Source organism: Protomyctophum bolini (genome assembly GCF_963924005.1).
Source record: "Protomyctophum bolini genome assembly, chromosome: 9".
Taxonomy (NCBI): Eukaryota; Metazoa; Chordata; class Actinopteri; order Myctophiformes; family Myctophidae; genus Protomyctophum; species Protomyctophum bolini.
In genome coordinates, this window is record NC_137870.1 from 17,175,801 (window position 1) to 17,319,979 (window position 144,179).

Sequence of the window (144,179 nt, forward strand, 5' to 3'; positions counted from 1 at the left end):
TCATTCAGAATATCTGAACCAAACTCTTCCAGTACCCTCTGGTAGGCAGTTGCCCCCGGCCGGTATGTCTCGTGGACCAGCAGATCGGCGTCAATGTGGACGGCGCCCAGGGCCTCCAGGCGCTTGGCGACGGAGGTCTTCCCACTGCCGCTGCCTCCTGTCAGTCCAATGATGTACGGGACAGCAGGGAGACAGGACTTGCATTTAGGTGGGGTTAATAGGCTTCCCAGAAGACGAGAGCGTAGGTTGGATGAGCTGATCTTCTCCTCCTCCTTCTCTGTGTAGTGGAAGTCTTTCAGCAGCTGGATTTCACAGATAATCAAGCTGGGCAAACCATTCTCCACACGTCTCTTGTTGATGGCCTCGCCACCCTTCCTGGTCTCCTCACTGACCACAATGCACTGCAGCTCAGAGTCCACCACGGAGGATCCAAGGGGGTCGTGGAGCGGCACGACCTCCATCTGCAGGGACGGCTTGGTGTCCTGCAGGAACTCCCGCAGCCTCTGCACCCGGACTGGATAGGGCTCAATCAGCTCCTTCAACACCTTCCTCTTCAGCATGTCCTGGTCACACACCCCGGTGAGGAGTCTCCTGTTGGCCAGCAGGCATGCGATGGTGAGCAGCGTCTTGTGGGCTGCATGCAGCCGGTCAAACGTCCCTCCAACCACTACGTCACTGAAGGTCTCCAGGGGGTCTGACTCGTGCTCGACCGCCTCTACCCCTTTCCGTAGATCCTCCAGCTGTGGGTGGAGCAGCACTGAAGTCAGACCGGGGCTGCACACGTAACAATGGCTGGCGTACCTCTGCAGACACTGGGCCACCAGCGGTGAATGGCCAGGGTCGTGCATGGGGAAGTCTGTCAGCACCACGTCCGGGGTGTGAGAGAGGGGCTGCGGGGTGGGGAAGGGGAAACCTGTCCCTCTGCCAGAGCTGGAGGCTGTTTGGGTGCACAAGTTGGCCAGGAGCACACGCAAATCCAGATGTGCACACACGTCAGCCGCGTTGCTGTAGAGGCGTGATATCAGGCTGGACAGGTCCGCCATCGGGGGAAAGAAAACGGGCCGAGGTGGACTCCCGCCCCCCAAGTTCAGACCTGGGTGCAAATGGACATACAGGGTTTGATCCACTACCTGAGCTGCTGAGCTCAGCACCGGGAGGATGCGCAGGGGGAGGATGTGGAGAGGGGCGGTGAGCACCAGCAGACCGGTGCTGAACTTAGACATGTTGTTTATTGTACGTATTCAAGTGACTAGCAGCACAGCATGGAGTATGGGGTCTGACTCCTGTGTCCTGACAAGGTCACTATTGAAGCCCTCTAAGAATAAAGGATGCTTAACTCTGGCTAGTTGGTGGTACTTGAAGTTTGAGAGCAGACAACCATTTTGATCCATAGTATCGGAATCTGTCTGCCTCACTGGAGATGCTCATCATATACTGTCAGGTGGCATTTGTTTGCTCATGTCATCACAATGGTGTCAATGAAAACAATGAGTCATGACCTGATATAGAGTGCCATGTCATGCCTAAATATGGAGTCTCAGTCTATAATGTCAAACTTAGTTAGTCACTGGACTCACTCTGACACATTGAGTAACCATGGTGACCTGGATGACGAAATATAGTAATTACCCGACTTTATTCTGGATAAACTTTTTTCCCCTGTGACGTTATGTGAGTCAATACATCATCATCATCATCATACATATATTGCAGTTTTTGTTATTTTTAAATGCCTCTTGTGAAAGATGCACTGTACCGTTATGTATATCATCAGTGATGATGTACATAACGGTACAATCATAACCATGGTAATGCAAGGTGATGATTCATCACCTTGCATTACCATGGTTATGATTTTGTTTAAGTCTCAGGGAAGCAGTAACTAACTTGAGAATAAAAAGACTACTCTGCGTGTATGCAGCACAGTCTTATTTCTGCCTGACCATGGACACCTGACCTCAATACTAGATCATCAAATACTGTCCCATCTGGAGATGCTCCACTGTCAAACAAGAACACTGCCAACTTCTGACAAGATCAGAAAGATGATTGCAGTGATCTCAGATCTCCCTTAACTTAGTTATTATATTATGTAACTAAAGTCTGTTCACCCATTGTGGAAAGAATATAGAATACTTCTGGCCCAAAGAGTTAAATGTATAACACAAGTCTAATCCTCTGCAGCAAACAGTTGCTTTTACGCGTGCGTGCACACACACACACACACACACACACACACACACACACACACACACACACACACACACACACACACACACACACACTCACACTCAGACTCAGACTCAGACTCAGACTCAGACTCACACTCTCTCTCTAAAGTGACACACAAACATGTTGTAGGCCTACCCCTGATTCTAAACACTGAAAACAAATTTACAATTTAATTAGAACCATTTAACCATATGTAATGCTTTATGTGGAATGAATCCATTGATAGAAGCTCACATCACACAGCATGTTGCACTGAGCTTGGATATCCACTATTTTCATTTCATTTTCAAGTCTTTTTTCATATAATGTATGCCAGCATGGGATTCCTCTTTAGGAGAACAGCTGCACTCATCTCTCTGTTCGAATGAAAAGCCTTCAACCCTCCTTTTCACCATAGATTATGTGCACACTGCTAATTGCTAAACAAATTACGATGCACAGTGCACAGTCACACTACTGAACAGATAGACCCAAATCACAATCATCACATCAATCACATGACATCAATCTTCGGTTAATTGAGTACATGAGGACCCCAATGGAAACACGCTGAAAGACTTTCTTGGATTCATCCTGTTAGCAGACCTTGTGTTGTACTGTACTGTATGTACTGTACTTTCCTGTGCGTGTCCATGCAAACTGTTAATAAAGTAATCAATCAATCAATTAATCAACTATCAACCTGTAATACAGCCTACTATAATCACACCACATGGAACATGAGGAAAGTGCGCTATCTTGTGATAAATCACAGGTACTACACTATGCCGTTTCACCGTATACAACGCTGCACTCAAACGTTGTTTACAATTTACACTACTTAACTGGAGATGTCAGTCATCATCAGTTATGTGTTTAATACATAGAAATATAGAATTGTTTATCTTTCTGGAATAGTGATTGGCGTTACGCTTACGCGGCTACGCCAGAGGTGTGCGTGTGTTGTCCAACATGGTGTTGTTGTATTGCATTATTTACATACAAATAATACATACATTATTTTAACGTATAGGCCCTTGTACTGATACCGAGTAGCTGGTCCGGTACTAAAAAGTCTAAATACTAATTTCAGCTTTCATTATAAACAAGATGTTTGTTGTGGAAGCAGACGCAGTGGTGATGACGTCACCCGGCCAGGACCACCACGTGTGGTTTGTGTACGTTCATGTCACGTCGCGCGTTCTTAGCAACGGTTGCTAGGTTTCGCGTGTCATCATCAACAAAATCAGAATGTACACAAATTGTGACGTGGGATCGATGACTGACGTTGCAGAGTGTCCATAAAAGCGTTAGGCTACATCATCATTTTTTCATCACAGTCAAGATGTCCCTAATTGGAGATATAATACCTTCATGCAGATACTCAGGAAATGATTCCACCTGTACCACAGATGAATATGACTCCATGGATTCAACTGGAGAGAGCAGCAAGAGGATGAGAGGAGGGGTGAAGAGTGAGGCAGGGCAGAAGGAGGGTGCAGCCGTCCCACTGCAAAAACCCAAGACACGCGGCCGTGTAAAGATAGAAATGGAATTCATTGAGAACACGTTAAAGCGACGCAAAACCTTCAGCAAACGTAAAAATGGCATAATAAACAAGGTCAAACAGCTCTCCACTCTGACAGGATCCCAGGTTCTCTTGCTAGTGGCCAGTGAAACGGGGCACCTCTACACATTTGCCACCGACAAGCTCGAGCCCATGTTCACTAGTGAGGCAGGCAAAGACCTGATTCAATCGTGTCTCAAACTCAAATCACCAGCACTGGACTCAACACCACCCCACGATGATAATGAGCCCACAGATGATCATGTGAGCACCACAGCTGCAACATGCTACAAGGAAGAGGTGGACCTCACCTTCCAAGCGTCTGAGTCGGAGAGCCTGGACAACACTAATGATGAATCGAAACCATCTTTCAACAACGTGACCAGTCTACTAGGAACCACCACCAGCAGCAGTGCCCAGTCCATGCTGCCCACAACCTCCACCATTCAGGAGAGCAGCAGTGCCCAGTCCATGCTGCCCACAACCTCCACCATTCAGGAGAGCAGCAGTGCCCAGTCCATGCTGCCCACAACCTCCACCATTCAGGAGAGCTGCAGGCCCCGGTACAACAGCACAGCCAGGCCCTCATGTCCTCCCTGCCAATGGAGGGTCACATGATGTACCCCAGTCCTCTTCACACAGTGATCTACCAGGAGCCATATATTATACAGGCGTTGATGGACATGAAGCAATTGATGGACTTTACACAGTACACTGCCAATTCAAGCCTTTATTAATTAAATTAAAAGGCAGAGAAAGTTCAGGTTCACCGTTATTTGATCTTATATAATATAATGTTCTCATTGCTTAACTTTTATGTTTTGGGTTTTCTGTTGTTGATTCTGTGAAAAACTTTGTAAGTGATTTAAAAGGTGCTATATAAATAAAGATTATAACTATTATTGTGATTTTGACTATTATTATTTATTTTGTATTAGCTTATAAAGGCAATGTCATGGATGTGGTAGGCTAATGGTTTAAAGGACAACTTTAATTTGTCAACCAAGGTTCATGTTTTAGATTGTTATCAGAGCAATTTTAGCTATTTTTCACAGGGGCGGGGGCATTTGAACATGGTCCTAAATATGTTTGTTTTTTTTACAAAACAATATGGTGATTTATTTTTGAATTATTTACTATAGACCCCAAGAAATTATATCTGGCCACAAAAGATCACAGGATCTGAACGTGACAAACTGACATATTGAGCCTATGACAGTATGGCATAGTACCTCTACCTTCACATTCAGTAGATCCCGTGATCTTTTGGACAGATGTAATTTACTGGGGTCTAGTACAACTATAGTAAATATTAATAAAGAAATCGCCGTAATTTAAAAAAGGATGTATTTAGCCCCATGCTCGAATGCCCCTGCCCCCTATCAAAAATAGCTAAAATCGAGTTCTATGGACTCCTATACCCACCACTTAATTACTTTTATTTAAATAATAAATCACACCCGCGTGAAGTGAGGGGCGCTCATCGTACATCATCATAACGTAAAATAGACACTGTAAAATTGTCCATTCATTGTCAATGGGAATTTAATGTTTGTGCACACACACCAAAAACTGGATATAGGAGTGACCTCATAAATAAAATAGCAGGTTTATCTAAAGGTGAAGTTTCCATAATATACAAAGATTTATCACAAATATGTATGTACTTCCTCAATACCTGTTATCCAATCCTGGAATACTGACTTCAGGGGATTACATCATTTTATCAATTGGTCCATGGCATGATCCTGAAACCCAAATCATCATCAGATCCATTTTAATTTAGCCATACAACATTTTTATCCATATTGCTCTGTGGTTGCCACCATTGGTGTGTGAATGTGGGAACTGAGGACGCAAGTAACACAAATTGTCCAAAATTGTTATAGACGATCTACAAGCTCACAACGTGTCGGTATATAGATCGGCTAGTTGAACGATTTTAAAATGTTATTCAAGATAGTGAAATATGGCAAAGAAGTTTAGGGGATAAAGGGTAAGCCAGGCGTGCCCACTGCCCAAGATAGGGCCATATAGGTAGTTCTGTGTCAGCCTGTGGCCCCTTCTCCACCAAAATATATAATTTTTATGATTTATATCACTTCTGCATCTTCCAAAACTGAATAGTGACACACCCACTTTGCTTCCAGTTCTGAACCAATTAACATAGTTCAAAATTAGTCGTGGAAAAAGAATGGAACCGGTTCTGGTTTAGAAGTTCTTCAAAATATTCCATCCATTTGTTCTTCCGTTGCTCATCTCCCGTTATCTGTTGTCTTCCCTTGCACTTGCACGCACACACATACTTGCACGCACACACACACACTTGCACGCATGCATGCACGCACACACACACACACACACACACACACACACACACACACACACACACACACACACACACACACACACACACACACACACACACACACACACCATCATTGTCTTTTTATAATAAGGTGTTCTTGGCTGTATGACTAGGTTTCATTGCCAAAGTGCTGGGAGATATTGAACATGTCCCGTACGTACAGTAAGTGAGATGCTGTTTTACACACAGTGGCACAGGTCGCTCCGCACAAACCATTAGTTGCTTGGTAACACAAATTGTCTCTTGCCAACTCTAAAATTGAATATAATGATGATGGGATTTCAGCAGTTGGTTGAAATACTAGAACAAAGCAGTGATGCTCTGATGATTTTTTTTTTACATTCCTACTTTTTGATGTATACTAGCACAAAGCAGTAGACAGATAATTTAATGTTTATGTCGATATATATATATATATATATCTACAGTATGAGTACATATTCGTACATACTCGTACAGTACTGTACAGTACTCGCACAGTAATGTACAATACAGAGTACAGTACAAGTACATACTCATACAGTACAGTATGAGTACAGTGTGAGTACATACTCATGCAGTACTGTACAGTACACTACAGTACGAGTACTACAGTACGAGTAGTACAGGAGTTCAGTACAGTATTGTAACTATAAAAATATCAGTATAGTTGCACCACTCAGTTCACACGGGTGTGATTTTGTATCTGTAGGCTCCCAATCTATACAGTAAAATGCAAAGTTTTCCATTTTACTTTGAGTGTGCACATTTGTACACTCTCAGACCTGAAGGGTCCTTGGTGGTCCCTGAACCAGATGTTGAGAAACAGTGAATTGACACCAGTGTATCACTGATGGGCTATCACTAATGACAAACATGATCCAGCTAATCGGCATGAAAAAGACTAACGTACGTGATTGCCAGCAAATTAAACACACACATCCACATGTAATTAGTCTCAAAAGTCACATTAAGACTAATGAGATTACTCAATTGCCAATGTGTCCATTCTCCATATTCCTCATTCAGAAATTTGATTTGTGCACGCACGCACGCACACACGCACGCACACACGCACACACACACACACACACACACACACACACACACACACACACACACACACACACACACACACACACACACACACACAGTCTAGTATACTGTACTCCTTTACACTGAACTACACTTGACACTTGATTCAAATTAGTTTATTTCTGCATAACGATACGAAGGTTCCTGAACCGTTCCTCCCTTAAACAAATTTTCCTGCGTTTGTTTCTTCCTTGCTGCTCCATCACACTCCCGGAGGGAAAACCAATTTACATTCTTGTTTTGGTCTTCAGATCCATGCCAGTTTCCATGACAACAAAATTTTCACTTTCTCGTCCCCTCTCCATCTCTCTCTCTCTCTCTCTCTCTCTCTCAGTTCCTACTGTTCCTTTCTTCTGTTCTGTCTTGACCTTCCTCTAGCATCATTTCATTCGCTTTTCTCTCCAAATACCAGAATCTATCCTTCACACTCTCATTTCCTCAACTAATTGTGCTCATTCCTCTGCTCTGGTGAATAGCAGAGGGGAATAATAGACCCAGGGGGACAGATATCTCTGTCTGGAATGGCATTCACGACTTCTTCAACATAATGCAATGTGTTCCTTGTGTAGGCTCACTCTCACCTCATTGTCATGCAAGCCTCTTTGGGCTGGTTGGGCAGCATCTTTGGTGGAACAGTGGTACCCAAGCGCATATAATGACAGAAAGAAAAATAAAGAATTACTTTGCAGAAAATAGTTTCCTTCTTTCTTTCTCAGAATATATTCTGCATTGCGTTGGACTACTTTTGCGGACAACACAACATGCCAATTGCCAAAACCATGCATCCGCTTTCTCAAACATAGTAGAACTAGGAAGACAATGTTGTAGCAGTCTAGTGGAAACCTTGTATGTCCAAAACGGTTACTTTTCAGGAAATGGTAAGAAAGACCCTCTGCTCCAATGTAGTTATATTATTAGTCACAAACTCTTTTCATTGGTTCAATATTTATAAAACCCACAGACAGATGTCACTTTCACTTTAACAAAAAAAGCTAAAACAGTTAGGCATTCAATTATGGGGAAAAACACAATAGAATGAAAAATGGAGTTGCAAGGTTTCTGTCAATTCTGTCTCAATATCCAACAGACGACCTCTGCTGCCAACAGACTCACTTGACTACACCCACTCAGCCCTGGCTTACTTCTTTGCTAAAGAAATAATAATTTAAATATTTAATAGTCCACACTATAGGGATGCAACAGTCAATTGATTTTAATAAAAGAATCAAATAAATAGCAAAGCTATTTACCAGCACACTGGTAAAGTGGCTGTTGTGGGTTCAAATCCACCGTTGTGCATCCGGCTTTGTCGAGCGTCTTACGAACACAATTGGCTCATTGGCGGGAGGGAAGGTGGGGAGGGTGATATTTTCATCATTGTACATAATTCTACGGGCTGGGGAGTAGGACAAAGGCTCTATGTCATCCCGGTGGGGGCTCCTCACTGGTAAGTGAGTCAGCAGGATACAACAGGATGCAGTGACAACAGAAATATGTGTGGGGTGGAATCAATTGGCTAACTAAATTGGGGAGAAGAAGTTAAATACAATAGCAAAAATTGTGCTTTCCGCAAAAAATACAAAATTAATAATAATTATTATTATTATTGTTCCAAAGAAGACTTGTGTGCAGTGAGGGGCATCCAGATTTTTGGGGGCATGTTGATGTTCTCATGTCCATGGAAAATGAAATACATTTATTACAAGATGTATTTATCAGCAAGGTGACATCTTACATCGTCATTACTGCCCTAAACAAACATTAAAGTCCATAGACTTGACTGGCAAAGAATTACATTAACTACCAATAACAAACATTAAAGTCCATATACTTGGCTGACGATGGGGAATTAGGCGTCTCTAAACAAACTTAAAAGTCCATAGTCGTGGCTGTTGCCACTATGCCTCATGACTTAATTTCGGAAAGCCATGCATTGGATGTGCCCCTCAAAAATAAATGCATATATACAGCGCTCACTCCCACTTTACCCCTTGGGACTGATGTGATGCTGGGTGTAGGACACACACACACACACACACACACACACACACACACACACACACACACACAGCTTATCTATTCTGACTGCCTGTAAAGATAGTTTGGTTTGGTGTCTATATTTGCATATAGTTCACCTGGGGGTATTTTGTCGAAATTTGCCGGAGCCCACCGCCAGGGGGAGTCCTCTCCTGAAATATCAGCCAGAAGGTAGCAAGCCCGAGTTAAATTTGTATGAAATTATTGAAATAGCAGATGGATATAAGCTCACAACGCTTTTGTGGCCTTGTTGTAGGTCTGCTATTTTCGGCGCGCGACACCGTCGTGCAACGAATCATACATTGGGGTTTATTTTAGTGAATTTCGTTGACTTTGGCGATTCAGCTCAGTTTAATTTATTCCAAAATGATATGTTCGTGTTTTTCTCCTGCATAGGCCTATTCTGTCTTTGAGGACCCTACAGCTTGCTGCTGACCTGATAATATTATGTAGCCTATATTGATCAATTGGTTGATTGATTGTTTGGTTAACTGAAAGGTTGAGTAGCCTGCTTGATGGCTGATTTAGGGGAAAGTCTGCTAATATTAATATTGGATATTAATAGCCTAACTAACTAACATGTCTACGCGTCATCATCTTCCTCACACCCAAAAGTAAAAACATTTAATTAAAACAGTTACATCCAGAACATATAGGCTACAATTAAGTTGTTGACATAATGTCATAATAATAATTAGAGCTATCACATTATTGGACACGAATATGTCATTGTCATGGACAAATGCTTGATTATTCATTTGTAACTGTACCAATGGAGCCAAAATGGACACGAAAATTGTTCACAATTTGTAATTTTTAGGCCTATTATTCTCCAGGGTTAAATCGACACTGAGTATTTTTTTTGTTTTACAGTTTAGCATAATATTATACCCTCGCCTCATTGTCAGTCAAATAAGGACCCCGGGCCCACTGGGCCGTGGCGATCATCATTACAATGACATACACATACGGATGCCTGCGCGGCCACACCAGTATAATTGCATGTGTGTCTGCAGATCTACAGTATCATGGACTTCTGTTCTGTGTGTGAAACGACCTGTCTGTCTGTTTGTCTGTCTCACACATCTCACACATAACAGTGGTGGAGCGGAGTCATGAACCGCTGCAAGGTGACGCGTCCTCCTCCGTCTTCGTGAGCAAGAAGAAAAAAAAAAAAAACTTCCAATCCAGGAGAGACAGACGGCCGTCGGGTCGTTTTGTTGTGTTTTGTTATTTATTGTGGGAGAAAACCTACGCAGAGGCAGTAACCTACCTAACCTAACCTTCCCTACACCTACCGGACCGGGGGGCTGCCCCTCTCTGACTAGAACCAGTGGGACGCTATAGTCTGCTGCTTGCGGTAGCCGCGCTCCGGTGGTGGCGACCAGGCAGCGGGCGGAGTGAAGGCAGCAGCGAGCGGCGGCAGCATAGCGGCCACTTCGGGGAATGAATGTCGACTGGCCGGCCGTCAGTCCTCCAGACATCACCGGCCCTCTGCTGACATCTCAGCCGCCAGGCTGCAGCGACATGACGGGGTACAGTAAACACACACAACGCCGCCGTTCTATACCAGCCACTTGGCGTTCCGTACGTGCTTGTCCCTTTACTTATTATTATCGGTTGAAGTGGTAACTTTGTGTTCACTGGAGTGTGGCGGCGGCGGCGGCGGGGGGTCTCGCGGCGTAACGCATTGAGTTACATTGTAACAAAGTTCCAGCGAATCCCCGTTAGCTAGCATTGCGTTGGGTTCAAGCTTGCAGATGTTGTGGTGGCTAGGCAGGGGGGGTGTTGCGTCGGAATCGGTGAGCTGTTGAATTGCGCAACTCCAGGGGTCACTGTTGTGCCAAGTCTTATCTTCGTTTTATTTGCGGTGTTGCTCGTGCACGAATGGACGCTGTTTGTTACAGTATTTAGGACCGGAGATATAATGGTTGCCACTGTCATGGCCAGTTTGGTCAAGGTACTGCCTTTTATGAAAACGTGGTTTTCTTCTGGACGCAAGGATCATAAATATAGTTCTCTTTAAAGTCTTCTCACTCGGCCGCCGACAGCATTGGCGACAAGGGGGTCGCCGTATTTTATAGGTCACCGATTTCGCTGTAACGACGGCAACGTCAGCTTTACAGTAACGTGAATTAGCATCATGCTAAAGTAGTTAGCTCCATGGGATCTGTCTCAGTCTGTCTAGCACAGCTGCACTCAGTCAGCAGACGGGTTGACATCCCAGCACGTCGGCTCTTTAATGTCAACTTGACGCTGACAAAAGAAAAAACAGAGTCCTGCTTTTACTGCCATGTTTTGTCACCAGATGTTGTTTAAGTTCCACTAGCCTGGCTGGCTGTCACTGTCACAGCTAGCTGAAGGTGACAGACGGAGCTCAGCAAGCTTCCATCAGCGGGTGGTTTGCTAACAATAAAGCAGAGGTTCTCAAATATTTTAATGTTAATTAGGTCCCCCCCCAAAATCGAAAAGATTTGTTACCAGAGACCACCATAAGGGAAGGTCTTCTTAATTAGTTTGTTAGATTAGATTTAGCACAACTGTCTAGACTGTAGGTGGGGACGACGAGTCATTCTTATACAGTAGGGTACATTATTTTTCTCGAAAATTTCAGCCTGGTGTCCCTATTTTGGACATATCATAGGGGCAAGCTGCAAAACTGTTAAAAATAGCTGATCTGCAAGCTCACAACGCAACTGACAGCTAGATTGACATTTTGTTAGTAGTGCTTTAAATTGTTAAACTGTTCCTCATTTAGCTGGGAACCCACTGGAACCCTATCAAGGACCCCCAGGGGTCCCCACACAAGAACCACTGGGGTTTACTGTAATGGTGACATTAAGCTGTTAACTGCATGCCTTGACAGTTCAATTGGATGTCAAAGAACCAAGTCTTTTTAACGCTGTCTGACATCTCAACTGTTTGTGTTAATAACGCTAGAATGTTGTCGAAAAGACTCAAATTGGGTGAAATGTTTTGTTGTGGTTGTTGTGCTGTGCACACATGCTGGTAATAACAATAGCTACTCCTGGCATTAACTGAATTGGCAGTTATAACCATCAATTTGTTGGTTATAGTTGAAGTGTGTGTGTGTGTGTGTGTGTGTGTGTGTGTGTGTGCGCGCGCGCGTGGGATGATCACAGTTGACTTTGACTAACCATTTCCATGGCTCTTGGCCAGCTCAGCCTGTTGAATATGGTGTGATTATGCTGCACTTCAGCCTATTCACTGCTAGTGGTAATATAATCTTTCCATCAATCAATCAGCCAGGTGTGTGTGTGTGTGTGTGTGTGTGTGTGTGTGTGTGTGTGTGTGTGTGTGTGTGTGTGTGTGTGTGTGTGTGTGTGTGTGTGTGTGTGTGTGTGTGTGTGTGTGTGTGTGTGTGTGTGTGTGTGTGTGTGTGTGTGTGTGTGTGTGTGTGTGTGTGTGTGTGTGTGTGTGTGTGTGTGTGTGTGTGTGCGCGGTCGTTCTGTGTGTATACATGCACAATATGCCAGTGAGCTAGCCTATATATAGCACCTAACAGAGTTTGCAACTTGATCTGAATTGTCTTTGAGGGCGCCTCCAACAGCCTACTGTGTGGCTTTCCAAGTGCAAGTGGAAGCAAGCTTGTCTTGCAGATATAATCCCGGGTCATTGTGTCCAAAGTGTTTTCTGTGTTCTATTTACAAGTTACTACAGTATATTTCCTATTGCAGTCCTGACAGCCGTGACTGGCGTTGCTTTGCAAAACAAGATGAATATAAATGGAACTTGTGTGCAAAGCATAGACAAACGGAGGCAAATTAGTCATCATGTAAATTAAGTTGGTTTGGATTTGTAGGGGGGAAAACTATAAACCACATATATGTTGGTGAGCTGCACTTGTGGTCAGTAGGCAACTAGGCATGCATATTGAAGGTGGTATTGCCAATTTGGGAAATATCAAGTTGTTAGATATGGTAATGGTGATAGGATAATAGGTAATAGCTGAGAACAGAAAATCACACCTGTGAAGTGAGTGGTGTGGGGGTCCCCGGGGGGTCCGCGGAAGTTATCTGAACTTATCTGTCATTATTTAACTGAAATATGCTAGTGGCCCGGAGCTAAAAAAAGGTAGAGAACCACTGATCTATTGTTAATCTCACGGTTAACCGAATTCCTTTCTCTTAGTTTATCCAACCTTCCATATTAAACTCATGTTATATTAACTGATGATAATGATTGTACACACATGCAATATATATTTCTTAATAATGATGACTCAGCTTGGCAATCTGCACACTTCCCTTCTTGAGATTCAAACTCCCTTTTCTGTCTAATGTCTTCACCTCCAACTTCCAGTGAATTATTAGAACATTGACGCATCATCATAGGTCACCAGGTAATTTAGTTTCTCTACTAGTGGGAAAAATAAATAAAAGACAGTCTTCTATGTTTGTGTGACAGGGACCACATGCAATTCCTTCACGGACCACCAGTGACCACCGCCCTAGTGCCTACACCGCCTTCTTTCACTGACACAATCACACACCAACGGCGGGGTAAACCATGCAAGGCACCACCGACCTGTTCACCAGAAGCAGTTAGGGGTGCAGTGTCTTGCTCAAGGACATTTCAACACTAACTGGGGATTTGATCCAATTACAGTACGTTCCGAATACCACCTGCCACACTGCTGCCCCAAAGTGCAACTCCAGTGGGACACGAACACATAACCTTTGAATCGCATCTCAAGTGTTTGACCAGAAGTCCAATGTGCTGTCTATTGCACCATGGAGACACCTGTTTCTTTCTTCAGTAGTTTACATTCTTCATAATTAATATGAGCTGAGAGACCGCATAGACTTGACATCACTCCCAAGCTCTTATTTGGAATCTGCTTCCTGTCCTTTTTTCAGAATTGATTTGAAGGAATAAGCCCATGGCAGTCACTCCCCCCCCCCCCCCCCCCCCCCCCCCCCACACACACACACACACACACACACAGACACACACACACACACACACACACACACACACACACACACACACGCAAGCCTAGGCAGATTTGGTACACTGTGCTGACAAAGTGTTTCTTATCAGGTTAGGTGATCTGAGCGCATGGGGTGAGTTACAAGAAGCACTGCTAAGGTGAGCTATGAAAAAATAATGTGTTATCGAGAAGGTTTCCACAAGCACAATATACCGTGACAGTTCTGGACTCCACAAATAACGGAAAAGCAATGTGCTAAGCTGCTGTTTACATTTATTTTTCAGACCATGTTTCAGGTCTGATCTATTGGAATGTCCAGTAACTGTTACCCTTTTTTGCATGGACACCACACGGTGCAGTATTCAAGCATGACATTATTTTGCCACTCGTCCCGAACCCTCGGTTCTGCAACATTCTGTGAAAAGAAAAATAGGTAAACGTTCTGCAAAAATCACACCAGTGTGAAGTGAGGGGCGCTCTTATCATCGTACATCATCCATTCATTGTCAATAGGAATTTAATCTTTGTGTAGGACGTAAATAGCCGATTTGCTCATCTACACATAACGTAAATTCTCCATTCATTGTCAATGGGAATTTAATCTAATCTTTGTGTAGGACAACAGACAGCAGGCACCCTTCAAAAAGTCTCACAGTACTTTGTGAACTTGTAGATCTGCTACTTTTTCTATTTTACCTTCAACAAATTCTATAGATTTCAATTGGTCTAACTAGGGGCCTTTCTGGATGGTCACAATTATAATGGCCTCTTATTTGGTTCCCAGTTAATGGTAACATCCAGGAGTAGTTTGAAACGGTAGAATCCTGTTGATTTACCAACCTCACTCGGTTTTCAGCTTTTTGTTGTTGCTGTTGATTATGATGATGCATCAAATCAAATAAATCCTGCAGTGTTTCCATCCGTCAACATTTAAAGCACAGCAGAGCTTCAGTAAGTAGCAAAAACTAGATTCAGACAGTACATGATGTGCAACAAATTCACATTGAAAGCTTTATGGCACCCAGCTAAAGTCAGATGCACCAACAAGACGGTGTCTTTGACACTGCAGGTTATGATTAAGAAGTTGAACATGAGAAACTGTATGGATTTATTTGATCTATGTCAGCCATTTGTTTTTGTCTGATAAACCTTTAGAACATCTATAGTGGCTCTTTCCACAACCCATTTGAACGCAATCAAATTGCTGTATTCAATACAGCAATTTGATTGCGTTCAAATACAGTGTATTGTAACGGCTCTTTGCACTTCGTTAAATGTATATTTGACTGTTCTTATACATACAGTGTGTTCACATTGCAGTGAATATGTTGAGTACTAACCAGTGACCATCACACACCATTGGCACCTGACAAAAAGACCACATTTATTTCTGTATAATGCAAAGTTGACTCTCCTCAGTTTCAAATCAGGAGAACAAACTGCAATATCAACCTTTCTTCATTATTACCAGCGGCCAAATATAGCAGCTTGTGGCAACTATAAATGGTTCCTCTGGTCTTCTACCAGAGCCAGCTCAGTTATCGGGGCCAAAACTGCAAGCTAAGCCAGGATACTATAACATAGCTGATATTGAATTCTGTAGATCCCCTCGGTGTAAATTCACCCTGTAGTTGAACCCCCCCCCCCCCCACACACACACACACACACACACACACACACACACACACACACACACACACACACACACACACACACACACACACACACATGCAATGATGTGTATTCAACTCTCCTGGTCAAACTGTGCCAGGGAGCATCTGGACACACTATTACAGATTGAGAGATTGAACGGAAGCTGTACAATTGAACATGAAATATAGCTCTATACATTTGGCACATATTGTACTGTTTTGTGTCTTTTTTTAATGTGTTCTAAAGTTTTGGCATTATAATCTATTCTATAATCAATTAACCCATTAAGACCTGAGGCCGATTCTACAAATGCCTTCTAAATCAGTGTTTTCATTCCAAAGACACCCAGAACCCAATATGAAAATGTTTTGTGGCAAATTCCCAAATGTTCAGAAATACCAATGTACAAGCTCGCTTTGAGCTTGTAGATCTGCTATTTTTGAGAACCACTGTTCTAAACCACTGCTCTAAATCTATTTTCCCAGAAGCTTTGTCATTGGTCGATTTGCCTGTCTGCTTCCTGATTGGTTAGTCATTTACGACCGGATTTTTTTTCGACCAATGACAAAGCTTCTAGGAACATATTTGAATGCAGATTGCGGCCCCTAGATGCGTTACAGAGACTACATTTTTCTGGGAGCGTTCTACCCATTGCTGGCTGTCTGAATACCAAAATAAATTAAAAGGTCATTACATTTTTGACCAGACAAATGTGTCTGATATATTTAAATGACGGAAAAAAAACATACATTTAAATTTGGAGATTCAAGGTTTCTGCCAACGAAAAAAAGACCCTCTGCAGTCTGCATCATGAAGACAGACCTTGCCTACTTAAAACGACTTGGAACACTCTCTGACTTAGGACCATTATAATGAGTTCAAGAAAGCTGGCTTTTTTCTCCCATGGCACAGCCAGGGCTATCAAACCGCACATTCAGGTCAGGCAGTGTGGCAGGGAGGCAGTCATTTGAAGCGTCTTTCTTTAACCATATACTGTAACCATTCTATTTTTTACGCCCCAATTTATAGTGTAGCAGATTGGTGACACAGTCGTTCACTTCGTTCACTTGATCTACATTACAATGTATTAATCAATGCCAATTAGTTGACATTCTTTTTTTTTATAAGAGTGATTCCTGTATGACTTGGCATGAGGTTCAGCGTTTGCGGAAGTGTGTAATACTCACTGTAGCTGTAGTCTACTACGAACTGTAGTTATTATGTAAGTGTCCCGACTCCCAAATGCTATCTAATTAGCCCTGTATATACACCAACTCGGGGGCCACCCACTGACCTAAGCACTCTATGCGGTTACTTAGGGCTAAAACCACTAGAGGAGCCGAGGAGCATGTCATAGTCACAGACATTGTTCAGACGGGCCTGGGTGACTGGTGTAGCCGTCTGGGAACCTTGGCTGCTAATCCAGCCTGACAGCAGGTACGAGTCCCTTTCCTGCGTGTCACCCCCCCCCCCCCCCCATCTCTTTCCCCATTTCCTGTCAGACTGTGACACGTTGTGAGCTTGTAGATCGACTATTCTCAGCATGCAACATTGCAACCAAGTGTAAAATCAACGCCATTGAGGTCTGCCACATTTTTGCATTTCTTTTATCGGCAAAATCAACTGTCAACTAAAATCGTATGATATTTAGTCGACTAAAACTAGAGATTTCAGATGACTAAAACTAAGTCATTGAGAAGCGTAGGAGGAGGAGGCTTGCAGAGCAGCTCTGCTTTATTTCACTTCCTCTCTTGCTGGTCGTCGATTTTGTATGGCTGCTAAGTTCTTAGCCTATAGTCTCTCTTGTAAAAGAGATTTATCTCAAAAAGAAAAAACGGTGAAAAGAAAAAACGAGGTCCTCAATATTTATTATAAGATAGATGGCACATTCATGTCTACTCATTCTGTGTCTCAGAGTGGAAAGTTCTGAAACCTACCAGTGACATCATCATCAATTCTGTGAAGATATAGGGTTTGATGATAGTGAGGTGCTCTTTAAGCCCTATTCTGTCCTTTCAATAATGTTGAAACCTACAAGCTCAACATGTTGCTTTTTATGTATCCCACCAGGCTGTGCAGGCTCTTGCCTGTGTGTTTTAAACCATTGTTCGCACATTTGAGACAGCAATGAACAGTTGAACCACTCTTGGTAACGAGCTCACATTGACGTGTCACAATGAAACATATTATTGATACATTTGGTAAAAAATAGAGGCACAATCAAGACGTGTTATATTTATTTGTACAACCAGTGAAAACATTGTGGTATCAGATTTATTTCCATATCACTCAGCCCTATATTCTCAGCCAACCACAATTTGGGTAAAGTGGCCTATCCTCTCTCTGCTTTCTCTACTTGTTAATTGGCCACCACTAGCTTGGAAACTGGCGAGATAATCACGTTAGATTTATACTCAGGAACAGGAAATTGGGTGCATCCTTTTATGTCCCCCCTGGGCAGCAGCTTCCTCTTCCTTTTTGTTAGTGCTGTTAAAATGGTTATTTGAACAGTTGTCCCCTTAAATTTGAGGAAACTTGGAATGTAATTGGGATGACTCCATAAAGCTGAGTCTAGAGACCACTTAAGAACAGTGGTTCTCAAGCGTTTAAAGTTTAAACTGTAGCCTACCTCATTTTGCTGGGGACACCTTGAAACCCCCTCCAAGACCCCTTGGGGTTCCCAGACCCCACTTTGAGAATGACATGCATGGCCGGTTAAAACTCACCCATGGTTCCACACTTGTGTTGCCGGTTAAGACACATGCGTGGCCAGTTAAGACTCACCCGTGGCTCCGACATGCATGACCGCCGGATAAGACGCGTCCCCGTTTTTACTATTCAGTTTCGCACCAGTGAGGGGAGGGAGGGGCTAGCCCACACCGTGCCCACCACAGTCAGCGCACACGTCAAGGCAGACGGCTGTGGAACGTGAACTCGTGAAGCACAACGTGTTGAAAGAAACAACACAAATAAAAACTCCAACACGAGGATAAAGGAAACATTCAGTCCAAATGACTATTATAAACTTTCACGACAGTAGCCTACAAATATGCAACGGCTATACTAAATTATACTATATTGGTCAATATATAAGTAAAATAATATAGCCTTTCCATAGGATTATATTTTTATATTTGTCCAAGAAGAATACAGGCAGTAGACTAGCATATTAAGTTATGTAATAACTAAAACATTATAGTAGCTATAGGCTATTCTGGGGAATGTACTCGTTTACCTCAGAGAATGTTTTCATTATGGATACAACCATAAAATGGTCTATGGTCTAATCTAATAAATTGATGATCAAATGCAGGAGTTTTGACAATTCAACTAACTGTAACTAGGGCCGTCGCCTTGCCCCCCCGCCCCTCCCTCCCCTTACTGGTGCGAAACAGGGTAGTAAAAATGGAGACTCAGTAAGACTCACCCGTGGCTCCGACATGCGTGGCTGGTTAAGACTCACCCGTGGCTTCCGTGTGCGGTTAGGTTAAGGTTTGGGGTAGGGTGTCGGACTGTTAATATGTCGGATCAAACATATATGCACCCCACGATGGGTAATGTCTCAATAGTAGAGCAGGGGGACCAAATGCAACTGCCCCAATTGTATAAGTTATATTGTTGGACCTGTTGATGACACAGGACCGACATGCGGAAACAACGGTCGGACATGCTGTGGAGCATATGCTGCTCCTGTGCTTGCAGTTAGGGTTTGAGGTAGGTTGTCGGTCTAATGACAGTCGGACCAATAGTATGTCTAAACTAAAGCCTGTACCCGAGGGGACAAGAAGACGGTGCTTTCCTGAGGACAATGCGGGATATGTTTTCATGAAAGTGACTTGAGTACATTTACTCATACTGCACCTAAGTGCAATTTTGAGGTAATTTAACTTTCCATCCAATTTTAAATACTTTATACTTCTCCACCACATCTCATAGGCAAATATTGTACTTTTTACTCCACTTTAACTATTTGTAGATCGAGATTATTATCGCAAAACATCCAGTAACCGATTAAGGCCTATTTTGTACTCTGTCTATTTGAAAATGGACAATCTTAGGAGCTCACAACGTGTCACATCGAGACATGGTTGTGAGCTTGTATATCTGCCGTGATGGACTTGAGGAGTTGGACCTGTTGATGAGTCCATTAGCAGAGGGGGACAACAAGTCTGTCCTGTCCTGAGGACACACAGAATGGCCTCTGTCCAGTCAGGTTTTTTCTTCTCCCTCCAGTTGCTTGTGTGTCATGCTGTCTCCCTGCTGTCTGTGCTGTGGCTGCAATTTGGTCTTTTTCCTCACTCTCTCTAAGCTGGCCTTGTTCCCAGAATGTGTTGGACGGGTTTCAACCCCTGACCCTCTGTACAGAACCAACCCTTCTCTTCTCTTCTCTTCTCTTCTCTTCTCTTCTCTTCTCTTCTCTTCTCTTCTCTGTCCCTGAATGGAGGCAAAAACAACTACAGTCCAGGGAGTCCTAAATCAGTGGTTCTCAAAAATATTGGGCTAGGAGGACCCATTTTTTGGGCACTCAAGCATTTTTATGGGTCACGACTCACGAGTAATTCCACCATATTTCTTCTTCCCAGAAATTGGAACATTTTTCTAAAATCTTCCCCCAAAAAGAAAGAAAAAAAACCCCAAAACAAATCCTGATTATTGAAATATGTCTTAAATGTTCATATGGTACTTTTAAAACTTTGGGTCCTGGGCCTTTTTCTTTTCTTTTTGTCTTCACCCACAGCTGAAGTGTGAAAGAAAGCATCATATTTCAGATAATGGATGTGGGGCTTTAAATCCTGTCTACCTGCGGGTGCTGTGCAATAATTTGGACAACTGAGCAAGGCAGCAAGCAAAACAGCCTAATAACAGACTCTGGTCCACAGCAGCCATTACTACAATATACATTAAAAGGTAAATGGTATAGCGCTTTTATCCAAAGCGCTTTACATAGATTGTGCATTACATTTACCCATTCACACACACATTCATACACCGATGGCAGGGAAAACCATGCAAGGCACCAACCTGCACATCGGGAGCAATTGGGGTTACTTTGCGGTGGCCATCCGGCCACTCTACCCCTGAGCCACTGCTGCCCATACCCCATACATTGTAGTGTGGCTGTCCAGTGGAAACATTTATGTCCAAAGCAGTTCAGTTTTGGTTATTATTAAAAAAAAACACACACTTGTGAAAATGGTACATCTACAAGCTCACAGAGATCTGCTATTCTCACTACTTGTGTCCGAAGTATGGCATTCATTTCCAAAACAATATATAAAAAGTTGAAATATGCAGATAAGAGGTTATCCGCCAAGGACCCCCCAAATCGATACATATTAGACCACACGGACAGTATTGTTTGCGTGTTGTCTTTCTGGGAAGGCCACTTTGCAGTCTGTCATTTTGATACCAGGGCTGACAGTCTGACACCAAATAATGCTGCCACTCTGAGTAACGGAACACCAGCACTTGCCCTATTGCACGGGAAGGGACAAACGTGGAATCTTTCCATGGGGACAGTGTTGCTACTTGGGAGCATGAACACAAACTCAACAAAGTTACAGGACCCATACTCAGGTGCCAGGCAGGTCGCTCAAAACGAGAGTGATTACCAACAGAAGCATATTGGGGGATTTTGGCAAAGTAAAGTCTTTGGGGGGCTGCTACTACGTTTAGCCGTGTTGCTCATCCCACAATTGCACAATCCTTACGTTATACCTTGTTGTAAAGGTGACTAATTGACGATAACAACAATTTAAAAATAGAATTGGTATTACTGAAGGGGAGAAATAATCGACCAAAGTGTATTTTTTTTAATTGAAAGTGCTTAAGTCTGTCTGTATGTTTTAATAAATATTTATCCAATACTTTATTACATGAGCATCTGACTAAATAATAATTGGATACATTGGAACACAGGTTCCTTTTCCCCCCATTTCCTGACAAGTATAGCAGTTTTGGATAAACAAGGTTCTGTGACGCTGTAACAGTCATCTAATGTGTGAACAGAGTACAGACGCCACACAGACCCTTTATAAAGGAGGCCAGTGTGTGAACGACTAAGGTAGAGCGGCCGTCTTGGAAACGGAGGGTTCCCCTGCTCCTTCTGGCTTCGTGTCCCTGACACTGAACTGCTCTCAGTGAGCAGATTGGTGCTTTGTACTGCTGTCCTGAACATTGGAGAATAGTGCTATATAAGTACATGTCCTTTGCCAGATATATTTCATCCATGATCCAGAAATGTTATGGATCTCGTATATAACTAAATACAAACTAAGCTGTGATGACTAAAACTATGGCTAAATATACTGACAAAAGTTGGTCAAAAGATTAAAACTAGATGGAAATGTTAAACAAGGTTTAGAGAGGACAACATCCAGTAGAACTAATCAATGTCATTTTAGGCTTGGTGGTTTTCCTGGGTGTCACGCTCCGAAAACATTTTCAACTGTATCAAATCACTTGAACTATATCTAAAACAAAACTACTATACTAAAACTAAAAACATTGCAGATGACAAAAAATCTGACTGAATAGTTTTAAAGACTATGACTAAAACTGACTAAAAATCTAAATGTGCTGTCAAAATTCATTCTGATTCCATCAATGTGATAAACAGGCTTTGCTTAACTCCTCCCTGTTCATTTGACCTTGTTTATGAAAGGAGTTAATCACTTAAACCCTGCTATTATACTTTGTTGACCAAGGTCCCTCAGGGCTTTATACTATATAGGTCGGGTCCGCTAGTATATCCCTATATAAAAGCAGGATCTCTTAGCTGTAAATTGCTGATCTACAAGCTCACAATGCGTCGCCATATGACGCATTGTGAGCTTTGTATATCAGCTATTGTCAACAAATGTTATCCCCAGAATAAGGACGCAATAGGGTTCATGTGGTGGTTAATCATTGTTATTGTGGCTTATGTAGAATAATACAAATTCAGTTTGATTCACCTTTACATCTGCAGGTATGAGTGTAGGCCTGTATTAAGCGAACAGTAAGGCTCCAAGCACATTATGTTTGACAGGAAACACACACACACACACACACACACACACACACACACACACACACACACACACACACGGTGCATTAGACCACAGAGTGGATAATTTTTTGACGAATCCAAAGTCCCGTCTCTGTTTCTGCGCGTCTCCTACTGGCTCACAGCCCATAATATTTACTCGGCTCACTGTGTCATGTTCTGTTGCCACAGCAACCTGCCTCAATATATTCCACCTCTCCAAATCAACTTGTTGGCTGTCACCTGTATTTTCTCAAAGTCTATCTACTTAAACCCAATGCTTTATAGTTGATGGGAGACCCCCAGGGAAATTGTCTTGTATATCAGCTCACGTACAGTAATGTTCACAGCAGAATAGAGAGACGCTCATGCCGAATAGATAGTGTGGAGTTTGAAGGGGCTTGTTCTCTGAGAATGAATGAAATAAAGGAATGCTTCGTTGCTGTCAGGCAGAAACCTTATATCTCCATATTTAAACGTTTTATGGTTTTTAGCGTTGTGTGTATGACCACGGAATGGGCTCGGAATGCACAGTTTTGTGTGTATGAGCAGGGAATGTGCTCAGCTGATTGGCTGAGCACATAATGTTATGTATGATAATAAGAGCACCCCTCACTTCACACGAGTGTTTCCATAAATTCATGCCTTACAAACACAAATGTTGTGAAAATAGCATACCTTCAACGTGTTGCGAGCTTGTAGATCTGCTATTTTCACTATTCTATCAAAAATAAATAATAAAAAAGGGACGGTTTTGGACGTATGAGGTTTCCAGTCCACCGACTGCAGCGACTTCCAATATAGGGCTGCAACTATTGATTATCAATTATCTATCAAAATCAGGAGGAAGTGCCCAAAACAGGGACGTCAAGTGTTTAAGTGTGTCTGTGGGTTTTATAAATATTGAACCAATGAAATGTATTAACAAGGGGTCTGTCTTCACTGTAACTATCAATAAAGGCACAAAAGCCAAAAACAAATCTTAACACAATATAATGCCCAAGACGTCCACAGACGTCATAGGAACTACCGCATGTAGTGTCCAGGACGTCTCTGGACGTCTTTGTAAAAAAACAAAACAAGGCCAGCTTTTTTATTTATTTTTTATGTCAGAAAACCCCACTTCACTATTTTGAAAGAATGAAAGGGCACATAATGTGTTTAAAAAAAAGGAAAAAAAAGTATTAACAAGAGCTTGTGACTAAATAATAACTACATTGAATCCTTTTTTCCATTTCATGAAAAGTAACGGTTTTGTTCTTTTGGTCAAGGTTTCCGCCCGACAGCATTGTTGGGAATGTTGTTGAACTTTCAGCTAAGAATGTTCTAGTTCATGTTTAATCACTGGACAGAACGCCCAGTACATTAACTTGAGTAGGCCTACTGTAATTAAGAACATTTTGTAGTATTTAAACAGAAATATTATAAGCTGCCTTATGCCCTGTTTAAATAAATAGTGAAAATAGCCAATCTACAAGCTCAATGCATCACATCGTGTTGTGAGCTTGTAGATCTGCTATTTTCTTCATTCTTTGGACATATTTAATGTCATTACAGCAATGCATTGATATCAAAAAGAAAATGTGCTTCATAATTTGTACCTTTTTAAATGTGAATACACAAGAATTGACTTGAATTTATATATAGCCTATACTGTAGGCTATATCTACTTTGTCCACCACATGTGTTTAAGGCAAAGAGAGAGGGTGGCACCTTTTTACCTCACTTCACCTTACTTCCCCCTCCTCCTCCTCAGTGGTCCTGGCCTACATGCTTGAGTGGCGCCGGGTTTGTTGGGCCCAGCCGGTGTCATAAAGTCCCTGCAGAGTGCAGCTCTGTGGCGCTACATGCACGCCGCTACTGCGTCACACGCATTATGCTTCATTCATCACCGCAATTAAACACTTTGGCCTCACTGTTTGGCCCCGTCTCAGTCTCACAGAGCCGCTTTGTGGCCCCCGGAGGGCCCCTGTTCTCTCTCTCTCCCTCTCTCTCTCTCTCTCCAGTTGGATCTGTGTTTTCTGCTTCACTTTGGACTCCTGATGTCCCAGCGGAGTCATGTAGCTAAAAATACCAGCTGGCCGTCCTAAAAATACAGAGTACTGTGTGACCTACTGGGACCGAATAGGAGCTCACTCTCGCTTTCTCTCTCCGGACACGAGCATGCGCACGCACGCACACTAGGGGAGCAACAGTTGATCGATTATTCAAAATGGATTATGATAAGATAATGCATTTAATGAATTAGTCAATATTTTTAATTATTACGAAAGTTATATAGTTCGGGCTATGGAAACGCCATGGTTACAGCCCTGCAAGCTATGGGATCATCTTTAACTACTGACTACAAACGGCCACACAGACAGAACGGTAGAACACACACACACACACACGCATACACAAACGCTGTAAACTTATACATGCAATGTTCGAATCCAGGTTTTGTTATTGGCACTATAGCTCAAACAGCTTAAACATCAACTTCCCATGGTTGTGGGTGGCGATGATTCCATGTCGGGATGTCACACCTGGGGTCCTCGAAGCATTCGCTGGGGATTTGTCTTTCAGTAGGCATTTTGAAGACAATGGAAACCATGGGCGTGGAGCAGTCCTGCAAATGTTCGTTTTTTTCCCCATATGAAGTGAACAGAGCACAAAATACTTTGACTGTGCACAACCGCGGGCCGGGTATGGACTAGTCTAGTTATTATTTTTAAGCCATTACAACAGGGAAAGCATCTCTGTCACTTTAGATTTTAGCGTTGGCTATTAAAAAATAGCAGATATACAAGTTCACAGTGCATCACTTCATAGTTCATTCTATGCTATGCCGTGCTTCTTGAAAGTGTTGAAAAGGTTTCATAATGTACATTTTGTTTTAACACATCTTCTCTTCTGGGGGTCCCTGCCACAACCAAATACATCTCAAATGTTTTCGTACCAAGGACCCCCAAATGTAAAACGACTGATTTAGAAGGCATTAGGTAATAGATGTTTCAAAGACTCTGACATTCCTAGGGCGGGGGGTCTTTGTACAGTTTGTTTTTGCTCAGAGCACTTTCACTTCTCATGCTTTTGCACTGACCAAATGGACACTTTTTTGATTGGCATTCAAACCCTGTACACTCAAGACACTGCCCCCGCTGTCACCCTTAGATCTCCATATATGGAGCTGACCTGTTCTGACATTCCATATTTTGATCTGACCTCATCAAACCCTGTACACTCAAGACACGCTCCATATGTGGCCAGTACAGAATTCATTCCATATGTTGATCTGACCCCCCATTCCAAAGCACCAGCACTCGCCCATAGTCTGCTGGTGACAGGTGTCTGTGTCTGTCTGTCTGTCTGTCAGGTCTTGCAGTGGAAAGGTGGAAATGTGAGGATTGGAGTTTGGCTAGAGTGGTGTTTGTGGTCAGGCTTCGTGAGGCTTGTTAACGGTCATTAGTTACTTACTGAAACAAGGACAACCTAGATGTGTGCATAGTTGATCTGTGTGGTTTATCACCTTTCCTTTGGGGTGTCTGGTGGCACGTCTCAGGCAGCCCAGGTTTGTTTTGTTTTCTATCACCCTCTCAGGCAGTGGTTCTCAAACCTTTCATTACCCCTACATTAAATTTTGTTTGACTCAACAAATAATAATATTTCAACAGATAAATATTGTGAAAAGAGCTTGAGATCTTGTAGATTGGCTATTTTCAAATGTTTGCCTCTTTCTTATATTATTTGACAATTTGGTTACAGGTTTGGTTAATGGACAGTTAGTTTGTTCATTAAGAATGGTCTTAAAAGTCCTTACATTGTCACTTCACTGTCCTCTGAGGACCCCCCCAAAATCTTCTTATTCTGTGTTTTAGGCCCAAACTGCAAGTGCAACAAAACAGTTTTAAAGACATGTCACACCAAAGCAAATCCTTGCAACTGCCATTGGGGATAATGGTTACACTTGCAACAACTCGCAACCGTTTGGTTACAAGGAGGGTACATGGCAAATCATTGGTGCGGTTTGGGCCTTAAGACGGCGTGTGTGTGCTTGTGTGTGCGTGTGTGTGTGTACTGTATGTGTGCGTGCGTGTGCAGGTTTTGTTTGAATAATTTCGTCATGGATGTGTCATTTTGCTATGGATGTGCATGACCGACAAAAATTTAAGTCTATTATACTACTGCAGCTTCTATTGATAGCGATTATTTGATAATTCGACCAAATTCTATGTTTTAATAGTCAAGTTTTCTTTCATCATAAATGATTTAATCCATTATTTTGACCTAATCCCTAATTGCAAGTGGTTATCGTCTCTGTCGGGTGGTAAGGTCATATGTCCAAAACTTTTTCCTTTCAGTAAATTCCAAAATAGCAAATGTATCAGAGTTCTGCTAATTTAGATTTTTGTGTGACGCTGTAGTATGATCAAGTATTTGATTTCCGAAAAAACACAAAAGTTAGAATATGGATAATAATATTGGACTTAATTGGACCCTTTATGCAGTGGTGGTAAAGTAACCAAGAGCATTCTGTCAAATCTTGTACTCAAGTAGTATTCTGAGTAAGGTTGTCCCTATCCGATCACATAAATGGAAATCGGGGGCCGATCACGTCACTTTCTAATGATCGGAATTGGATTGGGAGCAAAAAAAACGTGATTGGGACATCCCCAGTATCAATACTATATATCCATATCATGATATTCGACTGGATAATGTCTGTGACTGTGATATGGCATAAGTATTCTATAAAAATATAAATCTCGAATCCGGAAAAATCGGTATCGGCAGATACTCAAAGTCAATTCTGAGGTACTTTTACTTTAATCGAGTATGTCCATTTTTCAATACATTACTTTACACAGCTTTACTTACAATTTTGTATGCATTGGCTATTGAAATATTTAGATACTTTTACTTTGGCACTGTAAGTACAATTTTGAATGCAGGGCGTGCCACCATTTCTATATTGTGCTACTTTTACAAAAAAACAATCAGACTACTTCTTCTACTCCAACACTGCCACTTATGCTACTGTATTATTATACATATAAAAAAAGTGTGTGTGTGTGTGTGTGTGTGTGTGTGTGTGTGTGTGTGTGCATTGTGACTCTGCGCTTATGGTTCTGACTGTCAACCGAATGATAGCTTTTATAAATTAGGCGAGCCATCGCTGGTACGTTGCCAGGCAAATAGTTTCTCCTTGGCGAGCACTGTTATTTACTTGTACTTGCATATAGTGCTGTCATAGTGAACACATATATTGCCAGCTTTGGTTTCAGAACCAGATGTAGGATGCCCTTACTTAACCTTCATTGTTTTATTCTTTTTAGGGCCAGACCGATGTCAGATTTTTAGGTCTGATGCTGATCCTGATTTTGAGAGTCCTACCTACCACTGATGTTTTGAACCATACAGTATTTTGATTGAAACAAGCACAAATAATAATAATAATAATAATACATTTGTGTATCTGAGAACTTTCTAGAGAAAACAAATATCAGCTGCATCAGTACAGAAGTCGTAAAAAATAAAAGTAATAATAATGGGAGATATATCGGCCAAACCAATACCATTTTGCAGGCTCATCTTTTTTTCCCTCTGTGGGTTAATCCTAGTCTGAAAGACTAGACCCCCCCGGGAACCCCCACACCACTCACTTCACACGGGTGTGATTTTTTAAGTTTAAAGTTACATTGGGTTTGTATAGGAAGGGGGTGTGTCTGATAAAATCAATATCAAATATATAAATACTGAATCAAGCAACGAGCTCACAAAAGCCAAAGCCAAAAATTTGAATGACCCACACATTTGAAAGTGAACTGTCCCTTTAATTGCACTTGCACACTGCTCCTAATACTTAGGATGAGATGAATGAATGCATTGGGATAGTTTCATGTATGCACAAATGGACTGTGACAAAAAGGACCCCCATTTCCCTTGTACCCAATGCGTTTCTCCGCTGCTTTCTGACCACAGTGTGGGACAAAAATCATACACTGTCCCAGCCCCCCCGACTGCCCTGCAAACAAGAACCCCCTCCTGCTTTTCAGGATAAGTCAGGCTTCACTTGGGAAGGCAGGAAGGCACGTGGGTGACATCACCTCTACGTAGCCCAACCCCTTGCATCCAGCAGTGAAACGCAGTCTGCCTTGGGCAGATGGGAGATGTGTTCTGTTGGATGTAGACACACACCGCTCCTCGGCCAAAAATAATAAGCTATGGGAAGCTATTTTTCGGTGGCACGTTATGCTTAATGTGATCAAACAACAAGTTTACCTCAGTGTTTTTGTGTGGGGACATGTTCTGTGTCTGCTGCGTGGATCAGCTCAAGTGAGAGCACACATCAGCCCTGAGCTGTGCTGCGCGCACCAGAGAGTGCACAGCAGAGAGGGATTCCATAACTCGGTTCACATGGGTGTGATTTTATTTTTTAGATATTAATTTTGCTTTTACTGCCTTTACTGATAGTATAGGTAGATAGACAGGAAATAGGGAGAGAGACACAGTTAAAATGTCATCGGGATCGGGAATCGAACCAGTGACATGGGGGAGCCTAGGCGTCCGCTCTACTTTATCTTGCAGACCTGGGATTCCCTCTACGGCAGACCGGCCACACACACACACACACACACACACACAGACACACACACACACACACACACACACACACACACACACACACACATAAACACCCATACGATTTGACAGCCCCCGCCTTGTGTTGAGGGAGTGAGTCACACATTTTGTCAACAGGAGAGAGACAGGCATGTCTCTGTCTGTCCCCGTCGTGTTGGGTTAATGACTGATAGATAGTCCTCGCTCGCTGCACAAGGCTCTATCTGTGTTGACCGGAGCCGGCGCTGGTTAATGACTAATTTCAGGTGTGTGTGCGTGCGTTTCTGTTTATTCTTCACCTGTGTGTAGGTGAGTGAGCATTTTGGGGGAGGGATAACCTGGGCTTACTCACTCACTCCCTGTGATTACGTTTTTTCTTAAGTCATCAGAGATGTATTTCACATTAACCACTTAAAGCGAGGAGCCCCCACCAGGAGGATGTAGAGATTCTGTCCTACTCCTCCCGCCCGACACTCCCTGCTGCAAGTATTGAAATTTGAACAAAACGTCTTTGCTCAAGGCCAAAAATAATAATTTGATGTCTTCCCGTGAGGCCGGGACTCGGTTAAAATAGCTGATCTTCAAGATCTGATCTTCTTTTGTTAGACATCATGCAAAGAATGTTGTTTTCATTGTGGTCCTTGGTCTGGGACAAACATTGCAACAAAATACATACATTACATCAATAAACCTGTAATGCCCTTTAAAAGAATATTTACGTTTTCGAGCCGGGTAGGGCTTTACGCCTGCTAATTATTAAGGCCAGACGGTGCCTCGGGCCAGCCCAGATAGGCCCCAGGTAGGGCCGTGCCTTAATTTTCGGGCCTGTTGAGAACTCTAGTTTTGGCCGGCTGCCGGGCGCGACTGCCAATGCCTTTGGAGGCCGTGTATGGCCTACTTGTGCGGTTGTTGTCTTGTCGAGACCTGAAAGGCCTGAAGAACACAGGACCACACAACACAACACCCCGCGCAGGATAGACGCTTCTACAGCACTAGAGAGAGAGAGAGAGAGCCATGCTGATCACGACGATTCAATTCAGTTTGAGTTGCAATATCTCTCACACACACACACACACACACACACACACACACACACACACACACACACACACACTTTTGTTGCAAAGGTTAAAATGTGTGTGTGTGTGTGTGTGTGTGTGTGTGTGTGTGTGTGTGTGTGTGTGTGTGTGTGTGTGATGGACACAGACAGGTGTTGTGTCAAGAGGGCATCAGCTTGCAGTTCTGGACTTGAACCCAGAATAAGAATGTTGTAGTACACCGTAAAGTCCTCAGTGTTCATTTAACTCAGTGTACGGATCCATGTAGGTTCCAGTCTACCAAGGATTTTACTCTGTAGTAGAGCTTGTCTCCATACCTAGCCAGTATACCGTATCACAGAGTTGAATAGACCATTATGATTTTCCTAGTGTGACGGGCATTAGTCTTCTATGGACACAATATTAGCGTAAACAAACGGCGGGCACATCGACAACAGAGCACTGAAACGGTGGCTAAACCTGTTTGTTGTTCAATGGTATCATATGGCAGTATGTCACAGAAGATGCGGTCCAAAAACGGTGGCATTGAAAACCCACTGCGTGTCACGTAACAAGGTGTTTCACTGTTTCAACAGGTAGCCAGGTTAGCTTCTGCATGGCTAGCTTCCAGCCAACAGTCCAAGGCAAGCGAACTTGTCTTTTCCCAGGGATAGTCATGGAATAAGGCTGCATCCTTTCCACACATTGCCGTTGATGCATTATAGTCTTCCTTAACGCAAAACAATAACGAGATGCCAGCTACAGAGTATAGCCTTGTGTTATTGATCAACATGGTGGATACCAGTTTTTTATTTATTATTGTAGCAGCTAAAATGGATGAGGTTTAGGAAAGGTGAAATGCTGCTGCTGTTGTTGTTGCTGTGATGTGATCTCACTGCACATGGGGTTTTTGTTTTTGCTGCTGCTATCCAAAACTCCTCTCACTGTGTCATTATTACATAATGAGTAGTTAAACAACTAGTCGACTAGTAAAGTAGGCAACTAGTAAGAATCACTAGAAGTGAAAGCCCTAAAAAAAAAAGTGTGTGTGTGTGTGTGTGTGTGTGTGTGTGTGTGTGTGTGTGTGTGTGTGTGTGTGTGTGTGTGTGTGTGTGTGTGTGTGTGTGTGTGTCTATGCTGTGGCCACAGCAATGGTCAATAGGTGCGGTTGGCGGGGGCTTAAAAATGTTTTTCTAACTCCAACAGCAAGAGAGAGGGTGAATACATGGACGGACTGGTATACCACAGGTCCATTATTTGGTTCCATTTGTGCCCTCTGACTTAAGTGTGTGCGCGTGTGTGTGTGTGTGTGTGTGTGTGTGTGTGTGTGTGTGTGTGTGTGTGTGAGAGAGAGAAACAGTGCTTTGCTTGCTATGATCTATCTTTGAACTGGTAAGGACTAGTCTCTCTTAAAACAGTTTTAAGTAAATATCTCTAGATCATTATGTATGTTCATGTTATTGTTGATTTGAGAAATGCTAAAGGTGTCTTCCAAATATTATTCTGGGGACGTTTGAGTAATATAATTTGATCAAGCCTTTTATAACATTACAGACTACACAATAAGTTATAAAAAAATAAGAATAAAACATATTGCTGTCAGCATAGAGATACTGAGTAACATCTAGGTGTGAAATGTACGCGACCAGTCACGACCTAGTCTACTCCAGGGTTGCCAAGTCTGCTTATTTCCAGCAAAACTTGTATTGGTTTTTTTCCCACAGTTGCTTGCCTGGTTTTTGGAGGTTACTTAGCTTATTTCTGGCAACACTCTTGGATTTGAATCCTGCAAATTAGCAGTTTTGAACATATATGAGGTTTTCTACCCGAAAAAGACAATATCCTTCCTGCAATTCTTACAAACGTCTATTCATTCATCCTCTTGTTTAGATTAATAATCTAATAATCTCATAATTTACAACCGGTTCGTAACGCTGGTCGCTGGTTTCGTTTTATAGGCCATGTTGCCCCAGAGCCAGACAACGTCCTGCTTCCGGGCTGCATGCTTCCTGGCCTATTGGGTCACAGTTAAAGGGATTAAGGAATTAATCTGGTTTAATTACATTGGTCATTCATAAATCCAGTTTAATTACACAATCATCCACTAAAGCAGACATGATTTAGTTTTCGTCTAAATACACACAACCTACTATTATCAGTCGACATGTGTGCGAGTGTGTGCCGTAGACCATCCTACTCTAAATGCGCCACGCCTCTGCGTGTGTGTGTGTGTGTGTGTGTGTGTGTGTGTGTGTGTGTGTGTGTGTACGGTTGTAATGCAAGTAACTTGAGAACCGTTTGCCTCACCGACTTCAAATTCGACACACGCAATCCACACCCCCGCAGGGAGTGCAGTGCCTGGTATCGAGTCGGTCGGACCCACGGTTCTCCAGAACCACTACAAAAGGCTCTGATCAGGCTCTGACAGTGGGTCTAATCAGCCTAAATCCACTCGCCTGTGCAATTCTGATCATTTCAGTGCCATCGCACAATCAGTGTAATGTAGTTGTTCCGGCCATGTCATAAGGGTAAACAAAACATATGGCTAAAATAGCTGGTTTACGGGCCCGTTGTGAGCTTGTGGGTCGACTGTTTTGTTTAAATTAAATGAAATTAAACAATTCCATAGGTTTAAACATATTGTTTGTTACACCATCACTAAACACAGGTATATTTTACCCAATATAAAAAATATTTATCATCAAAATATATTGCAGTACAGCAATACATTGCCAGTACTTGAGGTACTTTTTTTTTTAATTTTTAGTTTTTTCACAAAAAAACTAAAAATAGATTTCATGTGAGAATGGTCCAGTGAAGAAAACAATAACAATTTGTTTTTAATACATTTTTATCCCACGATATTTTGTAAACCATTTTTTGTCAATTGTCTAGTGGAATCCTGGGCACACTCCCTCTGCCAACCCGGGGAGAGCAACAGACTGACCTCATGTTTTCTTCAATGCATGAGGAGTCCGTCAATCTTTTCAACTGACGGGGAGGGTTTCCCCAGTTGGGCATAGCGCGTGGAAGGAAGTAAGGAACACATTATTCCAACCAGTTCCTTTCCCCTCCATCAGGTGCTCCGGCTGGCCAGAGGGAGGCAGTTTTAGAGACCAGGATTACTGCATGTTTTTGTGAGGATTCCTACCGTAGGGGACACAGGGACAACATACAAACTCTGCACACTCCTTTTGCCAACCCCACTCAGGGTATGGTCACTGATGACGCAGAGGAGAGAACATGCCCCCAGCCCCCACAGTGTCCCCAGCAGGAATAGAGCACAGGATCAGCTGTGAGGCAAACAATTTGCCTTTTAAGGCTTCGTAATCACAAATTGCATTTGTGCACTTAAATAATACAAATAAATCACTGACATATTTAATAATTTACAATATAGCGGAAGTAGTTGATCCACAAGAAAAGAGGGCCACAATTGTAAAATGACAATGAGTCTGGGGCCACAAGACCGTGACAACGACACCATTAATAGCTAAATCATTCAGTGTTTTTGAAAAGTATGTGCTTTACTTTGAGGAGTTTGTTTCAGAAGGATTGATCTCTATATCAAGTCTCGGTGTGGGACAAAATGACAAAATGAGATGTCAATAGTTCCCTGTTCTCTGTGTGCTGTTGATGGTACATTCCCACAGACAAAGCCAGTCTGATGCATGCAGTAGAAGATGCCATGGCAGAGCCTCTTGAAGTTGTCCCACAGCCTGATCTGATGTAGGATGATCTTCCAGGTATCCCACAGCCTGATCTGATGTAGGAAGATTTTCCAGGTATCCCACAGTCTGTCAAAGTTCTGATAGTTGACGCCATGGGTGTTCTTCAGAGTATGAAGAAGGCATCAACCATGCTGAAGCTGGCAGATCTTCAGGATGCATTTAACAAACACTATTATGAGGGACGCATTGTCTTTGATCGGTATATGGATCAGTCATTAAAGAAAAATACTTGACACAAGAGAGCTACTTCATCTGTAGAATATGAAATCCATCCAGAGATGAAGCTCACCATGTCCATCAAGGATAGTAAAAAAAAACAAAAAAACAAGTTAACCACTTCACTAATCAATGACATAATGTATTTGTTTTTGCCCTGAAGTAGGGTAATTGAAAGGCAGAGAGTTGAGAGAGAGATATTTGCTTTTTTCCCTTGAAAACAATGAAAGTCAGACCAAATTAAGATGTCTGTTTTGCATAGCTCAACTCACTCAAGGATGTATTGGATCTGAAAAATATTTTGTGCCATTAGTGTCACTAGACTGGTGCCCGGCTGTAGAGAACTGAGTTGATGAATGATGGAAGTTGGAGATCCATGCCCCACCCGGCTATGCAATACCCGTTGTACCCGTGTCAGAGTACCCGTTCCACCCATTTGTCTGTGTCCTTCAAAATGGTCAACTTGTACAACCAACCATCCAATAATATATATTTCTTTACATCTATTTTTACATTGGAATATGGAATGAATATGGAATGTGTTCCAGGCCACAAGAAAGCTCAGCTGGGGTGAGATTTGGCCTGCGGGCTGCCAGTGTAATATCACTAGTGTAGAGCGAAAAGGGGACTACGTATAGAGGGGTGACCTAACCCTGGTTAACAAAGTTTATAGAGATTAAGTGGTTTACCACATGAACCCTATAGCATACCTTACCTATTCTGGGAGACGATCATTCGTCAAAAATAGACTATTAAGCTGCATGTTTTTTTTTGTTTTTGTTTTTTTGCTGAATCTATTTGGTGTCGAGGAGAATACTAAGCAGACCTATTATAGAGCCCTGGGGGACCTCTGTCAACCAAGTGGTTAAACTAGTTTGATGTTTTTTTCTTTCTAGTTTTTTCTTTCTTTCTTTTTCCAAACGAGTTTGCACTAAACACAGCCGTGAGTAAGTGCTGGGCGGCGGGCGCTTTCCGTTGCTTCGGACTGGAACCCTCAGAGCGAAACTGTGAGTAAGTATGAGAGAGAGAGAGAGCGAGAGAGCGAGACAGGTATTGCTAGAGATAGTGTAGTAGTGGAATGTGTGTGGTGGAGTTTTTGTGGTTTGCAAGCGGCCTGGGAGAGAGGGGGAGGGCCCGCTGCTTCACCTCTGATGGCTCTCCTTCACCCTTAAAGGGACAGTTGCATCTAATGTTTAACTTTTCTTCCTTTTTTTTGGAAAGTGTGTGTGTGTGTGTGTGTGTGTGTGTGTGTGTGTGTGTGTGTGTGTGCGTGTGGTAGCTTCTCTTCTTCTCTTCTTCTTGTCTACTCAGATTTGTCTTGGTCACACATGTTTGGTTACGTTTTAGTTTTTGAGGGGCGCAAGTCTCTCCTATACACAGGTTTAATGTTTGTCTTTAGTTCAAAGTTTGTTGACGCATTGACAATGACGCATTGACAATGAAGGTCATGATGTGTCGTTTATGTCATATTGTCTCTTTATTGTTAATGGCGTTTAATGTTTGTTTTACATCACCATTATAGGCATTATATGCCTTAAGTATTTTATTTTGTATTTTGTTTTATTTTAGAAAACGTTTTACTCTAGAGGGACAATTCCCGTCTCAAGTTATAACTTTGATCAACTTTTGATATAAACAATACAAAAAGATGGAAATGTTCCCATTGTTTTGGCATCTATTGTTGCGTATGCCCATATGATGACCACGGATGTGCTCTAAAAGTGTGAAAAGGGTATTTTTCATTTCACTCCATCCTTAACCGTGCTGCCTCCTGTGTCCCCCTGCAGGTCAGCAGCATGTGGTCAGTGACGCGTCCTCCACAGCAGCAGCATGGCCCTGCGTCCGTCCTGCGTCCACCGGGTGAGATGAGGTGAGGCCTCATCCCCAACTCTAGAACAATAGTTCTGAACCACAGTCTAGAACAGTAGTTCTGAACCACAGTCTACAGCAATAGTTCTGAACCACAGTCTAGAACAGTAGTTCTGAACCACAGTCTAGAACAATAGTTCTGAACCACAGTCTAGAACAGTAGTTCTGAACCATAGTCTAGAACAATAGTTCTGAACCACAGTCTAGAACAGTAGTTCTGAACCACAGTCTAGAACAATAGTTCTGAACCACAGTCTAGAACAATAGTTCTGAACCACAGTCTAGAACAATAGTTCTGAACCACAGTCTAGAACAATAGTTCTGTACCACAGTCTAGAACAATAGTTCTGAACCACAGTCTAGAACAATAGTTAAAAAATACCAAAAATAGCCAATCTTTTTTGGTGCCTTAAAGGAGCTATAACTATATGTTTTTGGGGCTCCCATATGTGTTTTCTCTCCCCACAAATAACCAATTTTGAACAATCAGGCTTTCATATCATATAGGTGCTTTAATGGAAATTGCTCTCAGGAACAGCTCAACTGATTTTGGTCTCATCGTGATGTCATCAATGTCACCCTACTTTGTATATTTCCTCCTTCTTCAGTCTTCAGTTTCAAATTTGCATTTCTACTTTGTTTACAATGTCCACAATTGTTGATTTTCCAAGCTGGCATGGAATGGAAACAAGCCTGGTTTTATCTAGCATCAGTATTATAATGACTCAAATATTAAATAATCTGCATATCAGCACCCCCACCACCTCAGGACATTGTGGTATTGCAGCTAAAACTGCTTTCAAAGTCCAGAAAGAAATGACAAGGGCTGGTTATATCAGAGTGGTGATTGAGGCTCAAACCATTAGAAATAACTTTGATGGACATGGACAATATGATATTAGATATTAAAATCAGTTTTAAAATGCATGTTATTTGCGCTTTAAGTCTGCAGAGTGAAGGTTCTTACTGTACACAGGGGTCATGTTATGCTTTCCGACAAGTGACGAATGACGCATCGCACTACAGTACGTGTCTCAGGAGTTTTGAGGATTTGCCATTTTACATGTTGTGCCGACAGCATGGGCACAACATGTAAACAAGGAAGTTAATGTGTAGTCTGGTGCTTCATCAGCATTATAGTATGCAACATATGATGAAACCTCAGCAACCATTCATCTTTCCAGAGGTTTGCAGTCTGCAGAGGTGCTCCGCAACATATTTTATTTTTGTCATTTTTATGTCACTTTTATGCTTTCGGGTGACATTTGGCAACCGAAAGCATCACATTCACCATAATCAGAGCAGAGCATTGGTTCTCAAAATTTTTCATGTCAAGGATACACAAATTGATATGTATCCGGGACATCCCCCCCCCCCCTCCCTCAAATAAATGAGGTCAGTTAAATGGTTAACTGACTCCGACTCTTTTTCTCTTCCAATCAGCGTCAGCTGTGATCAGCGTTGAGCTCCACCCACAAGGACCCCCCACAGATACCTCTCCATACCACACCCCACAACCTTCCCAAATCCAACAGCCAATCAAATGCACCCGGACAATAAACTGGCCAATCATGGCAAGGCGGTGACCAGCAGCGACCAAGGCCGATCCCACATCCCCAGCGTGAGTCAGCAGCAGGCTCAGCAGCAGCTGCAGCAGGGCTCTCAGGGTGGGGGTCCGGGACATCCACCGGGGCCCAAGGGAGGCGGGGGAGGGGCCGCCGGGAGCCATGTCAAAAGCAACCCCATCTCCTCCTCGGCGGCCAACCCCGCGCTGAAGGCGGCCGTCGTCGGCCAGTTGGCTAGCGGCGGTGGCGCTGGCAGCGCGGGGGGCGGCGGGGGGATGCTCAAAACCAAATCCAAGCGGGAGAGAAGCGTCTCCATCGACTCCTCTTCCTGTGAACCGAGGGATGCCGTCAATGCCGGCGGCTTGGAGCCCGATGCCAAAGGAGGTGAGAGTGACATGACCGCACACGCACACACACACACACACACACACACACACACACACACACACACACACACATACACACATCCATTTGAAAATGGCCGATCTACTACAGGCTCACAACGCGTCACATCACTTGTAGATCAGCAATTTTCAAATAACTTTTGGAACAAAATGTTACAAATGTGGAATGTTTTTACATTTAAATACACAAATCTATAGTATGGTGGTCCCTGGCACGAAAGAATGGGGGGGGGGGGGGGGTTGCGGAGAAATGCATATTAATCTGTGGGTCCTTAACAACGTATAATTTAACAACATTAGGAAGTATGCTCAAATAAGCAACTACATTTTAGAAACAAGCCCAAAAAACCCCCAAACTACCAAATTTAACGATTTATATCAGCTCATTTGGAAGAGAAGTGTATAAAAAACATTGTTTGAGATATGTTGTGTAACGTTACTTGCCTCTATGTTTGATTCACAGTAGAAGTGTGATGGGAGATTAATCGGCAAACACATCGGTATCGGCCGATATTGGCCTTCAACCAATATATCGGTTAAATAATATATCGGTTTTAGCAGATATTTTATGTTATAATAATTATGCTGAAAAAGAAATAAAAAAGCCAGAAAAAGCCTTTTGGGATGATGAAGGCTGCGAATTATATCAGTGTTTTCTGGGGAAGCTTTCAAAAGTATCAACACGTGACGTTGGAACATTTTTTAATAAATATTCTACATTCAAGCTGTTAATGTTGGGATATGGGCGAACATTTCAATAATGGTGCGTGCGTGCTTGCGTGCGTCCGTCCGCTGGGTTACTTTAGGCAGTTTAGGGGGTTCCAAATGGAACATTACAGGTCTGCAACTCAGTTATGGTGGTACTTAACACATTTAGTACCGGAACTGCATCAAAATAAAGGCGCTGCTTGCGCCGGAGTAATCGCCAGAGTAGTGATCGCTTCCATTTTGAAAGCCATGAACCGGAAATACTTTCTTAAAAAAGTTGACTGACAAAGTGCCATCTCAATCTCCGATCATCTTAATATATTTATATATGCTACAAAAAGAGTTCATATTTTGCGGGAGAGACGGATGAGGAGCAGAAACGCAGCGCCAGCATATCGATCCATTCATCACCACGGAGAGCGCCCTGGATCAGGAGATACGAGTCATTCTTTCCGCCGCGCTAACATGGGAGTCAATGACAAGCTAATAGTTTCACAGAGCGTTAGCATACGGCAAGCGAAAAGCGAAATGCCAAAAAAAAAAGAAGTAATTATTCTGAATATTATTATCTCGCCCCGCGTCGTTTGGACGTCGCTAGGACGTCCACAGACGTCTAAGGCACCTCTCGGTTCCAATCCTTATGACGTTTCAGGACGTGTTATGTACTAAATGTGTTAAGTTAAAATACAAACAAACAAAAAAAAACAGTTCCAAATGTGATGAAACCGATTCTGGTTCCTCAATGTTGGAATGCGGTTCCGGATCCAAACCCTACTTCGATCCACTGTTCAACACTTTCCCACCAGGCTTTCTTTCTAAGAAAGGATGTGATGTGTGAGGTCAGGGATGCACAGACATAATGGGGCTCTGCATACATACGGGATACGGCTTCACTTCCTTTGCTCCCTCATATCAGGCCCGATCTTTACCAGCAACACACGATCACAACGCCTTCACCACCTCCAGCAGGAAGTCGAGTGGAGTGAGCGCACGCCACGGACAGGAAGAAATTAATAAAATCCGAACTTGTTTTTGTCCTCTTTGCCGAAATGCCTTTCAGGCCAGGCATCAGGACTTTCCCCCACGCTGTCTTCTTTCTTTTCTTTTTGATGCATAGCTTCAGCAGTGTCTGTAGCACGTCATAGCTGTTCTGGTAGCATTCAGTCGACCCTAAATTTAATTCGCCATATTTTAATAATTAAAAATAAACTGCGGCTTTGTCGCAGACCTGGTGACGAGGCCGTCACGTTATGATGACGAAACCGGAAATCAACCCATGCTCTGGGCTGCTAGGGCTTCTGGGAAATTGAACCCAATGCAAGTGAACGAGGGGGTAGAGACAATCTTGGCTCGCTTTGCTCTTTGTCTGTGTCCCGGATCAAGGAAGTGGCTTTTTGGTCGGCTCAATAACAAATGCTGGGAGTGTTTACTAGCGTTTTTTCACAGATCAAAAGCGCAAATACTTTGGCGTATGCTGCAAAGGTAAAACGATCTAGGCAGCGTAGAATATTTGATTAAATATCGGGGAACGTGGGTTACGCAGTAGTCCTGTTAAAACAGCTAACTCAACCACCCTCCCCCTCTCATGCAAGTAATTGACAATATATAAAGTCACAACACCAACTTTGATGAGGCTTTGTTTTCAAAATAAAAGCTTTTCTTCATTTTCGAAAAATGTACATTTTGGAGTTAGGTGGTTTCTTCCCGACAGCAGAGATATGAGGTTTCCACCCGACAGAGACGATACTAAAACAATGGGATCTTGTCTGTGTTTTTGCATGACATCATTGTATTACTCAATTCAAGCATCCAATAGGGCCTAAGTGGTCAATCAGACTAATACATTGAGTTGATTTCTAGAATATTTTCTCATTGATTTATAATGTAACAAAGTTTTTGTTTTTATTATACAAAGAAATGCATTTGATGTATCGATTAATCATCCTCGTTAGAATAATCACTATGGAAATAATTGATAGTTGGAGAGAGAGAGAGAGAAAGAGAGCGCGGGAAAAAGAGAGAGAGCGAGAGAGAGAGAGAAAGCCGAAACAGAGTGAGAAAGAGAGAGAGAGAGAGAGAGAGAGAGAAAGAGAAAGAGAGAGAGAGAAAGCCAGGGCGGATCCTTTGAAGGGAATTCTCCTCTGGCTCCATTCTCTCTCTCTCTCTCTCTCTCTCTCTCTCTCTCTCTCCCTCTCTCTCTCTCTCTCCCTCTCTCTCTCTCCCTCTGTGATCTAATTTCTGCCCGTAGGAAAACAAACAGACACACATTCAAATGAAATGCAAGTCACCCCCTGCCCTACACACACACACACACACACACACACACACACCACCCACTTACTTGACAGGCACTTGGCCCCCTGCACCGGGGGAAGAGGGCCCATTGTTAGGAGAGACGGCTAAATGAGGTATTATAGCAGAGAGGGTGGGGTGGGATGGACGGCTAACTTGCTGATGTCAGCTGGGGAACACCGTAAAAGAGGATGAAGAAACCAAAGGTCAGCTCGGTATCGCAACAAAACGCCCGTATTTGTACTGTATGCTTGTCTGTCCCCTCTTGACCTTGACAGATGTGGGATTTTTATGTAACTGATTCCGATATTAGAGCGTTTTCCCAGTAACTGACGAAAACGGATCAACACTACATACATATAAACTAATATACACTACACATACAGCATACTATAGAGCCGATACTATGACAGAAGATACTATCCAGTTTGGACAAAGAAAGAGCTCCCCTCAGGCTCTTCCCTCAGATTTGATCAATGTTGATATAACAATGCTTTAATTGTAACGGATATGTTTTTGTTAAAAGTTTAAAGCACAATGTGCTTTAGTAATCATTGCTAGTAGGGATGTGCCGATGAGACATTTTGGCCGATATCGATATCCGATATAATTAATTGCTGTTATGGCCGATAACTGATATTACCGATGTCGATATGATCTCATTCTGTATTGAAAAAATACAATAATTTTGTCCATTCTGAAAAGTACATGTAACAGGCCGGGTATCTGCATTGCAGGCAAGTCAGATTTAATTTAAATACCTTTATATAAGCTTGTAGATCTGTTCAAGCTGTTACTTTGGGCTTGTTTATCTGTAAAGACATAATCGAATCGATGCCGGATTAATCTAAAAACAACTCAAATCGTCCGATACCGATGTGCTTGCCGATTAATCTCCTATAAATAATTGCTAGTATACAGTGTTTGTTCAGTAACGGAGGTCTCCCCTTCAATCCATTTCAGGTGGTTTGCCAATTTCAACTAATCAGGAGAGTGTACCCATTTATCAGCTTCAATGGAATATATAACGGCTCAAACATTTCTGCTCATTTTCTTTAACACGATTCGCTACTCACCAATACAAAGACGGTTTTGTGATGAAAAAAGCCTACTTTCCCTTAGTAGTGGACGCACTCTGAGCCCCCACTACACGACGTGTTTTTCACCGGAAGAAAAATCTAGTCAATAGGATTTTCTCTTGGCAATATCTGTAGAGGGCGCAGTGGAGTAACTAAAAGTATTTTTTCTTCCGGTGTATAAAATGCAATTTTTTGCCAGAATTCTTCTTTCTATGAGGTGGGGGGCTCAGAGTGCATCCACTGAGGAAAGTAGGCTTTTTTCACAAAACTGTATTGGTGAATAGCTAAATCGTTTTTTGTATTTTTGTAGAAGTCGAGAGAGACTGTGCTGCATGTTATGCGGCTGCAGGTAATGGAGAGTTCCATAGCCTTAAGGCGGAAGAGTCTTAAGGCTATGGACCAGAGGAGCTAGGAGATGTGGAGATTCCTGCTACTGAACAAACACTCTATAGCAATACTATCAGAATATAGAGCTATTTAACACTTACTTTACTATTTGGAGCTAATAGATGACGCATTGTGAGCTTGTAGATCAGCTATTTTCGGCAAAGCCATATGGTGTAGATGAGGGAAAATTAGTGTCCTTATTATAGACCCCTGGGGTACTTGCATACAATTATGCAATATAGGGTTGAAGTGGTTAAAAGGCAATACAGAGCCAGAGTTTGAGAGCCCTCTATGGGCCGATGGAAGAATAGTTGTGGCTGTCATCTTGTCTCTGTACTGTGACAGTTTGTCCCTCTGGTATTCTGTTACTCCAGGTTATCTGATATGCTTATTAGAAGGTAGACTTCTCTCCCAACAACTGGGGCCAGAAATGGCAGCAACGGGGCCTGCAAAACAGCTGCTATAGACCACATTCACACGGTGGCCATGTTGGCATTTTAGGAGGGCTGTGGGCAGTTCAGATAGGGAGGCGGCCTTTTTTCCGACAGCATTCCCGATCCGCAGCGATGCGAAAAAGCGATGGTCCGACATGCGCTGCTCCCGTGCTTGTGGTTAGGGTTAGGTTAGGATTGAGGTTTCGGATCAATATGCTGTCGGAAAAAAGACCTGCACCCGTTCAGATAACCGTCCACCAGTGACATCGTCACTGGCAGATTCTTTTTTAAACATATATATATATATATATATATATTTAGATTTTTATTATCGTGAGAACGATTGCTTCCATTTTCGCACTGCAACTTTTCAGGAATAGAAAGCCTGCAGTTTCTATTGGCTTGGATTCCCCTTTGAACAAAAAATTGGAAGCACTGTGCGGAAATAATACATTTTATCGATTATAAACAAATCTATTTATATATTTTAGTCGATTCACTGATTTATTTAGAAAATGCAATAAATATGTTTAAAAAATGTACTTCTCAATTATTGAATTATTTGAAAATGTATGCGCACAACAGCAGTGATACAAACGTGTGTGTGTGTGTGTGTGTGTGCGCGCGTGTGTGTGTGTGTGCGTGTACTTGTGTGCTCACGTGTGTGTACGTGTGTGCTCACGTGTGTGCACGTGTGCGTACGTGTGTGCGTATGTGTGTGCCCGTGTGTGTGCATGCATGGTCCTACAGAGGGTGTGATGCGCAGTAAGCGGCGCTGCGTCCTGGAGAAGAAGCAGCCGTACAGCGGGGATGAATGGTGCTCCGGAGCCGACACTGAAGATGACGAGGACAAGGCCCACGCTGCCTCCCACCGTGAGTACAGCTACACCACTGGTCCTTAATGTGGGGTCCTTGAGGGGGTTCCAGGGGGTCCCCAGGGGTACTTGAGGGGGTTCCAGGGGGTCCCCAGCTAAATGACTGATAGATACTGTAGGAACCAAACGTGTCTGTAAATTACTGTTGAGATTGGTGTGTTCAGAGATAAAAATGGTACCGGTATATAAATATTGAACCAATGAAAAGTATTGACTTTAGTCGACCCATTGGAACACTGGTTCTTTTCGTTTTCATTTCCTGAGTTTAAGTATAGTTTTTGGACATACACGTTTTCTAACTGAACGTTCATCTGAAGCACACATCAAAGATTTGCCTATTTAAATTAAAGACCAAGGACTTTCAGTTGCACCAGACCGTACGTTTACCAACGGTCGGCCCAAAACGGCGGGGGGTTCTGAGCCGCTGGTGGTTGTGAGTCACTGGGAATAGATACTTAGATAGTCCACTTGGTTGGTGCATATTTTCATCTGCAGTCAGACCTCGCCGAAGTGGGGAGCCTGATTTATTTTATTTTATTCTATTCAAGGCCGTCCTCTGTAGTCTGTTATGTTGGAGCCTATGGCTGCATCTGTCCTTATCATGCTCTGTCCTATAGCTCCCCTAGTCTCGTGTAGCCAGATAACTATTTCACAATCTCTGAATGCTATAGAGAGTCTGGAACTACACCTCCCGAAATCCGAGAACGAAGGGACATTTCTGCACGACTGGGATTCTGCTTTATCCTCTGATCATTTTCAGAGCTTCCGTGCACCAGGGAAGAATTAGAGAATTGTGGGAGGCTTGTCTGGCTCACAAGACTATAGCTCTATAGTCTATAGATGATAGCTCCTCTATCCTCTACGAGACTATAGCTCCTCTATCCTCACTCACTATAGACTATATCCTCACTCACTATAGCTCCTCTATCCTCACTCACTATAGACTATATCATCACTCACTATAGCTCCTCTATCCTCACTCACTATAGACTATATCCTCACTCACTATAGCTACTCTATCCTCACTCACTATAGACTATATCATCACTCACTATAGCTCCTCTATCCTCACTCACTATAGACTATTTCCTCACTCACTATAGCTCCTCTATCCTCACTCACTATAGACTATATCCTCACTCACTATATCTCCTCTATCCTCACTCACTATAGACTATAGACTATAGCTCCTCTATCATCACTCACTATAGACTATAGCTCCTCTATCCTCACTCACTATAGACTATTTCCTCACTCACTATAGCTCCTCTATCCTCACTCACTATAGACTATATCCTCACTCACTATATCTCCTCTATCCTCACTCACTATAGACTATAGCTCCTCTATCCTCACTCACTCCAACCGGAAGTAGAAGTCATTCAGACTATAGCTCCTCTATCCTCACTCACTCCAACCGGAAGTAGAAGTCATTCCGTCATTTTGCAGCTGTCGACCATCCCAAGTCTCTTCTTCGTGCTCCAAGGAGTTAGAATTAGGAGACATCACTGAGGCGGAAGGAGCTAGTAGCAAACAACACCAAACTTTTCCAAGCTGAACAGCATTAGTCCCACATCCCGTTAGTCTGACATACGTGGCCGGTTAAGACTCACCCGTGGCTTCCACGTGCTGTTATGGTTAGGGGTGGGGTTAGTAACGTCGGAATAGCGACCCCAGAATAGTTACGCCAGGGGGAGTCATGTGTCAATCATGTCATTATTGACTTTCTGTTAATATTGGCTAAATGTTTTGATTTCTCTTTGAAAACACTTTCGTGTTTCAGAATGAGGTCATTTGTTCAGATCTTGTTGCTGGTGTCACACTTTTAGATTGCCACAGCTTCTGTGCAACACTGTGTATATTTCCATAATGTAAATACTTGACGATCTCAATATTGCCTGATAAGAGTAATAGTAATAGTGCTTCAGACTCCCCAAAGTACTGCGATGCTGCGCACAATCTTACACATACAAATCAAGTTGCACGTGGGAGTAAATGCGTAGGCTAATGTATTCCACTCGTGCAAATTCTAAAAATAGGACCACAAATATGTGTCACAGGTTAAAGCAGTGCTCATGCTCAGCACATGCTGTAGTTGTAATAAATAGCTGAAACAAATATCAGATATTATTATTTATTTTATGGTGGTTTATTATGCAGTGTTACTACTAGCAACCATGCAGGGCAGAAGAGCCTGGCCTCTGATCAAAGAACTCGCGGCCATAATCCAGAGACAATGGCATCATTGTCACTCCCTCTGTGGTGACAACATGAATGACACAAATAATGCCTTTCTGAGTCGCACTTGGGAACACTTTATTGACAGTGTGAGGGTCACATACTGTACACTGTCCCCATTGTCCACATTTTATTTAATAATAATAACAATAACTAGAAAAGTCACAATTTTGGAAAATTGCAAAGTGTGGTTGCCGCAGTCTCTTACATAGGCCCCTCCCACTAATGTTGCCAGCCAATTACAATGTCACGTCACCCCTGTGATCATGCGTAAGTAATTCGGAGGGGATTTATCCCCCAAAAATCATGTTTTTGCGACAAACGCGACATGTAAAAATAAATTTAGATTTTACGACTTACGGTTCAAGAGTAATGGGGAAAAACGTAAAGTGGGCTGTTATAGCGCCACCATGAGGCCGACTGATGTAATTCCTTTTCAATTAATTTTCATAATTATTATGAACCTCCCCCCCAAGTCTTGTAAATATGGCGCTTATGGTCTCCAAGGGATTTTTTTTTTGATTTTTTTTTTTTTAGTCTTAGATTTCCCCATTATAAGTCTATGGAGAACTAATTAATTAATATTAATTCAATTCAATTCAAAGGGCTTTATTGGCATGAGAAAACATAAGTTTACATTGCCAAAGCAGAAAGAACAATACAACAATACAGCAATACAATCAAAACAAAAATTATGTACATTTGAAGGTCAGAATCTTCAATAGAACAAATTCTATGTACCAAGATCACTCGATGCAGGTATAGTGCAGGAATACACAATGATTAGTCTTTAGGGTGGTTGTGTTCCATTTGATATCCTTCTCCTATCACAGCAACTCAGTCACAATATAAATTAAACTATACAATGGATCTCTTAGCAAAATACAAGCACACGATTCCCGATGAAGCCGGTCGATTTGACATATGGCATATTTGACATATGGCAAAAACTGTGGGAGGAGTAGTGTGCCAAAGTATCCTCATTTACAATAACAATACTGTGGTTGCCCTGTTAGGGCATTCACACTAATAAAAATAGTCTGGTTGCCCACACTAATAACTGGCTCTCTGTAAGGTTTTTTTGTCCTCAGCTGGAGCAGGTTATATTATCTACACACCAGAGGCTTGATTATCCTTACTGGTGAATTGCCTTTAGTGTACTCTAGCTCCATCTAGTGTTTGGATATTGCAACTTGAATGTATCAGAGTCAAACACATGAGAGATTTGCTTTGGCACTGCAGCTGCATGGCAACATAAAAACAATTTGTGTATAATAAATAAGTTGTACTTGGACTGCTTTTTTTCCATCTACACCAAAACCAAAAATAGCTGATCTGCCATTGTTCTGAGCTGCTATTTTTTGGTTGTTCATTCAACCCCAAAATATAAATCCCTGCAGGGCTCAAGTGCTCAAGTTACCACAGGAGTAAAGAACATGGATCTCAAAATCTTTCAGCCCGAGATCCCTGGACCCAAACTTACACAAATATGAATTAACCACTTAAAGGAGTAGTTGACTTATTTTCTATCAATTACACTTCCCATGACGAATTCATGGAGATGTTTTTGTTGTTGCATTCCTGAGCCAATCATTTGATAACTGTTGGAGTCTCCGGTTGATTGATGACCAAATTATTGGCTCAGGAATGCGACAAAATCTAAAATTAATTTCCATGAATTCAAAGCTTCATGGGGTGTGTAACTGATAACTGGTAACTGAAATAAATAATTTTTGTATTTTTTGCATGAACTACTTCTTTAACCTTCTAGCACCCAGAGTTGCTTTTTAGCTACAATTTTATTTTAATTAATTACTAAATTATTATTATTTTTTTCTGTTCTTTTTTCACCTAAATGTCATCAGTGATGTTCATTGCAATGCCAATTCAATGCCATTAGTCATGATATTTGCATATAAATACCCCCCACAGAGGCTGAAATTCACACAAATAAAAAATGTTTGGACTCTGTGCAATTTTGAACATTTTTTAACCTAAAACTTTTGACCTTTACCCTAATAAAAGTAGGTAAAATAATTGTAATATATGTTTTTTTGTGATCATTAGAATGTCTAGAACATGTTTTATTCATTATTGTGAAAGATATCCCCCAAATGTAAATTATTAATTTATTATATTATATAATTATTATATAATTATTATACATTTTTCATCAAACTTAATTTTTTTATTTTTTTTAACATCTTTTTTAGTGTCAGTGCTAGTAGTACAAAGTAGTAGTAAGGTTGAAATCTATTTTTTGCAAGTAGAAATTAATGCGGGTGTTAAGTCGTATTTCCAAAAATAGTAGATTGATCTACAAAAAACGTGTTCCTTACAATGCGATGTGTGCTGTGAGCTATGATCGATCAAGAGATATGGAGTAGAGGAGGGGGGGAGGCCACACAGTATAGATCCCTGGGGGTCTCCGGTCATTGACGTAATATTTATCTGATCGTGCCACAGGATATATCCCAGAGCTGATGAAATAACATGTCTGAACAATTTGTTAATGTGGCTCTCAAAGTTTAGAAGACAGACGATCTGAACATTGTTGGATAACGCAGTGATTCTCCCCCAGCTTTATTATTATTATCATTATCTTAAAACATTTTATATAGTGAAAATAGCAGATTGCAATTTTTGCTACTTTTGTCCGACACGCTTGTATGATGACGTTAATTTATGAAAAAAAAACAAAAGAAACGCTGTAATCTGGAGATATAGGTTTCTCCCTGACAGCAAAGATATGCACATGAGATATATTTACATCTTTGGGCCTGGTTTCCTGCAGCCTGATTCGCTACATTCCGTGAATTTATGTGACAAAACAAATTAATGGAACGCAGGAAACCAGGCTACCTAATCTACCTTGTAAAATCCTGTAAATTTGGTTCCTACTGTAGCTATCAATCATTTAGCTGGGGACCCCCTGGAACCCCGTCAAGGACCCCTGGGGGCCCCTAGACGCCCACGTATGAAACCAGTAGAGAATGTAGTGAGTGTTGATTTGGATGTTCTCTCTCAGGTGAGCGCGTGCTGTCCGCTTCCATCCAGAGCCTGTCGGGGGGTCGCTCCTCAGCGGGGGCTGTGTCTGAATCCGGGGCTCCAACCATGGCACGTGGAGTGGGACCTGGGCTGAGGTCCGAGGCCTCACAACACTCCCAGCAAGTGGTCTATGTTTTCACAACCAGCCTAGCCAACAAGTGAGACATTTTGCTTACATTATCTTTCTGATTGGCAGATAGAGTGTTTGTTCACTCCCCATCTCTCCAGCTCCGAAGTAAACAAAAACTCACACATGTGTGACGTGAGGGGCGCTAATATTAAAGTCTAACTCATGTTGATATGGTGATGTAATGGTGATGTAAAAACCAACGGTGACAAAACAAACATTAAATTCTCTTTATTGTTAATGGCATTGGTTTGTGTTAGGGACAAGATGACGTAAATGTGAGGATGAGGGGGTACTCTCCTCCAAGGGGTACCAAAAAAGTTTGAGAACCCCTGCTCTATAGCAATGATTACTGTCAGAATATAGAGCTATTTATCACTTAATTTTAACAAAACATTATCACTTACTTATCACCTTTGACTGTGTAATCTCCTGTCTCCGGTTTACAGTGCTGCAGAGGCAGTCATGAAGGGACAGACCGATTCCATCCTACTGTTTCACCAGCAAAATGTTCCAAGGACCAAGTTGGAGCAGGTCAGACCCCTGCCTCAAAGGCCCCATTTCCACCAAAAGAACCTTGGTTCTAGAACTGGTTCTGTTCTTTATTTTTTACGATGATTTATTATATCACATTTGCATCTTCCAACCTGAATAGTGACACGGCCACTTTGGTTCCCACTTCAGGGAAAGAAAATGTATTGTTTGGTTTCAGCTTAGCCTTTTGTGGATCTGAACCAATTAATTGCACTGCTGCAATCGGGTTGGGGAGGAATCCCGAGGCGTTCCCAGGCCAGTGTGGAGATATAATTCCCCCATCTGGTCCTTGGTCTGCCAGGAGGTCTGCTAAACCCAGTGTGACCTCCCTAGGGAGACGCTCGGGAGGCATCCGTAATAGATGCCCGAACCATCTACGCTGGCTCCTTTCCAATCGTAGGAGAAGCGGTTCTACTCCAAGTCTCTTGGGTGACTGAAATTACTCCCCCTATCTCTAAGGAAGATGTCAGCCACCCGTCTGAGAAAACTAATTTCGGCCACCAGCAATCTTTGTTCCTACTCTCACCATGAAGTATCGGTCATGACCCATACTTCATGGTGAGAGTAGGAATGAAGATTGCTCGGTAGACAGAGCTTGCCTTCTGACTGAACTCTTCAACTGGTCGGCTCGGCTGTATGTTGCAAGAACAGCAAGAACATAGGTTTAGAACGATAATACCTAAAATGAATTCTAATAAACAAAATGGTTCAATCATGAAATTTTATTTTGCTTTATGCCATGCACATGGGATGCATTCGGAAATGCACTCCTAAAGAGTGCTAATGTGATTTAAGAGGCTCTGGTATTGACGTCATACGGCAATCTGATACGAGTTAATTTATGAACGGTCAGAGTAGATATTCATCAAGTAATGCTGGTGTTTTCATCTTTTAAAAATGCATTCAATTCATCCCATGTATAAACATGATTACAACCTGTTTTATTACATGCAAAAACATGCGACCGTAGGTTACTATGAAAACCTGCATATCCCGTCCGTCCGTCACCCACACCTCCATATATGGTCAAGCCTCGTGACATCACGTCTCCATATATGGTCACGTCTCGTGACATCTTGTGACATCATGCATGAAACACCCATCATGTATTTGACCACGCAACAGTGCAAGAGATTTTCTCAGCCACCACAGGTGCAAGGGGATGTGAAAGTCTATTTTGGTCTCCCATATAGGGCTTTGTTCCTCTTTTCACTAGCAGTTGTTTTGACTGAATCTGTGCATTTGTTACAGGGATGTGGCCTCTAATGTGACGGATCTAAAGTCATGGACCAATGCCACATTTTTGGGTCCGATCACGATTTTGCTCGAGATCTAGACCACTGATGATTTTGCTAGAGATCTAGACCACTGATTATTGTTAAAGTGTTGACCAATGCTTTGTACCAAAATACAGAACACAAAATCTTGAAACCATTTCGAGCATCATAGATTTGATAGATTTGAGAAAATTAAACAAATGGAGAACCAATATATCACTCATTCTTGAGATGAGGGACAAAAGTGGAAAAAACATGTCCCACACATAAGAGCCTTATTTTATGTAAAAAATAAATTAATTCATAAAAATAAAAGCACTTGCAAAGTTAAGTGTAATACAGTTGTGTATTATTATGCCCTTAATTTCATTATAATTGTTTTCATATTCCATCTGAATTAGTTAAAAGCAGGCCCTGTACCCAAAAAGGCCTGTATTTAGCCTGTCCCCAGCTAGTGGCCACAATTTCAAACTGCCAAAAAAGTGTCTAATACTGTCACAATCACATAAATATACATAGTAAATTAAAGTAGATTGTCAACAACATAGCAAATAATATACACAGTTAATTTTAATTTATATTTTCTATTAAATATCTCATATCAAATGTTCGTCCCACGTCTCCGTCAACTCCGTCAGGTTTTTTTAAAGTCTTAAATTAATCAAAAAATATTGTCGACAGATTTAGCCTGAAGACTCCTTTTCCAAGTCCCATTTATATTTGTTGCAACAGTGGAGTACCTGGTCTGACAAGCATTCAATTGTTTGATATTTTAAACAAACAATGTTGATAACAATGTGGTCACAGCTTTTACATGTCAACTCCGTCAGCACATTTTTATGATCTTTGTTAAGAATTCCAAAATAATGTTTATTATTTTAGTTTAGGGGTTAGGTTTAGCTAACAAAATTAAGCAAAAACAAAATGGCTACATTGTACTAAAGAGGGTTAAGATGAAAACAAATGCCATTTTGTCAACTCCGTCAGACGTCAACTCCGTCAGATTTTGTGTCTGACGGAGTTGACGTGTATCTGACGGAGTTGACAAAAGTGTTCCTAAAACAATAAAATTATTGTTTTTGAATAATGGGCAGTATTCTAATTTGGCACACAGTTAGAGCATGCCTTAAGGAACATTTTTGGCTATGGGGCCATCACAGATTTGTCTCGTGGTGACCATGGCAGCCATATTACAAAAGAGCCGCCACCTGATGTTATTTTACAATAACTCAAGTTCTACACCACCTAGGATCTTGATTCTGGTGACTAAGACCTCATTTTCAAGGATGAGGGATACAGTGGTACAATTTAGACTTTCCCTGTGACCATGGCAGCCATTTTTCAAAATGGCCGCCACCTGCTGTTATTTTACAATAACTCAAGTTCTACACCACCTAGGATCTTGATTCTGGTGACTAATCATACATTTTCAAGGATGTGGGGTACATTGGTAATATTTAGATTTGTCCTGTGACCATAGCAGCCATTTCTTTTTTCAAAATGGCCGCCACCTGCTGTTATTTTACAATAACTCAAGTTTTAGACCACCTAGGATCTTGATTTTGGCGACTAATCATACATTTTAAAAGATGAGAAATACAGTGGTACTATTTAGATTTGTCCTGTGACCATGGCAGCCATTGTTTTTCAAAATGACCACCAACCTGCTGTTATTTTACCAATAACTCAAGTTTTAGACCACCAAGGATCTTGATTCTGGCGACTAATCATTACATTTTCAAGGATGAACTTTCTCTGGGAGAGGTAAGGGCTTATTTCAGGTGCAGGTTGAGTTTCTACTGACAGGACATTAAAAGGAGGTGGGCTTTCTGTCCTTTGACTTGCCCCTTTCAGGTACAGATGCACAGTTTGACTTCACTGGCCACTGCAGGGAACTGTGGGGGAGAAACCTTGGTCTCTTGACACCCCGATTAGGTTCAGGGTTTTTTTTGGTGGAGACTTGCCTTTCATGACATCTTTGCTGCAGCAGTTGATCTCCTTACTGCCAGTGGTGGCACACTCTGGGTCTCTGGGGCATTGTATCTTGGTGGCCTCCTGCCAGTGTTTCTCCATCCTTCTCCTGAGCTCTGTGTTCTGGGGCTCCGTTATAGTCAACTTACATTGTCTTGGCTGGAGATTGCTTTCCTGCAGGGTCCAGCCCAGTCTTGTGCAGATGGCTGCTGGCCCACCTGGAGGCCCCAACCTCACTTGTTCGGTTGGTGTGATTAGGTGGGGTGGTCTTCCCCAATCAGGATGAGGGGTTTGACCCTTTCAAACGGCAGTCTGGCCAAGTGTCTGTATTTAGTTGTGAGTTTAGATACAGGATACGATTGCTCACCCAGCCCCAGGTGACATGAGGTGAAGGCTCCTTTGATTTGGTAACATTGCTTTGGTTGACATGCTGGGGACACAGAGAAAGACACTGATGCCTTCAGTGTCTGCACATCCTGCCTGATGGTCCTGAAGCCAAATCTTCTGTCTTCAGTCTTTCGCTCACTGTTCACTGCTCACTGTTCACCTCACCGAATTTAGCCCAAGGAGTTTGACCCCTAGTTTGGCCATAGACCCCCTAGTTTGGCCATAGCCACTTGCCCAAATGTGCCGACATGTGCTGACCTCATCACATCTGTACTATCTAAATAGTACAACTGTATTCCTCACCCTTGAAAATGTATGATTAGTCACCAGAATCAAGATCCTAGGTAGGTTGAGTTATTGGGAAATAACAGAAAGTTGGCGGCCATTTTGAAAAATGTCTACCATGGTCACAGGACAAATCTAAATAGTACCAATGTATCCCACATCCTTGAAAATGTATGATTAGTCACCAGAATCAAGATCCTAGGTGGTGTAGAACTTGAGTTATTGGGAAATAACAGAAAGTTGGCGGCCATTTAGAAAAATGGCTGCCATGTTCACAGGGCAAATCTAAATAGTACCACTGTATTCCTCATCCTTGAAAATGTGGGATTAGTCACCAGAATCAAGATCCTAGGTGGTCTAGAACCTAAATCAGTTAAACTTGTCAACTCCGTCAGATGTTCGTCAACTCCGTCAGACGTTCGTCCCGTGATGTTTTTGTTAATTTCCAAATAAATAGAAAATTCGCTGTCAAATCTTTTGTGCTTATGTATTGAAACACCAACTGAAATGATACGTAATGATGATTTTTTTTTTTTTTTTACATGGTTTTCATGTTATAATATTGAAAATAAAGGTTGAAATGACGGTTTTGAGAAATTGGATATTTCATAATAGTGTGATATTGGAACAAAATAATATTAAAGATTTGTATTACTTAACTTGATTACTGAAAGCCATTATAAGATAACTGAGGACTTTATATTATTGTTGAAATCATAAAATTCAATTAAAAGGGATTTTAGTGTGTCTGACGGAGTTGACATGAATCAGGTATTAAGTGCATAAATGTCCCATTTTAGAAAGAAATGTTATGCGAAAAACCTGTTCCTTCTCAAGATTGGTAGTTGAGACCTGTGTCTACAAATACATCTATTTGATTTGAATGTATCTTAAAAAAAAAAAAAATCCAGTTTGAAAAAAGTTTTGTCCCTTATCTCAAGAATGGGTGATATATTATACAATATTAGGTGTACAGTAAACTTCAATAAGCCTATATGAAAATAACATTTAACTTAATATACATTTTAAATTAATTATGCAATAAACACGCAAACAAGGCAATTATGAACTGAACTTTAAAATTGCACATCTACATTCTTACAATATTGCTTTGTGACGCAAAGATGTTGCGAGTTTGTAGAAAAAATACTGATACTGATCTCATTAAAGGTATATTCAGTGATTTCACTTAATTCACATAATATACAGTATAGAGTATATGTAAATGCCATAGGATGTCAGATGGCTGGCTATTTCTCCTAATCATTCCGTTCTGATGACATCAAATGACTTTGCTTCCCTGTTATACTATGACATAGCATTGTGTCCATTGTGTGGTGTACCACAGGGCCTCGCGTTGGGGAAGCTTTCCAGCCTGTCGGAGAAGGTGAGCAGCTCCAGCAGCTCTCCGCCCGTAGGCACCCCCAAATCCCAGAGCGGCACGCCACGGCCGGCCTCTGCGGGCGTGGCTGGAAGCCATTCGCACGCCGCAGGGGCGTCTTCGGCAGGGCACTCGGACAGCGAGTCGCCCCAGATGAGGCCCACCACCGGGGCTCCCAGCAATAACATCAGCGTCATTCATCCGCACAAGTCAGGAGGAGGAGGAAGCACCCCGTCTCAAGGTTGTTCTAGTTCAGCATTTTAGCTTTATTTATTTTTAAATTGGTTAGCTAGTTTAGTTTATATTTTCCAGATTAGAAAAAAGGGTGTTCAAATGTATGAGCTAAGTTAAAAAGTTGTCAAAATGTACAAGCTCACAATGCAAGGCAATGCATTGTGAGTTTGTACAGTATATTGGCTATTTTGCGTTGTATTTAAGAAATTCTTAAAACTGGCACAGCTTTTAAGAATACACAAGGACTTGTGTATAAAATACTGATAAAGAATAAAACATTATTATTTGTGTTAGTTTCAGTGAGTTTTAATAACCCTGCACTGCTTCCTCTGCAGGTCTGCTTCCGGGAGGTCCTGGAGGAGGCTGTGGCGATGGGCCGGGTGGGGCAGGGGGGGGCTCCCCGTCGGGGGGAGGAGGAGGGGCCAGCCCCTCGGTCCTGTCGGCACACCTGCAGGGTGAGGCGGGGCCGAGGGGCGCGGCCAGCCTTTCCAAAGAGCAGCTGGAGCACAGGGAACGCTCTCTGCAAACGCTGAGGGACATCGAGAGATTGCTGTTGCGGAGCGGGGCCGGCGGTGGTGCCCCCACCCCTGGTGGGGACGCTGGGGGTCCTAACAACAACCCCAACAACCCCAACAACAACTCCTCAAACCTGAACAATAACAACAACGCGCACGGCGGCTCCGGCCTCGACGACGACAATGGCGGCAACAACAATGGCGGGGATTGCAACAGCGGTAACATCATGGCCTCTGCACTGCCCCCTATGGGAGTAATGAAGAAGTATGAGGAGCCCCTGCAGTCCATTATGTCCCAAACACAGAACATTGGCGCACCTGGCATGGAGAGCCCTCAGATGGGCTCCCACCACCACGGCATGCCTTCTCACCCTCACCCCCACCACCAGCTCTCCCCCGGGCTGGACATGGGCTCCTTAATGGGCCCGGACGGCCTTACCCCGGAGCAGATGGCCTGGAGGAAACTCCAGGAGGAGTACTACCAGGTAGAGCTGCCACAATCCATTCCTTTCTTACCGTCTATTCCATGTTTGATTAACCCATTTAGGCCTGACGTCAAAATCTTTAAAATGCCTTCTGAATCACAGTTTTCTGAAATACCTGTTTCTATATATATCAGTAGTTCTCAAACTATTTCATGTCAAGGACCCCCAAAAATGTATGTAATTGGCCGTCGACCCCCATCTGAAAATATGTTGTTCCAGGGACCCCCCCAGAAGCAAAGATTTTAGTTAAAAACGTTCGCTCTGAAAGAATATACAGTATATTCAAAGATTTGCGCCACATTTTCTCGAATTTTCAATAGCTAAAGTATTATGAAATGCTTAAAACACCAAAATGGGTTCCCATCCAGAATGGGTCGATGTTGTTTTTTATAATAGGCAGTATTAGGCACAATCGATTAGTCTGGGACCTGTTCTTGCTAGCTACGTTTATAAGCGTAGACAAACGTTTACTGTATATATGAACGCGCTGTCCGTCTGTTTACCTTTTAGCATTGCTCCGGGTAGAATAGCCCTCCTCCTTCACCAGCAGCGATGTTTATTTTAAATCCAGCTCCGTTGAGCCTCCATTATAACCCGATTTTCAAAGCGCCGTATCTCCAAAGGTTAGAGAGCTGTCCATGGTGAGCCGGCCCGCATCTGCCGATCATAAATCATTTGTGATTTTGTATCTCATCGCTGAGAAAATGTAGCTGGTTGTACTGCCAGCTAAAGGCTGTGAGGTGTGAGCTGTGTTGTGTGGTGTCGTTCCACTTCCTGTTTAACCCGGGAGGACAACAAGCTCGGTAGTGAACCAGCGGCAGAGAAGCAGTCACAGTTTTTGAACACTAGATGGCAGTAAAGAAGTTAAGCCCTATTTAATATTTAGTCATACAACAGTGTGTTGCACAAAATGAGCGAACATAGCAGCCTGAGCATGCTCAGCTTTTTTCTTAAGCTGTAGTGAAACATAAATCAACCCCCCACCCCAAACACTGATTATATTTGAGCAGAATCAAGACTGAAAGATAAAGATAAGGTTAATTTCTCTTCACAATCGGTCCAGTTATGATTAACTATTGCACCGCCTGCTCCCAGGAGAAGCGACGTCAGCAGGAGATGCAGCCCCACCACGGACAGCAGCAGCAACACGCGCAGCAGCAGCACTTCAGGATGATGACGGAGATGGCGGCCATGCAGCACGGTGCCGGCGGCCCCGTCATGATGCGGGGGCCGCCGCCCCCGTACCACCACAGCGGCAAGCCCGGGGGAGAGCAGCAGTGGCCGCCGCCCCCCGGGGCCATGATGGGGGGAGGAGGAGGAGGAGGGGGGGGGATGGGCGGAGGAAACGCACGCATGATGGACATGCACCAACCGGAGGGAGGGCCCCGCGGCGCGCCCAGGTTCCTGGGACAGATGCAGAGAGGCCCTCCGGGTGGAGGCGGAGGAGGAGGGAGTTTCCCCGGCAGCCCTGGCTCCGTTCTGTCGATGGTGGAAGGCATGGGGGGCCATCATCATCAGAGGCCCCCCAGGCCGGGGATGGTGTGGCTGGACGACATGCACAGCAACATGGGAGGAGGAGGAGGTGGCGGGGGGCCGTTTCACCCAGGCTGCTACCCCGGCGGGCCGGGCGGACCGCCCCCTCAGCACATGCAGGTATTATTAGGCCTCCCACAACTAACTTTTTTGTCAGAATTGCCTGCATTGCATCTGTTGAAACAAGAGTGGAAATAGATGGTCTACAAGCTCACAACGCGTTGCGATGCAACGTGGTGTGAGCTTGTCGAATGGCTATTTCCACTCTTTTGGAAAATGTTTGAATGTATGAAATTATTTAAACACATGGCCTGTTTTGACCATAGTACATTACCGTACAGTACTGCACTGAATTTTGATTATAGGTACCGGTCATTGTCTGTAATTTTTATGTATATTTTAATGATTCATATGTTCCAATGTTCAATGCCAAAAACACAATTCAATCTTTAATCACAGTTAGTTTTCTGTAGTGTTTTTTTCATCCGTATCCGTAGCATTAAATACTGTAACATACTTTAAATTGTTACACAGAGGAATAGGCTGAAGCTAACGGCGTATAACTGCCTGTCCTTCATAAATACCATTTTGTTATTTAGTTTGGACAAAAAGCAGCTGCAGTGAATGTAAATATGGCCTCTAGAATAATGAACAGTCAACATTAATGTCATGATGGTGACTTGGTACCCTGACCTGCAGGGCGACCCGGATCGCCTCCTGACCCGAGAGGAGATGTTCCGCATCATGGAGAAGCGCCAGCTGCAGGGGCTCCACAGGCTGGAGCTGGACCGCCTGGCCAAGCAGCAGCACCAGGCCGGCATGGGCCAGAGACTCCTGGACAACCCCGGGGGGTTTCCTAACATGGGAATGGGTCCCCGGGGCGGTCTGTCGTCCCGGGGCGAGCCGATGGACTTCCCCGGTTCCCGTGACGTGATGATGGGCTCTCCTGGTGCTGGGGGAGGAGGCCCCCCTCCCCAGATGAGAGACTTGGTGGATTCTCCGCTGGGGGGCCTGGGTATGAACATGATGAGCGCTGAGCAGCAGCAGCAGATGATGCTGGTGCAGAAGCTGCGAGGAGGCGGAGATTTGGGCGAGATGTTAAGCCCGGAGGAGATCGCACGAATCAGGGCGATCCAGAACGGAAGGGGCGGAAACAAGGGGATGATCCCGGGAGGTCCCGACGGTCCACTCCAGTTTCCCAATCAGAGCCCCTTCGGAGGGGGTGGACAGGCTGAGGGGGCGTACCTCCAGCAGCATCCCCCCGGCCCCGAGATGTTCGGGCCCGGCGACCACCACCAGGGTGGTCCCGCTCAGATGGGGGGGGCCACATCGCGGCTCAGTCACATGCCCATGGCGGGAGGAGGCCTTGGCACTCGCCACCCTTCCGACCTGGCCCTCAACATCAATGCCATGACCTCGCCTGCCATGCCACCACCACACCAGCTCAAGTCTCCATCCCTCAGCCAGCAGCCGTCTCCTCTGCTGCCTTCCCCCTCTGCTCCAGGTAGGCCTGCTCACAATTATTAGTGTGGCTAACCCTAAAGCCCAAACCACACCAAAGGGTTGAGACGGGACGAGACGGTTTATAAGGTCAACCACACAAATGCAACTCAATGAGTTGCTTTGTTGTGGTTGACCTTAAAACGGTTTTGTCCCAAGGAGTCCCGACCAGTGTACTTTATTCTGTATGATAGACAGACCTTAAAACGGTTTTGTCCCAAGGAGTCCCTACCAGTGTACTTTATTCTGTATGATAGACAGCAGGCGCGCTACTCCTCCTTTTGGCAGCACATTATGTCAAATCGACCGGCTACATCGGGAATCGTGGACGTGGGCTCGTATATTGCCAAGAGATATGTTGTGTATAGTTTAAATTATATTATACAGTACATTTAGTAGTGAATTCATTTTCCATATTGACTTGGAAAATGTGTTTTTCTCGTAAATTAACGCCCCACTTGATCACACTACAGAGTCACACAAAAGTAGCAGATGTGCAAGCTCGGTTTTGAGCTTGTAGATCTGCAATCTGGGAACCCATTGGGAAAAAAAGAGGAAAAATAGAGCCCCCTGCTGTTTTTTCCCACTCTGAATGTGTCTTGAGAGATTAGTAGATCTGCTATTTTTGAATTTGAATCCTGAAAAGTAAGTAAGAGGTTTCCAACTGCCAGAGACAATCTATTTGTACATTTAAGTTATTTGTCATAACTGCCCTGTGCCTAAAAGAAAAACAGAACTGTTGCATTTATATATTCCAGTGTTCAATGCAAAAGAACACACAATTAAATTGTTAACTGCAATTATTTGTGTGACGATCCTATTCGGTGACTGGCCCAGCTCCAGGACTGAAGTCACCCACTCAGATGTCCTCCACGGGGCCTCACCCTCCGGCCTCTGGCGCTGGGACTCCCTCGTCCTCTTCCATGAAGTCCCCTCAGGTCATGGGGTCTTCCGCCCTCGGCCTGCGCTCTCCCTCTGGCTCACCCGGACAGCTCAAATCACCGGCCATGCCCGGGGGCTCTCCTCCGGGCTGGGCGTCCCCGAAAACGGCTCTTCCCAGTCCGGGCGGACCCAACGGCGGGAAGGGAGTGGGCAACGGAGGAAGCAGCTCTACGGAGACCGGTATGGACAGAACCCCAAAAGACATATTCACACACTAAATATAGAGCGTCGCAGTCCCACCCCCTACCAGGGCCCAGGAAATGATTCTCCGTTAATTTTCCTCATAGACATTTAAAAAAGTATTTATTTAAAGACCTTTTGAGCCTCGTACAAAGCCAACTCGAGTTGAGAAATCATGACAACAAACAAAAAATTTCGGGACGAACAAATAATTAGAAAGAAGAAGAAAACGGCAGGTTACACTTTTTTTGTTGTTTTTCTTCTTTGTAATTATTTGTTGTCATGATTTGTCACAACTCGAGTTGGCTTTGTCCGTGGCGTAAACGTCTTTAAATCATTTTTTTGAAAAGCGTATGGAGAAAATGAACGGGAAATTAACTTCTGGGTCTCATGTCGTCATGAAAGGGGGCAGGACTGCAACGCTCTATATCATAGTTCGTCTAGTTTTTTGTTCACTTTCATTGCAACGCTTTATGCTTTATGCCAGCGGTCTTCAACATTTTCCAGGCCAAGGACAGATTAGCTAATAGAGAGATGAAGCAGGGACCCCCACTACATATTGGATAGCATTGTGTTATTAAACTGTTTTACTGTTATTACTTCAAGTAATGCTCCAACTTTGATGGCTTCATAAATTAATTTGACTATCATCAGTGAGGTGTAATTAAATGAACTGTTTTGTGTTTGTTCACACAATATGTTTTATAATTTGTTACATTTAGATTAATCTGCAATTTCAGTCATTACATTTCTTTGGAAAACAAACAAACAAAACATACCAAAGAATACAATGAAATAAGCTATTCTGTACAGCAGAGATTTATAAAAAAAACCATACAGTTGTTTATGTTCTACTCACTACATCTTTTCACATTTGTGGTGTTGACCTTGTAGTAATTATCAGTTGGTACTAGCTAGGGCTGGTATATCAATATTATCCATAATATCGTGATATGAGAAGAATCATAATACGGTGATATGTGTTGTATTTTCTAGGTTTAATCACTTAAGCCTCATTATATACTTAAAACAACAATCAACAATTGTCAAAACATAGCAACTCTTGAAGCTAGGCCTGGCCTTGTGATGTAATGCATTGTGATCACCATGCGATTGCCTTAAATGTATGATGTATTTTTGCAGGTGACCCGTCATTGCCCCCCAGGAGCTCCAACTCCACTCCAATAAGCCAGCCGGGCTCCATGAATCCCAGCATGCCGTTCAACTCTTCTCCGGACGGCGCGCCTCATGGCGCCCCTCACGGCGCCCCTCACGGCGCCCCTCACGGAGCCCCTCACGGAGCCCCTCACGGCGCCCCTCACGGAGCCCCTCACGGCGCCCCTCACACCCAGAACCCTCTGTCCCTCATCATGTCCCAGATGTCCAAGTACGCCATGCCCAGCTCCACTCCGCTCTACCACGACGCCATCAAAACCATCGCCACTTCCGATGACGAGATGCTTCCGGAGCGCCCTCTCCTGTCTGGTGTCAGCGTCGCAGGTACCGTAAAACAGTGGATCTTCTGGGAAGCTTTGAGAAGGAAACGAAATGGTCACGCACCATGACACTTTCATGGGAGCAAAACTCACACCGGAGGTTCAATGAATACATGGCAGTGAATGGAGCCGGCTGGACCAGCTCATAACAAACATTATTTCTGAACAATTGAGAACTTATGTCATATAATCGGTTCAGGAATATAAACGAAGACATAGCACAGATTGTTTTCTAATCACAGCAGTAGGTATCGTTTCTGACTCGGAGGTATCGTGAGATTTGGCTGCCAGACAGGAAACGGTGGGAAGTCTCGCGATACTTGGTACGTTCAGAAAGGTACTTTGTGCTCTTTAAATACCATATCTCTATCAAAATTACACAGTGTACACATCAAAAAGCTACACAGCAGACATATATATGTCTTCTGTTGTTTTCCAGAAGCAATTACTTTACAAAAGGTCTCAGTCATTCAGAAATAGTGTTTGTTCATGAGCTGGTCACTGAGCTCTCATGACTCCAGTGCATTCTGCCGAACTTCTGGCTTCGTTTGGCTCCCATGAAAGCATCCATGAAAGTGTCATGGCCCAGTCACGTGACCATGTCCTTTCCTTCTCAAAGCTTCCTTTGGGAACCCCAGGGGTCCTTTAGGGGGTTACAGGGGGCTTATAGTAAATGATTGAAAGTTCATAGTTTGAAATGTTGCTCAGAAGCAGTGTTGGGAAAGGTTACTTAAAATGAGTCATTATTGTCAATGAATTCTGTATAGGTTAGTTTGATTTGCATAAATTAATGAAGTTGGAGACATTTGGCACTATGACTATGAGATAGAAGTTTAATAATACATGATCTCATGGGAGAATTGCATGAAACATTCAGGGTGGTACAGTAGTGCTCTGAGGAAAGCAGAGAAACATTCAGGGTGGTACAGTAGTGCCCTGAGGAAAGCAGAGAAACATTCAGGGTGGTACAGTAGTGCTCTGAGGAAAGCAGAGAAACATTGAGGGTGGTACAGTAGTGCTCTGAGGAAAGCAGAGAAACATTCAGGGTGGTACAGTAGTGCTCTGAGGAAAGCAGAGAAACATTCAGGGTGGTACAGTAGTGCTCTGAGGAAAGCAGAGAAACATTCAGGGTGGTACAGTAGTGCTCTGAGGAAAGCAGAGAAACATTCAGGGTGGTACAGTAGTGCTCTGAGGAAAGCAGAGAAAGAGCCTAGTTGTATACAACGATAAGAGAGGAACTTCGTTGTGTCATGGGACCAAGCTGTACACAAAACAATAGATACCAGGCCTGTGCCATGTCATCTTGACTCTATTCAGATGGGAAGTGCATATGGGCCAAGGTGAATAACATAATACAACTAGAACTGCACTGTCGAGTGCATATACTTGCTTAGTGCGCAGAGCGTGCAAGTACTGTCGACCGCTACAAACTGTCAAATCTCAGCTTCTCTGTGAAGGAACGTTTGAAATGTTGAATTATTAGGTTTAGCTATTTGCTACCTACCTACTTTATGTATGTAAAGAAGTAGTATTATGAAGTGGTACAAGTTTCTATCTATAAAAGAAATAGAGTTTTATTGATTTAGAATTATTCTGGATCCCTTTTTAGTTTCTCAAAGAAAAATAAATCATCGATATCCGATGAAAAAAAGGTATATAAACTGAAATAAAATATATTATCACGTATACAGTATAATTAAATTATTTATTTTAAATTGTCAATTGCTTTACATTTACTTAATCTTAGACTATAGTGATATTAATACTAAATGCCTCTGTGTGTATATGTAATTTGTAAGTTGATTAGCGGTATACTGTGGTTACTTTGCGCCACTTTTGATGCGTATGCACCGTCCCAGCACTTTTGATGCGTATGCACCGTCCCAGCATATGACGTCAGGGTAACTGGTATAACTAGCTCTCATACCCCTGTCCCCATCCATCATCATCCAAGGACCCAGGTTGTAAAATAATTAGTAATTGTAACTCTGCTATTGAATTGGAAAAGTAATAAATTATGGTAGTGAAGTTACAGTAACGCATTACTATCAGCACCGCTCAGAAGTGCTTTGCAAATATTGCTGTATAAAAGATGTATGAACATACAGCTGGATGACCATATTGTAAGCTGATAAATGGGAACTTTCTCCTGATTGGATGAAATTGGCAACCCACCTGAACATGTAATTTCTGTTGACTAAAGAGCTGGAGGGATTGGGTGTCCTGTCCTCTGTTACTGAACAAACACTCTTAACAATGTTTACTATGACAATAATAGAGCTTTAACCTTTTTAACAAACACTGTTTTGTTTTAACCAACAACATATCACTTACCCTACCTTTTAACATGCTCTTTCCCATGCTGATCAGGGAACATGGGGAACCCCCAGATGGGCCCCCACAGCGACCCACAGAGCCCCATGGGGATGGTCCTCCAGGGGCAGCAGCCGCTGTCCCACGACACCTCTGGACCCATGCTGTCTTCACCCAACCACCCTATGGGCCTACCTGGCATGATGGTTGGGGGCCCGTCGGATGGCATGGGGCCCTGCAACGTCTCCCCCATGTCCCAGAACCAGATGGTTGGTTTTGGCCGCATGCAGCCTCAGCCCCACGGACCCATGCATTCCCCGATGGGAGGGATGGCGCAGCAGTTCTCGCAGTCCGCTGACGATGTGGTCATGCCGCCGCAGCAGTTGCACTTGCTGGCCAAGGGTCTCTCTCACCAGCGAGGCTCTCACCATCCCTCGGAATCATCCCACTCATCCAATCCCTTCGCCTCGATGACACACGGAGCTGATCTGAGCGATGTCATGCGGACCTCGCACACGGGTATCCCCGAGTTCGACCTCTCCCGAATCATTCCTTCTGACAAGCCCAGTAGCACCCTCTCGTATTTCCCCAAGAGTGAGCCCCAGGGGAACCCCCACCATGGCGGGCAGGGCCCCCAGCAGCAGCCCACCACACAGCAGCTCCTCAAGCAGCTCTCGGCCTCTGGCCCGCCGCACAGCAATGCGCCCTCCTCCAACCCCCACATTGCCAACCTGCAGAACATGATGGCCGAGCAGCAGCTCCCGCCTCACCCCACACACGGCGGGATCATACGCCAGGGCATGGCCATGCACCCGGGGGGCTCTAGGGGAATGGGAGGAGGCATGGGAGGCATGGGTCCCATGTGTCCCCCGGGACACATGATGGGAAGGACAGGCATGATGTCTCAGCAGCAACTCCAACAGCAGCAGCAACAGCAGCAGCAGCAACAAGCCATGATGGCAAACAGCCTGCTGCACCATCCGTCACACCCGCAGGCCGGCATGATGTCCCCCCAACAGCACCCGCACAATCTGATGGCACAGCAGAACCTTATGATGATGCAGGCCAAGCAGCGCGCCATGTCTGTGGGCGCGGGGGATCCTTTTGGCCCCCAGGGGCCTCTCATGTCCCCTCAGGGTCCTATGATGGGCCCTCCCCATCCGCAGTCCGGTATGATGGGACCCCAGGCTCTGCGTCAGCGGGGTATGTCATTGGACGGTCCCATGGGCTATGGCCCCGGCAGTATGACCAACATGCCTTTCTGATCCATTTCACACACAACTGTAAAAACTTTATTTACACAATTTAGCTTTCTCCCCCCATCATGTCCAAATGTTTTTATTACTTATCTCTGCCAGGTCGATAGGTCGATAGGCAGAGGTTATGTTGTTGTTCCCGCAGTTGTTCAAAAGAGATGCATTGTAAAACTTTAAAAAAAAAAAAAAAAGAAGGAAGGAAAGAAAGGAGAGAAAAAAAGGAGAATCTTGAATTTCTAGTACAATAACGAATTTAAGAAATTGTACTGAAACACGGTTAATGACAAATCTCAAGCCATTTTCTAAAATACTGTAAAAATTGTATATTTCGCAGAAGTGTGTATTTGTTGTGGAGAACAATATTGGGGGATGGGAGAGGAGTGCCTCAAATTTCTATTTGTTTTAATATCATTGATTATTTTCACCAACTACCAAACTGTTGTGCAAAGGAAAATATATAATATATAGTTGCTGTAAATAAGATGCAATTTGTGATTGTTTGCAATGGTACTGTTTAACTGTGTTTTAATAGAAGTAAAAAAAGAAAAGAAAAAAAAAGAATAATATTGGTCTATCTATAACATGGTGTTTCAGTCTCAGTTATTATTTGACTGCTCAGCTGTTGGCTGTAATGTTTAATAACGAATGTGAAGGATACAGTTGCAGTATAATGGAAAAACTTTATTTTTTTACTTTGCAGGATAGAAATAAGAGGAATGCAAGTAAAAACGAACGTCATATTGTCAATTGTAACAAGTTTGCTGGATGTTACACTATTACAGAAATATCCTTCATGGCATGGTAAAAACACTGCGTAATTACAAAAAAGAAAACGCTGAAATCGTTACATGTGTACACAATACATGTGTAGTTGGGACAGCATATTTATCCACCAGAGAATGAACAAGTCGCTCGAGAAGAAGCCCTACCACCAAACACCCCAAACCAAAGCGTGGCTAAAATATGCAGACCTCTAGGTCAGTGCTTCTCACCCTTTTCAGGCCGTGTCCCCCTCCCCACTACAAAAAATCATGTGTGAACTTGGGACCCCCATTGTAGGAGTTGAGGCATTACATTTACTGACTCAGATTAATATTGTGTTGCGATTGTTGTAGATGAGCAATGTTCTAACTTTTTGCCTCTTTATTTTACATTTAACAGTTTGACCAGTTTTGTAGTTGGCCACTGGAGGTGGATGATGATTGTCCCTGAACCATGAGGCGTGTCAGACAAGCAGGCTTGCAGCCACAGCTAGAGCACAGCTGTAGCAGGTCATTGCGGAACCTCACCCCAACAAAGGCATACAGGAAAGGGTTGAGGCAGCAATGTGAAAGGCCCAGGCTCTCTGTCACCACTAAGGCTTGTTCCAGTTGTGTGTAGGTCTCACAGCTTGAGATAGAGGTAACTCCCAAGACTACCATGGTGTCCATCAGCATGGTGACATTATAAGGCAGCCAGCAGATATAGAACACAGCTGTGACAATGAAAGCCAGTCGAAGGGCACCCTGCTTCTCTAAGCTCCGCTGACTGTGGCACAGTGTCAACACAACCGCCGTGTAGCAGTACCCCATGACAGCCAGGGGTACGAGGACGCAAAAGACGTGTGTCAAGAAGAGATTGGCCAGCATCCAGTTGTTTGCATGTGTGCCGTGTTGGTTAAAGGCGCAGGAGAGCACGAGTGGGTTTGTAGGAACCACAGCCACAGAGTAAAAGATAGCACTGGGAGCCGACAAGGCCAAGCAGACCAGCCACAGCAACACGCAGGTCAGGTGCACTGTTCTGGGCCTGCGACTTTGCAAGCTAGGAATAGCATGAACGATAGCCAAGTATCGGTCAAAGCCGATGCAAGCCAGCAGGAGACTTCCACAAAGGAGGTTGAGGCGCTCCAGCAGGCCGACCAACTTGCAGAGGAAGTCCCCAAACTGCCATCCCACGACACTCTCGGCCACGATGAAGGGAAGGGTGGAGAGGAGCAGGAGGTCAGCCACGGCTAGATGGAGCAGGTAGATCTCTGTGATCCGTAGGAGTCTCTTGTGCTTCAGCAGCACAGTCATCATGAGGCCGTTCCCCGCTACACCCAGCAGGAAAACCAGACTGTACGCCAGTGGCTGGAACACGGCATGGAACAGCTGCAGGCCTGTCTTCACGTCATCACAGACGAATTCTCTTCCAGTCTCTGACGAGCCATCATCGGATGAATTGTCTCCACTGAATAAACCTTGCAGAGCATCCTTGAAAGAGGTTAATATTGTTATTTTCAAACTCGTCACATTGCACTATTGCAAATCTAAAACAAAGCACATAATTACATTATTGATAAGTAGATTGATATAATTTGTATAGTGACATAATGTTGGCTTATTTCTATAGCCATACATTTTATGTCTGTTATGCCGGAGAAAGGCAATTGTAACGATGTCAGAACTACAATACAAAGAGTGGCATATTTACTGTCCAATCCAGTGTCCCATCTGTTTCAAATAACTATACTGACAATCTGACATTGTCAACCAGAAGGTGTCCAACCTGACAGTATGGTATAAATGTCTCAATGTTAGAGTAGGGAGATCCCCTCCAACCACTGCACATTTACTGTACACTTACTACTTACATTGTATAACAATAACATGCTCACTATGATTGGTTAAAATAAGTTCTGGTTTGAAGCTTTAAAGATGGATGGATAACCATTTCGATTTTACCACAAAAAAAGAAAATAAACATGGGTGTTCTGTCAGCATTATTGGCACCCTTCACAATGCTGCAATCCCCTGTGTAGGGTCTCCACATGGGATTTTTAGAGCAACATATTGCTATTTTTAGATAGAGTAATGAAACTCGAACGACTTGGCGTGCGATGCAAATTCATCACTCAGACTGCAGTCGACTCAATTTAAGGCTTATGTGCCCTGCACTCACACACTGTGCTGCACTCACCCTTAACACTGTGCTGTCTTAATCTGTTTATACTTCTATCACATAGAAGTACAAGGTTGTATTGTATAAAAATAGTTACTTGAGTAAAAGTACAAACTATACTTACAGTATATAAAAAGTACTCATTATGCAGAATGGCACCTTTCACAATCATTGGTAATATTGAATTAGTAGGTACTGTATGTATTAATCGGTTAATCATTTAACCACATCCCTGTTCTGGGGTGAAAATAGCAGTTCTACAAGCTCACAATGCATCACAACATGGTATATTGTGAGCTTGTAGATTCTATAGAAAAAAGGTTTAAGTGCATGGTTAATAGTGCAGCTGGTAAAGGTGGGGCTGATTTTAAATACTGTCGCTTACATAGGGTAAACATAATTGATCAGTTAATGCACAAGTCTTCTGTTAATCTAAATCTGCAAAGTAATTGGTAAGAAAAGATGTGAAATAATTGTAGTCGAGTAAAAAGTACAATATTTGTTTCTGAGATTCTGTTGCTGGGTTGGTTGCTCAAAACACCAACAGCGCCACAAGTAGTTAAACTGTAAGGCATTGATCCAAAGCGTTCAGGTGGTGCAGGGCCAAAAGTGCCTGTCCACCCAGCTTTCCGAGTGTCTAATCCTGTGCTCTAGAGCTAGAAAGAGCCGCATGTGGCTCTTAATAGGCCCTAGAGCTCCTGTTGCTAGGGCAAAGATGTATGAAGGAATAAGAGGTTTTCTTTATTCTTTCTTTCTTATTTTTGAGGGGCGCTAGCCCCTCCTATCAGGTTTAATGTTTGTTTTTAGTTCAATGTTTGTTTTAAAAACGCCATTGACAACGAAGGGAAAGTTTGCGTCATCTTGTCCCTAACACAAACATTAAATCCCATTAACAATAAAGAGAATGTAATGTTTGTTTTGACACCATTTGTTTTACATCATCATTACATCACCTAATCATAGCATGATAAGAGCGTCCCTCACTTCACACGGGTGTGATTTTTACAATGTAATCATAATTTATTATTGCAGTAGGCAGAGTGTTATTCTTAATCTTACATTTTCCTATTGTGACACAAAAACACATTATTGAAGGAAAATAAATAATGTATTAATGCTAGGACATATTTGTTTGCTTCTACCACCAATGCTGCTGGCTTACTGGTATAGGCTTACTTGATCTGCTTTTTAAATTAGCAAACAATACAAAAAACATACAGTAATATTTATTGAAAGACCAGAAAAAGCATACATTACATACAGATTCTCAATACATTTTTGGGCCAAAATGGCTCTTTTGACAATAAAGGTTGCCTACACCTGGTCTAACTAAACGTATAATGTGGCGTTTGGCCATGTTTCAGGAAGCTGCGCGTGGACTGGCAGGGTGATATTTTTCACTACACATAGGCCTACTCTTAAGGCTGGGTCAGCACCTGTCAGCGCGGGATGTTGAACAGGAGAAGTAGATGTCATGGAGGCAATATGTCCTCCCGGTGGGGGCTCCTCACTATTACGTGAGCAGTGGGTGGAATTAATTGACAATGTGGCATTACAAGAAAGTTGAAAGATACAGTTAGCCTCTCTCTGTGGTCGTGAAATGTTCTAAACTAAACTAATACTTATTTGTATAAACGTACAGTGGCAACATTGTATCCTAGTGGCAACTGGGTTGGAGATGCATTCAGTGGAGTAGAAAAAAGTAACCCACACCCATCAGCCTATAATCCTGTCCCAACATACATGTTGACCTTGAATTGTTTCATAGATGCCCCCTGTTCTCCATTTCCCCTTCCCCTCCCACAGTAAAATGCAGCTAGAACGGTAGAAAGCTAGGGATGTCCCGATCAAGTTTTTTTGCTCCCGATCCGATTCCGATCATTTGATCTGCAGATACCGATTTTTTCTGATCCAATATTAAAATTCGATAGAACAGATTTATGCCATATCACAATAGTAGGCTACAATATCCCAAATCACAGACTAATATCATGATATGGATATAATTGTGAAAGAAGGTCGCAGTTTAAGTACTGTCACCTGTATATTTTCTCAAATTAAATTGGTGAACAAAACATTTGATTTGTTGAGGGGCAGTGAAACTTGTCGTCTTCCTATAAAGGTTGTGTCTGTCTGCTTTTGTTCTTGCTGGAGTTTGATAGGAGTGGCTACAGTACAAACACTGTTTGTTTACAAACGTAACCACTTTGTACCAGCATTGTCGATCAGCTATTTTCAGTGATAGCTTTCCCCACAACAACAGAAAACTGAAAATACACTATAGCCTACTATAGCATAGTCAACCATATCGGCCAGGGTTTAAGTGTTAAGTAAAAGAGAAGCTCACCACTACTCCACTGTATAACATATTTGTCAATTGTCGCAAATTGTCGGGTATTGAATTAAGAATTCTGTGATTTCTGAGTACAAACACAAAAGGCAGACACTCTGCAGTGGTCCTCAAAGTGAGGTCTGCGGGACTCCCAGGGGTAGGCTATGAGGAGGGGCCTCTAGGGAAAATCCCCAGCAAAATGAGGAACAACGTAAACACTTTTATTTATTTATACAGTAGTATAGCCTACTATCAAGGGGGAATTCCGTTTTCAGCTAGACCAACTGATGGCTGTGTTCATTTGCTTATGATGAGCAGTGAGCACTCAGGGATTTAGTTCTTGCTCATTTACACTTCACCGGGAGGTGAACCGGTGATGACCTTGTAATATAGCAGATACAGTTCAACAAATATCTTATGGGGCACACAATATTTTCAGATGAGGGTCTGTCTGTGGCCAAAATAGGCCTACATATCAATTTGAGTGGGGGTCCTTGACATGCATTTGTTTTTTCAAGATGATTACTGATTTAAGATGTGAAACCAGCTGACCAGTGTGATGATGATTGTGGGAGGGCTCAAATCAGAGTGGAAGCCATCTTGAACGTTGCTTTTAGTTCGACACAGAAATTACAGAATTCATGGTCAGCTAAAACAACTGCTCATACAAACAAAACATCACTAAGCGAAGTTAAATATTCCAGCATTCTAAGGTAAATAACAATTTCTTTCTCCGCCATCTTCAACAACAGAAATTAATAGAAAAGACACTCGTTATGTGAATTAACCTTTTAGCTCCCGAGTATCTGGGCTCTGTTTTCCAGCTAGCTAGCTAACTTGGCTGATGCTCAAGCCTAGGTTAACGTTATCTTAGCAGCTGCTGCTTGTAATAATAATAACAACAACATGCCATAATGGTTTCCAATTCGTTGACCAGTGAGCTGGTCAAACAACTGGAACCCAGCATTGGAATACTGGAATGTTGTTGTTTAGCTAGCTTGGTTAATAATGCTACAGCGGAGCTAGCGTTAGCTGCTAACTTGGCTAATGCTAACCAGAACCATAGATTAAGACACTTCTATGGTAAGCTGCAGTTTGAAATACATATAACCAGTGGGTATTCTAGTGTTAGGAGAACGGCCTTCTAACGCTATGGACCAGTCCTAGGTTGACCAGTGAAGTGACAGACTGGATGTTGACATTAAAAGTGTCGCGTTTGTGTGTGTCGTTAACGTCAGCGACGTATCATGGATACTGACGCGGTGTTGGCATGTAATGCTAACGCGCAGGCATAAAAAACCCAAAAGGGATAACGTGTACTGTATTCCATCGCGTTTGGTACACGATTATTGTCAACACATTTGTTTTCAGTATAGTTGAACCCCCCCATCACATCACGTATTTTAGTCACGCGACACGCTGACGCTACATACAATATTTTACGTGTCAAGTTCAACGTCGTGCCGAAAGGCTGCTTTCTCGTAGCTTAATTGTTGCTAACTATACACTTTAGGCATTTAATTTAATTGATGCTCCGTCCTACGATGGTGTTTGAACATAGTCGATCTACTAGTACACAAAAGGTCAGGTCTTTATCGGTTATGTTCGGCGTGCGACAACGTCGTATGATAAAGTATAAACCGGGCTTAAAAGGTTGACATTAAATGAACTGGCTGCTGGTCTGCGGTCACTTGACACAATATCACTAACCGAAGCCCTGAGAGCATGTACAGGTTGAGTGGGCACGGTACTTAAATTGGTGCAAGTTAGCTCTTAACGCATTAGAGCTATGGAACAGAGCTCGGTGCAAGTATGGGTAACGGTGTAGTACCATGGAAGAGTGAGCACCTCGGTGTAAAATGTCCATTTTTCTCTTCTCAAAATGTAAAAAAATAAATACAAAATATATTAAGTATACATGACATAAACAAGAAGGTGAAGGATAAATAGACCTGATAAAGATGTAATGTTCACACCATGTATACTTTACATGACAAAATATGGGCTACACATATGTCCCTAGTGCCCCACTAGTACCACCGTCCTATCCTGTATTCGTTAAAGTATACATGATTTGAACTGCATGCACAATTGCACAGTAAGTAGTCTGCATCATAAATGTATCGGACCATCATTTTCAGAATGTAGCCTTCAACTTCTTGTGTATCATGCTAAATAACATATGTCGTGCCAATTATTGAAGTATACAAGATTGAAGATTATTTGTATTTTGCCCCCAAGTATAAAACAAATGTAAGAAAAAATGGTGCCCAGCCCCAGAGTCCTCAGGTGCCCACTGTACCCTGCCAAAAATCATAGACGCATCAACCAATCTACCCTGAATTTGAATCACTTATTGAGAGGCATCTACACACAATGCATGACCTTGTGTAGAGATGTCGTTTCAGACCCACAGGGGGCTCCACAAATGCTAATATATGTCACTGTTGCAGAAAAATACAATATTATAACTTTTTATTTTTGAGTGATAGACGGCTATGTGTGTGGCTGTGTCCGTCCCTGTGTCCGAGCATGAAAATAGTGTTATAGCGTTTTTTCACCACCAAGTGTCACTGTTGCACAGCCTAACACACAGACACACAGGCCAGGGAGGAGGGCTTGTACAGTACAGTACAGTACATTACAGTACAGTACAGTTACCACTCACTTCAGACGGGTCTGATTTTTGAGAGGTTTGGTTTGTTTTCATCACCAAGTGTCACTGTTGTGCAGCCTAATACACACACATGATGATGATTTTGGGTGTGACAGTACAGTCACACTACATACAGTAGAGGGACACCCTCGGGACCCCCACACGGTAACGGTCATTTCTCGACCGTTTTGGACGTGGGGCAGCTCGCCGGAACTGGGCTGGCATCCTGGTCTAGTTCCTGTGCATCTGGAAGTTCTGCGGACCCCCACACAGAGTTGCACCACTCACAGATTTTGAATTTCTGCCAAGCAGCGCTCTATAAAAGCTTGGATGATTTATATTTATAATATTGGGACACATTTGCACTACTGTAAAGATGAAACCGAAGTGGCAAGGAGGCGTCTCATCCACTTTTTTGCTTGCTCATTTTCAGCGCTTCCGTGCTCCAGACCATATGACGGAAAGCATTTAAGAATTGTGGGATGCAACTGAAACTACAGAAACATTAATTCACCAAATTTGTACAAATGATCTCAGGATTTTGATCGACTAGGATCAATTCAATTTGTACTTGGTTGTATTTGCTTTGTAATTGGCTGCATGTCCTTTTTTGGGAAACACTGTCAAACACAGGGTGCATACTTAGTTTAGACTAGTAGTCATTGGTTAGACATGGGTTAAGGTTATGTTTAGGTGTGCTGCCCCGTGGGAGGTTAGGTTTAGGGTGAGGGTTTGAGATAGGTTGTAGTTGTAGGACTAATGACTGGTCTAACCAATGACTAGTCTAAACCAAATACTGTCTAAACTAAGTACTGCACCCGTCAAACACAACAACATAGATTACCTAGATTAGAGCACAGCCATACGTCCTCATTGCGCACGTAAGGCCTCCTGCATGAATACATTTAGAAGCAAACCCTTTCCCTAAAGCCTCTTTAGCCTACACACACACCTGTCGACATGTGGCAGTAGTAAAACCATTCGCAGGCCTACCAATATAGGCCTCGGGTCTACCATAGGCCTCAGCCAGGCCTACCATACCAGCCTCATTGCGTGGCACATCTATGCACGGAATATCTATCTTCACAGTGAAAGGGCGTGTTGTTGAGAAGAACCACACACATACTGACTAGTATGTGTATTTCCTTTGGGAAACCCAGCCAACCTTTAGTGGACACTTTTGATTGGCTGTCTCTAAGCCAATGGGAGACTTAGGGTCGATTCATACTCCTATTTTAGAGCCGAATAAAAGTCGGTTCGGCGCTGTAGAGCCTACAATTTGACGTCATTTGAGGTTCGGGGGGGCGGGTACCGTCCTAAAGTCGGCTCTTCGGTGCTACTGACATTTTCTGACGAGCCAAAATCATTTCGGCACTACAGCGCCGAAACAGGAGTATGAATCGGCCCTTACACTTACCCAAAAACCCATAATCTGAATGGCATAAAACCCATACTCTAGTCTGAACACAGCAACGTGAAGCTGTGAGCTGAGTCAGGGGCTGTGACACAAACTGATTTAAAATGTTCATAAATGAGAGCTTGCTGCACCTGGCAGTTATGACGGAGTCATTCTTGTTTTCTGTCTTCTACCATTGTTATCATCCATGTTGACTCAGACTAAGATCAATTTGTAATGAGCGTTTCTAACACTGCTGTGTATTTTCAGGGTAAGAAAACGACGACAACCTGAGAGAAAAAGGACGGCTCTAGGCTAAACAAGATGGCTAGCTAATGGTTGGCCAGTACTTGGATGCCATCTGGCCAACTTTGCCCGTGAGACCTGCAAGTCTAAGCCCACATTTGCTAAAGGGATATGTGCTTATAGTCCCATTTCTTTAGCCTGCAAAATCTATTTACGGTAGTCTTTTGAGACTACAGCAAAAACAGTTTATTGAAGACTCCTCGGTTTCAATGATTTGAATACATTGCCTTTTTGGACAATTGTTATCAGAGGGAAGGACAATCCTCAAACCTTGTATAAGATCCCCCTGAGGAGGAATAGACTCTTTTACTCGGACACTTGTAGACATTTCTCTGCTTTTTGAAGCAGACAAATTGAGTAAATATGAGCACCGTCAGAACAGAGACCCCAGTGATTTTGGGCCTGTCCAACCAGAATGGACAGCTCCGAGGTTCCGTTAAGCCTGTTGGAGGACCAGGCGGAGGAGGAGGAGGAGGCCCGCCACAACAGCAACTAAGCCAGATAAAAGGCTCCAGCACAATCAACAATGGTAGCTCCCAGCCAGCCCCCACAGCCAACACTGTCATCAAGTGAGTTCAAGTTAAATAAGTCTATGACTATGCATTATTATTATCCGATTATTTTATCAAATTACTTTTTCAATGTATTGGAATAGTATTGAAGCGTGTTTGTTTTTATATTGTTGCTGTCGGTCAGAAACATCCTATATCCATATTTAAACTTTGTGTAGTAAATTAATGCCCTACTTGATCATCTTCCAAACCTTGAAACGTGGTGGGGAGCTATGTGTGTTGAGCTTATAGATCTTCTACACATTTGTGTGTGTGTGTACATGATCTACAGTGTACTGTATACCCATCTTACATTTTGACTTGTATGCTTATTTCCACTCCGTTCAACAGGCCTGGAGATGACTGGAAGAAAAATTTGACACTCCCCCCGAAAGACTGCAGGATGAAAACTTCGGTAGGGCCATAACATATTTGATACCTTTATGCTCATATGCAGTTCCCGGTTGTAAGATATATTTGCCTCATTCAACACATAAATGGCTCAATTTCTCACTTTCCATTATAAAACTAGCCTAGGATCGAACCCCGACCTCCCAGTCTCAGGGCGGACACTCTAACCACAAGGCCACTGAGCTGGTTTAGGCTACTATAGTGCTGTACGAATGAAATGCAGCATAAAACGACAATGGTTATTTTACTTGTCAACATGTGACTGTCATGATCATCAAAAGGTTATTAAATAATCTGTTTTCTGGTTGAAAACTGACTGTCTATTTACTTTAACTTGATACATTATTTTTACTGCTATACAGGATGTGACTGCGACTAAAGGCAACGAATTTGAAGATTATTGCTTAAAGAGGGAGCTTCTCATGGGAATCTTTGAGATGGGCTGGGAAAAACCATCTCCGATCCAGGTACGCATTTGGATTTTCAGTTGTCAGACCAGGACTGACACCCAAGTCAGGGATGCAACAGTTGATTGCGAAAACAGTTGATTGCGAAATCAATAAATGATTGTCAAATGTAGCAAAATAGCAGATCTACAACCTCAACGTGCCATGTTGTGATTGTGAGTTAAAAAGATAAACGCTGGGGGCACGGTGGCACAGTTGGTAGTGCTGTCGCCTCACAGCTAGAAGGTCCTGGGTTCGATTCCCGCTCAGGACGCTGTGTGTTTCCTCCTCTGCGTCATCAGTGCCCATACCCAAGGTGGGGTTGGCGAAAGGGCCCTTCTGTGTGGAGTTTGCATGTTCTCCCTTCTCCCCGTGTCCCCTAGGGTAGATACCCTCACAAAAAAACATGCAGTAATCCTGGTCTCTAAAATGCCTCCCCCCGGCCAGCCGGGGCACCTGATGGAGGGTAAAGGAACTGGTTGGAATAACGTGTTCCTAACGTCCAACCAGGGAAACTCTCCCCTGTCAGGTGTAAAGGAGCAACTTGGACACTCGGGCATGAAGGAAGCATGAGTTCAAGTCCGTTGCTCTCCCCATGTCCCCCATATATGGGGACTAGGTTGGCGGAGGGTGTGTAGAGCCCATGATCACATTAGATGGATGACACGGGTGAAAAATGGGCTACAAAATCGTGGGATATATATATATATATTTAAAAAAAAAAAAAGTTAACGCTAACTTAAAACGCTAACTTGCAGCCATAATTTGGATGTCATTTTGGTCCCCAGGAGGAGAGCATTCCCATTGCACTGTCGGGAAGGGACATCTTGGCCAGAGCCAAGAACGGCACAGGAAAGAGTGGAGCCTACCTCATCCCCTTACTTGAACGCATCGACCTGAAGAGGGACTGCATACAAGGTGAGACGTGACTCTGTTTACCACTTAAACCCTTAGTTTAAACCCTATTTACTTTTTTCAGTCACCACAAAAATTCCTGGCTGAAAATGGCTGATTTACAAGCTCCAGTCATCCCGGTGTATGGAGAATTTGGATGACAGGAGACGCCAATGGAAGGGCTCATCTGAGGAAATGTAGAAAGAGAAGCTTACAATGTAGATTAGCCATTTCCGCTTAACATTTGCGGCAGAATATTTTCTGTGCATGACTGTATAGTCTAGGGATCTGAACGACTGTACTATGTGGCGAGTCAACGCCATTTACTGACGTGTCGATCGTTTTTCTGCAGTTGAAAGGAGAGCGCAACTGTGCATTGACTGCATTCAGCACCACTAATTCTGCAGCTGCACCCATCATGTTTAGAATTTGCAACAAAGCCCCAATTAGCTCTGCGTCGATTGGCTCTGTAGCAAATCTGAAACGTATCATCTGTCGGATGGAAACTTTTCAGGATTCAAATTCAAAACTAGCTAAAGTAGCAATCTACAAGCTCAAAACGTCTCTCTTCGTGCCGTGTTTCGAACTTGTACAGCTTCTACTTTTGATGCGTTTGTGTGAAACTTTAGTATGATCAAGTTTTGTATTAATTTCCCCAAAAAATCCAAACAACCCCAGGTTTCTGCACGACAGAAACCTGGGGTTACAGTTATGAACAAGAAGCCCATTTAATTGGGACGCTAGGGTCATGTGGCTAAACCAGGTTAAAGCCTTAATTAAATTCTTTCTTGTCTAGCTGAGCTGACTGTCAGCCAAATAATTGCGATGTCCCCAGTTTGATTTTCTGCTCGCTCTGTGCCCTCAGCCTCTTGTCTCTTCACTGTCCTGTCTTAACAAGCAACCACTGACAGACGGTAAATGATAAATCCTATTTATGAATGATTTATTTCTCAAACGGTGTTACATGGCAGTGCTTCTCATTGTCAAGATCGTCCAAATTGGGGTATCGGGCTGCGGACCCCCATCTGAAAGGTTTTCTGCTAGGGAAGCATACCATTTTCAGGTTTCTGATCCGGTCGGGAGTGTAAAGAACCTAGATGTCACTGGGTTGTAGTCCTCAGAAAGATGAAAGATGTGGTTTTTCTGTCATAAATAAATGTCTTCCTCTGTCTGCCTCCAGCTCTGGGCATCGTGCCTACCAGAGAACTGGCTCTGCAGGTGAGCCAAATCTGTATCCAGGTCAGCAAACATATGGGCGGGGTAAAGGTCATGGCAACCACAGGCGGAACCAACCTTCGTGATGACATCATGAGACTTGACGAAACAGGTAAGATGCTACAGTATGTAATGTAATCTTGAGGATTAACTGTACATTTGGTTTGTTACCTAACCCCCATAGATCTGTTCACACATACTTGGAACTGTTAGGGTTGTCATGAAAATAAATCCCTTTATCAAAAAGACAAGATAATTGAACTGCGACTACATAAACACTAGTCACTATTCTGGGGCAAAGATTCTGTGAAAATAGCCGATCTACAAGCTCACAACCAATGCGATTTTTTTAAAGGTAGAGTAAGTGATTTCACTCAAAAAACCTTAGGTTTCGTTTTTGGCTGTGGGACCTAAGCCTTCGTCCAATCAGGATAGAGAGTCAAAAACGAAACCTAAGGTTTTTTGACCCCCAGGGGTTAACTGGGGACAGGGAGGAACTCCTTTTATGGTCAGCACACTCTATAGTAGAGAGGATTATCACAACAAAACAAAAAAATAAGTGATATTTGAATTAAGTGAAATCACTTACTCTACCTTTAATGTAGTTTACAGGTCATTCCATGTATTAGGGCCACATAAGTTAAAAGCAGATCTACCAAGTTCAGAGTTAACTTTTTGTACCTTGAATTTGGGGAAATGACTTGATCTGGTGTGGTAGGGTTTAGAATCCCATTTCAGAAATTATGAGTTGTATCTCCAAGCATGGCTTTATACAAGAACAGGTGCCAATGCAATACATCAAATCGATGAGTGATAAACAGAGTCTAGGGATTATAAGAGTGGATGCTGCTGCATGTCTATAGATTATGTCCCCATAATCCAAAACGGACAGGAACACTGCCTCCACTACCTTCTTTCTGCTAATGACAGGAAAACTGCCTTTATTCCTATACAAAAAAAACAAATTTCTGTCGCAAGATATACCAGCGAGGTCCTCTACATGTTTAAAAGTAAGCCTCTCATCAATCCAAATACCAAGATATAGTCAGCACTATCAGAAGGGTATCAGGTACGGTCGCCCCTTTTCCATCTTGCCCCACTACTCTAGCTAGCTGTAAATAAAAAACATAATTCAGCCTAAACAAAATATTTGCACTGGGGCCCATTGCCAGGTCCATTCACCACTGTTTCAGGCTCCATCCCTACTCCTACAGGCCCCTGGGAGACATGAGTGTATAGGGTTATAGTGGTTAAAATGTAAAGTCAACTACATAACTCAAGTAAATGTACAGTACTTTGTTACTGTCCACCACTGACCATTTGGGCATGGTCTCTTTCTAGTACACGTGGTCATCGCCACTCCAGGGAGGATTTTGGACCTCATCAAGAAGGGAGTGGCAAAGGTCAACCAGGTGCAAATGATCGTGCTGGATGAGGTGAGTCTTTTTTTAACCGCTTTAACAGCTGCTGTCACACCTGTTTTGGGCAAGCCTAAAGTAAAAAAAATGGTTACAAAAAGTAATAATCATTAACTGATAGCTGCAGGTAATCAATTTGTTACAGCATAGGTCTTGCCCAGCGTAAGTACAGTTATACACTACCTGGTTTTACAGTTCTAACTTGAACTTTGAACCTGATCAGACGGACGGACATCTGGAATGATAATCGCTTATAAGAATATAATGCTATTTGCTATTTGCAGCCCTACTTGAGCCACTGTGTTTTACAGTTCTCAACGCCAGGCCAGTCTATTGAACATTGTCTGTCTGTCTGTCTCCCTGCCATCAGGCTGACAAGCTCCTGTCTCAGGACTTTATGGCAATGATGGAGGAGCTTCTGGGCTACATGGCTAAACAGAGGCAGATCCTACTTTACTCTGCAACTTTCCCACTCAGCGTGCAGAAGTTTATGGTATGTTTTGAGGTTGTTTCCTTTGTTTCACAAATGTTGGAATCTGTCCGCCTATACCTTGTTTTGTTGTACAGTATATGACACAGATGGGGCAGGAACTACGCAATATATTGAAAGAATAAACGTATTGATCGTTTCTTTGTTTTTTTTTTATGGAAGAAAATAAAATATCTGGCATCTTCCTAAACAAGCTGTTAAGATTTGCCAAATACCAGATATGAAAGTCGGGTTAGGACTTAGGTTAGGAGCTTTTATTCTAAACAAGCAAATTCTCACCTTGCTGTCCTTTGCAGAATGCTTACTTGCAGAAGCCGTATGAGATTAACCTGATGGAGGAACTGACCTTGAAAGGAGTGACTCAGTATTACGCCTACGTGACTGAAAGGCAAAAGGTTCATTGCCTTAACACCTTGTTCTCCAGGGTAAGTGCTTATTCGCTTACATGAATCCAATATATTAATAGAAAACATAGTGTGTTATTAACAACACAGATGATGGTACTGGAAAAAAAAACGTTGAAGACCCCTGCTCTACACCAATTATCTTTGGTGAAATAGCCAATCTGCAAGCTCACAAAGCGTCAGAAGCTCATATCTTTTAATGCATGTCATTATCCATTATCCTTTTGTTTTTCCATTCCAGCTCCAGATCAACCAGTCGATTATCTTCTGCAACTCCTCTCAGAGAGTAGAGCTTTTGGCCAAGAAGATCTCCCAGCTGGGCTACTCATGTTTCTACATCCATGCCAAGATGAGACAGGTCAGCTCACCAGCACCTGTTACCACATTTACAATGTAGCTGTCCAGCACAGTGCTCCTCAAAGTGAGGTCCAGCGACCCCAGCCGGGTCCTTGAAAGGATTCCAGGGGTTCCCCAGCTAAATTGTAATGTAGCATCAAAATAAGCTCAACCACTTATAAAACAAATATCTTTTCAGTCGCTTTCCATGTGTGACACAAAAGTGTTTGTTTTGTTAGTAGCATTCAGCAGGCGCAGCCACACTGTTCAACGTAATCGTGTCGGACAAATTAAACTAAACCAGCGGCAGCTGTACCAACGGTAAATAACGTAGGACTGCCACATTTTCAAACTGTCCACTCGGTAAAAAATATTTGTTTGCGCCTTTGCGGCGTCACCGGCTGCACCGGGGCTAAAGCTCCCGGCCTCTGCACTGTCTGTGTGTGCATGCAGAGGTCGGAGGATGAGGAGGCAGGAGGGGAGGAGGCGTGCATGCGTGTGTGTGTGTGTGTGTGTGTGTGTGTGTGTTCTGGCTCGCTGAAACCGGGCTGCCCCCCCTGGGCACGTTCCTGGGGGTCTGGATGTTCCGGGGACCCCCACACGGAAACTCTGTCATTTCTTGACCATTTCGGACGTGAGGTGGCTCGCCAGAACCGGGCCGGAACCCTGGCCGCGTTCCTGTGGGTCTGGAACCCCCACAGAGTTGCACCACTCAACTTCACACGGGCGTGATTTAAAAAATAAATAAAAATAATTCAGAAAGGTCTCAGAAATTTGTATCATCCGATGAGCTTGGGGTTGCTATAGCTAATGGTAAACGGGCCCAGTGCCTGGAGCAAGATGGCTGCGGCCATAGACTCCTGTGATGACCGATCTTAAAATGCCTTTTCTCACGCAAAGTGTTTGATAAAAAACAGGATGTTAGCGGCTCATTACCAAATCGTCACTACCTTCTGGTTACAATATTAATGCTATCTTGCTTACTGTATGTGGCTCTGGATTAAGAGCACCTGCTAAATGCCTAAATTGTTGTTGTAACCTTCATATTAGTCTTTCATATTATATCTCTACAGGAGCACCGCAATCGTGTGTTCCACGACTTCAGAAATGGCCTCTGCCGGAATCTTGTCTGCACTGGTAAGTGACAGTGCCGGGTACCAGTATATTGGTTTATGTTCAGACTGAAGGCCAGGCCAGTGTGTTTCTCAAATCTGATCTTTACTACTGACTGTCCACACAGTGGACTGGCCATTTGTAAGTGATCAAATCAGATTTGTGTATTCAGCGACCTATCTGTTGGTTGCTGTGGTGTCAATGTAACGACATATGCAAGAGTTATACCTAATTTATACTCTTGTCATATGCCAGTGTTGCTCGCTGAAAGTTCTGCTATGTTCTGTAGTATATGAATCATGCCTCGGTGTCCAAACAACCACCTAGGGGGATGTGTTCAGACTTCATAAGTCAAAAGATGTGATCCAAAGCTTTTGGATAAGAAAGATATCAGCCATTTCTTAATGCTCATTTGACCTGTCCTTCCACCCAGATCTCTTCACAAGAGGAATTGACATTCAAGCTGTCAACGTCGTCATCAACTTTGACTTTCCCAAGCTGGGGGAAACGTACCTTCATCGTATCGGCCGATCTGGTGAGCAACAAAAGTCTCTGTTACAAGAGTACTGTTTATTCTTTTGATTAAAAAATAATTACATGCAGTATGCATGCAAAGGACGGCAGGAATTATGATGCTCACACAATACAACAGACATATATCCACATTGATCACAGGCCTGGCCTGCATCCAGCCATGCATTGCGTTCCAAAATATCCTCTAAAACCCTGCAGCATTAGTTTCGGAGCGGTACTTGGGTGCTTTTGTTTTAACTGAATTCTGGGATTGCAGTTCTAATGGACCATAGAGTATAGACAGATCAGAGGTGGCACCAAACGGACTACTAAAATGAATGTCGCCAAGTATGGCTTTACAGTACCATGGTTTGATGCTGTTCGTTCCCCCCACCCACCCAGGCCGTTTTGGACATTTGGGTCTTGCCATCAACCTGATCACGTATGACGACCGCTTCAACCTGAAGGGCATCGAGGAGCAGCTAGGAACAGAGATTAAACCCATCCCCGGCATCATCGACAAGAGTCTATATGTGGCAGAGTACCACAGCGAGACCGGGGAGCTTCTCAACCCCTGAGCAGGTGACGACCATAATCTTGGGAAATTGACATTCCAAACTATTTCATCCTCTTTTTGATCTAGAGAACCTTTTTTCAAACCAGCTAGAAGAGTGGTTCAAATCTGATTTGAAAACCATTTTATTATTATTTTTGTGTACTGTTCAGACTTATACAAAATAATCTGATTCCAACCTGGATAGGAGAAAAGCTGCTTTCATTCTGTAAGTCATTATAGTGCATGGTGGGAGGCACATACTCTTGCCTTTAGCAAGAGTAGGTGAGAATACATTGCATTAATCAATCGACATGCAAAAGCAATTTGATAAATATTGTATTTGGCAATGAAATGTAAGAATTGAGAACTTGAATGTGGGGTTGACAGTATAACAGAAATATAATACTCTGTCCCATTTCTCTCCACAGATCAATCCATCCTTCACGCCATCCCCACCCCTTCCCCCCCGCCACCCCCCCCCCCCCCCCCTTCCCCTCACCCTTTCAATTGTGTCTTGGGATTTTTATTTTTTATTATTTTATGTATAGCTTCCATCTGTCTTCCTGTTTTGGATTCCACCACAAGGAATGTATATGGATGGATCCGTTTAGGATGAACTGGAGTCTGTTTCCACAAGGGGCTGTTCGTTTCGCTGTACCGCTACATCCAGAAGACATCAGCACTGGGAGTGGAGGGAACGCAGGGGACCAAGTTGATTCATATTGTCCACCTGTCACCGGAACGACAGCACGGACAGACCCTTAACCCACCCCCCCGCCACGATTCTGTTTTTATGGATTTGTATCAAGTGCCTTAACAAGAAGCTTAACTTGTTCTGAAGTAATAACCCCCCTTTTTCCGCCATGTTGCTCACTTCATCCCAGAAAATCACGTGACTCGTTAATTCACTTCTAAACTAGGTGAATTCATAATCTGTCCATCTATCCGTTAACCACAGGGATAAAGCGGTCTGACTCGTCATTCTGACTGGCTGAGCTGTGCATGAGTCTGACTGCTATATGAAAACAAACTTGGATTTTCCACGGACAGGGATGCTGGATAAGAGACAGCCAGAGACTGTCCGCTTGCATGTGGAGAAGCGTGTGCTTCTAAAAAAAATGACCCCAAGCTATCCCTCCCACCGTCTTCAACACCAGAACACTAACAGTTGATGAGAACTCTGCAGCCCATTGACAGACAGCGACAGCGAGTCACAGCGATTCCTGTCTCGGTGAAGTTTGAGGAGAAAAAAAAAGCTATTTTATTTTTGTCCCGTGTCTTCACCTTCCTATGGATGGCCATAACTCTAATCTGCTAGCTGTGTGGCCCAAATGTGTCGGGCACACCTGTATACCTTGTATATACTTTATTTCCTTTTAAAGGTTGTTTTAAACAAGTTTGAAAGGCTGGCTGACAGAGCAAAAATCTTTTTTTTTGGATTTGGATCTAGTTATCACTGGAGAGACTTTTCCCATAACTGCCAGTTAATCTTATTGAACAGCAACATTGGTCTGTGAATTTATTTATGATTTCCTTTTTGTTTTCCGTTTTTGTGAGAAATTGACACATTTTGGTCAGTCTGTAGTCTAGAGCTCTTGCCTTTGGACCACAAGTTCATGGGTTCGATCCCGGGCACCGCCAACTCGGCGTATGAGTAGCACGGCTTGGGTGTGGCAAGTCGTGCGGGAAGTACTGGGAGCTGATGGTAGGTGTGGCGCTCCACCTCAGCAATCCATCTCCCAGGGGTCTAGCGCATTGTAACGGGGACAGACTCCGCGTGTTGCCGGCTGATACTGACAATAAGCCACTCCCAACCTACTTTTTCTTTTTAGATTCCACATTTGGATTGCATGAAATCCTTTGGAGGCCATTCACCATGTGTTTATTACCCCAAATTCGATGGCGCATGTGCAATTTTTCAAAGCTGCACACTTAATGTTGCCTCCAAATTATTGCGCTTTGATTATCATATTTGCGTTTCACCAGTGTTGAAAAGACTCAATTCTAGACAGATGGCTTTGTTAAGCCCTTGTGTGTTTGAATAATTTCTTTCTGTTGTCAGCAGCCTTGGCTTGTTGTCGTGACTCATGAACACTCACTGGGACATTCAGCAATAGTGAGTCCGTGTTGAGAAGAGTCAAAAAATTATATTCATAACGTGTAGTAATACTACTTGCTGCAGTGCAGCTGAGTTGGCAGAAGGAGAATTTCTGTCGATTCCTGGGGAGGTTTTTAGCTGTCCTGGGGAGGTGTTTAGCTGTTACATAAGATCTCTGTGTTGTTTGAGCACTGGTACATTATTTGCAAATATTTGGGAGAAAGATGCTCTTATTTTCCCCCCTCTTTTTAAGAATTTTGGCCTAATATATCAAAATGAAACGTCTGACCCAACACGTAGCAGGAATTGATGTCTCGGTGCATTGCAAGTCAGCTGGCTTTTCTTAACCACCGCTTTCAGAAATTGTGGAAATAGCTGAGCTGAACAGTTAATTCTGTAATTGGCCTTTAAAAAAAGAGGGATGCCAGATTGAAAAGCGGTGGGGAAAACCAGTTTACAAACGTGCACAAATTTAAAGCATGTACAGAGATAATGGGTTCAGGCAATAATAATACTGACTGCACTGCATTTTGTACACCTGGCCACTGGGGGTGTATGGCAGTAGTGTGGGACATAATGGTCGGGAGGCTTGGAGGATTGGCATGAAGGATAATGATAAAACAATTTCCATTCATGCGACTGCTTGATAGAAAAAAACTACAAAAAAATCTTTGCACCTCAGACGGCTCTGAGTGTGTAACAGTGTATGCTTAATTTGTTGCCCTGTATGGAATATTTTGGGGATTGGGTTAGAAATAGTTGTGGTATACTTATGCAAAACTAACCTTTTTTTTTAGCTTTACGGTCCTATGGTTGGTTTTGTTGAAGCCTGATTTATACTGTGTTGAGTGAGTGCTGTGTGCTAAACATTGCAGATATACAAGCTCACAAGAACCATTTTACGTGGCCAGATGGACATCCATTTTAGCCACAAGGGGTGCAACTGTTAAACGATTGAATCGATTATATAAAACAATGAGAATAGCAGACAATGAGAATAGGCATTTTTAGGGTTATTAAAAAAACCCCAATTCTAATGGATTTGATGTATACATAATTAAACGTAATCAAAGATATTAATATAATTGCTAATCGATCGCCGCATCTTTCCACTGGTATGACCCAAGTCACCAGCCACTTGTGAGCTTGTGTATTGGCTATTTTAGGCGCGCGACACCTGCATGCAACGGAGCATAACATTCTGGGGCCTTTCTGCAAATCAGAATTCACTAAAATGTTGAGATGCTCTTTTTTTAATAGGTTCTAGTCAATGAGAAGTATTGCACATTAAATCACTTAAATTGATGTTTTTTCATAGACTCTCATTGGCTAGGACTAGGGGTCCGCGTTCACTCATGTCTACTGTAAGGCCCTTCATACTTGCATTTCTCATTTGGATGTTTTTTGTGTTGGGGGGTGGGGGGTGGTCTGGGGTTAAACATTAAGAAATGCAACAGTAGACAATGGAACGGGACTCCGTCACACAGGCACGTGGCAGCTGTCTGTTTGCCTGTCACTGGCACAAGTAACATCAGTCATCAATTATCCATTCAGATTTTTGATCACTTACGATACTGTGACGACGCTTGTCTCTCTTTTTTTTTAAATGGGCGTCACTTCCAGTGGCTAAGGCGTTTTATCTTGAAGAATGAGACGAGAGCATCTCGTCGTCTATTTGGTTGACCACTTCATTGGATTTTGTGCAAATATTGAAATCGACTCATTCTTCAAGGTCTATGATTTTATTTTCGGGGAGGGATGTTTGCTTTGATGTATGCTGCCCTGATGCAAATGTGAATCCTCCTTGATATTCAAAAACACATATGTTGTGTGCATCTTATTCTTTAGTAGCCTGGTAAACCATCCCGTCGCAGTATTCACATTTCTCATTTGGAAATGTGAATTCCACGACCAGGATGGTATACCAGGCTATGTTTTTGGTGCATTCCAACATTTCTCCTGTCAAGAAGGATTCACTGGGGATTTCTCTCAACTGTCAAATTTGGAGTGTTAATTTAACTGTGTGGAAATGGTCCCCATTTGCACACCGTTATATTAACACAGGGTTTTGCAGTATAGATGAATGCATCAGTACATTTAAAACGGGGTGGGGACTCATTAATGAAGTCGGGCTGACCAATCTTAAAATCCAAAAGTAAAGGCTTGGGGTACAAATGGCCCCTCAAATTGGGATTTCTTTTGGTTATTCAATTAATGTGGTTTCAGCAGGGATGTTTATGGAAAATTACACCAAATTTATTGACACTTTGAATTGTCATTTGGACTTCTTTCAGTGGAGCAGTTTGCAGAATTGACGTGTGTTCCAAAACATGTCACAATATGAAGTGAATGTTTTTGTTGGAAAATAAAGCTCACTGAAATCCATTTGTGTGTATGAATTAATGTTTTCTTTTATCAGCTCGTCGATCAGCGCGTTGGGAGTTTCAGTCTCCCCTCAACCTCCTCACTGATGGACTTCTGGTCTGACATACTCAAATCGTTGACTACAAGGTTTACTATCCTTTTTCAGGCCGCGACCCCCATCCCCCCCAGTTTGAATCGGTTCCACAGCACTCTGCCTTAGGTCCTGATCAGGCTTTTATATTCGCAGATGAGTAAGGCCTGGAACAAGGCTAGTTTCACACAGCCTGGCTAAAGCCAAACCGAATCAGATGTTGGCAAAAGAAAATTGCCTGCCAGCACGACAGTGTGATTTGATTTGAGTCTGGCTTATTAGCCAGGCTAAGTTCCACATAAAAATAGTGAAAATAGCTGAACTACAAGCTCACAATGCCTCTTGTAGCTTGTAGATCGGCTATTTTGACAGTTTGTAGCTTGTAGATCGGCTATTTTGACCACGTTTGCTTATTTCTTTTATGCAATATTTGACAAGTTGGTATTAAAAAGGTCCTAAAAGTCATTACGCTTTAACTTTACAAATGTGCAGATACCCTGTATTATACACTCATATTGTGTGTTTGTTTATGTTGATGTTGCACATTAAGCCAATCACCTGGGGGGGCCCCCAAAAATAATTTGTGGACCCCTGATTTGCACTGATGGGCACTGCATACCTGCTGCCCTAGGCAGATACTGCCCACCACAGCTTGAACTTTCTAGTGATACTCTTAGTCTTATCCGCTTAAGCTCTATTTAATAGCCTACTTTTAAAAAAAGGGTAATCTACAAGCTCACAAAGTGTTGGAGAACTTGGGAGTTGGGACACGTGAGCTTGTAGATTTTTGTATTTGGCTATTTTGGAGTGGGCAGGGTCTATGTATGGGCTGGAAACCAGGCAATTTTCATGGACACTAGTTTTAAGTGAAGTCAATGTTCCACTAGGTGGTGCTGTTTTGTTGTTGAGCTTAGACGGATAATTTATTGTCTTGCGAACTGTGACCCGGAGGCTGGCCGCTGGAGATAACGAAACTTGAAAGGCACCGAGTGCCGAGCATAGGTGCCGAGCTATTTTTTACAGTCTATGGTGCCGAGTCCACTTTATTTTTGTAGTTTGGTCACGCTGGCGTTTATCTTTTATTAATAGAGCAAGGAATGGACAAGTCAGTGTTGTACCTGCTTGTGTCTCTTAACTGTGTGCAGGCTTCTTTTCCACCACCATGTGACAGGTATGTAGCCTAATGCTTCTTGCATTCATCATTTCCCATAATGTAATAAACTTTGCAGGCCTATGGCAGGCCAAAGTTCTTAATACAAAATAACCATCACCTAGCCCAAACATTTAGACTCTCGTAGAGGTTTTTTCGATTCTGACGAATCTACAGAATCGAAAAATAACTCTACGAGAGTCTAAATGTTTGGGCAAACCATCACCCATAATGATTAATGACGCATATAACACAAAACTGTCATGATACACATTTGAACGAGTAAACGTGACACAAATATACAGGCAGTCATTTGCAGCTTTCGATTTTCTTTGAAATTAAAGACCTTTGTGCTAAATATTTAGCACAAAGGTCTTTAATTTCAAAGAAAATATATGGTCAGACTCTACACCAGATTAGATGATTATAAACACCTGACCCGATGAAATGACTAATCACGTTTACGTCTGTAATCAATAGGCCTACCACCACTGTCCTTTAGTCTTTTTGTCCTTCATTTAATTTGAATTATACATGTATAATTCAAATATATATTGCACATGCATGTGCAATAAATATGTTTATAAATAAACGAGAGGCAGGGGGAGAGGAGTTGCAACACTCGGTTCACACAGGTGTGATTCTTTTTTAATACATCATGACAAAGGGCCATTCTGCATATTGAGTACTATATTTTGATGCCAATACATTTGTATTTTGTACTTTTTTAAAGAAAATTTGGAACACCAGACTTTTACTTGTAATAGAGTAGTCTACATTGTGGTATTGATACTTTTACTTAAGTATTTCAGTACTTCTTCCACCACTGTCCATTTTTTTTACTTCTTCTTCTTTTCTTCATTTAAGTGGAATCTATTGTTCGGGGGACATCCTTCAGCAGGTACAAATGGCCAAACTGTTTGATGATGACAAGTACTTTGTGGACATGAAGCTGAAGGCAGCCCCTGGTGAGAAGAAGAATATATTTGTAACTTTATGTTTACCTGCCATGTTTATGTTTACCTGACACCGTGGGTGTTTATATTCTCCCCCCCCCCCGTCTCTTTTCACAGAGTTTGTTTTGTCAGCTTTTCACAATCTGTCAAAAGAATGGCCGAACACGACGCTCCCGACAGCCGAGCTGCAAGAGTTCCTCGCTGCGTATTTTGAAGAACCGGGAACTGAATTTGAGCCGTGGAGCCCTCCTGACTGGCATGACAAGTGAGAACAAGTTAAAGCAGATTCAGATCTAGGGCTGGGAAATGTACCAGTACTGATCAATTTTAAATGTATGAAGCTGTGGATTTGATCCAACCCCAAATGTTGCCGTACATGTACTGTAGATATGAAGTGTCTTTCACTGAAGCTCGTTTTGTTGTGTTTTGTCACACAGGCCACAGTTCCTGCTAAAAATAGCAGACCCAGAACTGCGCCGCTGGGCAGAAAAGTTGCATCAGTTATGGAAATCCCTTGGAAGAAAGGTGATATGTTTTTGTTTTATTCATCGGTTAGTCTCATTGAGATTGATATCAAATATCATCTTGTCAATTTTTATATTGATACATTTATGTTTTATATTATATCAGTGAAATGATGATGATTATAGTCAATTAAATCAGTTATGGTAGTCTGATCACTTAAGCCCTGTTTTATACTTTTCATACAACAGTCACTATTTTTGACCTTTGTTGTCCGTAAAAAAACTGATTGAGGTAACCTTTTCAAGACCTGTGTGCGTACTGCATAAACAAACAGAGTCGAACAATTGTCAAAGATCAAAGTATTTTTTTTCTCCCCACTAGAGCATGCATTTGCGAATTAGATAGATGGCTATATAATCTGATGTTTATGGGAGAATGTTGTAACTTTGTTACGTAGTGTTCAACACTTCTCTTGTACTCCTGATGGGAAATTAAAATTCACAACAGAGTTTCCTCTCTCCCAGATCCGCGCCGACGTGAAGGACCACCCGGAGCTCTACTCACAGATCTACACCCCCCATCCCATCATAGTGCCAGGGGGACGCTTCAGGGAGCTGTACTACTGGTGAGTGAATGATGCTACGGTCTGTCTGTGTCTCAAAATAAGCCAGACTAGACTCTCAACGGGGGCAGGAGCCACTTGAGAGATCACAGCAGCAAGTTGGCAGACCCCGCTGAGTGTCTCCCCTGCGCTGGGCAGCCTTTCCCCGGCCGGGTGGGTGGATGCATGCTGTGACACATTTCTGTTTTGCTCCTGACAGGGACTCTTACTGGATCATCAATGGCCTCCTCCTGTCAGAGATGACAGACACCGCCCGTGGTATGATCCTCAACTTCCTCTACCTCGTCAACAGGTGAGCCCCCCACATGCACACACACACACCTCTAGCAACCCCTGTTACCCCCACATCCTCGTCCAGCTGAGTTATGCCCCCCCACTGCGGGCTGTTCAGCTGACTCGCACTGGATGGATGGCAAGGTCATCTAGCAAAAATCTTTTGTCAGGCTTCAAATATGTTTTTTTGGCGATCATCCTTTTGAGTACTTTTTCACTTAATTGAATAATTGTGAAGCCCTATTTTATACTTGTTGCAAAAATTCCGGAAATCTACAAGCTCCCAAAACATCACAGATGCTATATTTTTTAACATCGGGTTATTACCTTTAATAATAACCTGGAAATAGAGTCGGTAGGTGAAGGGGATTCAGCCGTTTTGAACAACGGGGATTTAAATTTTATCATCCTCCAACAGATATGGCTTCATTCCAAACGGGGGGCGGATTTACTATGAGCGGCGCAGTCAGCCACCATTCCTCACACTCATGTTGGACAGCTACTATCAAGCCACCAAGGACAAAAGCTTCCTCAGGTGATATTTAATCGTCTGATGTTTCATCCCAGACAAATGCACTGTAATTCCCCTCCACACTTCATTGCATTGATGAAATAGACCTGTTCAACTTGCCTTTTTTATTTTATTTAGTTTTTGCCTGCACATACCGTTCTCCAGAGGTGTAGTACATTTACTCAAGTACTGTACTTAAGTACAGTATGTTATACATTTCAGAGGATAATGTACTTTTTACTCCACTGCAATTTTTTAAAACTGATGATGATTTATTATTACTACAAAACCAATTTAGCCCTATTTTATACTTGGCCTATTCGAAAATAGATGATTTACAAGCTCACAATACGCTGTGGGCTTTTTGAAAGAATATTTTTAAACATTAAATTGGACATTCTGCATGAGTACTTTTACTTTTGATGGCAATACATTTGTACTTCAAGTGTGTGTATTTCTACATTGTGGTATTGCTACTTTTACCTGAGTAATTCATTATTATTTTCTGCATATTTCTGGCCTCTCAGTGTTTCATCATTTTTCCTTTGATGCAGATCTCACATCTACGTGATTTGAAAGACTCCCTAGAAAAAGCCTGCATTATTATGTGCCGTGAAGTCTTTCTGATGAAACTGTACATCGCCCCCTGTTGTTTTTCCACATCTAAACTCTTTTTTAAATCTTTTTTAATGATGCAGTACAGCGTTGCCAGCTCTGGAGCGGGAGTATCACTTCTGGATGCAAAACCGATCTGTCACGCTGGAAGTCAACGGCACGGAGCATCAACTGAACCGCTACAATGTGGAGGTGGGCTTGCCCAGGTGTGTACATTGTTGCTGTTGGGCAGAAACCCCAGAAAGGAATATTTCACTTTTGGTCATTTTATCGTCTACTCAGGCCTATGTGAACACCCCAGACAGTTTTTAAGTTGCTTGATTCAGTATTTAGATTGATATAAATGTTTGCTGCCCTGCCCCCTTCCTATACAAACCCATTATGACGTCAAACTCCATTTTAGCCATGATAGATTCATCGAAAACACCCGTCCTTTTTTCTGTTGACTGATATTGTCCTTCTAATACACGAGGGCCGTGTTTATAATAATTATTTTTGACGTTTAAGTCTCCTCCGGCCTCCTCCTGGAGGAGGTTATTTTCCTAAACAATTATTAAAACGGCCCCCTCAAGAAGGACAATATCAGTCACCAGAAAAAAGGTTGGGTGTTTTTGAGGAATTTATCATGGTTAAAATAGAGTTTGAAGTTATAATGGGTTATAGGAAGGGGGCGGGGCAGAAAAAGGAAAATCTAATATCTAAATACTGAATCTAATATCTTAAAAATGACCAAAAGTTTTTTAAATATCCGATTAACTAAAAAGCATCAAAGGTGCATATCCTCAAGCGTTTTGTGCTTGTAGATCTGCTACTTTTGAAACTTTTAAATTTGAATCCTGAAAAGTTACAGTTTTCCGGACATCTTCACCCAATAGAGATGTCATGATAAAGAACATGAACCTGAACCTGCCAAAGCTGAATGATTAAGATGTTTACTGTAAGTGAACCATATGTGTCCCTATTCCTGCAGGCCAGAGTCCTACACAGATGATGTTGAGTTAGCTGAAGGACTCACAAATGGTAATAACATAAGATATTAAAGATGTTGTAAGTGATTGCTTTTGTTAAAACAAATAACTTATTTTTGTTTTTAGTTTAAAGGTTAAAGCTCTATCCTGATCGTAATTTTGCCATAGAGTGTTTGTGTCGTAGCAGGGGTCTCCTGTTCCCTCTAGTTCTTTAATAAACTGAAAATGCATTCTCAGTTGGGTCACCGATTTCATCTGATCAGGAGAGGGAGAGATGTTTTTAGTTTTTCAGGGCGAGTGTGTTTTAGGGCGAGCATTCTTGTATTCTAGTAAGGGGCTGGAGAGACAGGACTGTTACTGAACAAACACTATGGTTCCCATCAGAATTTAAAGATTTAAAACATACTTTAACAACAACAACAAAACACTACTCATTCACTTATTTTAAGATAATATAATATTTAAAAAATGAAGGTTTGTTTTATTGGACATCATAAAAGAAACTCACATGTTTTTTGGAGAAATGTCAAGGATACAGGCACAACAAAGTCGTGGGACTTAGTTCCATTGCGGAAATGATTGAAATGATTATGAATATGACATATGTTTCTTGAGTCAATGTGATTTGACAATACTATTGAGTCATGCAGACTCACTACACCCACCCACAACAACAATAACACGTTTTATTAATATTGCACTTTACATTTGAAACAAATCTCAAAGTGCCACAGTACATAAAGAAGTGTGCAAAGAAAACCTATAGGGGTGAAACCAGAATAGCTAACCAAATGCTTACAATGAATTAATTAATACCGTACAATGGAAACAAGTGCCCTAGGATTTTGTTTTTGTTATCCTTTTAGTCTGTCTTACTACACCTCTGTGCTGTTTACATTTCTGAGTAATAAATTATCCAAACAATATTCCATAGTTTTGAAATCATGTCACGACAAAAAAAGAAAACCTACTCTGTTCCGTTGGGTTCCTGTCACGTGGTCTGTTCTCAGATGCTCAGGAGCAGCTGTGGGCGGACCTGAAGGCGGGAGCAGAGTCCGGTTGGGACTTCTCATCCCGCTGGTTTGTGGACGGGACAGGAGACAACGCCGGCGCCCTCGGGGACACGCGCACCAGTCAAATCCTTCCCGTCGACCTCAACGCTCTGCTGTGTGCCAACGAGAGGCTGCTCGCCTCCTTCCACACGATCCTGGGTAAAGACATTGAAATTCAAATTAGTTCTATATCCCCAGGCGTTAATCATCAGGGGTCTTCACCATACCGGCTTGTGCTGCACATTTCTGTCAACATTTTTTACATACAAATTTTGACATTTTGACATGGGTGGACAATAACATTACCAGAAACACATAAAGAGCTGGCCCTGTCTTAGCAAAAACATAATTTGAGAACGACTAGTCTAGTACTAATGGACTCCTAATGTTTTTGATTTATTGATTGAATAGTTTATTAGACAGAATGTATAAACAGCAACACAGTACAGGCACTCAGTCCTAAAGGGATAGCAGCACCAAAAACGTCCTTGCGGTCTTGTTTCCATTTAGGCCCTATGCAATCAATTCATAGACATGACATGAACAATAACATAATTCAATATCATCATAGGAAAAAACAACAATGTGCCATAGTGTTGTAGTAAATAAGTGTCATACATATTCTGAAGAAAACCTGGAGACTGACATTCAGTAGCTCTATGCTTTCTATGGCATAGGCAGCTCCCGGCCGGGAGAATCTAGACACAGCTGCGCGACATGATTATATATATATATTAGTACTTTTACTTCAGTAACACATGTGAGTACTGTTTTCCACCACTGCAAGGTGACGGGGACCGGGCTGAGTACTACGACCGTGCTGCGGTCCGCAGACTGGAAGCCATGGAGGCCTTGCTGTGGGACGCTGAGAGGGGCGTCTGGTTCGACTACAGCCTGAGGACTCGCTCCAGGCACTCTGCCTTTTATCCCTCCAACCTGGCGCCCATTTGGGCAGAGTGTTACTCCCATCCTACCATGGCGGAAAGGGCAGTCATGTACCTGAAGGTCAGTCTCTCCAGACATCATTGTTTATCTTTATATTTCAAGGATATTTACGCTGTTTATTAGCATTTTCTCCTCGGGTTATGGGAACTGTTTATTCGCATTTTCTCCCTGTGCTATGTGAACTTGTGGTAAAGACAGAGACTGCCTTTCCCACTTTTACACCCAAGCCTCAAATGTTCAATTTTGTTTCGTTTTTCCTAATGAACCATTATGCATTCTCACCATAGAACTGATTACCATTATTTTATACTGTAATATATTCACCATTACCTTTTGTTACAGCCTCATGGTCAGCACCAGGGTTGTCCCGATACAGTTTTTTCGTTCTTGATCCAATACCGATACCAGAGAATAATATTTATAATAAAATATACAAAATAAATCTTATTTTGAAGTCCACCGACCAGAAGTCAAGGGTGACACATAATGCAATGCCAAGTGTGTGCGTGTGTGTGGAGACGGAGAAAGAAGGGGAGACGTAATACAGCAAAGGAGGTGTTTGTTTAGACGGATATCTTGTGTTGTGCTTATAGCTATCCATCTAGCTATATCTGATGTTGTGTTTATAGCAGACTCCTCACTCAAACATGCAGTTGCAGTTTGGGCAACTCGAAAGCAATCTTCACATGCCCAAACATTGTATTACCTGCCACAGTGTCAACCCCTTACCTGTGTCGGGTCGGTGGTTAGACTGGAAGTTGTAAATTATATTACAATTGATTAAGAAAATAAGTATTTAGTGTTAAATCAGTGCACACACACACATCACAGGTGTTATAGCAGTTCTCCACTGTGCCAGCAGATGGAGCCCTTTCCCCATGGAAATGTTCTCTGTGTTTAATGTGTGGGGTCTACACACACACACACACACACACACACACACACTCACACATACAGTCACACACGCACACGCACAGTCACACACACACAGTCTCACACACACACACACACACACACACACACACACACACACACACACAGAAGTACTCATTGTGCAGCATGTCCCATTTCAAGTATTCAAATATATACAAATCTTTAAAAAAATTAAGTTGCAGTTCTACAAGCTCACAATGTGTCACATTGTGAGCTTTTAGATCGTCTATCTTTCGAATGACTGAAATGTATATAGGGCTGAAGTGGGTAATGTGTGTTTTGTAATTTTTATATAAAGTAACTAGTAGGGATGTTTCCTTTCCGATCCTATCCTGTTACCACCATTTCTGTGTTAGCTGAATACAGATACCAGAGAATAATAATAAAACAAAGAAAAAATATCTTATTTTGAGGTCCACCGACTGGGAATAGTGTTTATAGCTATCTAGCTATATATCCCGTGTTGTGTTTATAGCAGACTCCTCACTCAAATGTGCACTTGCAGTTTGGGCAACTCCAAAGCAAACTCCAAAGCAAACATGCCCCAAATTTTTATTTACCTGCCATAGTGACAACCCCTTACCCCTGTGTCGGATCTGTGGTTAGACTGGCATATTTGCCGATACCGATATGACCAAATAAGGGCCGATCCGATACTTTTCCGATACGATACAGTATCGGGACATCTCTAGTAACTAAAGTTTCCAAATAAATTAAAAAGTACAGTATTTGCATCCGAGATGTGTTGGAGTAGAAGTATTGGAAATTGGAAATACTCAAGTGGAGTACAAAATAATTAAGTACAATATTGAGTGGAGTGCCGTGATTCTTTTCCACCCTAAAACATGATCATCAGGTCTTATTGTTATATAAGGAGGTATAATTCTTTCAAAAAAGTGTACAGTATTTGTTAAATGTTGTTTTTATGTGGGCACGCCCACCATGCCTGGTGGGCACTGGGTGGTGATGGGTGGTGATCCACCTGAACTGAAGCCGCAGCTGTAGTTGTATGATAAAGGGGGAGGGGTTAGGAGAGGGTGATGTCACTATATTACTGTTTATTTCATTGGCCCGTTTGACTGTCAAGGATTCAGCCTCCAGGAAGAAACCCTAAATACAAAGTTAATACACCATTGCACATAAAAACGACTCCAGGGTGTCTAATGAAGTACTGTCACCTCATGGACACATGAAAAACTGGAAAAATACAAAAATTGTGGCACTCCCTCTTTAAGTAAATGTACTTGGTTACTTGTTTCCACCACTGCACACAGGACAGCGGTGCTCTTGAGTTCCCCAACGGCGTGCCTACCTCCCTGACAGAGAGTTCTCAGCAGTGGGACTACCCCAACGCCTGGCCACCACTGCAGCACATGTTGATCCAAGGTAAAACAAACAACTGGAAACACTTTTTATTTTTTTATCAGCTTGCAGAGCTGATCAATGATCAGACTTTCTAGTCTAGTCTAGTGTCGAGATTTTCATGAATGGCTGACCTCTAAGCCAATGGGAGACTAGCCCTATACGGCCAATGGGACTCTATAAGCCCGCTCTCCTCTCCCCCACTGCACCATGACTAGACACTGGAAACGTGACTACAGAAAGCCCACTATTCAAGAGAATGGAATGATATATCATGTTATTGTTTTCTTTTCTTTTTACTACTGCTGGGCCGTCATCTGTGTTAACGCGCTGCGTTGACGCGACACTCTTATCGCGCGATACATATATATATTAAATATCGCCGTTAATCTATTCTCAAAGTTGGGTATGGGAGCTGGGTCTGCAACTTGCCCTCGTCCGTATAACCGCCCATGGGCCGTTATTTGCAAACTTAGTCAGCCTCATTTATATTATATATACACAGCGTGTTGAGTTTGCAAATCTATTCTCTGCGCGGCACTCACCGTGGCCTGACCACCTCACAACACCACATCCCCAAAATAAATCTATAGTTTAATTCGTGCCATACTCAGTCTATGCACAACGATTGTTTTAATTCAAAGTGGTATTCTGTGAAATGTTTATTGTCATTCTGTGTATCTACAAGGTCTGTAGAACTGGATGTCTGAAAATAATGATTTTTTTTTCATACTTACAGTTCTAGGAAACACAGAATGAGGGGGACTTTTTATTATTTCCACACAACAGCTCTAAGGTATATTAACACATTTTGTACATAACACGTCCTGAAACGTCATAAGGATTGGAACCGATTGGAGCCTTAGACGTCTGTGGACGTCCTAGCGACGTCCAAACGACGCGGGGCGAGATAATAATATTCAGAATAATTACTTCTTTTTTTTTTGGCATTTCGCTTTTCGCTTGCCGTATGCTAACGCTCTGTGAAACTATTAGCTTGTCATTGACTCCCATGTTAGCGCGGCGGAAAGAATGACTCGTATCTCCTCATCCAGGGCGCTCTCCGTGGTGATGAATGGATCGATATGCTGGCGCTGCGTTTCTGCTCCTCATCCGTCTCTCCCGCAAAATATGAACTCTTTTTGAAGCGTATATAAATATATTAAGATGATCGGAGATTCTGATGGCACTTTGTCAGTCAACTTTTTTAAGAAAGTATTTCCGGTTCATGGCTTTCAAAATGGAAGCGATCACTACTCTGGCGATTACTCCGGCGCAAGCAACGCCTTTATTTTGATGCAGTTCCGGTACTAAATGTGTTAATGACATAGTAAAATGTTGAAAATGAGTGGAATGCCCCTTTAAGCAACAGGAGCTGCGTATAAACTCCCCTATTCTCAATATTAAATTAAAAAGATGTATGTTTATCATAACCTTTTAATTTTGGACTAAAACACATGCTCGACAGGAACTGTAACCAAATAATGGCCTGGTGCAGGCCGGTGAAAAAATAAATAACTGCCTACTGCAAATAACGGCCTGGTTCCTTACAAACGCCTGGGGTCCACTCCCAATCGATTTAGTAAATTAACAGCCCGGGCTACTATACGGTATCCATAATTAGGACTCCTCCAAGGACTTACTTCTGGTCATTATTTAAGTAGCGCACACATATTTTGAATGCCTTCGGCAGAGTTCAAATGAGCCATTTTAATCTAGATTAATCTAGATTAACTCCAGGATTGCAGCGAGATTAATCTAGATTAAAACTATTAATCTATGCCCACCACTACTTTTTACTTTGGTAAAAGTATCAATACTGCAATCAATGTAGAAAACACTCACAGTTACAAGTAAAAGTCAGGTAATCAAAAATCACTTGAAAGAAAATACATTTCTGGCCAAAAGTGCATTGTATACGTGTGGTGGGGGACTAAGAATGCATCCACCGGAGGAAGTACGCTTTTTTCATCACATTCTCTTTGTATTGGTGAGTAGCAAAAGTTGAGCGGCTGTCATGCAGTGGCAGGTAATGGAGCGTTCCATAGCCTTAATGTAAGAACATTAAAACATTGTGTGCACAGTCTGCACACTTAGGCTATGGATGGCAACAAAGACTGTGACTGACAATGACCAGACTCATCGAGATATCTTTGCTATTTCTGAACATTCCAGAAAGAAAAAGAAAATCAAAACGTTTTTAATATTATCACCTAAATACCCAAAATAGCTTTCAACGGCAGGTTGAAAGATCATGGACAGCAACATGGACATTGTCTCTTGTATGACGAAGTAGGGGTTTAATTTATTGAAAAATATAAAAAGGTTAAATATGCTAGGTTTCTGCCAGACGCCGATGACAAAATAGTCGTGTAAGTACATAATTTCTGATAATTTCATCCAGCTATTTTTATACAGATGAAAGCAAAAATAATTAGCACACTTAATCGTGATGAGCTGATTGTGTAATAACTATGACAGCAGGCCTAGTAAGGGCTCTTCAGTAGCCGGGGCGACCAGTGTCCATGTTAATTTTTAATTAATAATGGATTACTAATGCCAAAGTGCTGCCCAATGATTGAATGAATTCTGAAATACGAGGTTAGGACATTGCAGTAATGAAAAACTGTTTGTAATAGCCTTCCAGCTGCACTTGTAGGCTGTATCCTGATACAGTGTCCAAAATGGATAATTCTTCTCCGTTGGCAGTGGAGTTCAGCTTGTCACACTTCTGATTGAACGTCACGAGACATAGCCAAAGCATTTCCGGGGTGCCCCAGCCAAAAAGGTTGAGAACTCTAAAAGTGTGATCTGTGGACGCCCAGGGGGCCTTGAGTGGGTTCCAGAGGGTCCCCAGCAAAATAAGGAACAGTATAAGTTCACTGTTCACTTATCACACTTTGCTATCTCCGTTGAGCACCTGGTTAGTTCCTCTTTTTCTCAGTATAAGTTCACTATTAGTATTTAGGGAACGTATAAGAATGACTAGTATTGAAAATGTTCGGACGATTTTGGATATTTTGAAAATGATTGTAAAGGCTCATTCATAGCTGATAGATTTTCGGTGGTGAGGTGACCACTGCTTCGGTGGTGAGCTGACCACCGGAGCTGAAATAACATTGAGCGGTAGTGAATAAAAACAGAGAGAAGGGCTGGGGCGGTGGTGGTGGTTTTCTCTCATGTTGTAGTTCGGTGGTCACCTAACCACCGACAATCCAGACTATGTATGAGCCTTAAGGCAGCCATAGCTGAATGGGTAGAGCAGTGGTTCTCAAAGTGAGCCCCAGGGGGAGGGGGATTCCAGCTAAATGCATTACAGCGTCAGTCATTTTAACCACTTTATCCATGTCTGTCTGTCTGTCTGTCTGTCTGTCTGTCTGTCTGTCAGGGTTCTAAGACATGTTGTGTATATGGAGGAGAAATCATTGTTTCTTGTTTTTATTTGCAGGTTTGTCCAAACTGCCGTCAGATGAGACCAAACGGATGGCATTGGACTTAGCTCAGAAGTGGATCAGGACAAACTTGCGGGCGTTCGCCAAATATGAAGCCATGTTTGAAAAGGTAGGCGCGCACGCACGCGCGCACACACACACACACACACACACACACACACACACACACACACACACACACACACACACACACACACACACACACACACACACACACACACACACACACACACACACACACACACACACACACATTTGAATTATTTTATTTGGATCAGAACTAGTGGCGTATACAGAATAGACCCAAACACTGGTCAGAATAAGGTTATACATTATATGGTCCAACCAAGCTGCTGCACATGCTTAACACACAGAGGGAAAAGAAGAAAAAAAAAAATATATATATATATATAGCACATTGTTGACATACTATATACTTGATACTACTAGACAGGATGTTTGTTTTGGGTTTTTTAAGCCACCTAGGGATAAATGAAACAACACCTTCTCCAGACAGACAGACTGCCCATAGTAGCTGAGACAGAACAGTATTTAGCCAGCTTTTTTGCATTTGTTTTTAGCAATCCGCCCAATTGCAAACCCCTGAGCACAAGTTTATGGACATGGCCCAGACTTCCAAATACAAGGACAATAAGTTGACAGTTATATCCCAAGGCCATAATACGTTCCACCAGAAGCTGATATTTCATAAGTTTGGATGTAAAACAAGTGTCCATATACAAATCAAATGGGCAGCCTATTTCAAATATAGTGACAGTTTTTCTAATTTCATTGATGAACACAATATCTGGGGTATTTGGAATATTTTGTATGCGTGTCATTGTGATCAAACCAGTCTATTTTTACAGTGCTGTGTTTATACATTCTTGTTGTCCTGTCCTGTACTCCTCTGATCTTGTCTGAGACCAGGTCCACCAGACGGTCATGTCTGGCAATGTACAGTCCTTTATAGTGGCTGCAACCATTTAAGATGTGTGCGACTGTTTCTTTGTCATGTGGTACTGGATGTAGGATGCAGTGTGGGTCGTGTGCTGATGGGTACCAGGTTGCCAAGTTGAACTTGGTCGGCAATACCTGTAAACAGGCTTTAATAGTGAAAATGAGAATGTCCTCACCTATGGTGTTATTTGACAGTATAGAGTGTGATAATGAGTGGTTTGCAAAGGGAAGAATAGGCAGTTTTCCCTGCAGCCTCAGACTGGTCCAGTGTTGTGCACTTTCTGATCGCTTCATTCCTAGAATGGTGGCTCTTGCGGTCGCGGATTTGATTGACAGTTCATGGTGCGCACCGTCTTGCTCGTAGGTCGCACATGCACGGACACGCGGATCTATGATGATGATGCTGTTGTTGAGCGCAGCAGTTGTTGTATCAGGCGCCACCCACTTTAACTGTAATCCTGATCGCTGGCATAGATCGGCTATAGATAGAGCAGCTTTAATGTCCAATTTACCATTCGCCTTAGTCTTGAATCCAAGGAACTGCGTCTCATTCTCCAGCGTGGATGGTACTTTACGTCGCTGCATGTGTTGAATGAGTGACTCACGAGCCATTTCCCTGACCGTGGGGTCGTCGCTGTTGAGCATATTTATAAGGTGACTGGTTCTGGTGGCGGTGTAAACCCATTCAATATTCGGTACACCCAGACCGCCATCTCTGATGGGCTGAAACAGTATGGCACGGGTGGAGTGAGTATTGAGACAGAACCAGCCCCTCACCAAGCGCACTGCCTTGTTATTCAGTTCTGTAAGGGTGTTCTGTGGCAAATGGATGTTCGAGAATAGATGTTGAATTTTGGCGAGTGCCAATTCTCTGATTGCCTGCAATTTCATTCGGATAGGGAGGGGGGAGGAGTCGATCAAGTCCAGTCTGACAGAGTAGTCATCATACAGTTCTCTGACTTGCTCTTCCCAGTCGCCTGCAACATTAAATTTATGCCCCAGGTATTGATAAGTTTCATGTCTTGAATACACTCTGATGGGCACACACACACACACACACACACACACACACACACACACACACAGAGAGCTGGAGAGTCTATTTCAGCCAATCATATTACTTGGTCGGAACTAAGTCGTTTATGTCGTTTGACAAAATTATGTATTTTCAAAATAAGAACTTCGTGGTCGCTTGACAAAGGAAACTGCAAAGAGCCTTATGAGTTTTTTTCTTCGACAGTATGATGTGAATGGAGATGGTAAACCCGGTGGGGGAGGGGAGTATGAAGTTCAGGTATGTTTATTAAAAACCTGCATTGATCGATCGGCCAAAATCCCTCTTTTCTATTTGTATGCAAATTATCATCCACGCCAATCACTCAATTTTCTTTGGTTATTCTATCGCCGATTCTTTTCATCTAACAATGATCTTGCAGCACCTTTTTTGAATATTTCATACTTCATTATACAGTGTCTTGCAAGCATAGTGGATATAGCAGATCTGCTGATTTGCTCACAACGCCTCGTGCCATGTTGTGAGCTTGTGGATCTGATATTTTCTATATTTTTCATGAACAAAATGTGCAACAAAAAATTGCACCTAGGGTTGCCAACTATGTGAAATTCAGGCCTACCTGCACTACTTCCTACTACGACTGTCCAAGAAAGACAAGCTCACTGTATAGCTTGTGTATGTTATATTAACCACTTGAACCCCACCGTCCATGTTCTGGGGGAAACATTAGCCAAAACATAGCCAATCAACATAATTGTAGATCGGCTAGTTTTGGCAAAGAGATTTAAGTAGTTACAAGTACAACCTGTATTATAGTATACTGTATGTACAGTATATGAGCATTTTGAAAATGCATTGTAATATGTGTGCCATTGATTGATTGATTGGAGGGTGGCCCTAATCAGTTTAATAAGGGACACGTCTTTTAGTTTCAAAATTAGAGACAATTCCTTATTTCAAGAGATGGTTGGCAACCCTGGTTGCACACCTGCAATCATATCCAAGTACCGTGCGTACTTACCACAGAGAGCGGTGTGTTTGTTCAGGTTTCCATTGTAATGATCACACCAGGTCATTTGGCAGATTCATTCCCATCTTCTCTGGTTGATGATGTGCTAATTACTTGCCTGGAGTTTGGTCTCATGTGTCTGAATCATCCCTTAATTTATGCGACAATGTCGTGTAATTAAGTATCTCTCAGAGTTAGGGTTTTATAATGTATATTTGTGCGCCATAGATAGAAAATGTTATCAAATGGGGGTCCTTGGCCTAATGCGTAACTGGGAGTCCTTGAAATAAAACATTAAAAAAGTTTGCGAATGACTGCAATAATCAATAAGAAGATAATCAATAGTTGAGTGCCCCCCCCCCCCCACACACACACACACACTGACCTATAGCCTGTGCTATGTACTGTATGTGTGGGCTGTGTTTCAGCTGGGCTTCGGTTGGACGAACGGTGTGGCCCTCCAGATCTTAGAGCAGTTTGGCTCTGATCTGATGTCCGGGACCAGTGAGGTGTCCTCAGGACTGCTGTTGCCTCTGGTTGCCTCAGCTCTCCTCCTCAGGCTCCAGTGAAACACCATGTCTTGTCACATTTGCTCTTCATAACGCATGGATTAAAAGAAACGTCGCCATAATGATTGATTTCAGTCGTGTTTGGATTCCATAGAATCCAGCATGCCATTCTCTTGGCTTGTAACTTCAACCACTTAAACCCTAGGCTCAACATTTTTGGGAAAGCTTTCCCGGAAAATAGCAGATCAACTAACTGGGAAAGGCTACCCTGAAGAGCTGGGTTTTGAGTGTGGTTTTGAAGGAAGTGAGGGAGGGGGCGTGGTTAAGATGTAAGAGTATTTTAATTTGTCAAAAATAGCACTAGAATACAATGTTCTAGATTCTAGAAGCATCTCCTGTAAATCCTCAATGGTCTCCTACAGTATAATACATAAAAGTCTTAATCTGTGAAGTCTTCAACTGGTAGAGCAGCAGGTACATTTTGAATGGTAATCCAAAACATCATCATTTTAGTAGTTAGTTTTGGAACCTGAATGCTAATGTGGGGTGCTCCTTTTATGTTGTTTCACAAATTTGTGACTGAGATGTTTTTAATTTCTTTCTTTTGATATTATAGTACAGCTTCTTACTGTATCTGTGTTTATCTGTGATGTCTCACTTACAGAGTTCAATCAAAACACCCAGTGACATTATTGCCCATTTAATTGCCGGTGCCTGGACAGATCCAATGCAAGACATATTTTGTAATATAACTTAAGAATGCACTTGATGAATATTTTAGTATTTGCGCTCCAAGGCAGGTGATACTTGATCCCGGGGAAAGATCGTTTAGGGCATTTGCCTTCTCCACCACACTAACGTTGGCCAGTTAGCGCTCCTTGATGATCAGAACATTGCCTTGCAGTTGATATTGAACTGACATTACAAACGGTAATTCACTTAATCCAATTACTGTGTTTATTGCACTACTGTTGCTGTAACTCCCAGTGGGAGTCTTGGTGCATTTGCATGTCCCATGTGCAACGTGAATTTGAATGAGCCTCGTGTTGGGGGTGTCTATGGCTGTAAACGGGCCTAATGTTTGTTAGTGGGGCTCCTGTCGATAATCTTAGCAACGATAACATCTTTAATTTGTTTCTAGCTGTTTTGAAGGGGTCAACCAAAGGATAAAATCGGAAAGTGCAGCAGAGAATTAATTTCACTGCTTTTGAAAGAATGGGCTACTGCATATTGTTGCTTTATGCCTTTTATGTCCAAAACAGTTACTTTTCAGGAAATAAAAAGATTGAATCTGTGTAGTTATTATTTTATCACAGGAACTTGTTAATGCTTTTCATAGATTCAATTTCACTATCCAAATATAATAAAAATAGCAGATGCTGATATGTTGTGAGCTTGTAGATAGGATATTTTCCTCAACTTTTGCGCAACAGTCTTTGCGAGGAAAGAGGGCATATTTACTTGCATTATATTAGTTGCAAGGTTTCTGCCGGACAGCGGCAATGTTGATGTTATGAACAGAATGTTCTTTTATTATTGTATACTTTTTAAATGATCCATATTTCCACATAGTTTGAAGCAACCGTAACCCAATCTGAGAATCCCTTTGGCAAACCGTAACCTAAACAAATGTTGTTTATTCAGAATGAGGCCAAGAGACTGAACCCTTTTTGAACTTCCTGGCGAAACGTATTGCTCCTTTTGCCATTTCCAGTCATACATATATGACAAACCAGGTCAAGCATGAAATTAAGCCGATATATGTATTCAGACGGTTGGCAGACAAAAGCCAACGAGGGACTTATTTTCTTAACCAGTTAAAACCGGGAAAGCGTCAGTGTCATTTTTCACTTCGCACCATGTTTCGAGGTTGCAGATCTGCTACTTGAGATGCTTTTTGCTGTTAATTTACTAAAAAATAAATAACAATATGGAGGTGGTTTATGACTGACGATATATATAGCAACATGTGTTTTTCAGAAAACTATTAGGATTTAGAAAGCATTTTTAGATTTGTCATCAGCGTCTAAATGGGTTAAAGGGAAATCCTGTCGTGAGTGTTCTAGGTGCAAGCAGGTGCATGGCTCACGCCACAGCAGTCTCCTTAGCATGAGTGCACAGCACAGATTGACTGCAACTGCGGGAGGCGAAAGACCAATGAGAGCAGCGGTGCATGCAAGCTCAAAGATCACATTCGTATGATGCACTGCTGGATTAAGAGCCTTGGTGTACTATATATATAATTTGCATAAACCATGCCCTAACAGCGTACGAACACACACACACACACACACACATGGACTACCTTTGAGGATATCAAACGCTTTAGGACGGTGATTTTTGTGAATTTGCCTGATTATCATCATTTACAGAATGAGAAACCAAAAGGAAATGCGAGATTAAGTGCTCCCAAAAATCATGTTGAAGCCTCATCGAAAGGCATCACCCATGTATGAAAGGTAATAAGGTATAGCGAGCTGAAGACTGCATTAGAATCGGAGCACCGCGCATCTCCTGGTCTGTCGGGGGTCCCGTGCTTCATTAGTTCTGCCTGGATCGGGGGTGGGGCCGTCTCCCGGGCCCCCTGCGGCACACATCACAAACACTGCTCATCACCCGCCGAGTCCTGTGTGCCGTGGGACGCCAGGCCCTGCGGCGATAATCCCCCCGCACACAAAACCATGGAAAAGCAACCGGCGGACATCTGGTGGACGGACAATATAGCTGTCTGTCCTCTGTTGGTTGGATCAGCGAGAGACTCGAGAGTCTTTTACGCAAACACAGATGTCCCAGAACTCACTCCCCCCTTTCAATTACCACCCTGTCAATAATCTCACACTGTGGGGCCATGCCTGTTTTCCCTGTAGTGCCTTGCCTAATGGATTTGCCTAATTAACAAACCATTCCATTTGCTGTGGAGCCCCGACTGGTCCAGATATGTTGGTCCCATACTAATTCCTCGAGTCACACTAACACTAAGCAATTGAGAAACAATAGAACAATAGAACATTTAAAAATAGCTGATCTACTGTGAGCTTGTAGGCTATTTTATGACCTTTTTTACTTTGAAAGTAGGTTAGGTGGAAAGTAGTTAATATACAAGAAATTATGACAGTCATATTTGTCAGGTGAAACGAGCGCTGTGTCCGTTGTGCATCTCCGCTCCGCACTGCAGTGTTTATATGTCTATGGTTGAGTGTGGCCTGGGTGCAGAAGACTTCCGCGGTGCGCATATGTCATAGCTTAGGAGGCAGCCAATCATGACTAACTACGCGATTCGATTGGCTGGTGGCGTTTCTGGCGGCGTTTCTGGTGGCAGACTCCCATTGATGACTGGGTCGCTTACATGTCACGAGCTGTTATGTCAGGTTCACCTGACACAAAAATCTATTATTAGCAGTTATAAAACACACATTTGTGTGTAATTGTAGCTACATTGTTAGTGGGCCAACTCCCTGACCTTTAAACAGGAATAGGTGACCGAAAGAAAACAAAACGGATGTATTTTTTTGCTTGGTTTTATGTGAAGTTTGCTGCAGTGCAGAGAAATGCTGCTTTTCCGCTCAAATAATGTCAAGCCTCTTTTTCTGATTCAGCCAGGAGGCAGAACTTATCCGTCTTTCAATTTGGCCTAATCAATACTTCATACTGGCAGTGGGGTTGGGGCTTGTTTGCCTGCCTGCTGTACGGTATACGTGCTTCCCTTCTTATTAAGCGTCATAAAATGTAAGATGGCGCCGGATTGTACAGCTAAATTGTTTGGAGAGTCGGCCAACTCTTAACTTGACCTCTAAACTGGAAGTATTGGATAACCGGAGGCATTATACTGGAGCAATATGAGATGGCTTATAGCAATATCGATTTCGCACCATCCAGAGATATCAGGCTTTTTCACCCCCCCCCCCCCCCCTGATCAATAAGCCTGGAAGAATCATCTCTGTACAATCTCTGTTCCTTATAAGTAGATCTCTAAATAAATCCATTTTAATGCGAGAAGTAACTGTCAGTGAAGGAACATTGAACTGCTCTGCATCCTTTGAAATCGAGACGAGAGGGAGGCAGCGCAGAAATAAGTTGTCGTTTAGTTGCTTGTATTAAAGACCTAATAATTTTGTGTATGCGAGTTGTGATTTAAATTGTCCTTGTATACCGTATCCAATTTGACTGCAATAGTTTATTTTCTTCTTGTGTAGTAGTTCTCCGGGCGTGCTCCTGTATGATTCTTAACTACTAGTATGTGTTTATAATCTTTTAGCAACAGTGTTGTCGTAAAGGCTTTACAGATCTGATTCATTGCTGCGAACACTAATTGATTGATTGGTGTTTTTATTTACAAAAATGCATTCCTTGGTGTCGTGGAGAAACCACCTAACTAATTATTATATCAATGCTATTGAACAACCTTAACGTCTGTGTGTTGGTTAAAATTATATTGAACTAATGAAAAGTAAAAGTGCTTCGGACAAAACCCCCTAACTCCTTTGGACCCTCAAACTGTCTGCTAAAACATTTCATGAAAGAAATTACATTTTGGAGTTTTGTTTTTTTCCCCGACAGCAGATATATGTTAATAATGATGTTAAACATTTAGGAGATGGAGTTCCACATAGTAGAACGTGATTGTTATAGTTCAGCAATCGACGATTGATCTAGACTAGAGCAGTGGTTCTCCCTGGCACCAAATATGTTCAGATGGAGGGGTCCTATATGCATATTAATTTGAGGGTCGTTGACATGAACATATTTGAGAACCACCGATCTAGATCTTATCATTATAGCGTGCACGCCTCCTGTGTTCAAACTCCATGGCCATGAAAGAGAATGAAAGAAAGACAACTCTGTTTACCTGTGGCTGTGCAGGAGCCCCTCAGAGAGGAAACATTGACGGTCTGATGTGATGCGTGTTCAAGCCCCTGCATCTGGTTTGTTTTTGTTTTGATTCACTGGATTTAGGCCAGAGAGATTGTTTCACTGTCAAGGTCACTGCTGGTGCTCTGGACCCTGAGGGCTTTCGTTGGAGATAACAGTGTTCCGCTGTGAAGTATTTCCTCACACTGGAAATGCTTCTATAGTTTTTGAATCGAGGCGGAATTAACCGACTTAATCCATATTCCCCCAAAATTTGAAACACGATAGTGTGAGCTTGTCACTAATTTAGACAAATTTGAACACATCATTATCTTTACTATTATATTTAATGTCGTTAAAGTGGTTAAATGTCAAAATGACTTTCTGATACACCAGAACTGAGATGAAGCCTGAAAGTAAAATTAAGACAATTCTCCATTGTTATAGCACACATTCTAAACGTTCGGCCCAGGGGCGACATGTGCTATATCCTAAACCTAACCACACCCCGCTTATGTGTGCAATATGCGGAAGTGCCTCTTGCCTACAGAAGCCTTCCCCCCTCCTCTACCATATGGTGTGAGTCAGGTTCAATCATCCATCATCACCCCTGCACCTGCTTCTGTTTTGGGGAAGTGCTGTGTGATTTCCCAATCTGACCTCCCCCTCCTCCTCCTGAAATTCTAGAATTCTATTTGAGGAGCCTTGACCCACAGACGTGTTAAAAAGCCCTCTCTCTCAGCTCCCTGCCTCTGGGAATGTTCGCTTTGTGGAAGAGAATTATTTTTTTCTTTTTTTACTTGGAAAGACCACGTGCACTTCACCCATTTTCAACCTATATCATATGATTGGTCCTCACTAATGTTTATTATAAGATGTCTACTCCAGGGCTTCTCAAAGTGGGTGCCGTGACGCAAGTCCAGGGGTGCCGCAGCAGAGTACTTTAATATTGTTTGGAATTTATCAATGTCACTTCAGTTTAAACCTAAACCCTCTTAGACCTGAGTCAAACTGTATTGTGCCAAAAGTAATCGGCACGGAAATGTGAAATGGCAAATGTATTCAACATGTTACTTGAGAAAAAATGCAAAAGTATTGGAAAAATATACATACACAGTTCCAAAGTAAAACCAAGCTTGAAACGAGCTTGCTAGTTTGATGCTTCTGTGTGACGCAGTAGTATGACCCAAGTAGCAGGGCACTGATTTACGAAAAAATAACACGGAAATGGAGATAAGAGATGTCTGACCCGTCAGCGACAATATAAGAAAGGAAATACTCAAATAAAACTGAAGCTCATGGAAATTGTACATTGAGTACATTGAGTAAGTGGTACAAGTCATTTCCACCACAGCTTCACTAATATTAGGGAGAGTGTCAGTTCCCTGCCTCTGGGAGTGTTGTTGCTACATCTGGCCACAGTGAGGCAGCAGTGGTCTTTGCCGCACAGCACAACTCCCCCCCCCAACTCCCCCAAGTCATGCCATGTTGTTCAGGTGATGACAAGATGAATGCAGACGCCAGCGGAGGCTCGTCACTTTTCGAGTGGAGCTTTGAGGCCACACTCACTGCATCCTTTCAGGGGACATTGAAATGGCACTTTGAATGGTAACGACAACATTTCACTCAGGCCCACCCTAGCTCTGGTCCATAGTCCTAATGCCCTTTGCTGCCATTGCATTAAGGCTGTGGGACCGTTCTCTTCCTGGCTCGCATGAAACGCAGACCAGTGCCTCCTCTGTTACGAAAATATAAAGAACGTTTCACCTCCTCACCAATACAAAGGCGGCTTGTGTTATTAGAAAGCCTACTTTACTTAGTGGTAAGCCCCCCACCACATGCCAGAAAATGATTTTATTTTCACCAGGAAATAAATACTTTTAGTTACCCTCTACCGATATTGCCAAGAGAAAATCTCATAGACAAGATTTTTCATTCCGGTGAAAAAACCCCCCTTTCTGGCCATAAAGTGCATTTTATACGTGTGGTGGAGGGCTCGGAGTGCGTACACTAAGGAAAGTAGGCTTTCTTTATTTTCAAAATCTGTTTATTTTGGTTTTATAACAGTATAAAACATCAACATTTAGTATCAGTGACTGAGGTAAACAAACGTACTGTATAAATCACAGAGATCGTGGGCAGACATAATGATTATTATTGTGCAAAACATGCCTCTTCAAGACAAAATAAAAACATTTTCTCCCCTTCAAGTCCCAATTTAGTGAAGCCAATTCCCAATTCCCCAGCCTCTCTACAAGTACTCCATCTCTGCTAAGTGCTAACCCCCACAATCATTCATTGGGAGGGTGAAGAAAGCCTCGGGTCTCCTCCGATACCCGGGCCGTCAAGTTAACATCTTCTTTCACTTCTTTCCACCCGACAGTGAAAGGTCTCACTAGGGGGGTGTAATGCATGTGGAGGTACACCTCCTCCCCCCCCCTGAACAGGCACCCTGACCGCTTGTGGGGATCATCAATGCAGCGACAAAGATGAGCCCTCCCCATTCAGCTTCCCACCCGCACCATGAAGTCTAAGCTCCATGGTGGTGGGCAGGAACTTTAACCTGCACCCGGACGCCCCGATAGTGGTCCCAACCAGGTCCCAACAGAGCAGACAGCTTACAGCCACTCACTGAAAAACCACCCAATATAAGTGACGTTCGAAACATTACTACTTGTAAACAAAACGGCGGCTGTGGCTCAGGAGGTAGAGCAGGTCGTCCAATGATCCATGGGTCAGCGGTTCAAATCCCGGCTCCTCCTGTCTACATGTCGAAGTGTCCTTGAGCAAGTCACTGAACCCCAAATTGCTCTCGATGTGCTGGTTGGTACCTTGCATGGCTTCTGCCGCAATCGGTGTATGAATGGGTGAATGTAATGCACAATCTATGTAAAGCGCCTTGGATAAAGGCGCTATATAAATGCACCATTTACCATTTACAAAACAAAATGCACCATCAAGGTTAAACAATGACCAACACACATCGATAAGTGAAGTAGCATTTGATCACTCCCTAACACAGTATTCTCCACAAACCCTTCATGAAATACAATAAAAAGAAAACAACACTTAGCGCGACAGCATGTAACGATCACAAACAAACAACATGAAATCAGAGACTTAGAAAGGAAAGTAGGCTTTCTAATAACACAAGCCACTTTTGTATTAGTGAGTAGGTAAAACGTTCTTATTTCCACGACAGAGGAGAGGCTGGTCTGCGTTTCATGCGAACCAGGAAGAGAAGCGTAGCAGAGCTCTAATGAAGGCATTAGAGATCAGAGCTAGGCCTATGTGCAATTTCCATGATGGAAATGGACATTTTAGGCAAACGTTGATCAAAATAATTTGTTCACATTCTGCAATTTCTTCTACATTAAGTCGGCCTAATGCAGACGTAATGTTAAAAAAGTTCAAGATCTTTAAGGGTCCATTTAGTTACCAACTCTTTCATCATTTAGATGGCTGACCACCTGGAACCCCCTCACTGGTGGTCCCCAAACCACTGGTTGAGAACCACCCCTGCATACAAGGTCCAATATACACAAGATGCATGATTAATTTACAAATGGATAAATGGCACTATGGAAGCCAGAAGTCTGTCTTGTGAAGGTGGAAGACATATCCAGCATAATAAACATAGCAGCAGGTATCACAGTTTTGTGTGCGTGTTTAAAGTGACATGATTAAAGAAATGAAAAGCACAGCATCACACATCGTCTCTGCATGTTGGGTGGAAACCGTTACAGCTCTACTTAACTTATCTTTTCTACATGCATGCATATGTTTGTTTATCTCTTTGAAGTATATGCTGCTTTGCTTGTAACTTGTACAGTGCTTTGGTCAACTGTGGTTTTATAATTGATATAATATTAATATAATATTAATATATGATAATTTTTAACACTGGAGTTACACGATCAGGTTGAACACTTGGATCACATAAATATCTCATTGTCTGTTAGCAGTTGAATTGGTGTGTGTGTGTGTGTGTGTGTGTGTGTGTGGGGGGGGGGGGGGGGGGGGCGGTGATTGTAGGATCCTGTATAGAAAGTGTGTGTGTTGGGTTTTAGGATCCTATATAGAAAGTGTGTGCGTGCGTGTGTGTGTGCACGTGCGTGTGCCATATACACTTAAGCTATCTTCTCATTGAGCTTTGTGTTATCCGGCTCAGTGGCTGGCTAATGGTAAGACACACTGCAGCAGGAGTGACGGGCCGATCTGTCCAGACTGAGTCTGACTGCATGGTTTGCTCCGCCATGGAACACAAATAGTCATACAATCAAGCAGGAGAAGAGAAGACAAGATGCAGGAGAGCAGGAAAGAGCGGAGGATAAGAGAGGGGAGGAGAGAGAGAAAGGGAGTAAGAGATAGGAGGGATATACTGTAGAGACGGAAAAAGAGAGGTGTCGTGTGTGCTGCTTATTACATCTGCACAGATGGTGCAGCAGATGAAAGGACAGATAGAGAGAGAGAGAAAGAGAGATAGAGAAATTGCATGGGAGCACATGTGTGACAGTGTACATAAGGTGCAGCATACTGTACAACGTATGCAGGGGAGGTGTGTGTGCGCGCGTGCATATACAGCACGTGCATATACAGCACTTTATTATATTATATTATTTATTGTTCCGAGGCGGGCCGGTTAGAAGCGAGAAAAATGGGCGAGGAGGAGGCTCGCCACCACCTGTGAAATATTAATTTGAGGAGGGGGAGTTAAGGAGCTGGACTGACATATGGTTCAATGTCCGGAGGGGGAAGAAGACACTCTTGTGCCGCTGTCCTCCTGCCACGCCTCCTGAGGCCTCCGTGTGCTGAACCTGCAATGTGAGGATATCGTCTGTCAGGCACAAACCTCTTAAGCTCGAATCGCTGTGCGAAGTGTCTCGTTTCAGCTTGTAGATCTGCTACTTTTGATACTTGATACAGTTTTGGACATATGAGGTTATCACCTGACAGACGGGTATGTCAAGACGGGTTGTAAAGTCAGGACACGGCGATGCTGCATTCACAAGTAGCAGCACAGTGACATGCTGCCTTTCCTTTTCATTGGAAGCCGGTTACATGGAGATACAATCCAATGGCATATGTCACAGAGTGATGAGCTACAGTGACACAGTGCTACAGTGAAGCATCATCATGATGTGTTTTTGTTTCTACTCACTGTCACCTTCTCACTCAGCACAGTTCTTGCTTGTAATGGGGAGATGGAGAAAAAAACAAATTCCTGCTGTCAGTTTCCTGTTCTTTCAACCCAAGCCTTTATATTTTCCTTCATATTTCTCACACACAGACACACGCTTGATTATGTCAACGAGCATGTCGAGCAACATTTCAACAGCGACTTGGCGACAGTGTAGTTGGTCGTTTGTTTTGTAGACTTTGGTGAGGACTGCATAGTGTGGACACAGTGAGAAGGACAGCATAGTGAGGACACATTGAGGAGGACAGCATAGTGAGGACACATTGAGGAGGACAGCATAGTGAGGACACATTGAGGAGGACAGCATAGTGAGGACACATTGAGGAGGACAGCATAGTGAGGACACATTGAGGAGGACAGCATAGTGAGGACACATTGAGGAGGACAGCATAGTGAGGACACATTGAGGAGGACAACATAGTGAGGACACATTGAGGAGGACAGTGAGGACACATTGAGAAGGACAGCATAGTGAGGACACATTGAGGAGGACAGCATAGTGTGGACACAGTGAGAAGGACGGCATAGTGAGGACACGGTGAGGGGACAGCATAGTGAGGACACATTGAGGAGGACAACATAGTGAGGACACATTGAGGAGGACAGCATAGTGAGGACACATTGAGAAGGACAGCATAGTGAGGACACATTGAGGAGGACAGCATAGTGAGGACACAGTGAGGGGACAGCATAGTGAGGACACATTGAGGAGGACAGCATAGTGAGGACACATTGAGGAGGACAGCATAGTGAGGACACATTGAGGAGGACAGCATAGTGAGGACACATTGAGAAGGACAGCATAGTGAGGACACATTGAGGAGGACAGCATAGTGAGGACACATTGAGGAGGACAGCATAGTGAGGACACATTGAGGAGGACAGCATAGTGAGGACACATTGAGGAGGACAGCATAGTGAGGACACATTGAAGAAGGCGCAGCAGCGACTGTACTTTCTGAGGCGCCTTAAAAAATTTGGCTTAAGTACTAAAGGTCTAGTGAATTTTTATCGATGTATAATCGAAAGTGTCTTAACTGGCTGCATCACAGTGTGGTACGGTAACACGACCGCTCAGGATTGCAACAGGTTGCAGAGGACCATTAAAACAGCAGCTAAAATCATCGGCACTACAGAATTACCCAGTCTCCATAACATATACACCACGCGCTGTATGAAAAAAGCCCATAACATCATGGAAGACACCAGCCACCCCGCAAATACCCTGTTCAAACTACTCCCTTCCAAAAAACGCTACCAGAGCATCAAATCTCGTACCACCCGTCTCAGTAACAGTTTTTACCCCCAGGCAGTCAGGCTGCTGAACAGCTGACCTCGAACTGTATTGCACTTCATTTCACTTGCACTTTCTTTTCCTGTTTTTCGTCTTTTTGTTGTCCTGTGTATGTAAGATTGTGAGTGCTCTGAGCAAAACAAATTTCATTGTATGTATACTCTGTATTTATACAAATGACAAATAAACCTGAACCTGAACCTGAACCTGAACCTGACAGCATAGTGAGGACACATTGAGGAGGACAGCATAGTGAGGACACATTGAGAAGGACAGCATAGTGAGGACACATTGAGAAGGACAGCATAGTGAGGACACATTGAGGAGGACAGCATAGTGAGGACACATTGAGGAGGACAGCATAGTGAGGACACATTGAGAAGGACAGCATAGTGAGGACACATTGAGAAGGACAGCATAGTGAGGACACATTGAGGAGGACAGCATAGTGAGGACACATTGAGGAGGACAGCATAGTGAGGACACATTGAGGAGGACAGCATAGTGAGGACACATTGAGGAGGACAGCATAGTGAGGACACATTGAGGAGGACAGCATAGTGAGGACACATTGAGGAGGACAGTGAGGACACATTGAGAAGGACAGCATAGTGAGGACACATTGAGGAGGACAGCATAGTGAGGACACATTGAGGAGGACAGCATAGTGAGGACACATTGAGAAGGACAGCATAGTGAGGACACATTGAGGAGGACAGCATAGTGAGGACACAGTGAGGGGACAGCATAGTGAGGACACATTGAGGAGGACAGCATAGTGAGGACACATTGAGGAGGACAGCATAGTGAGGACACATTGAGAAGGACAGCATAGTGAGGACACATTGAGGAGGACAGCATAGTGAGGACACAGTGAGGGGACAGCGTAGTGAGGACACAATGAGGAGGACAGCATAGTACTGAGGACACATTGAGGGGACTGCATGGAGACCTTTTCATTGAGGGGACTGCATGGAGACCTTTTCCATCAAAATAACTTTGGTTGATTTGGTTCTATAACTGGTTCCGTTCTAGATTATTGGAACATTGGTGCTTTCACGGAACCAGCGGCCATTTTTTGGTTCCAGTTCCGAACCAACTTTTAGGGTTCTGAACCAACTCATTTTCAGTGGAAATGCTCTGAACTGCTTCAATATTAGGCGGGAAAAAAACAACCGGAGCGATTCAGCCGCGGTGGAAAAAGGGGCCAAAGAGGAGCAGCAGTGGAGAGACGAGGCGGAAGGGAAATTAAATTACATGCAGGCGTTTATGAGACCAGAGCTTATGAGACCATGTTTGCCATTTGAAGGCCAATATTAGTCTATAAGCCAGTCTTTGTCTAACCCCCCCTTTTGTGTTGTTATTCCGAGCACAACAAATACCCGTTCAGCTCTTCTGCCAGCGATACAAAGTACCATTAAAAAGATGACATTATTCATTAGTAATTACGCAGCGGCCCCTCAACACAAAGGCCTTGCAATTCTCCACTCTAATTAAACATAATCATGTGTGTGGCGAACTGTGCTTTTTCCTAACGAGATGACCTCACAGAGGTCGTATCAAAACTTGGGAAGTTTGAAACCGTTTAGTTTGCTGTACATTCTGAGTCACACTTCTCTATGTTGTTGCCGGTGTTTGCACAAAAAAAATGAGTGAAGTGAGGGCCTTCTTATTATACATAATCATACATCATCTCATGAACAACTGAATTTATGTGATTGGTTCGTCAATTTGCTCGTCTACATAAAAATTGATGCAAAAATTGATGCAAATTGATGCAAAGTTTCCCTTCATTGTCAATGGCATTTAATGTTTGAGTTGCCACAAATTTACGTCATATTTGGTGGACATTTTGACCTAATTTCTCCTTTCATTGTCAATGGCAAATATTGAGACGGGTGCAACAGGTCTTTTTTCCGACAGCATATTGATCCGAAACCTCAATCCTAACCTAACCCTAACCGCAAGCACGGGAGCAGCGCATGTCAGACCATCGCTTTTTCGCATCGCAGCGAATGTCCCCCCGCTGCGGATCGGATCGTTGCCCCGTCGGCTAGAATGCTGTCGGAAAAAAGGCCGCCTCCCTATTGAGACGTGTGGGGACAAAAGCTGTATATGTGATTGGTTAGCCGATTTGATCGTCTACATATGACGTAAAATTTCCCTTCATTGTCAATGGCATGCAATGTTTGTGTTCCCACAAATTTACGTCATATTTGACGGACATTTGACCTAATTTCTGCTTTCGTAGTCAATGGCATATTGAGACGTGTGTTGACAAAGGCTGTATATAGGATGGGCCAGCGCCCCTCAATAAGCCGTAAAATTCTCCGTCCATTGTCAATGGTTATTTAATGTTTGTGTAAGACAAAAATAGACACTAAGCCGATTTGCTCAGACACTATGATGTAAAATTCTCCATTCAATGTTTGTGAAAATCTACACACACAGCTGAATATAGGAGGCAAAAGGTGCAATTCTGGGAATTTAAGGATGCACCGACCACACTTGGCTCGCTAAGTACAGTATGATTGATGATTGTATTGTTGTATTGTTGTATTGACCCACATGACGTCACACAAAAGTTTATCTGGAATAATGTTGGGTAAATACTACAGTCTAATAATGGAATGAAGCAGATCAATGGGCCGTATAAGATAAATTATTTATATTCCACATGAGGTAATCGATAGACAATCATGGCTCTACAGTACATTTCTGTGTCTTGTTCGTAGTAAAAGCCGTTCTTTTGGTGGTGGCTGCACTTCCCCATCGCAAAAAGTGTAGAGAAGTACATCCTGTAATTAACATGAACACACACGCATGTTTTTTGATGAGAAGAGACTTGTTTATCTTCCAGAGGAGATCAACAAAGGTGACTCTGTGAAGCCAGATCTCTCTTTGCCCTTCATTACAAATGCACAGCTGACATCTCGTGTATGTTTGGATGGAGGAGGGGGGGGGGTCTGTGACTGTCTTTGTTCATTTGAGACCTGTTGTGTCCCAATGGAATAGAATACTGAAGAATGTCATTTCCTCCGAAGGTGCGTGGACAAAGCAATCACCAGCGCCTGCCAATATAAATTAAAGAATTGAAAGAGGACTTTGAGTGGAATACAGGAGTGAGTCAAAGTCGTGGCCTGGTTTATGCTTGGTTTGCGTGCCGTGTCGCGCACAGCAAAAAAGTAGCAAAACAATAAGAAATTTTGCATGTGCTGCACATGGTCTCTATATGATGTCCAACTGCTTTGACTGATGAGGAGTTCATATTGTCTCTGTCAGGTGGAAACTGTATTCAAATTCAAAAGCAGTGGGTGTACAAGCTTAAAACGTGTTGCTTCACGCCATGTTCCGAGCTTGTGGATCTGCTACCTCTGATGCTTTTGTGTGACGCTGTAGTGTGATCAAGTGGTGTGATTTACGAAAATATCAGCGATGGCGACAATATACAAATGAGATAATATTGCACATGACTTCTGAGAGCTGCAGGGGAAAATGGGCCATCAAGTTGTGTAAGCTGAAGATTTGATTAAGAGTAATATACTATATGCAGCATGTACTGTAGATTGTCACTGGCTGAGATGTTCTGCCTTGAGGTTGTTTATCACATGGTCATAATAGAGGAAATGAGAACATTGCATTGGAATACTGCTTATTGCTTAAACAAATCATCGCCAATGATGTTTGTATAATACAACATAGTTAACGGTAGTCCACATCACTGGAAGTGAATACATGCTGTCTGTGCAACTGTTGACCGCCACATTTGGTTGAATAAATCAGCTGTGTGTTTGGCCGCTATAATGGAATTATTAGAATGTCAATCTGTTCAAAGTCATTTCTGTGCCTTCTAATTTTGTGTTAACGGAGAGTGTTAAAGGAGAGTTCCCCTTTCAACCCTTATTTTGAAGAGCCAAATATCCGTAACCGGGTGTTACGATGATGTAATGGTGTGTGTGGTGTCTTTACCGTTTGTTGTTCTCTCGTTGGGTGCACCTGACCGTGAGTATCACAGCAGCGGCTGTCAGCCGTTGAAAAACCTTGTTTTGACCAGAAACGACATTCATTGCGCCGATTTGGAGATACAGGCCATTGAAAGCAGCACATAGAACACATGTGGATGTGTGCACAGCGTCTTAAGATGGCGCCGTCCAGTGTCACACTTTACACTGGGATGCTAATGGGGACCACTATCGACTCGATCCGATCAAAACATGGATTAAATAATATAAAGACATTTTTCACATAGGCGTAGGCTACAGTTTTGGCAGGCCCCCGGACTAAATCTTATCTACGTGATCTAGGGTTCTGGTGGGCTTCGTGTTAAATCGCACATCTGTTGTTGATGATGTGGGATATAACTCCAAAAGTATCGTCACTCTTAAACTAGTGAAAGTAGACGATATACAAAAGATCTAAAATAGCAGATCTACAAGCTCACAATACAGCGCAAAAGCTTGTAGAGCTGCTATTTTCACTAATTTGTGTCACAGGGAGACGTACAATTTATCTTCTTGGTCTCGAAAAATAATACAAGGTCTATTTCCACCACTACATGCTCTTTCTAGCTAGTCCGTGCAATACCAAGTGTAACACTGTACATAGAATATGACCATTCAATGACAGCATCTCTGATAGACTGGACTATGAATGTTCTGAAATTCGTGCTCTGAGCGCTTCTGCCCGGAAGGGCTGCTGGGACCTGAGGGCTTGCAGACCTCTGATGTTGAAACACTGTTATTTTTTCTGCCTGTATCTTCTTCAATACATCGTCATCACTTCACCCTGCCTAGAATATTAATATATCCCAATTATATATAGTATAATTCACCCATTCTTGAGATAAGGGACAAAACTTTTTTCAAACTGGATTTTTTTTTTTTTAAGATACATTCAAATCAAATAGATGTATTTGTAGACACAGGTCTCAACTACCAATCTTGAGAAGGAACAGGTTTTTCGCATAACATTTCTTTCTAAAATGGGACATTTATGCACTTAATACCTGATTCATGTCAACTCCGTCAGACACACTAAAATCCCTTTTAATTGAATTTTATCATTTCAACAATAATATAAAGTCCTCAGTTATCTTATAATGGCTTTCAGTAATCAAGATAAGTAATACAAATCTTTTAATATTATTTTGTTCCAATATCACACTATTATGAAATATCCAATTTCTCAAAACCGTCATTTCAACCTTTATTTTCAATATTATAACATGAAAACCATGTAAAAAAAAAAAAATCATCATTACGTATCATTTCAGTTGGTGTTTCAATACATAAGCACAAAATATTTGACAGCAAATTTTCTATTTCTTTGGAAATTAACAAAAACATCACGGGACGAACGTCTGACGGAGTTGACGAACATCTGACGGAGTTGACAAGTTTAACTGATTTAGGTTCTAGACCACCTAGGATCTTGATTCTGGTGACTAATCCCACATTTTCAAGGATGAGGAATACAGTGGTACTATTTAGATTTGCCCTGTGACCATGGTAGACATTTTTCAAAATGGCCACCAACTTTCTGTTATTTCCCAATAACTCAAGTTCTACACCACCTAGGATCTTGATTCTGGTGACTAATCATACATTTTCAAGGGTGAGGAATACAGTTGTACTATTTAGATTTATCCTGTGACCATGGATGGTAGACATTTTCAAAAATGGTGGACCTGCTATTATTTTACCAATTTACTCAGGGAATATTATCAGAATAATATAAAATCTGTGAATACATTTCTTACCAAGAATTTTCTTCACCAATGTTTGTAAAGGTGTCTACTAACATATCCCACATTGGTTTCTATTTGACCACCCTAGGGGCATGTTTGACAGCTGCTGAAAGTTGGGTACCATCAACAACCAATATAAGGCTAAATGTTCTAAATTTCATTATGCTTTAAGTAGCATGTGGCATGTCAAACTAGGGGCTTTTCATGATTCTGGATCCATTCCAAGCATTAGTTTTGCACAAAAAACACTACGTTGGCTAAAAACGGCCATAGCCATCATCACAGATGTGATGAGGTCAGCACATGTCGGCACATTTGGGCAAGTGGCTATGGCCAAACTAGGGGGTCTATGGCCAAACTAGGGGTCAAACTCCTTGGGCTAAATTCGGTGAGGTGAACAGTGAGCAGTGAACAGTGAGCGAAAGACTGAAGACAGAAGATTTGGCTTCAGGACCATCAGGCAGGATGTGCAGACACTGAAGGCATCAGTGTCTTTCTCTGTGTCCCCAGCATGTCAACCAAAGCAATGTTACCAAATCAAAGGAGCCTTCACCTCATGTCACCTGGGGCTGGGTGAGCAATCGTATCCTGTATCTAAACTCACAACTAAATACAGACACTTGGCCAGACTGCCGTTTGAAAGGGTCAAACCCCTCATCCTGATTGGGGAAGACCACCCCACCTAATCACACCAACCGAACAAGTGAGGTTGGGGCCTCCAGGTGGGCCAGCAGCCATCTGCACAAGACTGGGCTGGACCCTGCAGGAAAGCAATCTCCAGCCAAGACAATGTAAGTTGACTATAACAGAGCCCCAGAACACAGAGCTCAGGAGAAGGATGGAGAAACACTGGCAGGAGGCCACCAAGATACAATGCCCCAGAGACCCAGAGTGTGCCACCACTGGCAGTAAGGAGATCAACTGCTGCAGCAAAGATGTCATGAAAGGCAAGTCTCCACCAAAAAAAACCCTGAACCTAATCGGGGTGTCAAGAGACCAACGTTTCTCCCCCACAGTTCCCTGCAGTGGCCAGTGAAGTCAAACTGTGCATCTGTACCTGAAAGGGGCAAGTCAAAGGCCAGAAAGCCCACCTCCTTTTAATGTCCTGTCAGTAGAAACTCAACCTGCACCTGAAATAAGCCCTTACCTCTCCCAGAGAAAGTTCATCCTTGAAAATGTAATGATTAGTCGCCAGAATCAAGATCCTTGGTGGTCTAAAACTTGAGTTATTGGTAAAATAACAGCAGGTTGGTGGTCATTTTGAAAAACAATGGCTGCCATGGTCACAGGACAAATCTAAATAGTACCACTGTATTTCTCATCTTTTAAAATGTATGATTAGTCGCCAAAATCAAGATCCTAGGTGGTCTAAAACTTGAGTTATTGTAAAATAACAGCAGGTGGCGGCCATTTTGAAAAATGGCTGCCATGGTCACAGGGAAAGTCTAAATTGTACCACTGTATCCCTCATCCTTAAAAATGAGGTCTTAGTCACCAGAATCAAGATCCTAGGTGGTGTAGAACTTGAGTTATTGTAAAATAACATCAGGTGGCGGCTCTTTTGTAATATGGCTGCCATGGTCACCACGAGACAAATCTGTGATGGCCCCATAGCCAAAAATGTTCCTTAAGGCATGCTCTAACTGTGTGCCAAATTAGAATACTGCCCATTATTCAAAAACAATAATTTTATTGTTTTAGGAACACTTTTGTCAACTCCGTCAGATACACGTCAACTCCGTCAGACACAAAATCTGACGGAGTTGACGTCTGACGGAGTTGACAAAATGGCATTTGTTTTCATCTTAACCCTCTTTAGTACAATGTAGCCATTTTGTTTTTGCTTAATTTTGTTAGCTAAACCTAACCCCTAAACTAAAATAATAAACATTATTTTGGAATTCTTAACAAAGATCATAAAAATGTGCAGACGGAGTTGACATGTAAAAGCTGTGACCACATTGTTATCAACATTGTTTGTTTAAAATATCAAACAATTGAATGCTTGTCAAACCAGGTACTCCACTGTTGCAACAAATATAAATGGGACTTGGAAAAGGAGTCTTCAGGCTAAATCTGTCGACAATATTTTCTGATTAATTTAAGACTTTTTAAAAAACCTGACGGAGTTGACGGAGACGTGGGACGAACATTTGATATGAGATATTTAATAGAAAATATAAATTAAAATTAACTGTGTATATTATTTGCTATGTTGTTGACAATCTACTTTAATTTAGTATGTATATTTATGTGATTGTGACAGTATTAGACACTTTTTTGGCAGTTTGAAATTGTGGCCACTTGCTGGGGACAGGCTAAATACAGGCCTTTTTGGGTACAGGGCCTGCTTTTAACTAATTCAGATGGAATATGAAAACAATTATAATGAAATTAAGGGCATAATAATACACAACTTTATTACACTTAACTTTGCAAGTGCTTTTATTTTTATGAATTAATTTATTTTTTACATAAAATAAGGCTCTTATGTGTGGGACATGTTTTTTCCACTTTTGTCCCTCATCTCAAGAATGAGTGTATATAGTAATAGATTATACAAAAGCGATGACGCTGCAGTTTATGTTGTGATCTGTACGTCTGCCCGTACGTAGGAAGTAACACAGCATAAGCCTTGATAATGTATAACCCACGAGTCAACAACAAGGGGTTCAGGCCGATATGCGTCACATCGACGTCGCACCACCAACTTATATCCATCTTATATTCCCATATATGAAGACTTCTGTATCCGTCAGTCCTTGTCCCTTTTATATGCCTATACACCCTATACATCTAGCAATCCCTGATGTCATCAGTATATACCCATATATGGGCATACTTGATAGCCCAGGAGACTGATGTGTTTGCGCCTGATGCCATGACAACGCATTGAGGTTAAAAAACAGGTGGCTTGCGCACATCCAGTTCCTCGCTGGTGCTGGACAAAAGGTAGATCAAGTGACACTGTCACCTGATGAAGGCCGCTCACGGCCGGAACGTTGTGTTCAGAAGAATGTCTGTGTTTTAAATAATAACACTGTTGGAGCTAAGGCTGTGTGCGGACTTCTCCTTCCCTGGACATATTGAGGTTAGACAACACACTCCATATTTGGGCATAGCTGCATTGGAAACTCCTACATGGTTAAAGGAGAATTCCATGCTAGAAGGCTTTCTTACCTTTATTTGTAGTTGATATACGTCCCCAACAAAGAGGACCAGGTGTTATTTTGTTATTAATTGGCTAGTCTTATTATTGGCTATTCCGCTTGGGATTCTAGTCTTATTAGTCTTATTGGCTAGTCTTATTATTGGCTTTTCCGCTTGGGATACTATTATGAAGAGAGGATATATATACAAAAAAAAGGCCTTACGGTAGGGGAAATAGCCAATAATGCGCTTTTGCACAAAATAACACCTGGACCTCTTTGATGGGGACGTAACAATTACAAATAAAGGTAAGAAAGCCTTCTAGTATGGACCCCCAAAATATTTCTGCTGGCGTCCCAGGAAACCCACTCCTGGATCCAGTAGGGAGTCCACTTACAGAACCACAGATCTATACAGTCGATAACACCAAGTATCTCTCTATTTCCACCATATAAACTAACTCACACACACACACACACACACACACACACACACACACACACACACACACACACACACACAAATACCATGTATGATGAATGTGCCTGCATGTCTCCAGCTAACTATGGGAGACATTGAAAAAGACGTATATCTGCTTTATTAACTACTCGAGGGTGGGCCCTTCATTAGTGTTGCAGCGGGGTGTGTGAAGCAGCCATGGTGGAAGCCCCCCTCCCAGGTGTTGCAGCGGCAGATGGGCTTGGGGGCTGAGGGGGGGGGGGGGGGGGGGGTTGACATGGTAATATTTTCCCCAAGCGCTCGGCTGCGCCTTTGAAAAAAACGGCATGAGAAATGTGCTGCTGCTAGAGAAAGCTGGGCTTGCTGTGTTTGAAAGTAGCGGCATGGGGTGGGGGGGACAGCTGTTCTGATATTCCAGTAGGAGTTTTACAGTAGCTGCAGTGGCTTCTCTGTCTGCCTGACGGGGGGGAAATGCCGATGAGGAACGTCTCTGTGGGGAGGGGTGTCATGCTGTGACGCTTGCTGCACTGGTGTGGGCGGAGGACGGGGGACGGAGGCAAGTGAAGGAAGGGAGAATAACGAGATTTTTCATTTTTCTAAGCTTGTGAAGTCGGGGAGTAGTGCTTCAAAATACGATATGGTCGTTTAGCGTTAATCATGTTGTTTGCTATTGCTGCATGTTTCCATGATGCCAGCATTCACAAGAGACTCCTGGCCAGTGGTGCATTTTGGCATCCCAGCTAAAGGATGGCAGCTGCCAGACAACTAACCAACAGCTGACTTGATGTTTAACCTCAAATTCAGTTATTTTATAGCATATTCATTGCTTGTGAGCTTGTAGTGGATATTGTTTTTAAATTGAGCTTAAGTAGTCACTTTACTTTGCCACCCTCCAATTCCACTGCTGTAACTGGAGAGTAAAAAATATAGAAGTTGATAAAGCAACAACGACAAATGGACACTTTTTGCAATAAGATGAGTGTAAGTAAGTCCGAATCAAAATTAATCAAATGCTCTTTGGCAACCGATAAAACCTAGAAGAGCAAAGAGATGTTGAGAGATTCTCACGAAGCATCACTGGACTAAGAACAAAGGAATTCTCAATGTCTACCGCTTCGTGTAATCGTTACATCACGCTGGTCCCAAATCTTCCCTCTGGCAATCTTAAAGCAGAATGCTCTGAGGTTGAAGCATATTCTAACCCAATTATATCGCTGCTTGTCTCATGCTGTGATGTAAGACAGGTTTTAGATTGGGAAATAATCACAAACCTGTGAGTCAATCAAGAAGATTCTACTTTTTTGGAAAAGTTCATCATACTCTGCCGAGTTTCCATAGCGGTGTCATTCTGGGCGGGAACCCCTATTGGTATCTTACCCCCTCAGGCCGGGCACCCATATTTGGGTTCTGTACAGTATGTACAGTATTCAAAAATGTAAATTTTTTGTTGCTGCTATATAAATATTTGAAGTTTTTCAGAAACCTTAGGTCAGGATTTAGAGGCGTTTTTAGAATCGGCCTTAGGCCTAAATGGGTTAAAGTTCTCCCTGGGGAAGGGTGTGTTAATCACAGTCGTGCACTTGCCTGTTGAAGCCAGTTCGTTGGAACACGACCAGAAAGGTGACAAGTAACCATGTGTTTGAATATATTTGCACTGGAGGCTGCAAACTTAGTCTATATTATGTAGCTTATTCAGTCTTTATCAGCAGTTCAATTCAGTTACATTTTAATACAGTGCTAACCAATGACTAGTCTAAACTAAGTATGCACCCCCAGTAAACACAACCGCAACACTGGCCATAGTGCCGCCTCATGGCCAGTGCAGCGTAAACAAGACTACCAGCAGGCGATATACAATAGCTTGTTAGTATACCGGTAAATAGTGGAAATAAGTACATATATATATTTATCCAACCATAACCATAAAATAAATAGAAATACCAGAAATATCAATACACACTATCAATCAAATATGACCATAGAGAAAATACTCCCGGGAACCAGGGGATGAGCAAGTCACGTCAGGACTTCTGTGCTCTATGGGGAGGTCTATGTTTTCTTTGGCCTAATGCAGGGGTTTTGACCCAGGGACCACCATTCTGACTAGGAGCAGCCTGGGGACCACCACTATTGTGTCGGGTGGGTTCATCGTAGATCTATGATGGACCCACCCGACACAATCGATCCGCGGCAGATATTATAAATCTATGGCAGGGAGATTTGACTTTCCCAAACGTATTATTATGAATCGGATGAATAACTTATGGCAACCTTACCGTGCTTGCCTTGGGCAGTAAGCACGGTAAGCACAACATGCGTTGGGTGGAAGAGCAGAATGGTTGTTCCACTGCAGCAGCTGAGCTGACTGCTCCGTCAGCTGCTGCAGAAACTAATTCTGTGCGTGATATGTTTACATCGTGAGTTGTTGTTTTTTTTAGTTTATTTGACGCGTTGAGCGCTTGACTTTTTGAAATGTTAGATTCGACTTAAGTTATTATTATTATTCACAAACAAGTAAAAAGAGTGCAAATAAGTTTTATATATATATATATTAGAAAGGTAAAACGGCAAAAATAAAACTTTTCTGAATGCCTGGCAACGGACCACCAGCAGTACCTCCGCGGACCACCAGGGGGCCGCGGACCACCGGTTGAAAACCCCTGGCCTAATGGATAGAGTCTACAAATTTGCATCGCAAGAATGATGTTGGTTTATCTATAGGATATTCACTGAAAAATAATTAGTGGCAGTGGCCAGTGGGGTGTGAGCAAAAGACAACTGAACTACTGGAATCCGTGTGGCAGGCTATATGTTCCCAGGACAGCTGGGCTGACTTTATTTTGCACTAGGAGTATTTATGTTTTGTTTAACCAAGTGTCTGTGTGGAGTGAATACATTAGTGCAAACAGTGCCTGTCCTTACATGTGGCAGAGAGGAACCCACAGCAATAGACGGCGCTACAGAAATTAATACATCTTTGCATGCAATCCAGCTTCCACTCTCATGCTGTGTTCATTCATGGCTGGAGGTGGTTCCCCCACCAGGAGTTGAGGCATTACATTTAGTTTGACTCGGTTCCACAGACAAATATTGTGAACTTTAGCTATTTCTTTCATTTGAATCCTGAAAAGTATGTTTTGGTCATATAGCATGAAGTTTCCACCCATCAGAGATTATATTTTTTATAGCAGCCAGTGTGAACGTAGCATTAAGTTCTATTTCAAAATCAGCTAAAATAGCCAATCTAGATTGGTGAAAGTGGTTAATTTCTCTATACTTGATTTCATATAAGGTAGTCCTATGTACCGTATAAGAATGAATGACTATTAGGATGGTAGGTTTATCTCTCTACAGTCTAGTTTTAGTATTCTGTACTACTACTAAATCCAATCTAAAATCTAAGGTCTTCCCTCATTCAATTGGCCATACATGGCTCGTATCAATTGTTGGCAGTTTGGTTGTCCTTGATACGAAAATGTTTTAGAACCACCATGAAAACAACTCCTTTGACGCTACCATAAAACAACCCAGTGACTACAAACAAAAAGAGGAAAACATTGTGTGTTGTTGAGGTGAGTGAAAGACTGTGTGTACATTGCCATCACCTCGGTTTGTTTTCCAGCAGTGGTGGTCGTTTCAGAAGACATGCTGTCTGTGTGTATGTGTGCCTTTCCCTGGCCTTGCTGAGTTGTGGAGGAGGCCTTGTACACAGCGGTCGAGTTTATCACTCTTAATGAGAGCCTCCGCGGCAGGCCACACTCCATTACACACGACTCTGTGATAAATTGCATTGCCTCTCCGTGACTCTCTGACCCTGCGGCATGTTTAATTAATCAGAGGTAAGACGCGGGGACGGCTGCCCGCACGCCATTAGTCCAAGGCAGCCGGATGTCCAAGGCCATGCCGGACATGTTCTCGCTGGACTCACTGTCCACCTCCACGCCACTCACCTCAAGTAGGCAGGCAGGTGTGATTCGTGCAGTGTATATATACTGTATAGATTAGTGTTTCCAAAGCATACGGTCGCAGACCCATTTTGGGTCGAAACCCCATGCATTTTTATGGGTTCTGAGTAAATATATATTTTTTTTTTTACCTTTTCTATATGTTTAATTTCTTGTTTTTATTGTTTAAAAATATATTTATTTTAAGAAAAGAAAAGAAAGAAAAGAGGTCTTTATGAAAAGAAAATAATATATATTTCTGTATTCTGTTCCCGAACCTGGGAGACCAGGCCTCCTTTTGGCGGGGGTGCCAAAGAAACATCCCAGGGTAGGTACCCTCACAAAAAACATGCAGTAAGACTGGTCTCTAAACTACCGCCAGCCGGGGAGCCTGATGGAGGGAAAAGGAACTGGTCGGAATAACGTGTTCCTTCCACGCGCTACATCCGGCCAGGGAAAAGAAGCAGCTTGGACTCCTCATGCATAGAAGGAAGTGTGAGGGTCAGTTCACGTACTGCACCCCCCAGGTTGGAGGAAATGTAGCGCCCAGGATTACATTAGATAATTGACACTGGGTGAACAAATGGGTTGAAAAATCGTGGGATGTACTGTATAATCGTGGGGTGATAAGGTGTATATAAAGCCTGTGGTCCAATCGGCAGTAGTTCGGAAAGGCAACAACTAGTGATCGTGACATTCGACTGAATTAGGACTGAATGAAAATAGGTGGATGAATGATCCAGGATCTGAAGCTGTTATATAAGAATGTAGCGTTAAAATGTCATTTAAGACGGAGCCTCTCAGCACAGCGGTGCAACGCCAGCGCATGCGTACTGCACAAGTCCTGGTTGAGATTAAAGGCTCATACATACAGTAGTCTGGATGTTCGGTGGTTAGGTGACCACCGAACATGACGTCACGAGCTGCGGTGAAGAGCAAACCACCGCCACCGCTCCAGCCATTCTCTCTGTTTTTACTCACCACCGATCAACGTTATTTCACCTCCGGTGGTCAGCTCACCACCGGAGTGGTGGTCACCGAAAATCCAGACTACGAATGAGCCTTAAGACCTCCATAATATTATGTTCAATGCCTGTTTGAAAAGTGAGGGCGATTGGTGCAGGTAGTGAGGAGCAGCGGCAGTGTTTCATTCATTCAGACATTGAGTGAATTATAGTATGATGATGATATATATCCCCCCAGGGAGGTGTGAGGCCTTATATGTGTGAAGGACAAGGTTGTCCAAAATTGTTTATTTATCACTAGTTACAATGATTAATACATCATTTAGTGTTTGTAAGTTTGGATTCCAGGGAGATACCAGATTTCCCTTTTGGTGTCCCGAGCTGAAAAGGAAACAGTGATATATAGTTAGATGTCTGCAGAACATGGAGGGTGACGTTTGAGTGAAGCCCCACGGGAGCTGTTAGCGATGCTAACTGCCCTTTGGATGGTAAGAACAATGTGAGCTCTTAAATCAACCTATGAATAATTAAGGCTGATTAGCGGAGAGGAGCTGTGAGCAGTGGCAGTGATGAGGATAGCTTACTGCACTGCTTCTTTCACTGGGTTTTCTTTTTAGAGCCCTGAACTGAGCTCATGCTTCCTTCAATGCAAGAGGAGTGAGCAGGCCGCTTCTTTTCACCTGACGGGGGTGTTTCTCCGGTAGGAGGTAGCGTGTGGAAGGATCACGTTATTCCAAAAACGTTCCTTCCCCTCCATCAGGTGACCAGGGGGAGGCAGTATAGAGACCAGGATTACTGCATGTTTTTTTTGTGAGGGCACCGACCCTAGGGACACGTGGATCGCTTTTGCCAAGCCCACCAATGTAGACCTTCAAAAAAATTGTATACATTTGAAAACTTATGAAACAGGACATTCTGCCTAATGAGTACTTTTACTTTTGGTACTTTAAGTACATTTTATACCAATACTTTGTACTTTTACTCTATTAAATATTGAATTCTGGCCTTTTACTTGTAACAGAGTATTTCTTTCTACATTGTAGTATTGATACTTTTACTTAAGTAAAGAAATCTCTGAAATGAAATAATCTTTAGCGAAAATACAAAGAAAGAAATATACCGTATACATTTAAGGCTTTTGTGGTCTGTAAAATGTACGTCGAGTTCATGTGCATAGCATAGTGGTTACCATGACAGCCCGTGCTGGCCTGGGATTCAATAGAGAGCCCGCCCTGCCTGTCTCAACAGTCATTAATGACATTGGATTTCCCTGTTTCCATTTGAAAAGAAAGCACGAGGGCCGTGAATATAAATGCAAAGAAAAACATTTCCATTTACATCACATCGATCCAGTCCTTTTGTTGGCCCTCACGCTGTCTCAGAGTCCGCGCGTCACTGTATATTCTATTGGCATCGCAATCTATACGAAACAAACATATTACCCTTGCTCTCAGTGCACGGTTTATTAACCAGTGGTCCACTGACTATACACGCGGTCCATGGCATAATTGCAGGTGGTCAATAATATATAAAGGTTTGTGCTGTAAATTCGAGGCTTAACCAAGATAAAGCCAGGTGCGAGAAGCCAGCACTATAGTCCAGAATCAACAAAAGTGGCACACTGATGTTGTCGGCTCTTTGGGATGCAAAAATAAATGTATTTACAACATTTTTAAAAACGATACTTTACCTTTGTTAAATGTATCACAGATATTATATTATATATTTCACGTGAAATATTTGAACTAATAAGCATGGGGGGCTTTAAATAAAATGGCTGTTGTGGGCTAATTGTACTTCGTTTTGCGCAGTGTGTCGTGCAAAATAGCCGATCTACAAACTCACATCTGAATCTAATGCGATGGGCTGTGAGCTTGTAGATCGACTAATTTCCAAGGTTCAATGTTCAAGGTTGTACTTTATTGTCACATCTTGTACACACCTACGTAAGAGTAAAACCCTGACGATGTGTCATGTGAACATATTTTATCCTTACAGACTGTTCACTGCATCACAATGTCAACCGTGTCAGTCCCTCCATTGCACTTTGTGCATAAGGCTCCACTTACAACAAAGTTTCCAAATTGCAGCATTGTGTTGGAAGTCGCTCATCGCCTGGCCCGCCATCCATCCATCGATCCATTTCCTCTCTCCCCACGCAGCTGGCCACCTGCCACAATTCAGCTAACTGAATGGTCAGGGGACCACCAGTGGTCCTTGAGGGGGTCAAGAGTTAAATCGCATTGTTAAACATCTGCATACTTAATTTATAATTTACAAGAAGTCTAGGCAAAAAGAGAATGTAGAATAATTGTTATTTTGATCAACATTTGCCTGTTATCGGTACCACATCAATACAGTATGGAATTGTGGACAAAATCTTATCCAACGATAACAAAATATTATTTAGTCTTGGGTCTGAGAGGCTATAAGAGGCTGTGATCAAATGCCCAATACATAATGTGCCTTGATATGAAGAATGTTGAAAGCCACTTGAATAGAGGCTCCGGCCATGTGGCAATCACTTAAAGAGCTCCTTTTCTCCGTGATGGTAATGAAGAGGAATTGATAAGGAGATGAAGAGAAGAAAGAGATGAGAGGGGCATGCGGAAAGGGTTTGATCTTAAAAGGAGAAGCACTCCCCAGGGAGCTAGTCTGCTTGTAGGTGCTGAGCCTCAGGAGGAAAACTCTCTCTTTCTTCCTTTGTGCATGTCTGTCTCTCTGTGTATGTCTCTCTGTCTATGTTCGTAATGTCACCGGCGTAATATATTCCTCAGTAACACTGCGTTTACGTGGACAATATTTATTCTTTCGGAATGAAGTCATTCTGAATTAATAAATCCAGACAAATAATGAAGTACATAATTTACATACATTGTCGTTCCCTTTTATTCTGATTGAGCCATCGATCTCTGAATATTAGTTGGAATATTCTACAGGGTGCGGTTATTGCACTGAGAAATCAGAAATCTACCGAAACAATATCAGTGTATTCTTGTGACGTCGTAATGACGTTGTGATTGTTTGTATTTGCATATGTAGCTGCCTACCCAGCACAGGGTGGGGTACTTTAAACCCATTTAAACCTGTTCCAAATGTGTTCTAAATCATGACTTTTCTGAAAAACTATGCCAGTGGTTCTCACTATGCCAGTGGAGCCCAGAATAATATGTAATTGGCCCCGGACCCCAATCTCAAAATATGTTGTTCCAGGGATCCCCCCAGAAGCAAAGATTTGAGTTAAATTCTGAAAAATATTCAAAGATTTGTGCCACTTTGTCACGATTTTTCAAAAATGGCAGTTCTACAAGCTTGTAGATCTGCTATTTTTCAATAGCTAAAGTATAACATAATCATGCTTAAAACACCAAAAGGGGTTCCCGTCCAGAATGGGTTAGCGGCAATATCTGTGACTGTAGTGTATTTTCTTCTACCTAGTGTGGGCTAGTGTGTAGGCTATGTAGGGTTTACAGTGGTGGTACAGTGTGTAGGCTATGTAGTGTGTACAGTGGTGGAAGAAGTATATCATTTATTATTATTATTTTCAAGTAAAAGTATCAATAACGCAACGTATTACATACAGTCCAGTATAATTTTGTTTTATTGGCATCAAACTATAGTAGGCCTACAAAAGTAAAAGTACTCATTCACATACATAGTTACTTTCCACCACTATTTGCCATGAGGGCAGGATATTGTAATGACACTGACTGTACCCTATTTATACTCTAGAGGACTGTACATATTTTGTTCTGCTTAGTGCAATAGTGCAGGCTCTCTTTCTCTCTTATTTCTGACTTTCTCTTTGTCCCCCCCTCTCTTTCCATCCTCATCTGTCCTACCTCACCCACGCTGCTGCTAAGGGTGAATGAATTATGATCGACATGCACTGCTGCACCCACACCTCCAGCGCTGTACTAAAAGTTGTTTGATCTATCATTAGACATCAGTAAAAGGCACCCTGCTCTTTCATCGCATCATTAGCACATGTTGTGAAATCATGCAAACGAGCTGTGGGAGTTCAGCGATGGATGTCAGTGAAGCGGCTACAGAAAATGAGGTGCCACAGTATCTGTTCTGTTCTTTGCATGACTTTTGCCATTTTTCAACCAGTTTGAGAGATGCTGCTATATTATTAAGTGATATGCTGCAGTGGTTCTTGACCTTTTCTTGATCAGGCCCACTCCATCTCCATTTAGCCTATGCTGCCGATAACACCGCATTCAGCATAAACAACTGTCTGGACCTGGCTGTGGGTTTAGCTGAAGTCCTCCCAAATGAACGCTGTGAGGTCTGTGTACAAACCGCTCCAGCTAAGCATGGGGGTGGGGTCTTGCACACGCACACAACATCGTCTAGACCTGTCAAATCACCACCCATGACAATTCGCCAGCACCTCGAAAAATGGACATGCGTGCAACATTAAATTGATTTATTCGGAACATAGCATCAAATCCATATGAGTGCCGGAGATGGGTCCTGTTGACTCATCGCTCATTCAGCGCGAGTGAATGAGTTGAGTCTGAGCGGAAATAAACAGTGTGACCTTGGTGTGCGTGTGTCTGCATTCTTTAGACACAAGCTTGTTTGTAACAACCTTTATATATATCTTTTTCAGTTAGTTCAAAGGTTTTTATAGAGGCAGACAAGGTGAGGAAAATGGTGCAGGGGGGGGGGGATTTAAGGTGAGAAACACATAGTCACTCTCAAGCTTTACTAACAACATTTATGAGAAGGAAGGGTAGGTGTCTGGCTGTCTGCTTAACCGCTGCAGAAACGCACTCCTTTCCCAAAGAGAGCCTGACGCCGACAAACACCCACAGAGGTGTTTGTCCTCCAGGGTATATCGGTAGGTACCACCCCCGTCTATGACGTGTCCCAGCCTGCAGCACTGCACTCTGTCTCCCTGTGTCTCTCTCTCTGTTGGGGGAGGTGCCTACCTGGTGCTCTGTCCCTCAGCCAGACACCACAGTATGTACAGTAATGTTTGTTGTTAAAAAAAGAACATGATATGCTGGAAAAAAGGCATTCATCACATCCCTGGTTCAGACCTCTGCGTGCATGCGTGTGTGTGTGTGTGTGTAGCTGTTCTTTGTGTGTCTCGAGAGTCGAGAACCATCCGACCAATCGACTTCAAACTGTGCATGTCCTCTCTTTCGGGTGGATACCCTCCTGTTATGTCCAAAAGTGTTACTTCAAAAACAGCAAAAGTAGCCGGTCGGATCGACAGTTGCCCCGATCTGCCAATGCGACTGATATGCCGATATAAGGACATGTCAGATACAGAGATCTCCTTATATGGGCATACAAGGGACACAGACAGACAGACAAACAGATGGTCACAACGGGTATTGCATTCCCGACTTGCGACTTCCGAGCAGTCCAGGGCCGGTCTATTTGTAACGATAGCAATAATAATACACTTTATTTGTAGAGCACCTTTCAGAACATTCCAAATTTGCAAACTTGTATTGTTATGCCCATGAGCATTTTATGCAGTGAGTCTTTGTTTGATGTAATAAAACAAGCTGACAACACAACGGGTTTCTTGGCAGCCTGTGCCAAAGTTACACCGTAATGGAAAGCGCCTGCTGACTTAATCGTCACGATTGATCTGATCCAGAGGCCGTAAAATAAAAACCAGCCTGTTCATCCGAGCCTGTTCATGTTTTAGAAGAGCTTATTCACTGACATCACTGCCAAAAGCAAATACAGTATGGTGTGTGTGTGTGTGTGTGTGTGTGTGTGTGTGTGTGTGTGTGTGTGTGTGTGTGTGTCCAAACCAAAATGTAATCTGCCCGTCAATCTGTATTGGGGGGGTGGACACATGGTGGCCTGCACAGTTTGGCCTGCATGCTTGCGTCGAGCTGCAGGCAGGCCATGCAGGCTTTCATAGCTTCAGGAGCCGATTGCAGACACTGATCAGGAGGGGATGTTGGGAGAGACAGATGTGCTTTGGGGTACTCTAGAGCCCTCTGGTGGCGCTGAAGGGCATAGAGCGCCACAGCACAAGGGTGTGGAGGCGATAGGGATTTTCGCATTCGAAAATCTGGCATAGGAAGACCACTTCCTTGTATTTTGCTAACCAATAACAGTGCATCGGTGCGTCGCTCCAAATTTGGTGACGTTTGTGTTCTCTTCTGGGGAGAGGAGGGGGACGGGAGCTGTCGCTCAGATTTGGGAACCAATAGGATCCCCACCGCCTTATACACGCCGCCACCCGCCCCTCTAGACCAGAAACCACACAGGCTGGGCCAGGCTATTACTCGGGTAAATCTCAATTGTATACAGTAAGTAGGCCTACAGTACCTGAGTTAATGTACTTACCTTCTACCACTGTAAGCATCGGCCAAACATTTATCAATAAAGGTTGTTCTTGCACTGTACTGCATGACTCTCTCTCTCTCTCTCTCTCTCTCTCTCTCTCTCTCTCTCTCTCTCGTGCCCAATTGGCTTGTTCCACTCCATAGCCTTGTGGGACAATACTATAACTTGGAGGGACATTTGCTAAGGTAAATAATAATTAAAAATAAATAAACGCATGTCCTTTCATCTTAATTCAAAGGTCCTGTCGTAACCTGTGAAGTTTGCACTCTGCAGTCTCTCAAGTGATTCCAAATGACCTAATAATCAAATAAGGTGTTGAGTGCTACTGTAATTAATACTCCATTATGTTACCGGCTGAATTGCTTCCCTCTGTTATATTGATCTCATCTGCATTCAAATGCTGTTCTCTGCACATCAACAACCACCCAGCTATTGAACACACTGTAGAATGGACAGGAATATTGAAAGGATCCATTATAATGCTTGGACATTCATTGGCTTTTAACAGCTTTTTCACTCTTAGTCTTTGCCTTCCTTCTTTCAGGCAGACCACGAAGGCCATGGCCGTCGTTGCCCCTTAGTTACTTTTTAATGAGTTACAATCGTGTCACAGTCTAACCTGCATACACAAATTAAATGAAACATGTTGCAGGAGCAACCTAAACAAATTTATATAGAGATCATTTATAATAATGCTTTATATAGTGATGGACTCGACTGTAAGTCAGCCATGTTACGACTTTTATTTTACAATGAAGATCAGCTATTATACAAAATATATAAAAATATATAAAAAAGGTGTTTTTGGATTTGTATCATGAATTTATTAAACAAAGCTTTGGATATTATTTTTTTGGTCAGCCCTAGCATGAGACAGCATGAAGTACACCCCCTGGACATGACACTAGTATGTACGGTATGTCACAATGATGTTCAAGTATCCTGGACATGACACTATAATGTCACCTGATGTTCAAATACATCCCCTGGACATGACACTATAATGTCACCTGATGTTCAAATACATCCCCTGGACATGACACTATAATGTCACCTGATGTTCAAATACATCCCCTGGACATGACACTATTATGTTGCAGGGAGTGCCAAACATTCTTAAAGGCCCTCATGTATCAATATTGTATCAACACAGCAATCAATGTTGCTGTGTTGTACTGTTTTTACGTTTCAAACCTATACGACCTGCTGTAAACCAAATTCCCCCCAGGGACAATAATAAAGAACTTAATGACTTTTATCAAGTTGTCTTGGGGCCAAATGGTCACAGAGTAAAATACACTGGCTGGTCTGGGCTTAAAAGATCTACAAGCTAACTTGTAGGCTATTTGATTTCCATGGTGCTGAATGTGATGTCCCTAGAGCTGCAGTAACTGTCCATGGTGCTGAATGTGATGTCCCTAGAGCTGCAGTAACTGTCCATGGTGCTGATGTCCCTAGAGCTGCAGTAACTGTCCATGGTGCTGAATGTGATGTATCTAGAGCTGCATTAACTGTCCATGGTGCTGATGTCTCTAGAGCTGCAGTAACTGTCCATGGTGCTGAATGTGATGTATCTAGAGCTGCATTAACTGTCCATGGTGCTGATGTCTCTAGAGCTGCAGTAACTGTCCATGGTGCTGAATGTGATGTATCTAGAGCTGCAGTAACTGTCCATGGTGCTGAATGTGATGTCTCTAGATCTGCAGTAACTGTCCATGGTGCTGATGTCTCTAGAGCTGCAGTAACTGTCCATGGTGCTGAATGTGATGTATCTAGAGCTGCAGTAACTGTCCATGGTGCTGAATGTGATGTCTCTAGAGCTGCAGTAACTGTCCATGGTGCTGATGTCTCTAGAGCTGCAGTAACTGTCCATGGTGCTGAATGTGATGTCCCTAGAGCTGCAGTAACTGTCCATGGTGCTGAATGTGATGTCTCTAGAGCTGCAGTAACTGTCCATGGTGCTGATGTCTCTAGATCTGCAGTAACTGTCCATGGTGCTGAATGTGATGTCTCTAGAGCTGCAGTAACTGTCCATGGTGCTGATGTCTCTAGATCTGCAGTAACTGTCCATGGTGCTGAATGTGATGTCTCTAGAGCTGCAGTAACTGTCCATGGTGCTAAATGTGATGTCTCTAGAGCTGCAGTAACTGTCCATGGTGCTAAATGTGATGTCTCTAGAGCTGCAGTAACTGTCCATGGTGCTGATGTCCCTAGAGCTGCAGTAACTGTCCATGGTGCTGATGTCCCTAGAGCTGCAGTAACTGTCCATGGTGCTGATGTCCCTACCCGCACCCGTCCAGCCCGTCAATCATCAGTTCCGCAACCTGCCCGTTACCCGTTATTTATATAAAACTAGAAACCAGATCCGCCCACCTGTCAAAAAATGGACCCGTTACCCGCCCCGTTACCCGTTCGTATCACAGGCACCGATAGCTATCATTGACTTTATTTCATCCAACACCGCATGTGGTGGTGGTGGTGGTGGTGGGCGGCGGCAGTGTGTTGCACACGGAACGGAAGACATGTAGTTGACTGAGGCTACTGCTGCAGTGCTGCTTATTATCACAACATAAAGTTATATCATGATTTCGACCTAAATGGCATATGGCATAATATATCAACAAGGAGAGGATGATAAAAAAAAGTGAGTCGACCGTCTTGATCCAAGGCAGTTTCAAACACGGTCATCACTCATCAGGCTAATCTTTTTAACTTGATTTACACTTAGACAGAGTGGCACATTAGGCCAACATTACCTGGGTTAGCTTTACATCTTGTGTTGAATGTTGGCATTATAATCCCTTGGTGTTTCATCAGCGTGAACGAAAATATAGGCTACAGGCTGCAGCCTGATGATAAAAAAAATAAACTCCACACGTGAAGGAAGCAAGGATTCGGCCGTGATGTAACTGCTATGCAAAAAGGAAGTAGCACAGGGAAGCACAGCAGCAGAAACAGACCGCCATGATTATAAAGGAATGTGACATCACTGACGATTCCTTGGGCATGTTACGGTTTTAACTTGTCTCTGCTGTTGAGGGAAACCCCCAGCTCAGCTGCTGTTTATAACATCGTGCAGTGCGGGTCCACTGATTAAAAAAGGTCACCCACCCACGTTGCGTTGCGTTCCGCCCGTACCCGTACCCATTAACTTATAAAGGTATATTGTCCCGCCCGTTCCCACCCGTCAAACTCGGGTACCCACGGGGTACCACGGGTATCCGACCCATTCCAGGACTCTGCCCTAGAGCTGCAGTAACTAGTGTCTTTGGTGCTGAGGTTGCTGTCCCTAAAGCTGCAGTTAACTGTGCATGGTTCTGAAGTTCTTCCTTGCTGGCTTCTGTACTTTACAAATACTGTCGGATGGGTGGGCCCCGAGGACACTTTTGAGATTTTCAAGTGGACCCTGATCCAGAAAAGGTTGAGAACCACTGGTTTAAGACAGTAGACTGGTTCTCAATGCCAGCACAATTGAAGGTTATGCTAAAATGATAACTAAACGTATTAACTAATGATAAATCCCCAGGGAGCTTGTTTCCATTGGGGTCCATTACAGTAACACGATATCAAATGGGTATCCGTGGCCTAATTTATTTCAAACTGCATGGGGTCCCTAATTTGCTGATTTAATACATTAAACACCACACAATTTGTAAAATACTCATGAATCCATTTGGTTAATAATGATTTATTGGTAGGCTACAGTTATCTCTTTGTTAATGCCATTGCTAATGTTCCTTCCAGTCTTTTGAGTGTGAATTTAGTGGCCAATCCTATTTTCCCTTATTATAAGGGGCTGTCGAGAACCAATTTAGTTTCTACTCGTCTCTCCGCCTCCTGGGAGTCTCTGTTTTATATTTGTGCTTTCCTCTCCCAAAAAATGCCAACACGGCTTTGTCAGCATTGGCGCCTTCTCTGCCTGTCACAGATATCACCTGACCCCAATTTATGAAAGGCAGAGCAACATATTCCATGCGGCACAATATGAATATATTATCAGTTAGAAAAGCTCACTATTCAGCATTAAGCTGAATGGAACGCTGTGGTGTAAAAATGCAAACAATCCTTCAATTTAAGATGAAACGTTGGAGGCAAACTAAAGAACTTTTTGAAAAAATGTCGGGCGTCCCTCCAACCGGTCACATAAGCAATAATAACGCAAATGTAAAGCTTTGATCAAAAGCACACAGCATTTTCTAATGCATCCATACAGATTCCCTGTCTCTGCTCCCGACAGCAATCCCCCTAGAATTCTTACGAATCCCATTTCCTCTCTCTCCCCTCATCCCCCCTCCCCCCACCGCTCTCTCTCTCTCTCTCTCTCTCTCTCTCTCTCTCTCTCTCTCTCTCTCATTCTCTCTCTCTTTATTTTTCAAGTGTATTGAGTTCTATTTACAACAGCAGCCATGAAGGCATGGTAACTGTGGTTGTAGGTTGGGAAAAGAAAGTACAGAAACAGTTGCTCTAACAACCCTGAACTCTCTCACACAGAGATACACACACACACACACACACACACACACACACACACACACACACACACACACACACACACACACACACACACACACACACACACACACACACACACACACTCTTTCCCCTTTCTCCTTCACTCTTTCTCTCTCTGTCTCTCTTGCTCTCTCTCTTTCTTGATCTCTCTCTCTCTCTCTCACTCAGTCACTCACTCATGCACTCACTTACTCATACACATGGGCGGGCAGCTTTGAAAAGGCATATATCATGCATTATACATGTGTTGTCACTATACTCAAGTACTGTAGTCAAGTAACATTTTGAGAAACGGTTTCAATACTTTATACTTCTACTCCACTACCTGTCAGAGACAAAGTATTTTAAAGCTTTTAGACTACTATAAAAAACATATTTTAACAACTAATGCCTGCATGCTTTTATAGTTTGGGCCAGCCAATGGGCCAGCTGGGCCCAAACGGATCTAGAAAGATGGCGACTTCCATTGCAAGGACTGACAGGCTTCATTTTACGTTCATGTTAGACCCGGGGAACGCTTTGTCCATATTTTTTACAGTCTATGGTTGTGACACGTTGTGAGCTTAGCACACTCCCTACTTTTGGCGGAGTACTCCGCCATAAAGAATGTAATAACCTTCCGCTTTTATAATAAGCTTTATTATTAAAGCTTTTATTATTATTATTATATCAAACCGGATCGCTGATATCTATTTTTTCATTATTATTTTGCCTCTGCCTTTCCTTCTTTAGCGATCCTAGATCGGGTTGCGCAACAGCGGTCCCGTCCACCTCCCATTATACAGGCTGACTAAAAGCTGAATAACTCCTAATCTACGGAGCTCTCCATGGTTTGGATAATTAGCGCGATGTTCGGAGGTCTTTGCTGATTATCCGGTGGTCTAGATGGAAACATTGACGCTGTTTATTTAGCATAAGATGGACGCCCACAACTTCCGCTGTGTGTGCAACCTCTAAATCGCCCCCACAGCCCGTGGCAGTCTGAGGTTGGCTTTGCGTCCAGCAGGTGGCAGTAAACCTTTTAAGATGTGCTTTTTACCAGCTGCTTTAAACAAATAAACACAGCTCATGAAATGTCCCAATAGTCATACTGACGGCTAGTCCTGATTGGCTACCTCATCTCCAGCCTAACACGGCTAACCAGCCATATTTACAGCCAAACTTGGATAGTTTATTTTTCCCATGTTGCTTGCCTGGTTTTTGGAGGTGGGTTGGCTTATTTCTATCACGACAGTTGGCAACAACCCGGCACGGCATGAACACTCACAACATAATACACGTGCAACACTATACATGTGGAAATTGTCGACAGCAACCATAAGCATGTGGAAAATTAACCACATGCATCAATGTCAACGGCATGGGGAGTCAAATTGACGCCAGCGACACTAGTAACAACTGACTGAACTGACTTCAAAAGTGGTGATTTCACTGTTTGTGAGAAATGGTAAATGCATTGTGCTGCACATTCTTTATGCGCTTGTAGATAGGCTATTTTACACAACACTTACACTTTAGCCCTATATTACTCTGCAGACAGCAAAGCCCACTACAGAGGGACACTACGTTTGGAACCAAATAGACCCTTATGGGTCTGTAACTCTGAGAGTGTACAAATGGAACGATATAAAAGCAGCTGGTAATATGACAATGTCATCATTTCTTGTTTATTTTAATACAGGCCTGTTCTTTACTATAACAGAGTAACAGAGTTACTTTAACAGAGTATTTATATATTATATACTGTACATTTTTACTTTTTTTTTACTTCAGTAGTGCTTCTTCCACCACTGCTACCATGTGACCAGGAGGCTTTCACTCGCTCGCCTCCAATGAATATAAAGTATAAACACTTCTCCAAATTCACCACCCTGTGGCCCCCATTTCATACCATTATCTTAGCATAATAAACACATTAGCTGCTCTCCATGACCAATTCCCGCTCCTAAGATGCATCTTTCTGCTACCATATAAAATAATTTGCCAACATTTCATGAGCTCGTGAATAATTCAGGAGCTAGGGGTTCAGAGGGGACTTGTGGACCTATCACAGCCGCCCAGAGCCGGATGACAGCCGTGCATACAGTGGATGTGAAAATTATAAACACTCCCTATATCGTCTCTGTCGGGGGGGATCTCATATGTTCAAAACTTTTCAAAAGTAGCAGATATGCTACTTTTGATGCTTTTGTGTGACACTGTAGTATGATCAAGTAGGGTGTTACATTTACCAACAAAAAGATAAAAAAAAAAATAAGAGCTTGTTTGGAACACAGGTTAGTTTTTTTCCCTCCCATTTCCTGAAAAGCTATGGCTTTGGACTTGCAGGGTTTCCACGCCACAGTGAGAGAATGATACACACTCCAAATTAAATATAACACATTTCCAACAGAGGGAGCGGCTCGCCGGCTCTGCTAGAAAATAGAAATGCAAGATCACTTGATCTCAATTTTCTGGATAGTTGCAGGAAGTGAAATGGCTTTCATTATGTATGTTGTTTATTGTTTCACTTTTCGTTTCGGGCTGCTGTTTCTTCGGCTCTGTTAGAAAGATTGTTTGATTCCCTGCGGATATGGTCGCTGTTGGGTGGAAACCTTGTTTGTTCAAGGGTTACTGGACAGAGGAACCTGTGTTC

The 144,179-nt window shown here is 42.7% G+C and overlaps 5 protein-coding genes across 7 annotated transcripts in view; 3 read left to right on the forward strand and 2 right to left on the reverse strand.

Annotated features, from left to right (window-relative positions):
• LOC308321758 (bifunctional coenzyme A synthase-like) overlaps positions 1 to 1,223 on the reverse strand; it is a gene marked incomplete at both ends in the record, with an annotated part of 1,674 nt that extends 451 nt beyond the window's left edge. The window contains one exon of the mRNA XM_080772848.1: positions 1 to 1,223. This exon is cut by the window's left edge and continues 451 nt beyond it. Within this exon, the coding sequence (XP_080628974.1) occupies positions 1 to 1,223 (1,223 nt within the window).
• A 9,106-nt stretch (positions 1,224 to 10,329) lies between these two features.
• On the forward strand, positions 10,330 to 66,667 carry bcl9l (bcl9 like). The gene is made up of 13 exons (XM_080772849.1): positions 10,330 to 10,792; positions 36,266 to 36,348; positions 37,791 to 38,296; positions 43,967 to 44,089; positions 49,358 to 49,535; positions 49,954 to 50,038; positions 55,307 to 55,580; positions 55,909 to 56,573; positions 57,669 to 58,226; positions 58,806 to 59,610; positions 60,444 to 60,728; positions 61,872 to 62,228; positions 64,595 to 66,667. The coding sequence occupies exons 3-13, from the start codon at positions 37,891 to 37,893 to the stop codon at positions 65,800 to 65,802; spliced, it is 4,944 nt and encodes a 1,647-aa protein (XP_080628975.1). The 5' UTR covers positions 10,330 to 10,792; positions 36,266 to 36,348; positions 37,791 to 37,890; the 3' UTR covers positions 65,803 to 66,667.
• Positions 66,668 to 66,947: 280 nt separating this feature from the next.
• cxcr5 (chemokine (C-X-C motif) receptor 5) lies at positions 66,948 to 68,085 on the reverse strand (the record flags this gene model as incomplete). Its single annotated transcript, XM_080772850.1, has 1 exon — positions 66,948 to 68,085. The coding sequence occupies exon 1, from the start codon at positions 67,848 to 67,850 to the stop codon at positions 66,948 to 66,950; it is 903 nt and encodes a 300-aa protein (XP_080628976.1). The 5' UTR covers positions 67,851 to 68,085.
• Positions 68,086 to 75,745: 7,660 nt separating this feature from the next.
• On the forward strand, positions 75,746 to 88,232 carry ddx6 (DEAD (Asp-Glu-Ala-Asp) box helicase 6). The gene is made up of 13 exons (XM_080773039.1): positions 75,746 to 75,971; positions 76,305 to 76,368; positions 76,727 to 76,831; positions 77,599 to 77,728; positions 78,885 to 79,031; positions 80,261 to 80,355; positions 80,708 to 80,830; positions 81,124 to 81,252; positions 81,473 to 81,589; positions 82,641 to 82,704; positions 83,114 to 83,215; positions 83,596 to 83,775; positions 84,178 to 88,232. Exons 1-12 carry the CDS (start codon positions 75,766 to 75,768, stop codon positions 83,769 to 83,771), a joined length of 1,458 nt encoding a protein of 485 aa, XP_080629165.1. The 5' UTR covers positions 75,746 to 75,765; the 3' UTR covers positions 83,772 to 83,775; positions 84,178 to 88,232.
• A 1,108-nt stretch (positions 88,233 to 89,340) lies between these two features.
• On the forward strand, positions 89,341 to 105,344 carry treh (trehalase (brush-border membrane glycoprotein)). 3 transcript variants are annotated; one of them, XM_080771863.1, is made up of 15 exons: positions 89,341 to 89,473; positions 90,320 to 90,420; positions 90,526 to 90,673; positions 90,846 to 90,933; positions 91,398 to 91,498; positions 91,695 to 91,787; positions 92,187 to 92,303; positions 92,978 to 93,100; positions 93,865 to 93,914; positions 94,873 to 95,073; positions 95,702 to 95,919; positions 98,067 to 98,178; positions 101,603 to 101,715; positions 103,807 to 103,860; positions 105,019 to 105,344. In XM_080771863.1, exons 1-15 carry the CDS (start codon positions 89,400 to 89,402, stop codon positions 105,157 to 105,159), a joined length of 1,734 nt encoding a protein of 577 aa, XP_080627989.1. In that variant the 5' UTR covers positions 89,341 to 89,399; the 3' UTR covers positions 105,160 to 105,344. The 3 variants fall into 3 exon arrangements, with proteins under 3 accessions (XP_080627989.1, XP_080627990.1, XP_080627991.1); XM_080771864.1 differs by lacking the exon at positions 103,807 to 103,860; XM_080771865.1 differs by lacking the exon at positions 92,187 to 92,303.
• The last annotated feature ends 38,835 nt before the right edge of the window (positions 105,345 to 144,179 follow it).

Excerpts from the sequence above, each read along its gene's own strand:
- ddx6 (XM_080773039.1), top strand. The coding sequence starts at position 75,766 with ATGAGCACCGTCAGAACAGAGACCCCAGTGATTTTGGGCCTGTCCAAC. Across the intron at positions 76,369-76,726 it reads ACTGCAGGATGAAAACTTCG|GATGTGACTGCGACTAAAGG; the intron begins GTAGGGCCATAA and ends ACTGCTATACAG. Across the intron at positions 81,590-82,640 it reads TCCATGCCAAGATGAGACAG|GAGCACCGCAATCGTGTGTT; the intron begins GTCAGCTCACCA and ends ATATCTCTACAG.
- bcl9l (XM_080772849.1), top strand. The coding sequence starts at position 37,891 with ATGCACCCGGACAATAAACTGGCCAATCATGGCAAGGCGGTGACCAGC. Across the intron at positions 55,581-55,908 it reads AGGAAGCACCCCGTCTCAAG|GTCTGCTTCCGGGAGGTCCT; the intron begins GTTGTTCTAGTT and ends CTTCCTCTGCAG. Across the intron at positions 59,611-60,443 it reads GCCTTCCCCCTCTGCTCCAG|CTCCAGGACTGAAGTCACCC; the intron begins GTAGGCCTGCTC and ends TGACTGGCCCAG.
- treh (XM_080771863.1), top strand. The coding sequence starts at position 89,400 with ATGGACAAGTCAGTGTTGTACCTGCTTGTGTCTCTTAACTGTGTGCAG. Across the intron at positions 89,474-90,319 it reads TTTCCACCACCATGTGACAG|TGGAATCTATTGTTCGGGGG; the intron begins GTATGTAGCCTA and ends TCTTCATTTAAG. Across the intron at positions 92,304-92,977 it reads AAGGACAAAAGCTTCCTCAG|TACAGCGTTGCCAGCTCTGG; the intron begins GTGATATTTAAT and ends TTAATGATGCAG.